At 37.9% G+C, this 104,151-nt stretch overlaps 1 protein-coding gene and 1 pseudogene across 1 annotated transcript; both read left to right on the forward strand.

Moving 5' to 3' along the window:
* The first annotated feature begins 44,648 nt into the window (after positions 1-44,648).
* On the forward strand, positions 44,649-94,901 carry Amt (Ammonium transporter). The gene is made up of 4 exons (XM_065231682.1): positions 44,649-45,082; positions 87,552-87,947; positions 88,004-88,236; positions 94,606-94,901. Exons 1-4 carry the CDS (start codon positions 44,649-44,651, stop codon positions 94,899-94,901), a joined length of 1,359 nt encoding a protein of 452 aa, XP_065087754.1.
* On the forward strand, positions 90,236-90,362 carry LOC135709389 (U4 spliceosomal RNA; annotated as a pseudogene).
* Positions 94,902-104,151: the final 9,250 nt, after the last annotated feature.

Consider the following 104,151-nt stretch of genomic DNA (forward strand, 5'->3'; position numbering starts at 1 on the left):
GTTCCATTGCTTTCTGTTGATGGAACGCCTAAAATTAAAAGATACAAATTGTTACAATTTACCACTATAGGAATGAGTTTTTTTTCCTTACTTCAGAATAGCTTTGAAACTTATTCCGCTTAATCTTGCAGCAAAAAGCACGCAGCAGTTTCGTGTCTGGTTTGACTTTGGGATCCTTCTTCATCGGGGAAGACCTATTCACCATGAAAATGCAGAACCCACATTTAGATTAACTTCCTCTCACTGAAATCAATGGTATTTGATTTCAAGTGTCATTGAACTTGGTCCCTTGGCATTTCAATAACCTTGAAACAAATCCAGCACTCAGGAATGGCCACAGGAAATATAACTTCAATGTGCACTATCGGGGAAGGAAGGAACTCCATAAAACATTGATCACTACTAAGTTGATTCCTCTTTGTAGCAATAGCTGGTATTTAACCTTATATATCATAGCAATTGATGACATTTCAAGAATCTTGGAAAAATATTTGTGGATCCCAGGACTGTTCATAGGAACTTTTCTTCAAGGTTCATTATAGGGGAAGACCTATTCTCCATACAAATATAGATCACCACATTTACGTAAATTTCCTCTCACTGAAATCACCGGCATTTGAAGTAAAATATCAATGAAGTTTTGGCCCCTTAGCATTTCAAGAAACTTTTAAAAATATTTCCGGATCTCAGGAATGGCCATAGGAACTATTTCATGGTTCAGTATCGGAGAAGGTCGGTTTTCCATGAAAAAGTTGAACCCACATAAAGGATAATTTCCTCTTACTGAAAACAGCGGAGTGGGAACTCAAATATCATTGAATAAATATCGGCCCCTTGACAACTCGGAAAAATATTTCAGGATCTCAGGAATGGCCGCAGGAACTATCCTTCAAGGTTCATTATAAAGAAAGAATTATACTCCATTCACACTCAGCTACGTTTTCCTTGTTCGATAATTTTTTACCGAAAAAAATCGGTAAACGAACAGTGTTACAGATTTTCCGGTAAACCAACTTGATTTTACAAATATTCGGTAAAGTTTTACCGAAGTGACGGTATTCGGGCTGTTAAATTGACGAAGTCTGTGGATTTGCTGTCCCGGATTGCAACTCTATCCTCTTCCCGCCTGTTGGTAAATGGGCACCTTGCGGCATCGTTTCCCATCCAGCGGTCGGTGAGACAAGGAGACCAAATCTCGATGCATTTGTTTGTGTTGTATTTACATCCACTGGTAGATTCCCTCGAGCGAGTGTGTGGCTCCGACTTGATCGTGGCATATCCAGATGATATCAGCGTCATCACTACATCGGCAAGCAAGATCGAAACAATGCGAGACCTATTCCATCGCTTCGGGCGTGTGTCTGGAGCCGTACTTAACCTACAAAAAACAACGTCCATGGATGTCGGTTTCCTTAATGGAAACCCGATTCAAGCGAATTGGATGAGGACCGAAAATCAGATAAAAATTCTGGGTGTGATTTTTGCCAATTCTATACGGCACATGATCACACTTAACTGGGATATGCTGATAGGCAAAATGTCGCAACAGGTGTGGCTGCATTCGTTGCGTACACTTACTCTTCACCAAAAGATGATCCTTCTCAACACCTTCATCACGGCCAAGGTTTGGTATCTTTCGTCCGTATTGCCACTGTACTGTGTCCATACGGCCAAAAAAACAGCTACCATGGGGACATTTTTGTGGAAAAGGCATCCAGCGCGTGTGCCAATGCAACAATTATCAAGGACACGAGATCAAGGAGGACTGAAACTACAGCTGCCGGCGCTCAAAGCAATAGCGCGGCATCTCCAGGAGATCGGCTCCATTCCCTTTTATAATTTCTTTCTTACCCACACAAATCCCAACAATCCCCCTGCTGATCTCCCCTACCTAAAAACAATCCTGCAAGCATACCCTCGCTTGCCTCAACAAATCCAACAAAGCCCTTCCTCCGATCATATCCACCGCTTTTTCCTTGACCAAACAGATCAACCGAGAGTGGAATTGCGCTATCCTGCAGTGAATTGGAAGCGCGTGTTGCTTAACATAGGAAGCAGAAGACTCTCTTCAGCCCAGCGTAGTAGCTGGTATTTACTCGTTAACGAAAAGATAGAGCACAGACTGTTATGGCACACCATTCGACGAGTAAACAACGAGCAGTGCCTACTCTGTAATGGAGCAGTAGAAACATTGAAGCACAAATTATGTGAATGTCCACGAGTGCGGCCGGCGTGGTCGCACCTGCAGAGAACGATATCAACAATCCTTAAGGTTTAATTTACTTTGAAAGAATTGATAAAAATTCTAAAGCAGTTTTTTTCGGCGCATTATTTTAGATTGTAAAAAACTCGCATCATTTTACGTAAAATATCAAAAGGAATCGAATTGTGCGAGCTTTTTGCAATCTTAAATAATGCGTCGGAAAAAACTGCTTTTGAAATTTTCCAAAAAGCATCAAAGTAAATTGAACCTTAACGGTCGGAGGGGCTCTCTTTTGAGGACCTCATACATGCAGTTTTAAATAACATAGACAGAAGACAAAAAATTGAAATTCTAAAATATTTTATTAATTACGTCACCTTTATCATAGGTTGTGATAACGCTATAGACGTTGGCGAGTTAGTTTTTCATTTACAAGTTGCTATGTAATTAATTGCAGTAATTAGTTGTTAACACAATCAGCCAAATAAACTCAATTTTACAATAAAAAAAATTGTTGCAGCATTTTTTAACGAACTACCAGACAATGTTGCGTAGTGTTTACATGATCAAGTTTCCAACTCTACTACAATCTGCAATCTACAATCAACTGGAAATCGATATCCGACGCCATTTTTAAATCAAATATGGCCTCTTCCGGTTTCAGAAAAAGTGGGATATATTGTCATACAGTGGTGACCCGATTTTGTCAGTCCCCGATTTTGTCTACCCCCGATTTTGTCAGCTTTTTGACCCGATTTTGTCAGCCTATATGACTCAATTAGTTTTGGTTGAGGTGGACTGTTTTGTACAATAATGACATTTTTCGAGAATTAAATGTGTGTGTGTGTGTGTGTGTGTGTGTGTGTGTGTGTGTGTGTGTGTGTGTGTGTGTATATGTATGTATGTGTGTGTCTGTGTGTGTGTGTGTGTGTGTGTGTGTGTGTGTGTGTGTGTGTGTGTGTGTGTGTGTGTGCGTGTGTGTGTGTGCGTGTGTGTGTGTGCGTGCGCGCGTGTGTGTGTGTATGTGTGTGTGTGTGTGTATGTGTGTGTGTGTGTGTGTGTGTGTGTGTGTGTGTGTGTGTGTGTGTGTGTGTGTGTGTGTGTGTGTGTGTGTGTGTGTGTGTGTGTGTGTGTGTGTGTTATAATCTTGAATCAGCAAAACATCAGCGTGTTCATTTGAAAACTTACGCAATTCATTGGACCCAAAACGCCCATGAAAATGGCTACTTCTTTATTGCCTCTGAGACTTAACTTGTGACGTGTGTGCAATGTGAATAAAGTACAGATGTGCTGACTGACATATGTTTGCATGTAAACTATGTTTCTGGATCAATCTAACGTTCAAGATCTACAAGCTTTTTGTAAACAAACCTTTGTAGGCGCCCCGCAAACTGACAACATCTTAGCGAAAGTTCAACTTTGCTAAGGTTTATTTAGAAACATCTTTCAGGATGTAGGTGTACACCCATTCCACATGAGGGTCTTGAGTGGTTTAAAAGATTAGAAAAGTTCAATTAGAAGAGATTATGGTTGAAAATTGATTAAAACTAAAGCCTTAGATTGTCGAGTTGTAATTCTAAAGCCGTTTTATGCAAAACTGTGTAGGTTAACAGATTCATGAATTTTAGCAGAAACCAGTGCCAATTGCGATGTAATACATACAAAAAATATGATATTTTATGTTTTATTCTCCAGATGAAATCTCTACTACATTCGAACCTTCAGTCAATGATATAAAAGAAACAACACTTCATTATTAAAAACATAACCGAAAATGTGCATGACGAGCCACTTAAAAGTTAACCTTCAATCGATTTCTTCATAGCAAGCTCCCTAATGCGACGTAAGAAAATGATGTCTTCGATTGAGAGAGTTGAGGAATCAGCCCAATCAATTATTATGTCAAACATGCGTACTGCTTCAATATCGTTGATAACTCCAGGTGATTCACTTAGTTCATGAGAGGTCGATGCTGTTGATTCTGGATCTGGTGCTGTTTCCGACAGGTTTAGTTCTGGTTCCAGTGCTTCTTCCATTGCTGACTGATCATCCAGCACCATTTTCAAAATGTCTTCATCCGTGTATGCTTTACTAGCATAGCGCTCCTCCGTATTATGTGGCATGATGATGGTATCCTCGTGATTTTTGACGTTCAGCAAAAATGAAAGGGGAACATCGTCTTCATGAACCAGCTTATCATCGAAAATAATACCGATTTTTTTCCAGGACTGTTGGATCACTGTACTTTGCAATTCAGTCCAGGCATCGTGCATCCAGAAACATACATCCTTCACTTAGGCCAACGAGTGTTTCAGATGGAAGCATTTTGAAAAACAAGCCTGACTCATCCGCATTATAAATCATTTGTGCTGTCAGTTCACGCCGCAAAATTTCCTCGTGAAATTGTTCAAGGAAGCTTGAAATGCTTCCTGAATCATTTGACAGTACTTCCCCACAGATTTTGAGTTTTCGAATTCCATATCTAATCCTTAAAATTTTGAACCCAGTGCCGTGAAAACTTGAAATATTCAGGAACACCACAACGTGCAGAAAATGACTTGGCTTTTAAAATGATCATCGTCGTGGATACAGTTTTGTTAGCACGCCTTTGATTAAGGAACCACAAGAACAAAGTGTTTTCCAAATCCTTGTACGCACCTGACGAAACATATTTGAAGTTGGTAGTTCGCCGACAGTTCCGGTTTGAAGCTGCTCGAAGTATGGTTTTTGCGTTCTTTTGTATTTTTCGTACAGTTGTCGGGTGGATGTTGAACTTATTAGCGATGTCTGCCTTTGTCGTTCCCTTGTCCTCCAGATTTCGAAGAATGCTTACTTTATCCTTGAGGCTCAGCGAATTACGCTTCTTCTTCTCCATATTTACCTGTTTCATGTTGAAGAACAGTTTAAAATTTCGAATTACAATTCACTTATGTATAGATTTTCTTTTCACTATGTACAAACTACAAACATCTGTTTTCTTTCAGTAGTGCTCAAGACTTTCTGTAATTATTGAAATTGATTTCGATTCCACTGAATATTCATGTAAGGCTCAGAACAAATTGTGAATGTTTCGATACAAACGAAATACGCTTTATTAGAGTGTGAAAGTCCACAAATTCTCCGTGAGCGAAAGCAACACCTGTTTACAACGATTCATGCAAGCCCGACACGACGCAATCGTAAAAATAACTTCCAAAAATTGGTCTGTATTGGTGTACAGAAACATAAATTTGTGGACTTTCACACATACAGCTCAGCGAATGACCTCACACTATGCACGAAGCTCAAAGCTGTGTTTTTAATGTACCAAAGCACAAGTAGAGATTTTGGATATGGTATGAGATTAACTTCAATACACATCCACTGTTTTGCATGGAGCATAAATTATATTTGTATGGATCTTCACGGTTTCCAACCCCCCCCCCCCCCTAACAGCGTGACATACTTTGTGCATGGCCCCTAAGGGGTAGAGCCTATGGCAGAAAATGCAGAGCAAAAGAGAAGAGTGGGACAGTGGAGCGCAGAACCATTTATTTTGTGAACAATTCCTCGAATTTCGTGGCTCGAAATGTTGGTAGCGTAGTTTGGGACGATTTTCGCCCATGAGATGAAATGGTCAATTAATTATTTAATCATATTCAATAACTTTATGAAAAAAAAAATGTGTGTGTGTGTGTGTGTGTGTGTGTGTGTGTGTGTGTGTGTGTGTGTGTGTGTGTGTGTGTGTGTGTGTGTGTGTGTGTGTGTGTGTGTGTGTGCAAATCTCTACAAATTGCATTAGAATGTCTTTCCTTATATTTTTTTTTTCCTTTGGTTTGTTTTTTCCGTCGATCTTGTTTTCCAATGCTACCGACGTGCCAGGAAGGCAGCTCCCACACCTGGACCCTACCTATCGACCCATCAACTCATGAACCGGGGACCAACGACTTTACTTCCCATCCGAAGGAAGGCGTGATCAGAGATGTTATGCCTCAGAACATCCCGGCGGCGCCGACTGGGATTGAACCCAGGCCTGCTGGGGTGAGAGGTAATCACGCTTACCACTACACCACCGGCGCCGTTGTCTTTCCTTACATGATACTTACGAAAAGTTTGAAATTCCAGTTCCCCCCGCCCCCCTAAATGGGCTCGTATATATTGAATGATTCCTAAAACATAAATCTTGCATAATCAAACAGTATTTAAAGATATTATGTTAAAAAATTAACCGAAAAAAAAGGCCCGATTTTGTCAGTGTCCCGTTTTTGTCAGCCCTAAATTCATCAGGGGGCTGACAAAAACGGGGCATTACTGTATACCCATCAATATGGGTATTTTTGGAATCGGGGTGACGTGTAGAGATATGAAATCGATATTCGACGCTATTTTGAAATCCAAGGTGGAGGATTCCTTTTTCAAAAAAGTGGGAAATACTGTCAAAAATCCATAAATATGGGTATTTTTAGAATCGGGGTAATGACTAGAGGCCTCTAATCAATATCCGATGAGATTTTGAACCAAATATGGCGGCTTCTGGTTTCAGAAAAATTGAGGATACTGTCAATTATCTATAAAATGAGTATTTTTGGGATCGGGTGACGTCTAGAGATTGGAAATAGGTATCCGACGCCTTTTGAATTCCGAGATCCAAGAAGAGGTGGCTTCAGGTTTCAGAAAAAGTGGGATTTACTGTCAAATATCTATCAATATGGGAATTTTTGGAATCAGGTTGTTGTCTAGAGAAAATCGATATCCGATGCCATTTTGTAATCAAATGTGGCGGGTTCCAGTTTCAGAAAAAGTGAAAAATAATTTCAAAAGTCCATAAATATGGGTATTTTTGGAATTTGGGTCACGAATAGAGGCCGAAAATCAAAATCAAAGATGGCGGCTTCTGTTTTAAAAAAAAGTGGAAAATACTGTCGAACTCCCATCAATACGAATAGAGGCCGAAAATCAAAATCAAAGATGGCGGCTTCTGTTTTTAAAAAAAGTGGAAAATACTGTCGAACTCCCATCAATATGGATATTTTTGAATCGAGGTGACGTTTTGAGGCCGTAAATTGATATCCGACTCCATTTTGAAATAAAAATTACGGCTTCCGGTTTCAGAAAAAGTATAAAATTGAAATATCGTAATTAAAGTACATTAATTACATTTTCAATACTTTTAATTACATTAATTACGGATAGATAATTTTAATTACCGTAAGTACTAACCTAACTTAACCTTAACTTAACTTTAACTTAACTTTAACTTAACTTTAACTTAACTTTAACTTAACTTTAACCTAACTTTAACTTAACTTTAACTTAATTTTAACTTAACTTTAACTTAACTTTAACTTAACTTTAACTTAACTTTAACTTAACTTTAACTTAACTTTAACTTAACTTTAACTTAACTTTAACTTAACTTTAACTTAACTTTAACTTAACTTTAACTTAACTTTAACTTAACTTCAACTTAACTTCAACTTAACTTCAACTTAACTTCAACTTAACTTTAACTTAACTTTAACTTAACTTTAACTTAACTTTAACTTAACTCTAACTTAACTTTAACTTAACTTTAACTTAACTTTAACTTAACTTTAACTTAACTTTAACTTAACTTTAACTTAACTTTAACTTAACTTTAACTTAACTTTAACTTAACTTTAACTTAACTTTAACTTAACTTTAACTTAACTTTAACTTAACTTTAACTTAACTTTAACTTAACTTTAACTTAACTTTAACTTAACTTTAACTTAACTTTAACTTAACTTTAACTTAACTTTAACTTAACTTTAACTTAACTTTAACTTAACTTTAACTTAACTTTAACTTAACTTTAACTTAACTTTAACTTAACTTTAACTTAACTTTAACTTAACTTTAACTTAACTTTAACTTAACTTTAACTTAACTTTAACTTAACTTTAACTTAACTTTAACTTAACTTTAACTTAACTTTAACTTAACTTTAACTTAACTTTAACTTAACTTTAACTTAACTTTAACTTAACTTTAACTTAACTTTAACTTAACTTTAACTTAACTTTAACTTAACTTTAACTTAACTTTAACTTAACTTTAACTTAACTTTAACTTAACTTTAACTTAACTTTAACTTAACTTTAACTTAACTTTAACTTAACTTTAACTTAACTTTAACTTAACTTTAACTTAACTTTAACTTAACTTTAACTTAACTTTAACTTAACTTTAACTTAACTTTAACTTAACTTTAACTTAACTTTAACTTAACTTTAACTTAACTTTAACTTAACTTTAACTTAACTTTAACTTAACTTTAACTTAACTTTAACTTAACTTTAACTTAACTTTAACTTAACTTTAACTTAACTTTAACTTAAATTTAACTTAACTGTGTGTGGCAGGATAATTTCTCAAAAAGGGATGATACCATCTGTTTTCTGTTTATGGCCGTACGACTGCGCCCATTGATTTAACACACGGCGGCTCTTTATCCAGGATTTGCTCCTCAAGCCGCTACCATAAAATACTATCAAAGTTACACAACTGTGTATAATTCTTATGGACGGGGCTGCATCGCGCTTATGATGAGAATATAACATAAGCACGACAATATCCTGCCACACACTATAGTGAGAGAGCAAGAATTTCCGCCAAGCGGAGCTCCAAAGCTATCGCCGAGAACGTATTTTTTGAAGCCCGCTGTGGCGTGGAAGCAATCAAGCTATCTTCAGAGAGCCGAGTGCACCCGAATACCCAAAGTCCGCTTCGTTACTCTCGCACTCGCTCAGGTCTAAATACACGTTAAGGGGCACGGTAACCTAAAAATGTGAAAGTTTTGGAGGTTGAACTGTAACAACAGCAGGGCGTTTAGAGTGTCGATAGAAACTTGATGATTTTTTGGAAAATTTTGGAGTTGTAGCTGGATGTCCAAGTGACTATTGATCTCTATGTTGAATTGCAATAACGACTAAAATATAAACGTGCCCTAATTAACAAAGCACAAGCAATAAAAAATCTCAAATTGGCCACTAAATACTACAGGGGTGCACCAATAAACAAAAAAGAAGTTGCAATAGAAATGAAGAAAAAGGCAATAAACAAATAAAAAGCTTCTTTTAATAATTTGAATGTGAGCGGTGAAAGTGGCAAAAAGGGCAATAGCAAATAGAATACGCTCAATTAAATAAGGATGAATCTCCACTAAATTAGGAAATTTGAACACTAAATAACTCACCTACGTCACCTGCAGTTGAACATATTTTCCCATAAAAGTGGCAAAATGAGCAATGTTATATTGAATAAGCGCGATAAATAAATCTAAAAGGTCCCACACAAAGCGCACAGTTATCACTGTTTAAATCCAAATATGCTGTAAAATCGTGATTATTTCCCCAAAAAGAAAATGAAAATATCTTTTAAAAACTGAAAAAGTTCCAGAAACCAGGAGATAAATGTATGCTTGAACATGAGGATGAGCCATCGTAAAATATGACCATATGGAAATTGATCTGGGTTATTGGCTCATAAACTTTCAATTTAAAGGAATATTTCCTGAATATCATTGGATTTTTTTTATTTTATATTGCGCAGTGTTCGTTTTTAATTGCTCATTTTTACTTTCCTACATGAATTATTTTCTATTCTTAAAGAACGATTCATATTTTACGATGGCTCATCCTCATTTATTTATTTATTATTTATTTATTATTATTATAGTCCATCTGACTTGATAGTCTCAATGAAACATTTAAATCTAAATGTAGTTACTCATTAAAAATTAAAAATTGGTCAGCAGCAAACGATGACGAAACATCGAGGCATTGATGTCAAAGTCAAATAGGTCAGAGGCTTCGTTGAATTGATGAATCATGGCGACAAAGGAACTGTTTGCAGCATAGTTGGTTGCATGTACTACTTCATGTAGCAAGGTTCTCGGACGGAGTGTTCGGGCAGGAGCATACAGATTAATTTTGGCCAGTAACTCAGGAACATCATATTCTGCGAGTAAAACTTTAGCAACGAAGTTCAAGCATACATTTATCTCCTGGTTTCTAGAACTTTTTCAGTTTTTAAAAGATATTTTCATTTTTTTTTTTGGGGAAATAATCACGATTTTACAGCATATTTGGATTTAAACAGTGATAACTGTGCGCTTTGTGTGGGACCTTTTAGATTTATTTATCGCGCTTATTCAATATAACATTGCTCATTTTGCCACTTTTATGGGAAAATATGTTCAACTGCAGGTGACGTAGGTGAGTTATTTAGTGCTCAAATTTCCTAATTTAGTGGAGATTCATCCTTATTTAATTGAGCGTATTCTATTTGCTATTGCCCTTTTTACCACTTTTACCGCTCACATTCAAATTATTAAAAGAAGCTTTTTATTTGTTTATTGCCTTTTTCTTCATTTCTATTGCAACTTCTTTTTTGTTTATTGGTGCACCCCTGTAGTATTTAGTGGCCAATTTGAGATTTTTTATTGCTCATTTCGCTTTTTTTTATTGATGATTAATTGTGCTGCCTTGCAATAACTGGGACTCTGGGATGTCTATATAAATTTCATAATTGTTTGGATTGCTTAAAAGTATTTTCTGTGGATAACATGAGGTGCGAACTCAAAATAATTGTGGGGTGGAATGCAAACCTACAAAAACCACCACCCCCCCACCACCACCCATTTGAGCATGCCACTGCTTAACGGATGTTAGCTATACACTCCCCGGTCAAACAATTACAGGGGAATCGATTGAATGGAAAAGCGACATATTTATAGCGAATTTGGAGCCAGTTCCAACCCGAAATCGAACTTTTTGTCAGTGCCAACCTTAACCTGTGGTAGGTTTTAAAAACTAACCATCAAACTGACGTTTTGCCGTAAACAAGCAGGCCCAATCTTGATACCCTATCCAGGTTGGAACTGAATAATAAACAAAATTTCTATTAGAAATTAAGCCGTGGAGCTCTCGTGCGTGTGTTATATAAAACAGATTGGACCCATGCATGGCAAAGCATGCTGATCAGTTTAATCTTTGCATGTTTACCGGTAATGAGCTAACGATGTATTTATTTAGACAAATTAGGGTACATGATTTATCCTATATGTAAATGCAATGGCTTTACATTGACTTTAAACTTTAATTCAGGTTGATTATTCCATGAGTGGTATAAGATTGCTTGCTTAGTCCTCATCCAACCGTTACTGGAATAAGTTGATAAAATTTGATAAAATAACCGCCAAACGTGTTCTGTGAAGTGTTTTTTGATCAATGTCAGCAGAGTTTAATTCAACGGCAACTCAAAGAGCAAGTCTTTCTCAATCATGGGCACGTAATAACAGTTATGTGATTCCTGGAGTGTATGATTTAACAGTTGAGGACACAAATTGGGTCCTAACATCATCATTTATTATTTTCACAATGCAGACTGGGTTTGGAATGCTTGAATCCGGTTGTGTTTCAGTAAAAAATGAAGTCAATATAATGATGAAAAATATAATTGATATTGTGTTAGGTAACTAATTGTAGTTTAATAGTATTACATATAATTATCACAGCAAATATCACTACTTAGGTGGATTAACTTATTGGTTATTCGGATACGCTATGTCATTCGGAAGAGGGGAATTGAATAACCCGTTTGTAGCGTTAGGTGATTTTCTTATTGATCCAGCAGTGACAGATCCACTTTTCGGACCTATATTTGCAGCTTTCCTTTTCCAATTATCATTTTCGACAACAGCAACAACCATCGTAAGTGGAGCAATGGCAGAAAGGTGAGATTATAATAATTTGGCATATTTTCCATTCTTTTATTCCTTAGGGGCTGTTCATAATCCACGTAAATTCTTTAGGGGGAGGGTGGATTGGCAAATGTCTACGGTCCATACAAATTCCCAAAAAAAAAAAAGTATGGAAGATTGTCAACGGTGGAGGGGGAATATTAAACCTCTCAAAATCGGTATACGTAGTTCATGAACAGACCCTTACCGATGTATTTATATTTTGATTCAGTATGTGTACTTAAATAAAGTTGTATAATTTTGACCAATTTTTGACACCTGTAATGATTTTTGACACAACTGCAATATCTATTTATCGATATTTGTATATTGCAAGCCAAGTATTGAGGCAAGTGAAATTGATCTCTTCCGGTTTGCACCAAATTTAGAGGAGGTATTAATTCAAGAGCAAATTTTCATTATGTCGTAAGTACACACAAAAAAATAATCGTTAATAAATTAAAAAAAAACCATTGGTAAAATTAAAAGTTAGCGTTGGTTCTTTTTGGTAGAAAGTATTTAGCATTCAAAACTAAAGTCCCCTAACTGTCAATTCAAAAGTAGCTCTCTTTCTACTTTTAAAAGTTGAAACTTTCAAATCGAATTGTAGAACTGTCAAACTGAAAACCTATTGTTTTTAAATTGACGTATAACAAATTTTAATTCAAATGATAAGCATTTTAATCGCAATTACATACGTTTTTATCTTAAATTTGAATAAAATTTAAATCAATTACTTTTATTTTTTAAAAGAAATAACCAGGGAAATTGCTTTTATTCTAATTTATTTTTTATAATAATTATATTGTCCATTACAAAGCAATCGTTGGATATCAACACGGGAAATCCATCCAATTTTACGGTAGCTGGTCAGGAAGTGGAGAAGGTTGAAAGTTTCCAATATCTTGGCAGCCAGATAGCGTCGGACGGCGGAACCAAGAGTGACATAGGTGCACGGATCAAGAAGGCAAGGGCTGCTTTTGCGAGTTTACGAAACATCTGGAAGTCAAATCAGATTAGTCTCCGCACGAAGATCCGAATTTTCAACTCTAACGTGAAATCTGTACTGCTGTACGCTAGCGAAACATGGTGCGTATCAGCGGAGATCACACAGAAGCTGCAGGTGTTCATCAACCGATGCCTGCGGTATATAATTCGTGCTTGGTGGCCTCACAACTGGATTTCGAATGCCGAGCTCCATCGACGGTGTCACCAGAAGCCGATATCGACAGAAATTCGGGAACGTAAGTGGAGGTGGGTTGGCCACACTCTACGGAAGAGCGGAAATGAAATCTGCAAACAAGCGCTGGATTGGAATCCAGCCGGACATCGCAGCAGAGGCAGACCCAGGGGCTCATGGCGGCGAAGCCTAAACAAGGAGATTAAGCAAGTCGACCGGAATTTGACCTGGGCCCAGGTCAAGGCGAAAGCAAACAATCGCCCAGGATGGAGATCTTTCACGTTGGCCCTTTGCGCCAGGGATGGCGCTCAGGACACTTAAGTAATTACAAAGCAGCAGAAGTGACGCTGCCGATGCTTTTACAGTATGAATTGTATTATTTTAAAGATTGTTGATCAAAGCTGGAATAATTTACTCCTGACGGACACGGTGTGGGGGTACTTGAATGAAAGTGGCATCTTGATGGGGGTGGGAGTCGAGGTGGGAGTAAGGCCGTGGCCAGGGTAGACGCATCACGCGACGCGATGCGATGCGACTCACGCAAGGAATAATAATAAATAATAAGGTTCTTTTGAATTGGTCGCGTCGCGTCGCGAATCGCGTCTACCCTGGCCGTACCCTAACCTTCCTTTCCGGCAAGACTGAGGCTGCTGAAAATTAAAACATCTCAATTAGAACAATCGGAAATTCATTGAAAATTATACCAAATTACCGTCAATTCCAGCACGCCATCATTGTCTCCATGTTATGATAGAGTTTATGTTTCATCTAACATTGCTTCCCTCCGTTGGCTGCTTTGACGATCACCTGCAATCCGATGAAAATGAATTAGCGGTGGCGTACCACTTTTTGGGAACCGATTCCAGTTCGAAAGAGATACCGACGGGAGAGTAATGTGGAAACGTAGAAAACACAGCAATATGGTTTATTTTTCACGCTTTCAAATTAAGCGGCAAACGAAGGTCAAGTGATGCCAAAATCTTCGCAATGACGAGGAAGTTTTGAAAGATCTGCTACTTTTATTTAAAAAAATTAACTTTTGAAATTACAAGTTGAAATTGAAAGAAACACTTTTAATCCGAAAAAAATGTTTTGATTTTGAATATTTTCGTTGTTAAAACTATGAAATTGGAGAAACTTTTAAATTGAAATTTAATTATTTTTATAGGAACAATTTTTGTTCTTTGTGTGTAACATTCGCACCGATCCGAGAAAAATAAAGTTTTGTTTTTAAGACCGAAAAGTTATTCCTATTTCCAATTAAACATATATAATCTCATAGTGATAGCAATGTTTAACATATTTAGCCGGGTTTTAATCATACAAAGGCAAATCGCTAGCTTTCATGCTAAGAAATACTGGTTTTTGAGTCAAAAGTTATTATACGTCGTTTGGTGGCCCCTATTGTTACTTAAGTCAAAGTGTATTTACCAGGATATTCGGGAGAATTATCAATTACGTCTCCTTATGTGCAGCCCATTCATCATTTTAGGACCACTGAAACCATCTTAGCAACAAACAGTTCGATTTGTTCACTTTAATAATGAGAAAGCGAAACGACGAAAGTACACTTTTCACGGGTTTCTCAGTGCTGTTACTTAAGGCAAACGGCATCTCCATAGAAATCGGGTGACTTAAGTAACATCGAAAACTATTTTGATCGGAAGGTGATTACGTCAAAAAGCAATTTGACTGGTAAATAAATTTAAAAATGGGATGTGATCCTATATTCGGACAGTATATAGTGAAATAGCAGGAGCATCGATTGACACTGATAGCTCGACTTTGTTTACCTTTGTTACATTCGACGTAATGAAAATTTGCTCTTGAATTATGTATGCACATTAGGGTGGTTCAAGTTGCCCCACCTCGGTCAATCCTGGTAATTCTCCAAAAAAATGAGCTCATTTGGTTGCAACCTCAAAAAACTCCATTAAAACTCACTATTTCCGTCCCTATGCATAACGTATATAACGATAGTAAAATCGATTATCGCTAATACTTAAATTTAAAGATCGTACGTTTATGTTAGGGTTTTCATTCCTGGATCGATTTCCCGATTCTCGGAAATTTTTTTTTTTCGTTTCCCGTGATATCAGATTTTCCTGAGAAATATATATGTATTTACTCAAAGATTTCTTTTGAATCAGCTGAATGTTATTTTTATCGTTGAATTTATCATTGTTGGTAGATGTTGTTAGTGATTGATGTTTTTTTCCTTGATTTTTTTTCCGTCTATCTTGTTTTCCGTACTGAGAACCAATGCTATCGACACCAGGAAGGCAGTACCCACACCTGGACCCTGCCTATCGACCAATCAATTTATAGACCGGGGACCAACGGTTTTACTTCCCATCCGAAGGAAGGCGTGATCAGAGATTTATTGCCTCAGAAAATCCCGGCGGTGCCGACTGGGATACCCACGTCTTTTGGGGTGAGAGGCACTCACGTTTACCACTACACCACCGCTCTTGATTGATGTTGATGTAATTGTAAAAAAAGTATGTGGAAATAGCAGCAACAATATTAGCAGATATGTGTTTCTACCAAGGTTGCAAAGACTCATTTCAGCTAAAATAATGTTTTTCGGAATAATAAAACCAAAAATTGGTATGATTGCATGTTTTACTTGTAACTTACAAGAAGAGGTTACAAAGTATGCGTTGGAAACATAAAACCTGTAAATTTTGCTTTCTATGAGTCACAATCAGCGATTTGCTGATCGCTGAGTGAGTGAGTGAGTGAGTGAGTGAGTTTGTGAAAAATCGCTGATTGTGACTCTCATGAAGTGAAATAGACAGGTTTAATATGTCAAACACATTCTTTGCAACCTCTTCTTGTATCCTACCACTTCAAAATTTGATCATGGCATCTAATTATTTCATAATTTAGAAAAACATTGTTTTAGCTGAAATGAGTCTTTGCAACCTTGGTTTCTACATGAATTAATCCAGTTTTATCAGCACACCATCAACTAAATGGAGCTAAGTTTGGTAAATTAATTTCGACTTTCAACTTACATGGAGCGCGAATTTAAGCATCGAGAAAATTGGTCGATGTCCAATTAAATTTCGATGTCCTACATTGCAAGTCGCATGGGCAATATCTACCAGATCGGATATATATTATACATGTATGTACATATGTACATTATGTATATTATACACTGGCGGAAGTGGGTCCGGAAAAAACAGTTACGTTCAAAGCTCGCTAGACCAATGCTACACACTTAGAAATAATTATTTCTACTCTTGAATCCGTCTTTGACATAAAAGATGAGACGTAAAAAAACATGTCGTGTAATTAACCATTTCATTCGAGCAGATAAAATGACGTTTACTACCACTCGAACTTTGAAATGAAACATTATTTTGAGAGTTTTTCTTCTAGAACCTCGAGAAAAGTAGCCAACATTTGTGCGTTTCATAAAAAAATAGAAATTAGTTGGTCCAGTTTTGTGAAATCGCTGGTAGAAAGTCACGCCAAAACTGCTTGACAAAGTGGTCAATTGAGTTCTCCAAGCAGGATCTCACGAACACTACACTAATAATATAATTTTACACACACTACTAGCGTATACTGTCATGTGTACGGTAAGAATCAAACTCGCATTTATGAGTAAAAGTGAACCCATTGTCAATAAAATTGGCACTGCTAATTAATGAGTAATTTATTATACCAATTAAGTACTAACTGTTAGCTACTGTTAGCAGAAACTCATTGTTGTTAAAATAATTTACTCATTAATGAGTAAAGCCACTTTTATTAAAAATGGGTTAACTTTTACTCATAAAAGGGTATTTGACTGTTACCGTGCAAGCGTAGGGTTTGTTTTCGTTTTGTTGTTTATTTTTACTTTAGAATGACAATGAAACAAAAAAAATTCTCACAGCTAACAAAAAATTTCATCTCACTAACCCACGCAAATCTCACCAATACGAACCCACCTGGAGAGGACTATATTAAGTTCTCCGATACTGAAAAGTTCGTTGCTTGCGTCTGTTATGACTCAAATTTATGTCAAAATTGACGCTCGTATATGTCACTCTCAGAGCACTTAAATTTACATGATTTTTTCTAAGTGCACACTTAGAAATAAATAATTTTACACAAGACGGAATCCATCTTTGATATAAAGGATGAGTAATAAACAAACATGTCATGTCAGGCATAACATTTGATAACGGCACAAAAGCATTTGTAAACAAACTTTCTAAGGCCCTTTACACGCGAACCAAAGTACGCCCACGCAAACCAATACCACTTTCGGAAAGGTGATAGTTGCCCCTATCCGTTGATGTTGTTGATTTGCGTAAGCGTACTTTGGTTCGCGTGTAAAGGGCCTTAGAAAGTTTGTTTACAAATGCTTTTGTGCCGTAATCAAATGTTATATTGTAAAATTAAGTGCTCCGAGACTGAAAAGTTCGTTACCCAACGAAAAGCAAGTTTTATTGAGCTAAATTTCGCGTCTGTTATGCCTCGCTCGTATATGTCTCATATGCCATATGCCTCAGAGCACCTAAATTTACATATTTTTTTTTCTAAGTGTGTGTAACAATGGGTTTAGGGGTTTATTACAAAATTCCTGTTTATTTTGAAACATATTATATTTAAGACTAAATTTTGATACGTATAGAATTCTTACAACAGTGTTCACTACCTCAACTGTGTTGTTGTGTTAATGATCGTCAAATCCGTGACATGCACTCAATTCGTCTCTACTAGGGCCTCTTCTGTACAGACACAGAGGATTCAATTTCTCTTGTCTGTGATTATCAATCCGTAAACTGTTTGTTTTTTAATTCACAGTTCTTACAAGATTCTATATGAACATTGAGGGATGTCTGAGAAGGCGTCAACGACTGGTTTTGCTAATTCTGAACATCGTGAAATGTCTGATAAGGCGACATCTACTGATTCCAGGTCGGAATTGAGTTCTGCTACGGGTGCTGTGCGTCAACTCTTCGCTGCACGTACCATTGGTGGTGCAACAGACAAAGACATGCGAGTTTCAATGACCGATGCAGATGTAGTTACCGGGCAGTGGTGGCACGAGTCCTGGAGTTTAACATTTTTTCCTTAACATTTGAAACTTTTTGCGATAACCATTGTGACGACACACAAAAACAAACTGGCAAGCGGCAAAAATGTCATGACATTTCTAAACTGTTTTCTGCCAGCGACAGAACATTTTCGCACAAAGAAGCAGACAAGACCGGCGGCGCGCGCGACATAAATTTATGTCGTGTAGAGTTTTGCTGATTTCTGGCTAATTACTGCATTTATTTGATGTTTATTGCATGGACTTAAAAGATAAGAATGAAGACTGACCACTCATAAGCATTGATGTTAAAATTATGCGTAAATAAGGGAGTTGGTAATTTACTGTCACACGCAAGCCTGCAGCTAAAATTTCATTACAATAAACTGTTTGGAAAAATCAGGCTGCGAGATTTTATTTATTCTCTATCTCCGCTCTTCGCTTGGAATGTCAGTCGCGCACGGAACCCCTTTGGATACGGTTGTGTTTGTTCTGTTTTGTGCGTGCGTTCGCTTTCATAGTTTTCGGCTGCATTTGCGGGATTAGCGCTGGCACTCTGCCTCCCGGACGGTTATACGTGTGTGATTGGTGGTTTTCTCGCTTTCTGGGAAGCAGGCTTGCCAAATGCTCCATCAAGAGTCATCAATAAGCTGAGCTCCAGCATATTTTGATGAGGAAATATTTTGCTCTCACGGAGCTGTACTTGATGCTCAAGCTGGGCTCTTGCCAACCCGCATCTTTGTGAGGGATGCGGAGCTCGTTCTCGGGTGTACATCGACTCTGCCTGCCGAGCAGAAATTTTGATGCACTCGCGCAAAGCAGTAAACTTGGAGCTTCGTGATGTATTCGTAGAGAGCATGGCTCTTGATGGCATCTCCCAGAGCGCATGAATGAGTGATTTTGTATTGTATTCGAGAAAGAAGTGCACAACCAAGAAATGAAAAAAAAACATTATGGAACGTATGCATACATTCCGTCACGCAAAAGTGGGAAATGGATTCATAGGGTAGCTGTCTATATTCTATTATATATATTCGTGTTGAAAATAAATGTATTGGTTTTTGTTTGGTTTGACAGCTATGCGAACAAAATAAACATATTTTGAAATTATTTTAGTATTTGAGTGCAGGGTCAAGCAAAATAAAACGGATTGCAAAGAAATGAAAATAAAAAAGATCTTCGGGCAGGGCATCTAAATCCCTGCTTATTTTCGGCGAGGGGCTGTCAACTTGAGTATTTTCGATTCATCTACCCGACTTGAAAATGTGTATTTTGCATTTTTTCGTATTTATGTATGCGGGGACCAGTCGGGGTGAAGTTGATACAGTGGGGTTCCGCCGATTGTGTCATTTTCGGGCCGTTTTCTGTTAAGTTGAGCATAGCTGGGGCAAATTTTTCCGAATGCGTTTCTGCGACATCTTGCAACCAACTGAAGGTTATGAATAAATCGATTCAGACTCCACCTGATTTAAACAACGCTAGACCAACAATTCAAATAGGCGGAACAACAAAATGTAAACAATGGCTTTAAACATAAATTCTTCGAAAATCAAAGCACATCCAAACAATCTAACGCCATCATCTGATAGAGTAAACTTCCTTTATCAAATGGAAATTTTTGTTTACGTGGTAGTGTTTTGATTCTCAAGAAGTTTGTGTTTAAAGCCATTTCTTACGTTTGGTTGTTCTGCCTATTTCAATTGTTGGTCCAGAAAGATTTCCGAGCTACCGTGTGTGCAGCGAGGGTACACTGAACGAATTTGACATATTCCTGTTATGTGGAAGTCTAATAAATTTGCGCTATAAGATAATCCATTGAAAATGATATGATTGAAAATGTGTCAGGTAAATTCTATATAAATATCTGATACATTTACAATGCTGATAATTTGGTAACTTTTATATGATCGTCATATGATAAATGAAAATCGATTAAATTATAATAATTAACTGAAATGGATTTGAAACCCATAAGCATAAGCTATACTTTTCACCACAATATAATATATGTGTCATAAATCAATCGAAGTAAAGTTTATGTGAAAATAACATGAAATTTACTTCTTCTTTTGACACATATATTTAATCGATTTCTAAAAATAAATTCGAAAAATAAACATCAGGCAGTGGGAGCTTTCACAGTTGTGCCTTTTTTTTATTGTAGCTGATTTGGGATTCGATCAAGATCTGTTGAGGTGTGATGCTTTCGGTGTCTGTGCTCGATTCCACTGGGCCACGGCTGACTTCAAGATTGAGCTCGTTCAAATAGCATGAAGTAAGAACAGCTCTCCCGACATGGAATGTAGTGCAACTTTATGCTCGTTTTGCTAGAGTGAAGACAAATAGCACTGACAAATTTATGTTCCGTTTCGGTGGTGTGGTTTGTTCAAATCTTTCTTAATGCACCTGTGTGCAATAAATCAACGACTAAATTATATGATTTGATAGAACTGGCTCATGAAGTTCGAGTACTACTTAGGGCTGGAATCTGAATTAGCCGTGTAGAAGGCTTACAATTAGAATCATAGCAAAGTAAATATTACAGTAGAATCATTTTTTTTTCAATCTCAATACATTCTTTTCTGGAACCAATTATCATATGAATGAGTGTACGTTAACATCGTTGAAAATTGTTTCAATAATTTATAAAGAACAATCATGTAAGATGTATTTTATTGGGAGCGATATTCATCCCATAAAAACATGCAAAAACAAATGCTTGCTGTTGGATTTCTTAAAAGGCATTTCTATATGACTATTTAATGATTGGGATAGATCTGTTTACAATCTTTAAACGTCAAAAATCAAAGCAAGCTATTACAATGAGATATACATGTTTTCCTATACTGCAAAGTTAAATGACAGTCCAATAGTTTCTACATGTCTATTTACACGCGACATATCAACAAACGTCAAAAATCAGTAAAAGCAACTCCAATAAAATATACATGATTATCTTATAAGATATATATTTTAGTGTGCAATATTCATCATGAAAACAGGTATATTTTACTGAATTTTCTCATAGTGCAAACTTATATGATTTTCCATTAGTTTCTAGATGTCTGTTCCCACCCATGACATATCAACAGTTTTTCACCATGAAATATATCAGACAATATTCATATACTTCTTACCTTCGCTAACCACGTTCGAAGCAAAGTATTATCAAGTACTAAGTATGTGAAATTACGATAGAAATCATTCCATATCGCAGTCATAGTTTTTAAGTGATAATCCAATGGAATCTATCAATCATCACATAGAATGAATAAATCTGCTGACATTGCTATGTTATAAGATGGATCCAATAAACGGTACATGTCGATTTGTTTCAGTGTAGCGAATTGAATGAATGAACATGTTAAGGGAACATGCATAAATGACGTAGCATTTGAGAGGGAGGTGGGGGTTTCAGAATTTGTGACCGGCCATGTATTGGGTATAGCAAAATACGCTACGAAGGGGGAGGAGGGGTCTAAAATTGATCAAAAATGTGCTACGTCATTTATGGATACTCCCTAAAAGGCAACAGGAGAATACGAAGACAGCACCAAGGGATAATCCATAAACGGAGTAATTAGTGCTTTTACTAGTTTTTCCCTCGTACATTCTAGGTCAGAAATATAATTTCGTTTATGCACTCATAAAGCACTTAGCGGAAAAAATGATCAAAGATTTTTGTGACTGAGTTTGAGTAATCCAAAAAGTGGTCCGCGAGTTAAAAAAAACATCAATCTCTCAAAACGTTACGTTCTCTGGGAATGATCCTATAGTATTAGTATAGTATTGTTGTGTATCATAATATTGAATGGAAAAACCGTGCATAAATCAAAGGCCGTGCGTGCTCTCTCCGAATGCATAACGAAGCTCTATATTTACAGTTTCACCGAGTTCATCCCGAAGTTCAAAATGTTGTTTGGTGAGCAGAGCCGATGTAAATCACGCCTCACTCAAGAACGAACCCCACATCACTCATCGTGATGCGTGTTTGTGGAAGTCCAGCTTGAGCATCAATCTGAGCTCGAGCTCTTTTGCGCTCTTTGGATTTGACACCTTGGCTCTTTATATGTGAGGGATGAACTAGCTCACGATGAATGAGCATCTCTACGGCATAATCTGAGTTCGAGGAGTTTAGGCAAGCCTGCTGGGAAGTTTAGAATCGAGAAAAAAACGTGATTCATCATGTTTGCAAGCATCAGAAGATTTGGCGCTTTCTGCGTTGTTTGATTTTTTTTTCTCCCGGACCAGATATTTGTGGCATCGCGAGTGATAATGTTTCATTTTTGTTTAAGTACGCACTGCAAGGTGCGTGAAAGAGCTTGGCACGATCGGTGTTGATGTTGGTTCACTTGCAACTATTTTTGCAAATAAAAAAAAAATAAGTTTTTTTGAAAGAAGTTGATATTGAAAGTGTACTAAAAGTGCTTCTGAACGTGTTTCACAGTTGGGTGGTGAAATTCGCGGTTGTTTTCAGTGAAAATTCCGTATCACAAATTTTCTCACCGAGTTCCCTTTTTTTGCCGTTCGACGACATCGGGAATGCGCTCCGGGATATATTGATTTGGTGAGTACGTTCCAGTTGAGGATTGTTCTTGTACATTTCTCGATTGCATTTTCGAGGGGACGTGTCTGCTCTTGTGGGCAGTGCGTTTGATGGTCGGTTTGGTAGTATCCTTTTAAATATAATGTCTAATGTCCAAATAACCTCGATTTTCGGTATATTGATTCAATACTTTAGTATTATATTTTCAAAACATACAATGATGCATTATGTCATTTCATGGCACATAAAACAAAAAGTATACACACACCCAATAATCTAGGTTATTTGTATTTTGTAAAACATCTTTATATTTTATTATATTTTTCATTTTACTACATATTTTATATTCATTATATATTACATGATTATATATAAATTCATAATGTAAATTACAATAAATTCTGGGAGGGGAGGGAGCATCAGGGCATCATTGAAGTTGTAACTGGACAATGGAGTGGAGTGCCAACCGGAGTCTAGGAGGGAATGTGTACTGTCATTTTAGATAGTTACATTTCACTCCAACAGTTGCAATGCATTTGACGCGCTCTTCTTAAACAAACCATCCCGTGGAAAGCTTAACATGTATTGCGAATTTAGTTATTCATTTTGTTGGATCATATTGTTGGAAGGAGATTCTCTTATTCCCGCGGGTTTCGCGTAAGTGCCTCTGCTTACGGGCCCGTCCAACCCTTTTTGGCCCTTCATACAGCAGTATGTTGAATTCAGAATGATGACGGAATTTGATCTTGCTGTTGAGTGGAGCCGCATGCAGGGCAAGACTCAAGCTAGGATGGTGGCTACTTACATACATACATACATCTCCGCTCTTCGCTTGGAATGTAGTTTTAAACGGCCGCCCGTGTTCTGGCTGTTTTGCTTCGCTCTGGACGATGGTTTTTCAAAAAATGTACTGTTGCCACCTCTGGTTACCGGGTTCAATAGTCTCACTATCGCAACCAACGCGAAATGTGGAGCGAAAGACTCGATGACACCGGTAGCCAGTGTAAAGAACCATGCGTCTGCGGTAAAGGAAGGACCTCCCCACCCTATATCTCAGGTAAATGTTGACGTTGCCAATCCTATGGAAGCTCATGTAAAGAGAGCTTATATTAATGTTAATCCCGTCCGGTCATCGAATATCGCTATAAACGCGAGACCCAACGCACGACTAGATTTTTTTTGTTTATTATAGAGGTTTTAAACACACGACTAGATGTGAACCATAACTTGGTATAGATTTGCGAATTAACCACTTCATTCGAGCACTTAAAATGACGTTTACTACCACTCGAACTTTGAAATAAAACATTATTTTGAGATTTTTTCTTCTAGAACCTCGAGATAAGTAGCAAATATTTGTGCGTTTCATAGAAAAATAGAAATTAGTAGGTCCAGTTTTGTAAAATCGCTGGTAGAAAGTCACGCCAAAACTGCTTGACAAAGTGGTCAATTGTGTAGTGAAGGTGATACTAGTGGAATGGAGCAGTGTGATGGTTGCGATAAGTAGTAGGGTATACGTCCCTAACCTCGGTCTAATATGCAGCCATCGATTACGTTTTTAATCATAACTCATCAATGAATTTACCTGCAAACGATATTCTACTGCTAAATGGTATGCTTAGATATGCTTATCATGTCGTTTGCTATCAGAAACCACGAAAAGTTGAAAAACTTACTTTTTTTAAGACAATAACTCACGAGGGAAATGTATGTAATATGGGTCTATTGTCCCCAAATTGGGTCTATTTATGGATGCAACTTCGTCCTATCTTGTTTGATCCTCAAAAAAACGCTCTTGGTAACGTTTTCTGATGTATTTTTTTTTATCACTATCACTGTTAACTTAATGCTCTTCATTCCTCAAAACATTTCTTAGAGAAAATTTTACGAAAACTACATTAAATCACTCAATTTAAAAATTAAAAATTTCGCTTATCGTCTTTTGACCGCAGAATATCTAAATCAGAACATTGTGATGTTCATTATACAGGTTTGGCAGAAAAAATCTCCCTTCCTGTTCGTTCCTTATCATCCAAATGCAAAACAACATTGTTGACGTTACTCTTATTGCTATATGCTGTCAAATGAATTTCATGGGCCATAGTTAGGAACATAGAAAAGAAATGTGTCCCTAAAGTTGGGTCCATGTTTCACTTGTGAAAACGTTGTTAAACAATTAAAATAAACATAAAATATTCAAACAGCAACTGTAAGTTTTACGTCTAGTGTGTATTATCAGGTAATTCCAATCAATAAATGCCATAATCAGGCCATTTGATGATCGTCAGTCAACCTTCCCATCTTAACCTTATAAGTCATGGCGGCTAAAAACTCCGAACATTGTGATATTCTCAACCAGTTTTATTACTTACGAGAGCTGAAAATGTATTGAAATGTTGTGATATAAATTGATTTGTGTGTGGTACACATTTATCAACCATCAGTGATCAATATTTTCCTTATTTTTTGTGTAATATTCCTTAATTAATTATTTATTTGCGTGATAGGCCGAATGAAAGGACTAGACCCACATTACATACCGTAACCCTATAATTTTTCTTGTGTGGAAGTGAATGGTGGCGTAGCAAACAAAAGTTGGATATGCTAAAGACCCGTATTTTTTTGATATTAGGGTGACCACTTCCATGTAAGGGTGGTCCAAAAAATCGTTTTGTTTTTCTTTTTTTTTTATAATGCGTTTATTTTTCCAGGCTCATTTGCCGTAGCTTTGCGGAGCCGATATTCATTGTTTAGATTACAAAGTTTCTTAAAGCTAACGTTAGTAAAGCGGGGACCGATTACTCGCGGCTATCTCGAGGTTAGGGGTAACACATTTTAACAAATGGATGGCAGGGTAGGGATTGAGAACACAAGGTTTGGAGAGCAATGTGCTCTTGATCTCGAACTAAGTGACCAACTGATGAAAAAGACAAACAAGGGGGTACACCGATGGGCAGCTAACAACTTGGGGAAACACAAGATGACACTAACTACTAAATCCTCAGATCGATCCGTTTTAAAAACACATAAATTAAATTAAAATATTCGAGATCTCGGCTCGCCAAGATGTCTCTAACGGGCCGCAAAGGTTGTTTTCCTCGGGCCCTGAGGGATGCGGATAACTCGGATCTAGCAACACAATGTAAAGTGCATGACCAAAGCACGTGGTCGATATCGTAATAGCCACTACCACAAGCGCACAAATTGCTGCCTGCGAGCCCGATTCGGAAGAAATGCGAGTCTAACGAGTAGTGATTGGACATGAGCCTTGATATGACCCGTATAAAGTCACGGCTCATGTCCAATCCTTTGAACCATGGCTTGTTCGACACCTGTGGGAGAATAGAATGTAACCATCTTCCCAGATCACTCTCATTCCATTTTTGTTGCCAGTTGGTGAGGACGTGCTGACGGGTAATTGAGAAAAATTCCGCAAAGGCGATTTGTCGGTCAAAAATATCGCCTTCCATAGCGCCCACCTTAGCTAGCGAGTCCGCTTTCTCATTACCCGGAATTGAGCAATAAGATGGGACCCAAATTAAGGTGATAGTATAGGAGCAGTTAGATAAAGTACTCAATTTAGCTCGGATTTCGGTCAGGAAATACGAGGAGTGCTTCATCGGCCTCATTGATCGAATAGCCTCCAACGAGCTAAGGCTATCAGTAAAAATAAAATAGTGATCAGATGGTAGTGAGGCAATTTGCTCTACTGCGTAGAATATGGCTGCTAGTTCCGCAACGTATACGGAACAGGGTTTTTGCGGTTGATATGAGGCGCTGTGAAATTCGTTGAATACTCCAAATCCAGTGGAAGCGTTTATAGTTGACCCATCTGTGAAAAAACTCTTATTGTTACTGACATGGTGGTACTTGTTTGCAAAAATTAAGGGAACAACCATCGACCGATGGTGATCTGGTATTCCACGGATTTCTTGCAACATGGTCAGATCAAAATTTACAGAGGAACTATAAAAGTCTTGGAGGCAAACACGAGAGGAATTGAATGAAGAAGGGCCAATCTCCAGCGTCATGTACTCGTAATAGAGACTCATGAATCTTGTTTGATGATTTCTGTCGAGCAGCTTCTCAAAGTTTTCTATTACCAATGGGTTCATTACTTCACAACGGATAAGAAACCGGAAGGACAGTTCCGCGAAACGATCTGTCAGTGGGAGAACACCCGCGAGTACTTCGAGGCTCATCGTATGCGTCGAGTGCATACAGCCAAGCGCGATTCGGAGGCAACGGTATTGAACCCGTTGCAGCTTCAAGATATGTGTTTTCGCCGCGGATTGAAAGCAGAAGCTACCGTACTCTAGAACCGACAAGATGGTTGTTCGATATAACCTGATCAGATCTTCCGGGTGTGCTCCCCACCAAGTTTCGGTAATTGTACGAAGAAAATTGATTCTTTGTTGGCATTTTTGTTTCACGTACGCAATATGTTTTCCCCACGTGCTTTTGGAATCGAACCAGACACCTAAATACTTGAAAGATATACTTTGAGTGATTGTTCTACCCTTTAGTTGAAGCTGTAACTGTGCAGGATGATGCTTCCTAGAAAAAACAACCAACTCAGTTTTCTCCGGAGAGAATTCGATACCCAGCTTCATAGCCCAAGTAGACAAATTGTCTAAGGTATCTTGCAATGGTCCTTGCAGGTCCGGTGCACTTGGCCCTATAACGGACACAACGCCGTCATCTGCAAGCTGCCTTAGCGAGCAATTTTCATCAAGACAACCATCAATGTCTTTTACATAAAAATTATAAAGAAGGGGGCTTAAACATGAACCCTGGGGGAGACCCATGTAACTAATTCGTGAAGTTGTCGAGTTTCCATGAGAAAAGCTCATATATTTCTCAGACAACAAGTTGCTCAAATAGTTGTTCATAATTGGTGAAAGCCCACTATCGTGGAGTATATCCGAAAGGACATCGATACAAACAGAATCAAAAGCCCCCTTAATGTCCAAGAAAACTGAACCCATTTGCTGTTTTTGCGCATAGGCCAGTTGAATTTCAGTTGAAAGCAACGCAAGACAGTCGCTCGTTCCTTTGCCTCTCCGAAATCCAAATTGCGTATCTGAAAGTAAACCATTCGACTCGACCCATTTGTCTAGACGAAAAAGAATCATTTTCTCCAACAATTTCCGTATACAGGACAACATCGCGATGGGACGGTACGAGTTATAATCCGACGCGGGTTTACCGGGTTTTCGAATGGCGATAACTCTTACTTGCCTCCAGTCATCCGGAACAATGTTGTGCTCCAGAAATTGATTGAATAAGTTCAACAAGCGTCTCTTCGCGACGTCTGGGAGATTTTTATGCAAGTTGAACTTGATTCTATCCATTCCTGGAGCTGAATTGTTACATGAAAGGAGAGCAAGTGAGAATTCCACCATCGAAAACGGGGAATCTATTTCGTTATTACCCGACGGACGATCACGAACGTTGGTTTGAACCGACACCGAATCCGGGCAAACTTTCCGCGCGAAGCTGAATATCCAACTGTCCGAGTACTCCTTGTCTTCGTTAATCGGTGATGACGCGTTTCGCATTCTCCTGCCGACATTCCAGAGTGTTCTCATGGAAGTCTCTCGCGACAAACCATCGACGAACCGACGCCAGTAACCGCGTTTTTTGGCTTTAGTCAAGCCCTCAAAGGTTTTCTCGAGGTCGGTGTACCGCTCGAAATCCTCGACCTTACCGTGTTTGCGGAAGCGTTTAAACGCGGCGGACTTCTCGCTGTTCGCGTCGGTGCATTCCTTATCCCACCATGGGGTGGGAGGTCGCTTCCGAACGGAAACACCCGGAATACGTTTCGTCTGTGCTCGCAGCGCGCAATCGATGATGACACGCGCGAGAAAGGAGTACTCGTCCAGCGGAGGAAGTACGTCAACCGATTGACTGGCATCAAGAACCGAGGTCGCGAATTTTCGCCAGTCAATGTTTTTCGTAAGATCGTACGCGATGTCGACCGAGCGTGTAGAAGATGAACCATTGGTAATAGAAATTTTGATTGGCAAATGGTCACTACCGTAGGGATCTTGAATTACTTTCCACGAGCAATCCAACGATAGTGAACTCGAACAAAGTGAGAGGTCTAATCTGCTTATTTTTGCTGGAGGTTTGGCTACTCGTGTTGCTTCCCCGGTGTTCAGAATTGTCATTTTGAAGAAGTCGCACATGTCGTATATCAAGGTTGAGCGGTTGTCGTCGTACAGTTCCCCCCAGCCTGTACCGTGAGAGTTAAAATCTCCCAAGATCAACCGTGGCTCCGGCATAGCCGTGCAGATATCCGAGAAACTTTGACGAGAAATCGCAGTTCGCGGTGGAAGATATACTGAGGCAATACTGAGGCATTTACCTCGAATATTAACCTGACAGGCAACAACTTCAATGCCTGTCACCGAAGGCAGATCGATTCTGTAGAAGGAATGGAGCTTGTTGATCCCCAGAAGCACCCCTCCATACGAATCTGCCCGATCAAGGCGAATAATGTTGAAATCGTGGAAAGCAAGATCGTTGTCTGAAGAGAGCCATGTTTCACAAAGGGCAAATGCATCAGAAAGTATATTGTTAACTAAAAATTTAAATGTGTCAAGTTTTGGCATAAGACTTCTACAGTTCCACTGAAGAACAGAGATCATATCCCCGACTTCATTCGGAGAATTATCCATCAAAGGATATGATCGATGCAAGGAAGGACCACCTAGAAGCTAGTTGCTTCAAAAGAGTTTTCACCATTGGCAGCACTAAATTAATAATGCTCCTCGTTGAGTCAGAGATATTGAATATACTGAAGAAGCTATCCACAATACCAGAAAACGTGAACATGGGAGCATGTTCTTGCTGATTATTCAGCTGATTTTCTGGCCGAAAAACTGGAACATCTGGGGTTTTAGATGATCCTGGAAGTGACGGAAAGTTCTTGTCATAATTACAAGGTTTATAACCCGGTGGAATGGGTTTCGGTGAATTTCCGTTACCTCTTGATTTTTCCAAGGTGGAAGGGTGGTCCGTACGAGTGGCCTTACGAGGCTTTTCGGTGTTGTGTTTTTTTGCTCGTTTTCTCGTATTGCCTTTAAAGACAAACGGACTACCCTCACCGACCTCTGAGCCAGAGTCTAGATCATCAACTGGCAAAATGGAGAACGTGTTACTGCTTTTTGGTGTGGTCTGAGAAGATTTTATTTATTTATTTATATGTCGTCAATCAGTGCAGACCGTTTTACAATTGTTGTCTTAAGTGCTATGTTTACAATTTTGTCTTTGTTTATATATTTTTTTTATAATATGTCTTGAGAACAAGTTAAAACATTACTTCTAGCTGACGTTATGCGAGTAATTAAAATATTGCTTTAATTTGGTTTTTGTTATTGTAAAGTCAATGTTATCGCAGTGCTTATTATATGTATCCATCATTTGGTTCAAGGGTCCAAATTTGGCATAATTCGTACGGTGACGATTTGTAGCAAATATATTTCTATTTCGTAAATGCCTAGATGGTGTATATAAATTTAAGGATGACAATAGTTCTATTGAATCAATTCGATGTGATACGATATCGTTGACGAAAGAAATCATAGCAAATTCACGACGTTCTTTTAATGTTTGGATATTTATGAGCATACACCGAGCTGTGTAAGATGGCAGAGGAAATACAGTCCAACCTAACTTGCGGAGTGCATACAATAGAAACTGCTTTTGAACGGACTCTATTCTTTCTTCGTGTGTGATTGAAAAAGGTGACCAAACTATGCTGCAATATTCTAATATCGATCTTACATAAGCAATGTACAATGTTTTTATCGTATACGGATCGTGAAAGTTATAGCAGAAACGTTTTATGAAACCAAGCATGTTGTTAGCTCTGTTAATAATTGTGTTATAATGATCGGTGAAAGTAAGTTTTGAGTCCAAAATAACACCTAGATCCCTGACTCTATCACATTTTTCTACGATCTGGTTTCCTAAAGTGACTGTTATATCGGGTAGCTTTTGTTTTCTACTAATGGTAATGGAGTTACATTTTTTTATATTTAATTGTAGCAGGCTTTTTTGACACCAAGTATGGAATATTTGAATTTCCTCTTTGAATGTGATGATGTCTTTGGCATCTTTTATTTCCAAAAAAAGTTTAATGTCGTCAGCATATATTAAAACTTTCAATTTCGTAATAATGAAAGATATGTCATTGACGAAGAGAATAAATAAAAGTGGTCCTAAATGGGAGCCTTGAGGAACTCCTGAAGTGACATCAACGGGATTTGATATCTTTCCTTTGTATTTTACTATTTGATGACGGTCAGTTAAATATGATTCAAGCCACTTGAGGAGTGCGTAATGAATTCCCATTTTTTGAAGTTTAAAAAGAAGCATGGGTGTGTCAATTCGATCAAACGCTTTGCTGAAATCTGTATACAACACTTCTACATGGTTTCCGTTATCCATTGCATTCAAGGAATAATTAATTAATTCGAGCAAATTCGTAGTTGTTGAACGGCCTTTAAAGAAGCCATGTTGCATAGTAGTTATTCTGTTTTTAATTTGAAGAAAGAGTTTTTCATTTACAATCGCCTCGAAAAGTTTCGGAATGCAAGAGATAATAGCTATACCGGATGAAGCGGTATTCTTCAAGAGTTCTGCTAGTGTTCTCTTGGAGCGAGCTTGCAGAGACCGCTTAAGTTTTTCTCCCTGCTGTTTGTACCTCGGGCAGTCAGTCAGGGTATGCAGGCTTTCCTTGCAATACACGCATTTTTGAGGAGCACCGCAAGGGCCCTCTTGATGTTGCTCGCCACACTGATCACAGCGCGGTTTGTTCGAGCAGTAGTCCGATGTATGACCAAGCTGTTTACATTTCGAGCAGTTCATTACCCGAGGTACAAACAGGCGTACAGGTAGCCGAACCTTGCCAATAGCGACGTAGTGAGGTAAAGCTGAACCCGAAAAGGTCACACGAAACGAGTTTGACAAGGAATAAGTTTTTTGGAGCCTACTACGGATACTGACTGAATTTGAAGGCAGTCCAATATCTTCACCTTCGGCAGAGCACGATTTTTAAAGATTCCGAAGGAATCGGGACCCAAGAAATCGTCACTAGTCAAACTCGCTTCGGTGACCACTCCTTCAATTTCTACCTCACTACTGGGTATGTAGACTCGGTATTCCAATGAAAAGAGCTCGCACGCAACAATTTGGTTAGCCTGCTTCCGGTCATCAACGGTAACGCGCAGTTTTATTGGTGTTACCTTGAAAATATCGGTAACGGCCGAAAAATGTGTTGTTAGATCCTTAGAGATCCTCGGAATGTTCAAAGGTTTTTGTTTGGGCCGGAAAAAAACAACCCATGGGCCTTTCGAAGCTTCTGGGTAAGCCTTTAGGCGGGGGAGCGCAGAGGTTTTCTGGGGCAATGGTGTGGGGGGTGCAGGTGGGCGAGGAGGAGATGGTGGGGGAGAGGGTTGTGGGCGATACCTTTTCTTGGGATATGCTCCAGTATTTTTGCTGGAGAGCGAGTCAACTGGAACGTCAAGGGTTTCCATTTCCACAACTTCCTCGATACTTTCGTGTGAGGTGGAATTAAGAGTTTCGTCGTCTGAGATGGCAAGCGACCATCCCCCGCCTTTATCATTTTCATCCATTGCGGTTAAATATCACCGCAATGGTGTTTTTAATAAATATTTTACAAATAATTACAATAATTTCAAATAGTATCGACAAAAAAAAAAAATAAAATGCAAAAAAAAAAAATAAAAAAATACAAAAAAAAAAAAGATATAGTTTTACTCTACTAAAGAGTAACACAAAAGAAAGAAAAAAAACAAGAAAAAGAAAAAAATATATATATACCAAAAAAATTTTTTGGATCACCCTTACTATGCTCTACTTAAAAATAGTAAGAGAAAAAAAAATCAAGAAAAAAAAATATGGATATATACTATTTACAAAATTTTGGATCACCCTAATTATGACCCAACCTAATCTAATATGTATTGCACCATGCGGGGGGATGCGATACTGGTGAAAACAAAGCGACACGTTATACCTATTGCACTGAGGCGGCAGATGACTGGTGCGATGCTATTGTTCGCCCCAACGGCTGTTGGGTCGATAACCTTGTAGCTGGTATGCCTCGGTCGCCTCGGTAGGCAATTTAACGTGCTTTCGTTGTTGCTTCAATGGGATGATGTGATGATGCGATGATGATGAGTTAAAGCTGGACCGTAATCAAAGCGCTCGGCGTATGACTAACGGCTTCCTCACTCGCGCACTAGTTGTCTTAACACTATGCCAACTAACTTTGGCGAGAAAAAACCCTCGCGTGGGGAAAAACTCAAAAACTCAAATACTAGTGTCGTACAACGAGACCGATGCGACTTGACCGGCTCAGCGTGCGAGACGGAATGTTTTTTTTTTCAAAAATGACTTTTTTTCAAAAATTTATAACTTTTGAACCACTTTGAACTACAAAGATCAAAATATCAAATGAAAATTGTCATTAAAAAAAATCGATATTTTAGGCCACCCTAACATGGAAATCGTCACCCTAATGACACGATAAAAAATACGGGCCTAATATTTTGCGATAAGAAACAAAACTACCAACTTTACTTTCTGAGAACCACTATATCGTTTTGCTATGAAATGGCTGTATATGCATTTCGGTGCCAGTAATCAAGTGGAGCAAAAACCAATACCCCAACATGCTTCACCGGTAGATCTCCCTCCAAATCGTTTCACCTCAAGGAAGTCCACTGGGAAGTCAAGAACCAATCGGAGTGATCAAGGAAATTTCAATTTTGAGCTCTATTTAGCGTAAACAACGAAATTTCTTGCAATCTTGTATACAATACTACAGATTTACGTGATATTGCGCTTAAATTTACATGAAATATCGTTCAAAGTGTTTTTTATGTTACTTCATACGCGAAGTTTGCGATTTTCAGAGTTGGTTGGAAATGATCTAACATGAAGCTTTAGTGTGATAATTTATTAGCTAGAGAATGATCTTAGAAGAGGGTAGGTGGATAGTTCCGTTAGAGTACGGCAGTATGAAAATTGAATAGAAGTTGAAAATGAGCCATTAATGCGACAGTAGAAAGTCAAACGCACACCTTTTGCCTAGCCCGTACTCTAACGAAACTATCCACCTACCCTCTTCTAAGATCATTATCTAGCTAATAAATTATCACACTAAAGCTTAATGTTAGATAACATTTCCAACCAACTCTGAAATATCGTGTAAAATTACGCAAAATCTAGCGTTGATAACATGTGCGGGAAATTTACATGATTTTTTCATACGGTGTAGTTGAAGAAGACACGAATGACGACCAGCTGCAGCCCATCGTTCAACAGGCACCTACTGCTGAACAGGCAAAACCGCGATCAACTCTATTCCATCTCGAGGGGCGGTTCTAATAGACTGACACGCAGAGTTCTTCAAGCTCCAGTTCAAACACCAATTCCCGAAGGCCTGTTCCACTGACCACCGGCACTAGTTTCAGAGAAGCAATTTCTTCAGCCTGCTGTACCAAATGATCAGCTTTATCAACCACCAACCTCAGCACCAGGAGTTCAGTTTTGCCGACCATCAGCATCTATTACAGAAGGTCTGTTTTGAAGGCCACCACTTGCTGTTCCAGAAAACCACACACTTAGAAAAATTCATGTAAATTTAGGTGCTCTGAGACTGACATATACGAGCGTCAATTTTGACATAAAATTAAGTCATATTGGACGCAAAATTCAGTTCAATCAAACCTACTTTTCGTCGGGTAACAAACTTTCAGTCTCGGAGCACTTAATTTTACATGACATGTTTGTTTACGTCTCATCCTTTATGTCAAACATTGATTCCGTCACGTGTAAAATTAGGTATTTCTAAGTGTGCAGTTCAATCGACCTCAGGTTCCACGAGCTGGCTCTAGCGGTCGGTTCCAAATTTAAGAGTCCAGTTCCATCATTCGACTGCTCCTCAGGTGGCTGAAGCTTCAGGAATCCAGGGTACTCGACAGGTATATGCTGCTCTTAATAACCATTTGTGTCCTGAACCGTCATTCGTACCGGACAACCAGTATCGAAATCCTTCAGTGCCAGCGAATCACATTCATCACGGAGATGTAACTTCCCAAAATTTCAGAAATCCAGATCAAGACTATCGCAATGTGGATGAGATGCATCCTCAACCGTAGTCAGGTGGCAGAGTTTTACGGAAATCCTAAAGATTGGTCGTTATTCTTCTCCATGTACATGTCCTAAACGCAAATGTGTGGCTTCTCTAACTAGGAAAACATGCTTCGACTTCGGGAATATATGAAAGGAAAGGCTTTAAAGGCTTTAGTGAAAGAAACAAATATATTGAACAAATATCTTCTGAAATCAAATTAATTGTTTTTGATATTTGAAAGATTCCGTATCCATTGGTAATTAAATTCCGCTTCGCAAAAATGAAATTGATTTCATTTGTATGTTGAAAATCTCGCTGTAGTAAGAAGCACCTTAACTGGTGAATGGAAAAACGAATGTAGAAGCAGCAGCGATCAGCCTATAAAAGTAGCAGTGCCATATTCCGGGGGTCAACATCATTCTCTGCTTGACCGTTAAGCAGTTTAGTTCGGTTTTAGCTCGCTCTCTCGAGTTGTTCGGAAAGTTCGTTGCGATAATGTTCGCGCTCTCCTTTCCGTGGTGTTTGGTGAAGCATCGCACGACCGTTTTGTGTATGTGTGTGCCCCGAAATGGGGAAGCATCTCTCGCGAAGCCCGGTGAAGAACAAGGACTACGCAGAAGGCAGCTCGGGTGTATCTACATCCAACAGGTTTGATGTTCTTCCCATAGATGGGAATACCCAGCCAACTGTGACGGTAAACTGTAGCAAGAAAAGGAAGAAGAATCGGGGCCAGTTCGATGGCACAATTGATTGCGACGATGTCACTGCATCGAACGCAAGTGATATCGGAGATTTCGGTGATGCTGCCGACATGAGCGCGGCAAAAGTGAAACTACCTCCGTTGGTAGTAAAAAATGCCCATCTTAATGAGCTCATCGAGGATCTGGTGTCGCTGGGCGTCAAAGCCAAATTCAAGTTGGGTAGAGTCGGCACTAAGGTGGTGCCCCGTACGAAAGCGGGGTATGACTTGGTCATCGCCCACCTGAGGACTTCCAAAACGGAATTCTTCATCCACGATATTCCTGGCGAGAAACCATTCATGGTCGTCCCCAGGGGCTTACCGAACTTTGACCAGAAGTTTATCGAAGCTGAAATCAGGGACCAGTACAAGTTGGCCTCAAGTGCCATCTATCGGATGACAAGAAAGGACGAGAATGTGAAGGCGTATCTGGATTGCTTTTCTTGGAACACTTCTAGAAGGGAACGGTGACGCTCAACGCGCAGAAAGCCATCCGCTTCATCAATTCCATTATGGTCCGCTGGGAGCCATACTCAGTGCCAACGATGTCTAAACTTTGGACATGGGACCCTTCTTCTTCTTCTTCTTCTTCTTCTTCCTCGCATTTCAAGCTTATTGTGTATGGCATATTAGCTTATTGCGTGCCCTCAACTTAGTGTTCTAGATGCACTTCCACAGTTATTAATTGAGAGCTTTCGATGCCGGTACCATTTTTGCATTTAGTATAATTGTGTGGTAAGCACAATCATACTCTATGCCCAGGGAAGTCGTGAAATTTTCCAACCCGAAAAATTCCTAGACCGGACCGGGCATCGAACCCAGCCACCTCTAGCATGGTCTTGCTTTGTAGCTGTGCCTTTACCGACTGAGCTAAGGGAGGACATGGGATCCGCAACTGCAACATTAAGTCATGCTGCGGCAATTGCGATCACTTCACCTGCGAATGTGCTGTGGATGAAGCTGTGGCGTCCAAATGCGCCAATTGTGGTGGAGCTCACCAAGGGTCAAAGAGCTGTCGCACGGCATGTTTTGAGTGATTAAAAGATCTGCCCGCATTCAGAATCCTCCATCAGAGCCGATTCCAAGGTAATGGACATATTTCGGTTGGTTATAGACCGATTCTAGTTCTTAACATATTATTCGCTTTTGAAATGTTTTTTTTCCTGTGTATTAGCAAAATATAGATTTCTAACCGGCATCCTATATAAAAACCTGTTAAAATTTAGCAAGTTCGACAAGCCCTCGGTATCCAGTATCCGATGATCATGGATATTTTTGTGGCTACACTATAAAACTATATTAGTTTTCCAGTCGAATGTTTTTAGAAGAAATAAAATCCGATAATATATTTTTGAAAGTTATTTTGAGTATCCCCTGTATGGTGACAGAGGTACAAACTTCCAGGGGGCAAGTTAAAAACGCGAAGAAGCTTTGGTGAATTCGGATCGAGAGCACCTTGAAGCGGAGTTCACCTCATCACATACTTCCTGGAACTTCATTCCTCCCGCCTCGTGGCAGCCAGCGTGGGAGCGTGGGAGCGGCTCGTACGAACCATTAAACAGAATCTTAGGCAGCTGAAATCCATTAGAACGCTGTTCCATGAAACATGCTACTGGAGGTTGAGAAAATTGTCAACTCTCGCCCTTTAACGAGTTTACTTCTCGAAGGAAGCGGCGCCGGTGGTGTAGTGGTAAGCGTGATTGCCTCTCACCCAAGCAGGCCTGGCTTCAATCTCAGTTGGCGCCACCGGGATGTTCGGAGGCATAACATCTCTGATCACGCCTTCCTTCGGGGGGCGTAAAGCCGTTTATCCTCGGTTCATGAGTTGATGGGTCGATAGGTAGGGTCCAGGTGTGGGAGCTGCCTCCCTGGCGTCGGTAGCATTGGTGATCAGCACGGAAAACAAGATTGACGGAAAACAAATCAAAGGAAAAAATACCTCTTTAAGATGAGCAGTCACCAGTGCTAACTTCCAACAACTTTTTACTGGGATAAAATAACGGGTTGAGACCTTGGGTACCCTTCGACGACAGCTCAAAAGTACTCAAGAATTGCTTAGAACTTTCTCAAACCAATCAATTTTGGAAACAAGAACAACACAAAACACACACCATGGAAGTGGAGCCCACCAGAATCAACGATATCGTTGTCATCGGGGACTCGAAGCTTCCTCGGAACACCTGGCCTACAGGTTGAGTTATTGGTATCAAACAGGGATCGGATGGAAAGGTGCGAAGTGCTACTGTGCAGACTTCCGGATATACCTACGAGCGACCAACTGTGAACCTTGCTGTGCTCAACGTAAGTGTTGGAAGCAGTGCGCATCAGGATGTCAAGAAGCCTATTATGGGGCCTCCCCGTTGGTTGCGCTACTATAACGAGTTCGTCAAGCTCCACGCACTCCGCAAAGTTTTCGTAGATGACCGAATCCATCCACACCCAGCAGAGGATTGTGCGAATACGGGCGATGGGAAGGTCGGATAGATAAACATCTATTGTTAGAAGTTTTTCTGTCCACCTCGGCCTAGACAAAGCGAGAATTGATTCTGCAAATGGCGTGCAAAACAATAAAACTAAATTAAAATTGGATTTTCTATCGTTTGTAACTTTACTAACTAACTAATTTAGCTAACTAACGGCTAAAGCTTGAATTTAAAAACTACCTTAATGAATTAAAAAGCAAAAAGTTTACGGATTGATAATAAAAGACAATAAATTGGAGGCCCCTGTAGAAACGAATATTGAGTCTACGTCACGGCTTTGCCGAACATTAACACAACAACACAGTTGAGTGGTTGTGAACACTATAGTAAAACTTTTAATCATATCTGAATTTAGCCTTAAATCTAATATGTTTCAAAATCAACAGGAATTTTGTAATAAACTTTTAAACGCATTCACAAATGGCTGTAATGTTGGCCTATGGATCGAATATTGGGCCCATCACTAAAAAGCTGCCATTTATCAATTTTATCTAGATGAACGCGTTATTAGGACGATACTAATTGATATTTTTGGTTATTATTGAAAATTTAGTCGATTGCTGAATTTATGTATGGGCCCAAACTAGGGGCATTTAGGCTGACATTACATCTATTTCCCCTATAGGATTTTGTACTACCACCCTACATCTGGCTACCCCTACGGGGAATTGAACCCCGGTCTTGTGCGTGACAGGCGGAGATACTGACCACTGTATTATAACTACATTATTGTAGTATTATTGGGAAAAGATATAAAAAATCTAAAAATATCACATTTTTTCTTATTTTTAAAGAAAATTCACGTGCAAAAATATTTTTGTAATTTATCATGGCATAAAGTAGGACTAAAAAAACCACAAAACATCAACTTTTCGGTTTTGCTGAGAGTACAATATTTTTTCATGACGAGATTGAAAAACTATTTTTACATGTAAATTTTTTCAAGAATCTAAGGAAGAAAATGATTTTATTGGATTTTTAATATTTTTTTGCAATATTTTTTGAAAAATAAAAACGTACCGAAAATATTTTTTTTATTTTCTGGGCGGTAATATTTCCCTTAAGCTGTATAAAACGACTATTCTCTTAGTTTTTGAGTATGGTTCTTTTTGCTTCCTCTTAGCAAGAAAAAGCCACCTAATTAAATTGGAACGCATTCAATATCGTTGTTTTAGGGTGTTTCATTCTGGAAAAAGATTGATATTTTTTATAGGCCACCCCCTAGTTCATTTTATAACACAAAAACAAACATCTGTGCAAAGAATCAGCTAAATTGGTCAACGTTATCAGGTCACGCCAACGATTTCAATTTTGTTCGGGATTTTCGTCAAATTAGTATGGGAGAAAATGATGACCCACTAAAATCATTCTATTCTTTTTTCTCAATGAACCGATTTGCATGAAATTAAATTATGTTATACTTAATACTATAATAAACAACTTTGTTCAAAAACGGCGCCGGTGGTGTAGTGGTAAGCGTGATTACCTCTCACCCCAGCAGGCCTGGGTTCAATCCCAGTCGGCGCCACCGGGATGTTCTGAGGCATAACATCTCTGATCACGCCTTCCTTCGGATGGGAAGTAAAGCCGTTGGTCCCCGGTTAATGAGTTGATGGGTCGATAGGTAGGGTCCAGGTGCGGGAGCTGCCTCCCTGGCACGTCGGTAGCCTTGGTGCTCAGCACGGAAAACAAGATCGACGGAAAAAACAAACCAAAAAGGTACAACTAGTATTTACGAGGCTGCTTTATTTCGCCAGGTTCATCGACCAATATTGACTGTTCTAATGTGCTATTAAAAATTGTGGACCGCGGTTTGCAATTATTTACTAGGTTTTAATAAAAAAATCAAAATTGTCCATAACTCTTTGCTGTTGTTTTGATGCTGATCAATCTTCCTTTGGACATATTCACAACGAGTTTTTTTTTAAAGTTTGTGAATATTTATTACGCACGATTGTGTACCTATTCCAATGATTGTCATTGTTTGATCTACAAAAAAAATTATACCATTTGCACTTCAATTTTACAAAATTATCGTTATCGTTAACATGGTCTAAGACATTAATCACTTAGGTCTCATGATCGGTTATTTTCAAATCAGTATCCGTAACTGAACAAATAGAATCAAAATTGGAGTAAACATGATCAATTAAAGTTCTACAGTGCCTGGAAATACGCGTGAACTCATTTGCCGTTTGCTTTAAATTGAAAAACTCAGTCAAACGCTTCAAATGATTCGAATTGTGGTTGTCACGCCAATTAATATTAAAATCACCAGCTAATATATTTAATTTACTAGAATCAAGGAATGTATCGAGCCAGTTCTCTAAAACTTCAACAAAATGCTGGTCACAAAACACCATAATTACCCATCTTCATGCAACGCACAACTATAATGCCCGAGAACCAGTTACCATCAATAACTGCGTTGGTGCGAAAATGGAATTGAACTGATTTTTTGACATAAATAGTAACACCTCCAGTGTGTCTAGAATGCGATAAACAAGCAGCAACGTTATATACCGGAATACTATACTGATCAAATGCATCAATTTCTAAAATATGTGTTTCAGCTAATAAAACTAATAGTGGATGTTTTTCCTCAACAATCGTAATGCTACGTAGTTTGTTGACAACCCCGCAATATTCAAATGCAAAAAATCGAACATTTTATTTCAAATTTCTCATGAAAGTCATAAGACGAATGTTTTATAGCAAAATTTGTTGTCTGTATCTCTTCTAATAAAAAAGATATACCCAAAGATAGTAAAGTATATGAATAAATTCAAATTGATTTTTTACGAGTTTAAAAAATAACAACTTCATTTTTTCATATTATTGAGTATAACATACGCCCTTTCAAATGCCGTAAAATTGTTTTTGTTTGCCCCAGCCAGAGATATTAACATTTGAAAAGGGCATATTTTTAGAAGAAAAATGTCAAGCTACATCTTCCAGCGATGAAATGCAAGGCGCTATTAATTAATCGCCACCTTCACGAGATCGAGTCCCTTCCCTACTATAGTTCCTACCTCTACCAAACAAATCCTCCCCAATCAAATTTAATTTCAGACCTTCCTTGCCTCAAATTAATCCTAAACAATTTTTCAAACTTCCCTTTCCAAATCCGCCAACACCCCTCCGCCGATCGCATTCATCGCTTCTTCGTAGAACGCACGAACAGACCAAAAGTGGAGATAGCAAACCCCGAAATCAACTGGCCTCGTGTGTGGAGCAATATTGCTACACGGAATCTAGTGTCGTCGCAGCGTAGTGCGTTGTATATCTGGGTGAACCAAAAGGTCCCGCACCGGCGGCTTTGGAATATTATGAGACGACCAGACGGAGAAAATTGCACTGCTGCTGTACAATGGTCTCGAGCACAAATTCTTTGCTTGCCCTAGAGTACGTGGTGCATTTGAATTACTTCTGCAAAAACTGATGGCGTTAACTGGCAGACGGCGATCTTTCAAGTGCGAAGAACTTCTACAAGATATAGATGCATTGAATTTCAATTTTGAAGTCGGAGTTTAATTTATTATAAAAATAATTTTAACTAAAAAAAATCGACAAATAAACGTACTTATAATATAAATTTGCGCCTTCTAAAGATCTAAAAGTTATTTGAAGACACCTTTGCTGAGAAATTTGAAATAAGAAAACTAAAGCAAAACAACTTATTTTTTAGAGACACCCTAACTCAATTCAAGAAAATAGCTCTAAATTGGTCAATTTAAGAGATATTAAAAAGTTTTTTGTACAAAGTTGCTTAAATTTAGTTAAGCTATAGCTTCGCAGAAGAATGTATACCTTAATTTATTCAAACAAAAAAGTTAGATTTTTGATTTTAATGATAAGAACCTCTAGGGTGGTCATAAAAATGAGGACCTAACTATAACAAACAACTTTGAAGAAAAGATTTTCAGTCTAAAGTTTCAATTTCAGACTCAAAACATATCATTCCACCTAAATCTGCATTCTGGTCCACTGTGCATTGATGCTCAGCACGGAAAGCAAGATCGATGGAAAACAAATCAAGGAAAAAAAATCAAATAATAATAATACGAGCCTTGAATAAAGTGTAAAGAACAAAATCAAATAATATATTTATCTTTAAATTTGTTGAACCTCTTAACGAAATCCCTTTATTAAGAGCTTCGAGTGTGTTGGTTTATTTTCTTTTAACTCCGTTATAAATGCTTGTCTTTTGACAGATACGCGTATTTCGTCTACTACACTTGCAGACTTCATCAGTGCCTCTGTTGTGGTGTTGCGTACTTGGCACTGATGAAGTCTGAAAGTAGTAGACGAAATACGCGTATCTGTCAAAAGATAGATACGGAATAACATGAGAACGGGGGAACTTTGTCATAATGTTTGTATCAACTAATTCATTAAAAGGGCCCGTTCAAATGTTTCGTAACGCAAAAATGGTGTATTTAATTTTTTTTTTGATTACGTAATAAATGCATGGGCCCAAAATTGTGCATATAATCCTTTTTTAAAATTATTTTACTTCAAAATGAGAAATTTGATTATGATTTAAAATTTGATAAGGACTAAAATATTAAAAAATATTTTAGACATTTTTCCACCCAATACTCTATACTAGATTTGAGGGTATAATTTTAGCTTTCTTCTCGCAAAAAGAAAATTAATGGAGGGTATTTTAACAAAATTAACAGTTTACCGAATAAACATGATTTTACAGTAATTTATCTCTCAATTTATATTTTTATCGGATAGACCAGACTTCGCGGTTAGCGGTGTCACCCATCATCAGATATACACTCAGGTCTTTTTTACACGGGGGATATGTACCGTATGAAAAAAAACCGTGTAAAAAAATTTACCGAGATTTTGATTTTTCACATGCTTAAATGTTAAAAAAAAAATCGGATTTTAATGCCATTATATATATGGACCAATAGCATGCTATGGTCCATATAGACATTTTTTGATTTTTTTAAAAGTATGCCATTCGATTACCTATAGCTTGAAACGGATAATGTGATAGGAATAAAGTCGATAGGTTGTATCGTTGTCTAGAAATCGTTGAAAACGTACCTTGTAAATCGTGTAAAAAAACCGTGCAAAAAAGACTTCAGTGTATTATGAGTGTCACGAAATAAGGGTTCAATTCCCGCTAGAGCCAGTGGAACTTTTCGCAACAACCAAATTTCCCTACTGTTCTACTGGATGTTGTGTGTTCTCCGTTGTCTAGCGTTACGTGTTCAGTCTATACAACGCAGATTAAGCCGATTATACAGAGCTAATTATAAAAGGGATAAGAAAGTTGGTACCAAAATGCAAATTAACGGTAGCCCTACACTGCTTTCAATAAATGAAAAGTATTTCATTCTACTGGACAGAATTTAGCGGATTCCTATGTGGCGTGATACCTGTTGTTTGGAATTCGAGCAGCTTAATTCGAGGGATCCATTTTGGTCTGGACTAAGTTTGCGCTGCCGTGAAATAAGAATGCTTGTACACCTGGCTGTGCCACAAGCAATGTATTTAATCACAAAAAAAATACATTAACCTACAAACAGTCCTGCCTATAACATAATTTATTGAGGTCCCTACTTTTGACAGTATTCATGAATGAATAGGATAATTGGAAAGCTCATTTTTACGGAATTGTTTTTCAAAGTTTACTGAACATCGGTATTGAGTTGGTATTTTTTTTTACAGTTGAGTTTCGATTGCAAGTTTACAAATGTAATGGCGACCCCGGCGTAGTGGTTAGCATCCATACCTCTCATGCCAATGTCACGAGTTCAAATCTCACCCCCGGACAAGTCACGAATGACCCAAGAGTGTTAAAGTGACTATAATAATAATAATAATAATAATAATAATAAAAAAAATGGTAGTTCTTGTAATGGACTGCAGTGTACAAGCAAGTTTTTCCAGAATACATATGATTGTATAAAACCTTCGCAAGATTATTTTCTAGACGCAATGTATTTAGGGAATCTTACTTTGTTATGCCAACATAAAAATTACAAAATTATTTTAAAACCGTCTGGCGACCACATTACAGAATCTGTTTATGTTGCGAAAAATTGCAAATTTTTCATGTAAATCTGTCATAGAATCTTACATTTCCCGGTTGAGTGTATATGCTTATGCTACGCATGTACACGCAGTTTGGACCGTAAATTGATCCTGAAATGGTAAATTTCATTCATTGCTCACAACACGCGATAAAGATTTAGTTATGATTTATGATTGAACAGGAATTGTTATTTCGTGATCTCGTGTATTATTTATAATTGGTCACATGGGATTTTTATCTTGCGTGCACGAATATCAAATTTAATTATTATCATTAGAGTTCGCCATAGACATACAAACGCAGGTTAGAGAGCTAACTCATTAGTACAAGTTGGGAATGGCAACAGGTGTTTTACAGTGAACAGTTAATGTTTTGCAGTGAACGACGATGGTCAGACAACCAGTGGATGAGATTATGTGATTATTAATATTGAAATTTATTAAACATTTGCTAAAGATATTAATCTTTTGTGGATAAAATGACGAACTTAGTGACAAGCGCGGTAAATGTGTATGGTAACGTTACCACAAACGACACGGTTTCTATCCCAAAGCTTTACGATTTTGGTGAAAATGACGGAACTTTTATCATGGTTTGTGCGTTTTTGTTAGTAGCGTTGCAAACCGGGTTTGCCTTACTGGAGTCTGGTTGCGTCAGTGAAAAGAATGAAGTTGACATGATGTTGAGGAACATCGTGGATATTGTACTTGGGGGTATATCATTCTGGTTGTTTGGATTTGCTTTTATGTTAGGAAGAAGCGAGTATCAAAATCCGTTTATAGGCCTGGGCGATTTCTTAGTTGATGTCTCAGTAAATGATCTTTTGATGGGGCAGATTATGGTGGTCTATCTGTTTCAAATGACGTTTTCAGCTTCTGCAACAACTATTGTTGGTGGAGCTATCGCTGAAAGGTAAGCATGGTATGGTTAAGAAACAGCTTCGACCAACGAGATCCTATTCCAAGTACGGAATTTTTCTGAAGAAAGTTAATCGTGAACCTAAAAGATACTCTAAAATTAAATGTGTCATGTTGCAGAATGAGCGTTGTAAGCTATTTACTATGTGCTTGGAATAGAGTGTCGGTGCCGAAGATGTTTCACACAATAGAAAATAATATAGCTTTATGAGGTATTGATAAGTAGATTTTTTTTTAAAAAACCCATAAAAAAAAACTCTTTTGTTTTGAATGAAAAACCCCAATATTGGGATCGATGACAAAGTAATTTTAAACAGCTCGAATGATGGATTGATTCAGTAAATGATCAATATTCTAGCAGTTTCAAAGAGCGGTATTAGGTCGTTCGCAATGCTGTTGTATTTTATAAGGACTGTTTTAATTTCAAACTAGAGCAGAAACGCACCTCTCGCAATGCTGAGATGCAGTTTCATTATTCGAGCACTATTTTGCACCCGATTTGCAACTGCTCGACTAATCTATTTTATTTCTGAGCGAGTTTGAAACACGATTGGAACTCTGTTTCAAATTTCTTTGGATGTATTTAAAGATGTTTCATAAAAAAAACTCTATGAACTTCATAGAGAACAGTAAAGTTTATGAAACTTGATGATTACAAACATCTTTTAGAACTGTGCGATGTGCTGATCGTGTTGCAGTTTTATTTTTGACTGTTTCAAGTTATAGAATTGTCGAGTCGCTTAAAACAATTTTGAAACTCAGCATTGCGAACGGCCTTAGCTGTTCTCTAGTTTGAAGTATAGTCGCTATTTTCATAGTCTGGCGGATAGAATCTCGGGAACCAATTGAGCGTCAAATAGCGGAACCAATCGAGCAAATCACGACTAACAACAGAAAAGAGCACATCAGCTAAAGGGTGATACGGTCAAAATTTGGTCAAGGGAAAACGCGTGTAAATCGGTGAAATCGTTTATTTAAAAAATCAAATTAAATTTCTTTTTCAAGTTCAATTAGTATAAAATTCAGGAAAAATATTCAGTTAGGCTTCCGCTTTTCCAAATCCGAATTGCCGGGCCTTACGCGTGACCCCTGCCATCAGATTTTGTACAGCCACCTTGTCCACCTTCTTCGCCGCAGAAAGCCAGTTTGCCTTGAACTGCTGCTCGCCCTTAGCAGTTTTTTTGGTCTTCTTTAGGTTCCGCTTGACAATAGCCCAGTATTTCTCAATTGGGCGGAGCTCTGGCGTGTTGGGAGGGTTCTTGTCCTTGGGAACCACCTGCACGTTGTTGGCGGCGTACCACTCCATGGCCTTTTTACCGTAATGGCAAGATGTCAAATCCGGCCAAAACAGTACGGAACAACCGTGTTTCTTCAGGAAAGGCAGCAGACGTTTATTCAAACACTCTTTCACGTAAATTTCTTGGTTGACAGTCCTGGAAGCTATGAAAATGCTGCTTTTCTAGCCACAGGTACAGATGGCTTGCCAAACCAGATATTTCTTTGCGAACTTTGACAGTTTCATGTGCTTGAAAACATCTGCTACCTTTCCCCTTCCTTTTGCCGTATAAAACTCCTGTCCCGGAAGCTGCTTGTAGTCGGCTTTGACGTAGGTTTCGTCGTTTATTACCACGCAGTCAAACTTCGTCAGCATCGTCGTGTACAGCCTCCGGGATCGCGCTTTGGCCGTCGTATTTTGTTTATTATCGCGATTTGGAGTCACTACCTTCTTGTAAGTCGATAGTCCGGCTCGTTTTTTGGCTCGATGCACGGTTGTAGACGATACACCCAGCTTATTTGCGGCATCTCGGAGAGAGAGGTTAGGGTTTCGCTTGAAACTACCGGCAACTCTCTTTGTCTTCTCAGCGGCTTCCGGTTTTCGATTTCCCCCCGATCCAGACTTCCTGGCTGTCGACAAACGTTCCCCAAACACTTTAATTACATTTGTAACGGTTGATTTGGCAACTTTTAGCGATTTTGCCAACTTTGCGTGCGAGTAGCTCGGATTTTCGCGATGCGCTAGCAAAATTTTGATACGCTGCTCTTCTTGCTTGGACGGCATTTTGACAACTGAAGAGTGAATTCCAAAATCAAAATAGGAGCAAAATTCTACACACACACACCTTCAAAATGAGGGGTGTTCAGGTTTTTTAAATGCAAAATTGAAAGAAATACGTCAAGTTGATATTGACCAAATTTTGACCGTATCACCCTTTATTGCGAACAAAACGTCGGAAACCATTTTCTCGTGACTCAAGGCTCGCCTACGCAAACTAATACCATCTTTGGGTTGTGGAAAGTTTCCCTTATCCGATGATGCCGGTAATTTGCGTTCGATTGACGTGGAAAGAATAATTTACGTTTGTTTATAAATGTTGATAGTACCTTTTCAATTGTTGGTCTAAAATATATTGAATTGGTTCCACTTTTTGATAAATCGAAATTCTATCCGCCAGACTATGAATATAGCGACTATAGTTTGAAGTGGTTAAGACTAGGGTTCAGAATTCAGATACATGGTCATTATCGGTGTTATTGCTTGAATTTGTTGCGAAGGAATCCGTCTTTGACTGACAAAGGGGCGTGCCTTTGGAGGGTGTTCCAACACTCCGAAGGGTATAAATAGTGGGACTTTACCATTAGAGTTGGATCCGTGCTATAAAGGCAGGAATGACAACTGTAGCAAAACCGAATACTTCATCATTTTTCAATAGTGGTGGAGTAATACGACTTGCACCAAACTATGGATACGGGGTATACTACAACAGATTAAATGACTGGTCGCAGTGAATTTTTAGTCCCGAACAGAGAAATAAAAAAACTACAAGGGACAGCCCTATGGGGTTGTACGTAATGTTGACGTAGGACTACGTGATCTTATATAATAAATCTTATATGTTAACTGCAGCAGGAGCTTGTGTTTTGTGTAGGAATTTGAACGGGGTTCCCTCTGTTTATACTCTTTAATATGACGCGCTTGACATAGATGGGCCACAGCGACTCACGAAGAGCTACTGAATCCAATTCATAGCGATGCGGTTTCTTCCTCCTTCTATGGATGCTCATGTTGGCTGCAGCTTGTGTACTAGAGAACGCCACCACTACCCACGCGGTGATTGAATAAACACCGTTTGGTGAGACCGGATGGAATTCAACTTTGAAATCTGTGTTATGGAAATCGCTTTTCGCAGGCAATCGGTGGTAATTTTAATTTGCATAGCAACAGTTACACATTCGTGTAATTTTCAATAGTGAAATTTTGAAAAATGATAAATCCTTAATTTTAACAAATTCGTCGGAAAAATCCCTATCGATTGAGATGATATCCATTATCTCTGGATCAAAATAAAACCACTTTCATGTCGCGACCGACTTTGGTTTTTTTAAATTGCACCCCCAATGTTGCCTTCAAGAACATGGTATGTTAGATTTAAACATATCCAGATAGAGCTGGAATTAGGCGTAACAGTTTTTGGAAACAATGACTTCTCTTGATGATTTTTAGAATTTCAAGGTACGCCCACTCAAACCAACATTACCGTCGGGCAGGGGAAGTCTTATTCTACCTGATTTTGATGTGAATTTGCGTGGGCGAGTCTTTACATCATCGAAATAAGTCATTGTTTATAAAAGCTGTTACGCCCTAATTCCAGCTCTATCTTGATATGCGAACTGACATCCGACCTTGACAAATGTCCAAAAATACTCTGTTACAAATTTATGGTGGTCCTAAAAAGGACCGTTTTGTCGTGATGTTTGAGTAATACTGAGCTATTAGGGTGTTAAACACAGATGAAGCTGGTGAGCTTGGCATAGATGGCCCACAGCGACTCACGAAGAGCTACTGATTCCGATCAATAGCGATGCGGCTTCTTACTCTTTCTATGGATGCTCATGTGGGCTGCAGCTCGCTTCTTGCAGGCAGTTTATTGTTGTGTACTGGAGAACAATGTTCAACGCCACGCGCCGAAAGCACTGCCCAACAAATACTGAAAGCTGAATAAGAGCTTATTAAGGTAAAAATATGCTTCTTCAGCTAAACAATAGCTTATTCAACTATTAATCAACTCAAATTGTTTGTTGGGTGCTGCTGCTACTGATGATGATGCCGATGACCGGAGACCACCACATACGGTGATTCGAACTGAATCCGATCAGCGGTTGAGGCCAGCCTTGATAGCTAGCTGCTTGCGGGGAGCCTTTCGTTGTGTGGAGAACATCACCACTTACCACGCGGTGATAGAATAAACACCGTTTGGTGAGACAGGATGGAATTCAACTTTGAAATCTGTGCTAGAGAAATCGCTTTTCACAGGCAATCGGTGATAATTTTAACTATCATAGCAACAGTTACACATTCGCGCAGTTTTCAATAGTGAAATTTTGACGAATGATAAGGTATCAAATTCAACAGATGCGTAGAAACATTTCTGATCGAATGGTGATAAAATTATTGAAATTGGTCCAGGGGCAGCTGAGTTATTAACGTTCAAAATTTTTCATAATTTTGTTACATGTTACATTTTCTGTTTTCACACAGTGTAACCTCATACAGAAATCGCAGACGTAGTCCTACGTCAAAATAAAAAATAGCGTCGTGTCTAGAATGAGCTTCCAAATTAAGCTTTTTTTTAGAATCTTCTTAAGAAGCTCCTTCTGTAAGTTTTTAGAAGCTCACAGCAAACAATAAAGTTTAATATTACATCCAAGACGAAACACTTCAATCATGTCGAAAATCTTATGTAATTTTTATGGCCACAAAAATAAACAAATGCAGTAAAAGCAGAGTAATGTCAGTTGATGCACTGTATTAATGAGAATTTTGTCCTTTTATACCATATTTTCAACATGATTGAAGTGCATCCACTTTGATGTGATATTAAAATTAATTTTTTGCTGTGCTTGTAGAATCTTTATAAGAAGCATATTTTAGAATCTCCTTTAAAGCTTTTTCTTTAGTTTCTTCTTTAAGAAGCTTATTCTAGACACTTCCCCGTCTCTTCGCTCCTATGACTAACAAAACACGGGCAGGGCAGTAAAACTGGTTTGCCGAGCATTTTGTCGTTTTAATATTGCAAAAACCCTTTTTTCATATAAAAACTATACAATGGATGAGCATGAGCTTTATTATAAAAATAAGGCTCTGATGATCATACCACTTGCTGAACTTTGGTTTGATTCGTTCCTTTCTTTGCTCAGCCAATTTTGTCAATATTACCTTTTGGTTAGCCTAATTGATGAGTTTAATACCTCACTAGAAGAAGTGATATCAAAATGATATCAAATTTTGTTATTAAAATCATGTCGATAACAGTTTTTGATATGCTATTTTTTAATTTCGGTTGAATTCATATTTTGATATTTCTAAAAAGTATAATTAAATCAAAATTTTATATTTTATAAAAAAAAAACATCCACATTTATCACTGAAATCTACATTTGTTATTATTTTTACTTCTTACGAGTCAACCATGATGCTTGTTATTTTCTTAATGAACATCACAAAGCCAACTATAGATGATTACAGTGTTGTTTTATTTATATTAATCTATCTGCAAATTGAATTGTTTATAGCTGCATCTTATTATATGTAATATACTTCTTCATTGCAGTAGCAGCTATATTATCCATATAAATATATTTTCACTGTGTCATATTTTAATGTTCTGATATATATCATTTCTCCATTGCAAATATTTTCATTATATTTTCATTATATAAATAAATACTGGGTTGGGAGGGAGCATCAGGGTATCATTCAAACTGAAGCTGGACGATGGTATGATTGACAGCTGGAGTCTAGGAGAGAATAAACACTATTATTTTCTTTATCCTACCGATTCGATTGTGGTGGTGTGAATTCTACTCCAACAGTTTCAGGGAGATTGACGCGCCCTTCTTAACAAACCATCAAGTAGGAAGCTTAATAAGTATTGCGAATTGTGTTAGTCGATTTGTTGGAGCGTATCGTTGGAAGGAGATTCTTAAATTCCCGTGGATTTCGCGTAAGTGTCTCTGCTTACGGGTCCGCCCTTCCGTTTTTGGCCCTTCATACAGCGATATTGTGAATTCAGATCGGCAGCTCAAATTGATCTTGCTATTAAGTGGAGCTGCATACAAGACAAGTCTTGAAGGGATGGTGGCTACCTTACATACATACATACATACATACATACATTAATCTATCTGCGAATTGAATTAACAAATCGATATAAAACTGATTTCGTCCTGTTCGTCTGTAATACTTATAATAATACATTGTCGAATATATAATAAAAGTTAAATAGCTTTCGTAGGCTTAGTCGGTTTCTTAGCTTATATTTACACATGTTGTCATAAATCTCATTTTGTAAGTAACGGCTAGCTCAGGGTTACTCTTAATCCTGGGTCGGCTTACCACGTACTTCAGGCAGACTCCTGGGGAACAAAACGGACAATCAACCAAACCAATAACGACTAGAAAAGGACTTGCATGCAAACCCAAGGCTCTAGTAATAAAGAATAAACGTCACAAATTTATTTTAACATTTTATTTAGGACATATGAGAGGCGAGAAAAGGAGGGAGTTTTAGGGAGAGGGTATCGGTGGCACCGTTCAGCTGCTGGTGGGGCCCTTCACATGCTTGAAGTGCGAGAGAGAGAGAGAGTGTTTCTGCTGACATACCTGATCCGGCTTGCTTGTTGGAGGGGTGCTCACGGAAGAGGGGGAACACATCGGTTCCAAGCACTGGCAAGCAGGGGTGGACCCGCCGGTCCTTACCAGGCTGGTAACCTCCTTGGCGTCCGTTCACGACCGTGTGTAGTCACCGTGTCATTCATGTCTGTTAAAATATGTTCGATGCGAAGGAATTGATCATTCATAATAATAGAAGAGTCATCGTAGACTAATTGTTTACATGATTCGTGTGTCCTATTCCTATATTGACTATAATTGCACATGAAAAGAAAACTCTAAATTCAAAATCTTCACATTATGCTATTGGATCTAATAAACTTTAATAGTTCGTCATATTTTAACTTTTGTTATTTGTCTATAATGACAAAAGCGATTCATTGTATACTTTCTTGTAATTTGTACCACTGGATGATTATTTCCAATTTTAATATGACTTTAATATGACACCATTCGTACTTTATTGACTACATTTTTTGATTTTGAATCTTGATATCAACCAATAAATTTCAAAACATTCAGATTACTAAATTTGATATCACGATATCAAAATAATAACTAATTTAGTTTTTTTAATTTTTTGTTTTCCTACCATAGTTATAATAACATATTGATTACTCATTTTGTTTATTATTGGCGAAATTACTAATATCAAAACGCATACATGGATTTGTTATCAAGAAAATATTATATGTTATCTTTTTAATATCCTTCATATACCATTTAGATCTAATTTTTGTTATGATTACTGTTAACTGAACCAGGAACTGAACGGTAGGAAAAATATGTTATCACGAACGCTTATATCAAAATATCAAATTTAGTTTTCATTTTTTTTTTCATTCTCTACTCGGGTTGTGTTTTTACATGCGGTACATACCCTTTTGGGTGGATTGGTATTGCTAGAATCTGATTCGCTCAGCTGGCTCAGCTCTACATTACATTCAGAATATGGTACACTAAAAGGCCTCTCAGCCAATACTCGAGCATCATCAGGATTATGACCATGGCTACCAGGTACAGGGGATACTCAAAATAACTAGGATAGACACATATTTTGGTCAACTTTGGAGTGTTGTAACTTCGTCAAATATGATCCGAATTTAATTATTCCAAAAACATTCGACTGGAAAGCTAAAATAGTTTTGAAGTGTAGCCACAAAAAAAATAACATGGTCACCAGATACCGGAGATACTCTGGGTTTTCGGAGAGCTTGTCTAACTTGCTAAACTTTGATGAGATTTTATATAGAATGCCGGTTAAAAATCTATATAATTTGTGAATAAACAGAAAGAAGAACCATTTCCAAAAGCGATTACTATGCCAAGAACTAAGAACGGCTAATAAGCAACCGAGATATGGTCCTTTCCCTAGAATCGGTTCTGATGGAGGGTTCTGAATGCAGATCTATTAATAACTCAAAATATGCCATGCGACAGCTCATTTTTCATGAATTTTCGTCAATAGGCTTTAAATGCATCATTGACCACATTTGCTGCTCTTGAAACCTCCGGGATACCCTTAAGGGAACCTTTAGTCAATTGCATTATTACACCAAAACATGCCGTGCGACAGCTCATTCTTAATATTTTTTTTTCATAAATAGGCCACTCGTCAGATGGCAGGAACCAATGTCGTATAGATGATGACGAATCATGAAACAAACAAAAAACACCAGGTTGCACATCCATTTTCCTATTTAATTATTGGACAGATACTCACCAATTGCATTATTTTTCGATTCAATATCGTTGATTATTATTAAGTTGGCGTTGCAGAGTGGTGGCAGAACTATTGAAGTCAAATCTGCTGGGAGATTTCATCAAACCAAAGTGTCATGAATCTGATTGGACCATGTTGTCCATAACGAGTTTGACGGTTAGCTAAATGCAAGAAATTGCGTCGTCTCAAAGGTCGTTCTGGAACATAAGTATATATTCAATTCAGTGAGAATATCTGGTGCTTCAATATCGTTGGTCAACACCTAAGCCACGAATACAGCTTCTTTTTTCCAGGGTATCAATTCCCAGCAGCATACAGCGATGTTCATATGGAGGAAGATTCAGTGCGTCGTGCCAGGGTAAGTGTCGGAGGGCTAAGCGCACAAACTTTTTCTGTACAGCCTCGAAGTTTCTATTGTATGGACACCATACTACTACGGCAAATTCCAAAATAGAGCGCACTAGGGCACAGTAGAGGGACTTAAGGCAGAGAGGATCGTGAAATCCATCAGCAAGCTTAAAGATGAACCCGAGCTGCTTGTTAGTTTTTGCTAACACATCTTCACAATGCGATCGGAAAGACAGCAATAGCAGGGTGTATGGTATCAACGCTATACAATGCATTTGTATAAGTAACGCGAAAATATTGTAAACACAAATAGTGACGTCACTATTTGCATGGGTAGCATACGGAGCCCTGCGTATGTAGTTGAGATATTGCTTATATCGTACAGTGGTGTCACTCACGGAACATAGCCAATTGCTTCAACATTGAAGATGTGCCAGGTTTTGTATCATCAATATAAGCGTATGCTTCAATTGAAAAGTAAAAACCATAATGCGTGGTAACGAGGAGAACCATGGAAAAGTGTGCATTTTGTGCTTTAAAAAGGCAAAACAGCCGAAATTCATTCATCAAACCTTGAAGTCAGCGATCGTTGCCGATTTTTTACCAGATTACAGTGAAAATAATGAGATTTATCCTAAAGGTCACCAAAATTCAAAACCTTTTCAATATTTCCCTCGATGTCAAAGAGCAATTTGTTGCCAGAGTAATTCGAAATACGAAATGCTGTGCAGCTGTCAAATTGTCACGGGAGAAAAACACGTGTATCAGTGGGATAAAAGCTTTCGTTTACAAGAGAGATTTCAAACTTTAAACATATCAGTTTTCTTTTTCCGTTCAGGTTCTTTACTGCTCAGGGGTTTCAGTGTGCTCAACGTCTCTCTTGCTACCTGAAAAAAGATGGCAGGAATCGTGGTTCGTATCTTTACGGGTTCTCACTATGTGGTCCTTTGAAAAATCATGGGAAACAACTTGTTTGAAGGCCACACCTTCAAAGCAGATAGTTATTAGATTACAATTATTGACAGAAAATTGTCATATTACCTTTTGAACACCTGTGCACAGCAAGACAACTTCCGCAAAGAACTTTAAGATAAATCTCATTATTTTCACTTCAATAGGGTAAAAAAAAATTGGCAACGATCACTGTGCCTTTCTTCGATTCTCCTCGTGACCACGCATTATGGTTTTTATCCCAGGTTTTTACTTTTCAATTGAAGCACACGCTTATATTGATGATATATTGCTGATTGCATCTGAAACTGGACTGTTCCAAAAATGCAAAAAGTGTGATAAAAGTACACGTTTCCGTCAAATCGTTTTGATGTCTTCGGAGCACTTATTGCTTGCATCATAAGAAATAAGTGCACCGAAGACACCAAGGCGATTAGACGTAAACTTGCAATTTTATCACACTTTTGAATAAGTGAAAACGCGCTTATTAGTCCAATTTGGTGTGAAATGCGCAATAAAATCTGACACATCTTCAATGGTAAAACAATTGGCTATGTTGTGTGAGCAGTCTTGTAGCGGTCGCGGTAGTCGTCACATTTTCTGAGAAAATCAACTGCCTTTGCCTCCGACACTTGAAAAACAAGTTATCATAGTACAGTACCAAATTAAAATGACATATGACAGGCTCTGTTATACGACACTGTCGCCGAAGACCGTCACGAATGCATGTATTTTAATATGTATTTTTCTCATAATAAGAGCTGCTGATGTTGTACTAGTATGAATTCTGAAAATAGCATGCAATTATATCCTAGAAATAACATTTCTGATTAGAAATGGTTTAATTAACACCAAATTGATGAATTATTCTACCATTTGTGTTGTGTGAGGGAGATGGCGTTAGAGCATAAGTTTACGAATACAAACGGACTGTCGCGCACGACAACGAAGCGAGTGTAGTAAAAAAACCTCAACCGTTTCAACCCCTGTGTGCAAGTGTCACCACTGTACGATATAAGCGATGTCTCAAAGACATACGCAGTGCTCCGTATGCTGCCCATGCAAATAGTGACGTCACTATTTGTGTTTACCATATTTTTGAGTTACTTATGAAAATGCATTTGACGATCTGCATTTTTCTGTACCTCTTTTCATGACAACAACAATGATAGAAATAACAGTAGGCACAAAGGCCTTGCGTCTGAAATAAGAGATAATATAATACGAAAAAATTGTTGATTTTCGCGGTTTTCTTAGTCCAACTTTTTGCCATGACAACACAAAATGTTTTAACACGAAAATTTTACTTAGAATTAGAGAAAAAACCTGATGTTTGTAGATTTGCGACATCTTGTTCCAATATAAAAAAAAATCAAAATTTATTTTTGTGTTAAAAAAAACACAAAAATTAAAAAAAAAATCAAATTTTTACCGATGAAATATTTTAAAACTTACAGATTATGAAAGTAGAGGTCCCAAACTATCATCTAGGGAAATAAAATTTTAGGTACATTCACTTTGAATAAAAGTCGCCTTTAAACATAGCGTGCGAGGAAAAGATCCACAGCCGTCTTTTCTTCTAAGCGTGCTTCTTTATCATTTTCATTTCTTGCTGATTGTCTAGCTAGCAATGAAGCGTTGAACACGTTGTATGAGAGAATCAAAACACGAGTTCATTGTAGAACTTCGAAATGTAGAGCCTTGGCGACAGCTCTTTCTTCATGCATTTTCATGAATAAGTTTTGCATTGGCCGCTCTCGGAGCCACCAGGATGCCTCGGTGGAACCTGTAGAAGGGAACGATTGCATTGTTACACTAAAACATTCCGTGCGGCAGCTCTTTACTTATTGTTTAACTTCAATAGGCTTTCGGTAGGCTTTAAATTTATCATTGTCTACATTGGCTGGACTATTTTGAATGGATTGTGTATTGGTTTGGTCTAAACTTGCAGTTATCCCCTGCTATAGGTTTTCCCAAGGGCATCCCTGTGGTTCCAAGAGTGGTCATAGTGGTACTGATCCATTTAAAGTCTTTCAAAAGCATTTTAATGAAAAAACATGAAGAAAGAGCTGTCATACGGTAAAAACGCAATTGATCCCTGCTACAGGATCCCCCAGGGGTATCCCGTGATCCATTCAAAGTTTACGGAAAGCCTATTAATCAATAAAATATGTAGAATAAGCTGTAGCACGGAATGTTTGGTGTAAAAACGCAATTTTCCCGAGATACAGGTTCCTACGGGGCATCCCGTCGCACGGCATATTTTGTAGTGTAAAATGCAATTGTCCCCTATTACAGCTTCCCCCGGTAGATCCCGGAGGTTCCCAGAGCGACCAATGAGGACAATGATACATTTAAAGTTTATGGAAAGCCTATTCACGAAAAAAATATGAAGAAAGGGATGTTGCTCGGCATGTTTTGGTGTAAAAAACAATTGTTTTCTACCATAGGTTCCCCCGGGGGCATCCCGGAGGTTCCGAGAGCAGCCAATGTGATCAATGATATATTTAAAGACTATAGAAAGCTTATTGACGAAAAATCATGAAGAATGATCTGTCGCACGGCACGTTTTGAGTAATTAAAAAATCTGCCCGCATTCAGAACCATGCATTAAAACCGATTCCGGGGAAATGGCCATATCTCGGTATTATTCGTTTTGGAAATGGTTCTGTGTATTCACAAAATATATATATTTTACTGACATCATATTTACATATTTTGCAAATTAGATAAGCCCTCCGAAAACCCGGAATACATCCGGTATCCGGTGATTATGATTATTTTCATGGCTACACTGCAAAACTATAGCTCTTTCCCAGTCAAATGCATTCGAAAGAATTAAAATCGGACCATATTTGACGAAGTTACAACACTTTAAAGTTGACCAAAAATTTTCCTATCTTAGTTATTTTGAGTATCCTCAGTATTTGAACCTCTTTTGCATTGCTGGCATAATCATTATCAAAGTAAGTGATGAATCTACGCGAAACTGCACCAGTGCATGCGACACCTAGGTTTGAAATCCAAAACCACAAAAGTGATGATGTACTAAAAAATATTCCATACGATTTTACAGGTAGCAAAACGTCATTATCATTTTCACATCATTTCCATCTGCTCGTCGACCGTAAAGCGCCCATTACATATGTCAATATATTGACAAACATCGTAATTGTCAATCAATATATAAATTTTGACAACATTAATGACAATACACTAAAGCGTTTGTTACTCAGGTCAATATATTGACAAAAAATTGACATACTCAATATTCTTCCCCTACCCAAGAGGAGGGAGAACGTACGTCATTTAGACCGACTGACTCACAATGCACCTTCACGCATGCAGTGTTGGCATTTTCAGGGCTGATAGCACCAAATATATTCAAAAATAGTGATTTTAGTGACTAAAATGAGTAAAAAAGGGACCATTAAGTGACTAAAATGAGTAAAAAAGTGACCATTAAGTGACTTTTAAAGCACAAAAAGTGACCAAAAAAGGAGACCCAAGAACTTATTGAGCTCCAATTTAAAAATGTATAAGAAGATTTTAAGCATTTTGTCAATATTAGTAGTATTTGTTCTTGTATGATCGGTATCTGTTGTAAACAGACATGAGAGATTGATTTTTACACTAGCCTGCTGCTGGCTACTCTTTCATTTTGTTCAATTTTCAAGATAAATCCTTTTTTCAGTAAACCTGTTCCAATTCATAATTGTTGCCCAACATGTGTGTTACATTTTAAATATTATGCTATGAAAATTCATTATAATTATCGTTAATAAAAACAATCGCTATTGTATGGTTTTTTGCGTGTTTTATAATACAACAACCTATATAATCCGTCTTCATCTGCAGGAAAACACATCTAAATTTCAGCTGTTCGATGGAACACAACGTACCAAGAAGACTGGCAATTCTACTAGCTTTCATGCGCATCCATATAGTATTTCATTTGAACAAATACCCTCAAGCTTTGAGCGTTGAATGGCGAGACCACAGACAAACAGACATAACCCATTGAATATTTATCACTGTAAAACATCGTCGCTAAAACATTACCGCCATCTGTTGAATACACTGTGGTGGGTAGTACACTAAACAGATGGCGGTAGTTTTTTTTTTTTTTTTTTTTTTTTTTTTTTTTTTTTTTTTTTTTATTATTATAGTCACTTTAACGCTCTTGGGTCATTCGTGACTTGTCCGGAGGTGAGATTTGAACTCGTGACTTTGGCGTGAGAGGTATGGATGCTAACCACTATGCCGGGGTCGCCCCATGGATGGCGGTAGTGTGTAAACGTCAAACGCAAGAGAATTGACTATGCGCGCCACAGGTGGCGGTACTACCAACTACGATACTTATAAATTGACCGTTAAATGCTTGTTCGATGAACAACTTGCGAGTGTTATGTCTGTTTGTCTGTGGCGAGACTGTGACCCTCGGTTGGTATTGTATACAAGCACTTATATGTTGTCAGTTTTCTTACAGGCAGGGCTGCACATCAGTCCCATATGAGTTTTTGTCAGCTTTGAGTTCGCAATACTATTCGTTATCTAATGGCATCTCCTAATGCATCACGACTCTTATTAAATTTGACCGCTTCGTTTAGTGAACTATTGGTATTATTGTAATTGGTCAGAAAAACTGGAGCGATTATCCGGTAAAATCCATTTCCTTTCACAACTTTTCAGTATCTATTTTATGAAAAATATTGATTAAATCAAACGGAAAATTACCAATTACGGAAGCACAGCAAAATCTAACATATAGTCAGATGTTCCAAATTAAAACCCTAAAGCTTTCAGCATCCCATAGTGAACCACTTGTTTTAATTAACATTTTTTGCAAAAAAAAAATGTAAAATGAATGTCTATTTCTGGGTTGAATTTAATGTGATTCAACCTTATCTTGTGCTTCTGTGCCGAGATTAGATTCTTTGATTAGTATGAATTTCTCCTTGTTTTCCAGTAAAAGTTTGTTATCATCCATCATCAGAACGTAAACAATCCTTCAGCGAACACTGAGTGGTCCACAAAAACGTAATGATGACTTCAACTTTGAATGCAGATTGTATGGAACCAATATATTTGACTAGTTCAAGTATCAGGTAAACGTTCACCTTATTAATAAACAGTTTAAAATCAACAATGAATAGTACATGAATCTAGTGACAGCTAATAGAGGATCCAAAATAGGGAAATTAGTACTACTTCTTTCCGAAGTAGTTAGTTATAACAGTTGCTTTCTTCTTGTTGACTATTTCCTCCATGCTGTCAGCTGCTCGTTTTTGCGACGCTTCCTTTTTGCGCACTGACTCGACACCATCAAGCATGGCTTGAGCCAGCTCTATTTCAGCCATATCCTTGTTTTTGTATAATTTTCTAAAAATTGAAGTTTGGACACACAATTAAACACACAAAAATCATCGATTCACAAATCGCCTCGTTATTCAACAATGCTCCATGGAATCATTGATTTTATACATGAAAAAGGTTGAACATAGCCACTTCACCTAAAAAACACATAAAAACTATTAATATGGACTCAAACTATTGAAACGAAAACAGGTCTTTTCGTGCAACTCACTTTTTTTTACATATTTCTGATTCTTCTCTTAACTCAAGTAGGTGTCGCTACCGTACAACAACATCCCCGTATTCTAAAGATATTTTATTTTGGTGCAACAATTAGTTTTTCTCAAAAAAACAAAACAGTTTAGTTATACTTAACCAATTATATTATTATATAAACTCACTTATATTTTTCTCACTGAGAAGATGAATAATCCTTCATTATGTGAAATTAATTTATTAAAATTATTTAATAGCTTTATAAATCAGTGCTAACATTTGAAAACGGCACAAAAGCCATTTGTAAACAAATGGTTTGTGGGCCCTTTACTCACTACTTGAAGTACACCCACGCGACACAACAGCAACATCGGGTAGGGGAAATTTTCCCCTTCCTGACGATGCTGTTGGTTTGCGTGGGCGTTCTTCGGGTAGCGAGTAAAGGGCCCACAAACCATTTGTTTACAAATGGCTTTTGCGCCGTTTTCAAATGTTAGCACTGAAATGTTCTTATTTCTTAGACTTCAGTAATTCACTTCAACGAAACATGCAGTACACGACAATTTTAGAGGGAAGCCCTCAGAACTTTATAGAAGTACTCATCACTTCAAGAAGTTCCGTGGATATTAATGAAGTTCAGAGAAGATCATTGGGAGAACTTCAAAATTATTTACCTTGCGTCAGTTTATTTCAACAATATATAGTTTAAAAAAATCTCAAAAGTTAAGAGCAATTTGAAGGGTTTATTGAGAATCCTCCAGCATGTTATCTTAACTCAAAGCCTTAAGAGAAGATCATAAGTTTTCAGAAAGTTTTAAATAACTTCAGGTAAATTTTGAAAATTTTAAAGATTTTCCTCAAATTTCAGAGAAGTCCTAAAAACTAATGAATTTTATAGAATTTTAAAGAAGCTTAAAAGTTTCATAGAAGATCCTAGAACATCAGAGAAAGTTTAAGAATTTCAGACAACTTTATATATTGAGAGAATTTCTCCCAGCTTCTAAAAAAATTAAACAACTTTTAGAATCTTCCAGCATTTCGAAGAAGTCTAAACTTTTTTTTTAATCCTTTGGAATTTTTTTATAATTTCAATAATGTTCAAAGCATATAAAAAAGTTCCCTGAATCTCAAAGAATTCCAAAGAACAAAATATTTCAAGACCAAACTAACTACAGAGAGGGTTATAGTTTTTCATTAAATATCGCAGAACATCAAGGAAGTTTGAGGAACTTGGCAGAATATGTCAAAAGTTCAAAAAGCTCTTTGAGCTTCAGAGAAGTTTATTGATTTTAAGGCCGAAAGGGTAGCGGGTCTTGAATTATTAAAAAATGCTACGCTAGAAGAATGCTCCTTTAGAAAATGTGAGAATTCAGGAAAAGTTCATAGAACTTTAAATTATTTCCCAGAACTTCAGATAGTTTCCTTGCACATCAATTTTGTTTTTCGGATTGAAATTCTAGTTCAATTAGTCCAAATACTTAATATAAGAACACCAAGCTTCTCCAAAGCTGCTAAAAATCAAAAGAAACTCCCAGAATTGCGAGGGGGACGACTCTATCTACGATGCAAAAAAGATTGTGTTTTGCTGTGGCTAGCTGCGCGCACGCTGAGTAGATAGAAAGAAGATTGATGACGATTCTGAAGATTTCCTGCAAAAAATTGATGAGCGATGCAAGTAGATGCGACAAATGAAAGAAGATTGTTCGAAGATTGATTCGCTAGTGTGAGATTTGTTGACCATCTAAACTTGAGATTTAGATGTGTCGCCCCCCTCGCAGAATTGTAGAGAACACGAAAAATCTCACAAGAATATCCCAGCATTTTAGAGAAGTTCTCAAAACGTCATAGTACCTTCAAGTACTTCAAAGGATTTTCCAGCATATACCAGGTTCAAAATAATGCACAATATATCTAGCATAAAACAAAATTTACAACACCGGAGTTGTGGTTTTTTTTTATAGTTCTAAATAAACCGAAACCAGGATTTAGGACTACGTTGAAGAAGCCCGTAGAAATGATGGAATCGATCTTCATATGCTAGAACTCTTTACTCCTAGAGTCGGTGTATAATGAGTCACGCCAAGAGTGAAGCCAAGTCTACCTATTGAGCTGTCAAACCGGCTACCTATCGTGCAGAGTAAACAAACATTACGATGCTATGAAAGGTCCACGAAAGGTATTGCAATAAAATATAAAATATAATCGAAGAAATGATCATAAACTCGCAGTGAGCAATAAATTGTCATGGGATACGTTTGGTAATGATAACTTATGAGAATTTCTACTATTTTTGGTTGAGATAATTTGACTAAATCACTGATATAATGATTTACTACAGCCGCTATTTTTTTTTCTCGCTAGAAGTCATTTGAAGTTGATGTAGAAGTCCTCTGTTGCCAAGTGAAAAGAAAGGGAATCTTTCGAAAACCGTGATGCGAGTTCAACTGTTTTTCTCTTGGCGTGACTCATTATACACCGACTCTATTTACTCCTTGTGTGAATCATTCGTATTCATTCACTCCACAGAAAATCCCCATAAGGATCTGTCAACCTGTGCGCCATATTTCGTAGGCCCGAATAGAAGTGAACTTCAGTCAACATTTAACCTGTCAAAGCGAAAAAGAATTGACCGATATTCCTAAACAGAGCTGAGTGCTATACATAGGTGCACTGAAAAAGATTTTATGGTTGAATTTTTTTTTCAGGAAAAATATTTTGCGTTCTTTATTGAGCGCCTCCTTCGCTAAAAAAAAGTGACTTTAGTGACTTTTTGACGAAAATAGAGACTTTGAAGTGACCACCTTAAAAAAAGTGACAAAGTCACTAAAAAGTGACCCGCTATCAGCCCTGCATTTTGTTTAAATCTTCGTGTGTGATATAAAATGGATATCAAACTAAATAAAAAAAGTTTCCTTTTACAGTCGCCAATCACTACCCAGGCTTCGTCTATATCGATGTTCATTTTTTACAAAATCACAAGCATAATCATGTAATTTTGTTTTTTTTTACTTTAAAATAAAATTAATACTATTTGCGTTTCACATGCCTACACGTAACGCAAATTCAATAATATATGCAAGTTTTTCCTTTAGGAATGTTTACCAAAACATCAGCATAATAGTTTATTTATGGGAAACTGCATACCATGAACGTGGGTTATTCAACACGAGTGGTAATTCCACGCAGTCGACAATCGATTTGATTCAATTCCATTAATTTGTTATCATGTTGTCCTGTGTATTTTCTGTGTCCTGTCAAAAAGTTACAACATTTGATATTGGCGTTGACGGAACCGTCGAGAAATCATATCTTCTAACAAATATTGACAGTTTCTTATTGGAACTTTCAGTGGAGTGAAAGGATAGTACCAACTAGAAATGCTCAGAGGGTGTGATAGGCGGAGAAAACAAAATACAATACGGCAGCAAGGATTTGTTCCTTAATTATCTTGCAACCCTTGCTAGAAGCTAGCATTTCAAATGACTTTTATTTTTGATTCGATTTACATGCAAAATAATAATTGATTGCATCGCAATATTTTGCACATTTCTTGGTGCCATTCATTAACCAACGAAGATCATTTTGTATTGTTTTTGGTTCCAAAACCTAGTTGAATTTGAGAAGCACACAAAACATAAACGGGATTGAATTTCTGTTCGATTGCAATACTTTCTAGAAAGAATAAGAAATCCTCGGAAAAATTCTAATGGGAATGTTCGATTGGCTCAGATTTTGACAGTTCATTTGGCTCAAAACATTCTCTCCGCCCATCTCTTCCTCTGAGTATTTCTAGTACCAACCAATTCAACAATTTTTAAATTTATTACGAAATTGTACGGACCTATTTAAAACCGTTCAATGATAATGTGTCGATTTTATTGTTTTCTTACGAGTGATGGTAATTTGAAATTTTACCGACTTTTTCAGTAGTTCAAAAACCGGGTAAAATTTTACCGACTCAGGTTATCCGAATTCAGTGTGTAGTTAGCATTTTCCACACTCAAAAAATAAATCACATTTCCAATGGAAAATATCCATTAGAATTTCACTTAACTTTCATGTGATCTCATAATTGGGAATCGCATCACAAAACCACATGAACCTTATGTGTCCAATGAAGTTTATGTGATTTGTCATATACAATTCATGTGATCGTATGAACGTTATTTGAATTTCAGATAAAAATCATTAATTTTGTTATTGGAAAAATATCATGTGCGTTCCCAATGGAAACTATATGAAAACTTTTTCGGTGCATATTTAGGTCCAGTAAGGACGTTTCTCTTTTGACCCACTGATCCATGTTTCTTGTGTGGGGAAATTAAGACAAGTAATATTGACTTTAATACATTGAGGTTAAAAGGCTTCAAACGTATTGCCATTGATGTTGTCAATATTCGTATATTGATGATATTGATAGAATTGACTGTTTTTTTTTGTCAATATATTCTGAGTATTGACAAAGTGAAATGAAAATCAGCTTTTCGTCAATACTTGTCATCAATCATCATCATCAATATCACCTTTTCAATAATATTGTCAGTATGTCAATTTATTGTCAATATATTGACATGTGTAATGGGCGCTTAACGTAGATTCATCAATAATGTTTTGCTCTCAAATGTCACACGTGATATTGGAACACAATATCATGATTGATGGCTCTAATGTTGGCCTATGGATCTAAGATTGGGTCCATCGCTAAAAAGCTGCTATTCATCAATTTTATCTAGATGAACGCGTCATTGGGACGATACTAATGGATATTTTTGGTCGCTATTGAAAATTAAGTCCATTCCTGAATTTATGTATGGGCCCAAATTAGGAGTATTTAGGCCGACATTACATACATTTCCCCAATATATTGTTTCAAGTGTTGCTATGCAAAAAAAAATATGTTTCACAGAAAGTGGGCGTAATGTTCACGGTTCGGACTTAGAAAAATTTCACAAAATGTTCCAATAATAGTGTGATCAGAAATGATACTAATGTGCGAACGCGCGGGAAAAATGCGAAGAGTCAACGAAATGTGGATTTTAACATTCTGTGGTAATAGAACCATGGTGTCCTGGCAGTGAAGATGGTGTACTCAGGCCAGTGACAAGGCCTATACCAACAGCAGCATTTGACAGTAGGCAGCATGTCCCGGGTTCAAATCGTTTATTTTGCTGTGCTGGGCCCGCTGTCACGGTATAACATGTTGCCTACGCGCCTGTCACTGGGCTGGGTGTACTCACCTACTTCTGCATTTACGATGGAATCAAATTTGGCAACTTCCATAGCATAGTTTCCACTTGTCGATAGCCCTATTTTTTGTGATTGGGCGGATATGAGGACAATTGAGTGGGTTGATGTGTTTTATCACTTTGCTGGCTTGGTACGAAAGTAGAACCAACCGGGTATAGTGACCGCTGGCAAGATCTGACCAGATCTTCACGGCACTGACAAAACGGCAGAATCCTTTCCTGATAGCATACTTAATGATACCATTGAATCTGATCATTTACAATAACTTTGATTATCCTCCCACAACTGCGAATACCCTGTTAAATTGTAATTTTTCGAACAAATTGATCCACACAAAAAGCCGAAGACAATATTTTAGGCCGGGGTAAATTAAATTTTTGACTTGACCGTGCATCAAACCCACCGCTGCTAAAAGAATACGAACCTGTGATAAGTGGCGTCACGAAATAGTGCGTGTTGTGCAGAGATCCGTCTACACTTTTGTCTAGGGTCAACAGCCGGGTAATTTACTTGCTGCTCGACAGATGACTATGCGCATCAAACCAAAACAGTCCTTTTCATGACGACAGAAATATTTCCCTTTAAAGAGTTAATTTTCATAGTTTTTGCAGAAGCAAAACCCCTGTGAGCTCAGGGAATCAATTGCTTCCTTCACGACTGACAACCATGTGTGCAAACCAAAACCATCCTTTTAATGGCAGCAATAGCATAGAGGTAACTCTAAGACCAGAATGTCCCGAAGAAACGTGCTCAACTTTTTGGCTCAGCTCTGGTACTATCTTCGGTCCCAAGCTAATCGATTCACCCCTCGAAACATAGGAAAAACCAATAACCCCTCATTTTATCTGTCAAACTTTCATAGCGAATCAAAACAAACATTGCGTAGTAATAGAATTTCGATTTCGAATTAATGAGGTACGTTAATCGTTTGCTTGGGACCAATAGGCTAGTCAAGTAGTGAGCCAATTTAAAATCGTTAGTTTCGTATTGATTGTTGGCAATAGTAATTTCCCCTTAAAGAGTTAATTTTGATAATTTTGCCAGAAGCAAAACCCGCGTGAGCAAAATTGACGCATCACAACGTGCTTAAAGATGACTGGATCAGACAGTTAACCAATCACGTGGCTGCTATATAAGACCAGTGTAACCTCGCCTGTGCTCATCATCAGAGAGATCATTCTCTGCTTGATCGTCAAGCAGTTTAGTTCGGTGTAAGCTCGTGCTCTCGAGTTGTTCGGAAAGATCGTTGCGATAGTGTTCGCGTTCTCTCTTTCGCGGTGTTTGTGTGTGTGTGTGCCCTCGGAAAGGGGAAAAATAGCTCGCGAAGCCCGGTGAAGGACAAGAACCCCGGTGAAGGAAGCTCGGGTGTACCTACATCCAACAGGTTTGCTGTTCTCCCCATGGATGGGAATAACCAGCCAGCTGTGACAGAAAAACGCAGCAAGAAGAGGAAGAATCGGGGTCAGTCCGATGGCACGATTGGTCGCGACGATGCCTCTGTGACGAACGGAGATTTCGGTGACGCTGCCGAAAAAGAAAATGCTGCCGACAGAGCGCGGCAAGAGTGAAACTACCTCTACTGGTAGTGAGAAATGCCCATCTTAACGAGCTCATCGCAGATCTGGCGTCGCTGGGCGTCAAAGCCGATTTCAAGCTGGGCAGAGTCAGCATCAAGGTGGTGGTCCGTACGAAAGCGGGGTATGACTTGGTCATCGCTCACCTGAGGACTTCCAAGGTGGAATTCTTCACTTACGACATTCCCGGTGAAAAACCGTTCAAGGTTGTCATTAGGGGCCTATCAAACTTCGACCCGAAGTTTATCGAAGATGAAATCAGGGACCGGTACAAACTGACCCCAAATGCCGTCTATCGGATGACAAGGAAGGACGAAAATGTGAAGGTGTATCCGGATTGCCTTTTGCTGGCACACTTTTAGAAGGGAAGCCATCCGCTCCATCAATTCCATCTACGTTCGCTGAGAGCCATATCGTGGGAGCCATCATGTGACTCAGTGCCAACGGTGTCTGAACATTGGACACGGCACCCGAAACTGCAAAATTAAGCCACGCTGTGGCAATTGCGCTCAAAACCACACCATCTCCGAATGTGCTGCGGATGAAGCTGTGGCGTCCAAATGTGCCAACTGTGCTGGTACTCATCAAGGATCCAACAAGCAGTGCCCTAAACGTGAGGATTTCAAGCGCATCTGAAAACAGGTGTCCACCAACAATCAACCAGGACGAAGGTAGGAGAAGGCCCCAGCTTTCAGGGCGGAGGACTTTCCGCCTCTTCACGGACAAACGAATTTGCGGATGCGATCTTTTCCCCCTCAAGACATGTCTGGATCTTCTGCTGGACAAAGCTCTCCATCCCCCCTGGATTCTGGAGACAAACAACAACCCCGATCTGTTTTCAGCGGATGAACTGATGGAAATTTTCGTCAACATGACTGGTGCTCTACCCCAAGCAACATGGCTTGTCATAAAGAAGTTGAAAATACTTTTCATTGACTTACGTAAAGAATCAATAATACTTGAATATACATTTATTCAACCTAAAAAGCGCAAAACGCGGAGTTTATAAAACTAAATACTGGTCTTATAACATGTTTTGGAAACATCATAAAAACCAGCGGCAAAAAAAACAATAAAAAAAACTTGAGAATGGGATTCGAACACTGGTCCTTGGCGTGGTAGACTTATCACTTCCTAACTGGAGTAACTCCGCTTGATGAAAGTTTTTTTTACAAGTGTCTATCATGTTCTAGCCAATTGCATGAAAATTAACACGCCTTCGATCCGTCATAAAGACGTTTTGTTAGCAGCAAAGCGTACATTTAATTGCCAGAGTGTTATTTGAAAGTATTTTCAACTCCTTATTAGACAACCTGCACCTTTTCAGTTGTATTAATTTATGTGATGTCATAAAAAGTGTTTTCAACTTTTTTTAATGACAAATCTCCAAGAACCTCATAAGAAACTGTCAATCACTGCATAAGAGACAGTCCAGTTCAATGGCGCCGTCAATGTCCACGCCAATCTGGAAGGAACAGAATCTATTTAAGAATATAAATTCAACTAAGATTGATTTTGTATACGACAAGTTTTATAATGCTATTTAAACAGTAAGATGCACATTCAAATAACATTTAAATATAAAAGCAAATGAAAACTATTTTGGAAAATGTTGAAATCTAGGAAGTATGAAGAAAACATCTATACACCTCAGTTATATATGTTTTCTTCATCACTTATCATGCATTTATACAACAAGGCGTTTTAATTATATTTCAAAAAGCTGTTTTATGTGTTACTAGGGACGTAAGTGCCGCAATAAGCCCGAACAGATCCAAGTGCTCGTTAAGTTCATCATCAAGTATGGTGTCTAAACCGCTAACCATCGCTACCTGAAACGCTTGCTCTGTAAAAATAAAACAGATTGAGCTTGCCGACTTCCTCCACAAGCACAGCATCTACGTGGGTCTTCTAACCGAGACCCATCTAAAGTCAGGTGAAAGCTTCTGGTTGTCTAACCACAACATTATTCGGCTTGATCGCACCAGCTCCCCGGGGGTGGTGTAGCGGTCATTGACAGAAAAGGAATCAAGTTCTGCACTCTGCCCCACGTCCGCACTTCTATCATCGAGGCCGTTAGTGTGGAGGTGGAATCACCAACTGAAAACGTCCGGTTTATCGCTGTTTGCCCACGCTAGTCCCAAGTAACATTTTAAGTTTTATGAAATACTACAAATCAACTATAAAACAACATTCATAAAACCCTGGTCAAAGCTATTTTGTCATTAATGCATCCACCAAAACCTCATTAAGACTAGAATATGTCTAGTTGGCCCACCCTGGAGAAGGTTCTGAAGGGTGTATTCTCGTGTATGCTCTTCAAGATTGATTTACTGCAAAAGGTTGTATTTCGAACGCATTGAGAACCATTTGAAAGCTGCAATAAAAGCTATTTAGCAACAATAAAAACCCTTTCCGAGCCATTTCCCCTAGCCGCATGCTGAATCCACTAGGAAAGCACCAATCAAGATTGAAAAGGATTTATGAATCCGATCTTATCAAAATAATTAAAATAGAAACTGATGGTATAAAAATCTTGTTGAACATTCCAAATTTATTACAATAGTTCTCATTAAGTGGCCTAGTTTTAAATGCCATATTAAATTTTATGTGAAATATACGTGAAAACATCGAAAAAATTAAGTTCACCCTCGTAAAACATCGATTGAACTAATTATTTAACATTGAAAAAAAGAATACGTATTCTTCAGATCGAGCTTGGCCGAGATTTTTTTTATTATTTTCGCATTGAAATGTTTACTCATTGCTAAATTTACCAAAATATAGTTATATCTAAGGAAACATAGATTGAAAATTGAAGATTGTAAAAAACAAGCAAACTAATTGTAACATGGCGGTGGCATAAAAGTTTATTTTCATGGGTCATTTGTGAAAAAGTTGTTTTGCTTTCAAGAATTCCTTAACAAATTAGTAAGATTTTAAAGTGGCTTTTATGAAGAAAACTTGCAAGCTGAATTGTATTTATCTAAAGCCATCAGAGACGAACCAGCCAAAGGCTAAAAGTTAATAAAGAAAAAAAAAAAAAAATCTGAAGCCATATTTTGCCCCGTTCAGATTTATGGCAGCATTTATGGAGGCAAAGTTGCCTGCAAAAAGTAAAACGTCAAAGTTTGTTTATCTTTCTATAGTTGCGCTGCACAGAAAAAAAATGTAATATCGATCAACGCAGCTACAACATTACATCAATGGATGTAATTTTGTTCGCAAAATCGATGTACATCGTGCAATGTGATATTACACAACCGATGGATTGACCTGGTTGCAGCAGTTTCGATGTAATATTCAACAACTTTTTTTGCTGTGTGTAGGATCCAGGGTTCTTCCAGGTGGTTTTCTCCCGATAGATTGGGAGATTGATTACTCAGACAGTTTGCGATGCTGTTTCACAACATTTCGCATTTCGAACAGCTGAAAGCGCAATCGTTCCCGAAAAAGATCCCCTTCTTCCGGATGGTTACAGAAGTGCCCCATCTAACGATGCAGCGATGTTCGCTTGAATGAAATTTTCGAAGAGTTGATTCATTCGCCGAATAATCGCTACTATGGATCGGAAACCAGCTAATCTCCGCTAACTAACAGTTTCAGCGATTTGCTGTCGGTTGTCATCTTTTCGCAAGATCTGGAGAAGGCTGGTATGTTTTTTAAACTTTCGACAATGTTTTATGAATTCGAGGGCCCCGCTCAGTTTGCTCTTCTCCGCCAGATGGCCAGTCGTTGATGGTGTGCTGGTTCTTCTAAAGAAGTAAATTTTGCTGAAATCGACTTGATTTTTTCATCCTACTTCGTCTATCCTTCGAGATTTCCTTGTCATAAATTTGGCATTTATTAACTATGAGGAACCATCTTTTAAGCTCAATTTGTAAACAGAGTAATTAGGGAGTTAATGATGCACTTTAAAAAGCCTAAAAAGCATCAATAAATGCTTTTTGCTCTAATTCAAAACCTAATGGCTTTATGGTTGCTTTTATAATGATAGAACACGTTTATAAAGTATTTCATCAAGACATTAATAAACAATTGGTAATGACGTTTATGCTTGAGTTACAGAACAGTTTTAAGGAGGGATTGATAACTGTTTTAAATTTATTTTTAAAACAAGACAGTTTTTGACTTTCTTGCCAGACTATAAAAGGTTTTTAAAACAACAAAAAGCTGAATTACTTAGCAGAAATTTTTTACACTTTGAAATGCTATATTTAAACTAAATGCATTGTTCATTGTTCATTGCCGTTATACAACCATCATAAATCAGAGTGGATGCTAAATCGTTACTGAATTGTTACTTGGGGTGTACCGCAAGAAACGGACTAGGAATCCAATTGAAGGACGACCTGACCGCCATCACTCGTACTAGCTCCCGATGCATCGTTGGGGGCGACCTGAATGCCCGCCATGAACCTTGGCGGAACTACCAGCGGAGCCGGAACGGATGTCTATTGTTCGACCACGCACAACATGGACTGTACACTGTGCAGTTTCCGGACGAACCAACATTCAACGTGGTTTCTGCTAGAAGCTGCCTGCGTAAAGACTACCACCATGTCAACTGAGGGGAGTACGGACGAATGGTGGACAGCAACATCGATGAAAATCCACCGCTCGACACCGTAGATGACATCGACCGGGCGTTGGAAGGACTCCAACAGGCCATATGCATGGCTGACGAGGCATGCGTTCGACAAGTTCTTGTGAGGGGTAAGTTTGTTACTATTGATTACCACACCCAATTACTGATTCGGTTGAGAAATGTTTGTAGACGCCAGTTTCAGAGGACTGGGCAAAAAACGTGAAATGGCCGATCTGAACAGGCAGATTCCTTCCAGAATGGACTCACTCCGAAATGAAAGTATCGGAAATTTTGTCCAGAATCTGGGCGACATCTCCAGGCTATTCTGGAAGTAATTCTCATCCTAAACGCGTTCCACCTCTCAATCGAAAATGATGACGATCGGCTTTTAATCACCTCACAGGAGAAAGCAAATGCGATCGGCGAGCATGTCGCTTCATTGCATTTACTTGGCTCAACTTTCCAAAGTCCACCCGATGATCAGGTTGCGCAATGCGTTCAAAACCTAGATGCCTTCCTATGTGCCGTGCCTCCGGTGGATATGATTACAGTACAACAGATTTGCTCAGCGCTGAAATGCATCAAGAATATGAAGGCCCGGGTTTGACGGTATATTCAACTTGATCTTGAAGAGAATTGTTCGAGAAACTCATTCTCAATCGTTTGCTCAAATTTGTCGAGGAAAACAACAGTTTCCTTCCGGAACAGTTTGGGTTCAGGAAGGGGCACTCCACCAATCACCAGCTAGTACGGGCGATGAATAACATCCGAAGTAACAAAGCTGTATCCAAGTCCACAGCCATGGCCTTGCTAGAAATTGAAAAGGCGTTTGACAATGTTTGCCATGACGGACTTGTGTACAAGCTTTGTAACTTCAACTTCCCATTACATCTGGTTAAAATCACCCGTAACTACCTCCAGTAAATTTCGTTTAAGGTATCGCTGAAGGTTTGTCTTTCAGACACGTTTCCCATCCCAGCAGGAGTCCCGCAATGCAGTCTGCTGGGCCCCTTGATTTACAACATTTACACTTATGACATTCCTCCCGTCGGCGACGGTTGCGTTGTTTTAATAGTAAAGTAAAGTATTAAAAAGCCTGTGCTCATTCTTGCTTTGGATCGCATGCAATCCGCCTGAAGAACCCTGGTGAATGTAACGATAAGTAGTGACATGATATTGACATGTATTCAGTGACGGGTATCAGAGATGCAGACAAAGAGAGTGAGATGTGTGACAGAGAATGATAGAGAAAACGACGGCACTGGCGACACGGGTCAGAGGAGTGAGTTAAGATCGAGACGTGGATCGGAACAGGCAACGTTTTTACAGTGAAGGAGAAGCTTTACTCGACTGCAGTTTACCGTCGCTCCCATCCATCGTGTGCTCTAGAAGAACAACTACGCCGAGTCTGAGTACGTTGATTAGTTGATAAGAAATTGGCTGTGATGCAAGAAAGACAAACATTATAGTATCCTTTTCAACGAATATTTGAATACACTTCAGATATCCATTTGATATGTGAATGTGTTCATGCGGGGCTTACTGTATATGAAGATATCAGAATGTACGTATATGAACAGGCATTCTTGAAATGGGTTATTGGATTTACAGTAGAGCTATCACCTTTCATCTCCAGAGCTAAAAATGTTTGCATCTATCGGTGAAAACAGTTTTATCAACAAATAGGTACATTTTCAAAAGTATTGGGAATATCTTGGCTATAGACCGGATGTGAATCCTACGAGTTACCTCCGAAAAGTTATTTACGTTTCAAATGAACACCAACTGTTTTACTTTTGGGGAGGGCCTAACGCGCTTTGTGCGGCCTTTTTTTAATAACAGGCATACGAATAGCAATGTTTGCATGGGTATAACTTTTTTGTTTCACCATGAAATTGGCTGAAATTTTCACAGTAAGTAGAAAAATGTTCGAAATTATGATCTACTGAAAATTAGAACAGATTGGCCAAGTGGTTCCTGTTTTATTCTGGATATACGAGAGGCCATCGTGGGAGAAAAGGTACCAGTCGACTAAAACAAGGTGATGCTGGAAATCCACAGCAACAGGCATCTATGGGTAGTGCTGATTTATTTTTTTCTCTGCATTTATATGCAATGCGGCAAAATGGTGTTTGATGATATGTTACTTGGTTCGCAGGAAGATCCGGAACATCTGTAAAATGTATTCGTAAATTTGATAAAAGTAGGTCATGATTTTTATCTGCAACTATATGAAAGGTAGTAAAATGGTGAAGTTTGATATATTAGCTGGTCATTGGTTCCGAATGTTCACCAGAAGATCCCGAACATCCGTAAATTTGATTGTTGGGTAAATTTAATCAAAGTATGCCTTGATTTGTGAAACTATGTGAAATGTACTAAAATTGTGATTATTTATATATAAGCTAATCCGAGGGGTGCGACTCATCATGTTTCTATCTACTAAGCGCGAGTGCATCTCACAACAGCAAAGCAACACATTTCCTGCATCTTAGATAGAGTCGCCCCTCTCGAGCTAATCATGGGCCCCGAATGCTCACCAGATGGTCCACCAGAAGATTCGGAACATCTTTTAAATTTATTGCTGTGTAAATTTTATCAAAGTAGGTCTTGATTTGTAATGCAGTAAAATGTAATAAAATTGGTATTTTTGTTAAATATAACTGGCTAATAAGCTAGTAATTGCTTTTAAGCGGCCACCAGATCCCCCACCGGAAGATCTGAAACATCCGTAAATCGATTGCTGCGTAAATTTAATTAAAGTAGGCATTGATTTTTCTTTGGAACTATAGGGAATGTAGTAAAATGGTGATTTTTGATGTATTAGCTCCGAGGTATCTGGTGACCTGGTGGTCAGCGGGATGATCCGTTCAAACTTTAGAGGTCTCAGACAGTAGCCTATCTGGCCAAGTGGATTCGGTTTTATTCCGAGTTTACGACAGGCCATCGGGGGGAGAAAAGTTACCAGTCGACTAGAACAAGGTGATGCTAGAAATCCACAGCAACAGATATCTATGGGTAGTGCTGATTAATATTTTAACAAAACCACAACCTGGTTTTAAATATTGAGTGGAGACCTAGATAAACATTAATGTTGATAATTATGTATTTTTGATCAAAGTATGCCTTGATTATACTCTGCAACTAGGGAAAATAGATGTAATGTCGGCCTAAATGCCCCTAATTTGGGTCGGTACATAAATTCAGCAATTGACTAAATTTACAATAGCGAACAAAAATATCCATTAGTACCGTACCAATGATGCGTTCATCTAGATAAAATTGATAAAAAGTAGATTTGTAGCGATGGGCCCAATCTTAGATCCATACGCCAACATTAGAGCCATTTCCCCTATATGAAATGAAGAAAATTTGTGATTTTTGATATATCAGCTGGTCATTGGCTCCCAGTGGTCACCAGATGGTCCGCCAGAAAATTCTGAAAATCTAAAAAACTCGATTGTTGTGTAATATTTGATCAAAGAATGCCTTGATTTGTTCTGAAACTAATGCAGTTAAATCTAATAACATTAGGAATTTTGTTATATTAGCCAGTAATTACTTTTGAGTGGCCACCAGATTCCCCACCGGAAGATCTGGAACATTCGTAAAATTGATTGCTTCGTAAATTTGATCACAGTATGCCTTGGTTTTTCTCTGCAACTAGGAGGCCTAAATGCCTCAAATTTGGGCCCATACATACATTCAGCAATCGACTAAATTTTCAATAGCCACCAAAAATATCCATAAGTACCGTCCCAATGACGCGTTCATCTAGATAAAATTGATATACTGCAGATGTTTAGCGATGGGCCCAATCTTAGATTCATGGAGCCCAATCTTAGATCCATGAAGCCATTTCTCCTATATTAAATGTAGTAAAATTATTGTTTTTGATGTATTAGCTGGTCATTGGCTCTGAGTCACCAGATGGCCCAACGGAAGATCTGAAACATCCGTAAAATTGATTGCTGCGTAAATTTGATCAAAGTAGGCCTTGATTTTTCTTTTGAACTATAGGGAATGTAGTAAAATGGTGATTTTTGATATATTAGCTCCGAGGTCACCAGATGGTCAGCGGGAAGATCCGTTCAAACTTTTGAGGTCTTAGACAGTAGCCTATCGGAGGGCGGTGATCTTGATTTCCAGAGCGGTCTTGAGAATGTGGAACCCTATACTTACCACAAGATTTTTCGCTGTTTGAAAGGTTAGAATTGAATTTGAAGATAGATGAGATGCATATTGTAGCATGAGTTTGTAAAAAAAAATGACATAAGTGTATTAGATTCACTAGCTTGTTGATTATCTTGAGCAACTATCGGAAAGAAAGGGTTAACACTAAATAGACAGATTTCAGCCGCTGGAAAATGTTGAAAATTACGTATAAGAACTGGTTTTTCCAATAGATTTTGATGTAGGCCTACGTCTTTCGGGAAGGGTGCGAATTAAGGCAAATGTAACGAAAATGGGTCATACTCTAAATGCTAATAACTTGACCAATATACAATGGATTTTGATGATTTGTATGTCAATTGATTCACCAGTGCTATAAAATTTATATGGTATATCACACATTATAATGGTTAAATATTTTAGTAGTTAACAATGAAAAAAAAATGGAAATATTCAAATTTCCCATTCATATTCTTCGACCGCACGGTGCTCACCTCTAACAAAGCCATCAGAAAGTTGATCCCTAACGACACAAGCCAAAGCCGCACAATCATTCAACTTTGCGGTCGATCTGATCGGAGCTCGGTGAAAACTGATTACGTTAGAATAGTGGAAGAGGTAGAGCAGCCGAAAGCCGAAAAGGGTCTGTCAAATCGTTTGCACTTTCTCATCATCAGAACACAGACAACGATCAGCACTCGGTGTGGTTGAACGCAAGTATTCTTTTCTCCCGTGTTTCACATGTTTTTTCTCGCGCGTTGTCGTCCCCTCGGCGGAACATTATAAATCAGTGGCGGAGAAACTGCAACTCTGGAAGGTGGAATATTTTACCCACGACGTGCCGTCGACGAAGACCTTCAAGGACATTCTACGCGGGTTGCACGAGCTGGATGTTTCGGTTGTGGAAGAAGAGCTGAAACGCAACAATCTTCAACCCATGAAGATTTTTGTGATCAAACGCCAAAACGAGACGATCAAGTATCGCGACCAACTGTGCCTGGTGTATTTGGTTGGCAGATCCACAAACATGAGGCAGCTTCAAAGCATCCGAACGCTTCTCAGTGTGCTTCATTGGCGAGAAAACAGCCGGAAATCGTAGATTTCCTGCGCCAACATAACATCGATGTCGCGTTTCTAAACGAGACGTATCTTAAACCGGAGGTCAACTTTAGCCTGCCAGAGTTCGAGCACAGAGGAGCGGTGGCGTTGCCATTGCCATAAGGAGAGGACTGGAGTACAGGATGCTGCCTGCCTTTCGTCTATCGTTCGTGGAAGCCATTGGAGTCGAGCTGGCATCGCCGGATGGTCCCATCACACTCATCGGCATCTACTGTTCTGCCCAATGCAAGGAGTCGGATGGAACAATCGATCGTCTCAACAATGACATCCAGAAGTTGACTCGTCTGAAGGGTAAGTTTATCCTCGCCGGTGATCTCAACGCACGCCACTCGCTGTGGGGCAATCCAACAAGTAACAAGAACGGAGCAGTGCTGGCCACGGACCTGCAGATGGGACTCTACGTGGTCCTCCATCCGGACTCGCCTACCTGCTACTCACCAGCCGGTGTTTGATCCACCCTTGACATCGTTCTCACCAACATGGCGGACGGTTGCTCTGTCCTCCGACCACCTACCGGTGGTTTTCGAGATGAATCAAACCATCAACTAACGTCAGCAGCATCGCACTATCATCGAGCGAATTGGCCTCAACTCCAGTGGTTTGTGGAGGATCGAGTGGTCGAAAATCCTGCGTTAACGACGACGGAAGAAATCTACGGCGTTCTGTAAGCGCTCTCCGATGACATAGGCGAATCGGAACAACGGTTCATCCCGACAACCCCGGTGACATGTAAGTTTACCAACCTTGATGATGAGGCCAAGCGTATAATAACTCTTAGGAATTGTGTTACGAGGCAGTTCCAAAGATCGCAAAACGTTAGTAGGAAAGTTATATATATAAAAAATTAACCAAAATTATTGCCATTTGTGTGGAAAAACTTAGGAACAGGCAGTTTACAAAAGACCTTTGTAGTTTACCAAATTACTTTTGGCGTTTAACAAAAGTGCTTAAAAATAAACCAAAGCTCATGCCGCCTCTTAGAGTTGATAATGAGGTTTTTTTTTCCTCTGTTCGACCAGTAATTTGATCTATTGTAGTATATCCCGTGTCCTTAGTTTAGTACATGTCGTATTACTCCATCACTATTGAGAAATGATGAAGTATTCGGTTTTGATACAGTTCTCATTCTTGTCTTCATCGCAAGGAATCGATTCTAATTGAAAGGTCCCGCTATTTATACCCTTTGGAGTGTTGAAACACCCTCCAAAGTCGCACCCCTTTGTTAGTCAAAATTGGATTACTTAGCAGCAAAAATAAGCAATGACACCGATAATGACTATGCATCTGAACCCTAGTCTTAATCACTTCAAACTATGGAACAATGAATAGAAGATTAGGAATCACATAGATGAAGACTAACTAACTCATTTTTTCCTTGTTTCAAGTTCATCCTCGGTGGAAAAAGCCGAGTCTTGTCACTATCAACAAGGCATAAAAAGTAACAAGGACTAAGATGTGTTCCTTGGATTGCTGAAAAATCATGTTCCTCTAATTTGAAGTAGTCAGGACTAGGAATCGGTGGTGGTAGATCTTACATCCCGTAACGAACTCTTCAACATTGTCCTGAAGAATTTGGGACCGAAAGCGCATACCCTTCTGGTGAATGTCATCAATCGTTGCCTGGAGCTCGGACACTTCCCAGGTGCCTGGAAACGCTCCAAGGTGGTACCGATACCGAAGCCGGGACAAGATCCTACCAACCCATCAAGCTACCGTCCGATCAGTTTACTTTCCTCGCTTAGCAAGTTGTTTGAAAGACTAATTTTCACCAGACTCCTCGAGCACACCAAAGTGAATGACATCCTACTTGACGAGCAATTTGTATTCCGATGAGGTCACTCGGCGGTGAACCAACTCAAGCGGTTCTCAATCCACATCAATCAGACGAAGTCGGTCTTGAAGACAACGGTCATGGCGATACTGGACATCGAAAAGGCATTCGATAGCGAGTGGCATGACGGCTTGGTGCACAAGCTTCTGCAATTTCGTTTCCCCAGCTACCTGTTGAAGATCATCTCGGACTACCTTGACGGCAGGACGTCTAAAGCATGAAGTAGGCAACGCTTTCTTGGAACCGTATGATGTACCCGCCGGAAGCATCTTGGGACCTATATTGTACAATTTTTACACATCGGACATACCGAAACTGCCGCAAGGTGGAACACTGTCGCTGTTTGCTGACGATTCGGCAATCAGCTACAAGGGACGAGTAATGTGCACTCTCATATCGAAGCTCCAAAACGGATTGGATGCCTACACCATTTATCTCACCGACTGGAAGATATATGTGTTTCCTCATCTCAACACCGACCGGCTCAAACCGTCATCAAGCCCCGTAACGTGGGTAGATCACCTTTTCGTGGTACGTTACGGGATGTTAGATCTAGAACCGATTCCCAGTCCTGACTACTTCAAACTAAGGGAACAGTATTTTTCAGTAATTCAAGGAACACATCTTAGTCCTTTTATGCCTTGTTGATAGTGACAAGACTCGGCTTTGCAAACCGAGGATGATCTTGAAACAAAGAAAAAATGAGTTAGTTAATCTTCATCTATGTGATTCCTAATCTTCTATTCGTTGTTTCTTAGTTTGAAGTGATTAAAACTTGGGTTCTGACGAGGGGGACTACGCATCTAAATCTCAATTTTAGATGCTCAAAAAATCTCTAGTGTGTTCTAAATCTTCGAAAAATCTTCTTTCTTTTCTCGCATCTACTTGCATCGCACATCATCTTTTTGCAGGAAATCTTCAAAATCGTGATAAATTTTCTTTCTATCTACTCAGCGTACGCGCAGCAAAACGCAATATTTCCTGCATCGTAGATAGAGTCGTCCCCCTTGGGTTCTGATGCATGGTCGTTATCGGTGTCATTCCTTAATTTTGTTGCTAAGGCATCCAATTTTGCCTGACAAAGGGGTGCGCCTTTGGAGGGTGTTTCGACACTCCGAAGGGTATAAATAGCGGGACCTTTCAATTAGAGTCGGATCCTTGCGATAAATGGAGTAATACGACATGCAATAAACTAAGGACACTACAATAGATCACTGGACGCAGTGATATTAGATTCCGAACAAAAAAAAAAAAAAAACCTCATCGAAGATCAAGGTCCTGAACGCTGAAACTGAGTGGTCACCCGAGGCACGCTACCTTGGCCTAATTCTCGACAGTAAGCTCCTCTGCCGTTCGCTCATGGAAGACTCAGTCAAAAAATGCACCACCATGCTGAAACGTCTGTATCCGATTATCAACCGTCGCTCGAAAGCATCCATCGTCAACATGCTGGCTGTCTACAGACAGATTGTTGCGCCTATGCTGGAGATGAGTCCTGCAGAACAAGTTCCTGAAGATGATTCTGAATCTGCCTCCGCGCACACGGATAGCCGACGTTCATCAGCTGGCAAATCTCGATCAACTTGACCAGAGAATGACTGCACTCGCCAGTCGGCACCAAACCAGTACTCTAAATTCAAAGTACGAAAAAATTAGAAATCTTTACCCATGATTATTTAAACAGTAGGTTTAGTTAGGATTTAATGTAGTTAGATAAGAAATTTAAATTTTAATATATAAAATAGATCAAATGTAAAACTAAGGTAAAACAAAACAACTAAATAAAAATAAATTTAGTTTAAAAAAATGCTTCCACTTTCAGTTGCTGCAAACAAGGTTGCAAAGACTCATTTCAGCTAAAACAATGTTTTTCTAAATTATGAAATAATTAGATGCCATGATCAAATTTTGAATTGGTAGGATACAAGAAGAGGTTGCAAAGAATGTGTTTGACATATTAAACCTGTTTATTTCACGTCATGAGAGTCACAATCAGCGATTTTTCACAAACTCACTCACTCACTCACTCACTCACTCACTCACTCACTCACTCACTCAGCGATCAGCAAATCGCTGATTGTGACTCATAGAAAGCAACATTTACAGGTTTTATGTTTCCAACGCATACTTTGTAACCTCTTCTTGTAAGTTACAAGTAAAACATGCCATCATACCATCTTTTGGTTTTATTATTCCGAAAAACATTATTTTAGCTGAAATGAGTCTTTGCAACCTTGGCTGCAAATAGTCGAGCTGGTCGGAGGGAATGAAAGAGCAACGAAAAGGGATTTTGTTTCCAAAATGTTTTTGCCAAATCGCATCCACCGCTACCATCAGTTCCAGTCCGACAGTGGAGCAAGTCGGAGCTCGGTCATAACATTTGACAAAGGGGACAGGGAGAGGAAGAGTAACGGAAATCTTCATCACATCTGTCAAATCGCTTCCACTTGTTCAGTCAGACAGTGGAGCTGGGTGAAGTTATGAGGCATCACTCAGAGTCTAGATGCCTTATGTACAGGTACCAAAGAAGGAAGCATTCTGGATTACTTTTTCGAAGGACGTATCAGGTTTTGTAAACAATGCATTTGATCGACAATTTGGCGTAACTGGTAGCTCGCCCACGCATTCTCACACTACCCTCAGATAAGGGATTTTTTCTAGTACCGATAGTGGTGTTACACAGTTCGAAAAAGTAGTGTAAATTTCTGTTCAATATGATGCACATAAATGGAGCGTCACATATCATATACTTCTTTCTTCTTCTTCTTCGCATTTCAAGCTTATTGCATATCGCATATTAGCTTATTGCGTGTTCTCAACTTAGTGTTCTAGATGCAATTCGACAGTTATTAATTGAGAGCTTTCGATGCCTGTACCATTTCTGCATTAGTATAATTGTGTGGCAAGTACAATCATACTCTATGCCCTGGGAAGTCGAGAAATTTTCCAACCCGAAAAATTCCTAGACCGGACCGGGAATCGAGCCCAGCCACCTCCAGCATTGTCTTGCTTTGTAGCTGCGCCTTTACCGACTGAGCTAAGGGAGGCTCCAACACATATCATATATGTTTACATTATAAATCATGTAAACCTCTGAGACATTTCATGCAATATAGCAAATATTGTATACAAAAGCCCATCTTTGTAAACAACATTGTTTACAAGTTTCTCGGTTGCATGAAATTAAATACAAGTTTGCGTGAATGAATGTTTACATCACAATTAAAATTCAGAATTTTTATCTGTATAGTATGCGTGGGCAAGTTACGTCAAATCCGAGGGGGGCGACACATCTAAATCTCAATTCTAGATGCTCAAAAAATCTCACACTAGCGAATCAATCTTCGAAAAATCATCTTTCATTTCCCGCATCTACTTGCATCGTGCTTCATCTTTTTGCAGGAAATCTTCAAAATCGACATAAATCTTCCTTTTATCTACTCAGCGTGCGCGCAGCTAGTCACAGCAAAACACAATCTTTTCTGCATCGTAGATAGAGTCGTCCCCCTCGGTCAAATCGACGATCAAATGCATTGTTTACAAAAGCTGATACGTGGCTTCGAAAAAGAAATCGAGAATTGTTTTTTTTTTACTAAAATTGAACTATGACTATTGTTTATGGCAAGTTTTGCTATAATCAATCCTCCTCGTATTTATTCGTGAAATTCACGTCATTTGTGTATGCAATCAATTAATCATATCGTCAGGCCATTTTACACAAAGATGGCGCTGTTCCGCTGGTAGGAAGTGGGAATAATTCGCTATCAGTGCATATTCAGCTAAAACAAAGTGACGACCACCTAAAGTAATCAGAAATTGAGTATCTGACACTGCAAAGCATGTCTGATACCTCTATATATTTATTTAGATTAACACCCGAAATCCCTACCCTTTAACATATTCTGCACAAAATATAATTTCTGCTCCTCCCCATATATAAAAACGGGGAGAAATCCTGAGCAGAATTTGTAAAAAAGGAGGGACAGTGACATCTGAAGGACACTCACCGCAGAAGCATGGTAACATGATTAATTTGACAAGGCATTTGTGATCGGCATACACCTTCCGGTTGTATGAAACAGGTCCAAATCCGCCTGTAAATTTTTCGTTTTGGCATTATTTATGGCAAATTAGTGAACTTTTCAAGAACATTAACGCCAAATAACCCAACAACACTAGCGGACCGTGAGTGCTGTGTTCGGGAAAAATCCAGGAATTAACTTCTCGCCGCAAGTTGTCATCAGGGTTGCTTTCACCCACTTGCTATAAAAAATAGTTTTACGGAATTATTGATATGATGTACTTTTAAGTAACAAAAATAGGGTGTAAAGTATGTGTTTGACTCATAAAACCTGTCAATTTCACTTTCATAGCGACACAATAAACGATCTTATGATTCGTGAGCGCTCACGAATCGTAAAATTACTGATTTTGACGCACTGAAAGCAATACTGACAGATTTTATGTGTCAAACTCATACTTCACGACCTGTTCTCGTAACTTAGGAGTACTAGTGGAAACGTTCCTATAGTTGCGGTACGTTAGAAGCGTTAGGTTCCTATAGTTGTGTACGGAGTCTCCATACACAACTATAGGAACCTAACGCTTCTAACGTACCGCAACAATAGGAGCGTTTACTCTAATTATCATTATAGGGCAAACGCTCCTATAGTTGCGGTACGTTAGAAGCGTTAGGTTCCCATAGTGGTGTATTGAGTCTCGATGCACAACTATAGGAACCTAACGCTTCTAACGTACCGCAACTATAGGAGCGCTTCCCCTAACATCTAATGATTTCAAAATTAAAAAAAAAATATATAGTAAGTACGTGGAAGTAACGCTGGGTGTCACTAAATCTTAGTTGCTAGTGTAGCCGTGTACAATCGATTATTTTTTATTTTCATCCACGAAATCATCTGTCAAAGTGTTTCACTAGAATCAATGTCCTGTTAGAGGCGGAACTTAGGAAGAATCTTTTGTGTCGAGCTAGCATAGGGACAATCATACACTCACGCGAGCACCACAGAATCAAAATAGCCATCCTCACCTACAAACATGTTGCCGAACGAGTGAAAATTCTTTCAACCAAGTGACTCTGCAGGTCGACTCAGAACTGACAGCAGTAGAAGAAAAGAAGGATAAACCGAAAGGCAGCCGAACAATTTTCTCTACCAAGGGAGAACCATATCGAATGCGTAAAATCTGAATGCTAAATCGTTAGCCGAGTCAGATAGTTTTTGGCTTAGTGATTTGAATCAGTTGAATTGGCCACAACAGTTTTACGATATTTACGTGACGCTTATGTTTATGTGTTACAGTATAACAGTTTTCTCCATGTTAATAGCAATTTAAACGTGTCAATGTATGTTTAAAGCTAGAAAATGAAAAATGATTATTTCTGCAAAATTCTCATTCAGATCACTCAGCAGAATGCAATCGTAAAAGGCTCAGCATAGAAAAAAAAAGTGAGGAATCATTCACACTACTACACTCTGAATCATTCATGTTACGCTCAGCTGTATGTTTTTCTCAATGGACGAGTGCACCGATGAATTTGAGTTCACTCACTCGAGTAAGAGGGACACAAGCTGCGGGCAATGTTTACTAATCATGAACACTAAATGTTTATTATTCATTATTCATGAACATTTAGTGTTCATGATGAGTAAACATTGCCCGCAGCTTGTGTCACTTTTTCTCGAGTGAGTTAACTCAAATCCATCGGTGCACTCGTCCATTCTGCGTTCATCGAAGGAAATCTGTTGTATTGGTGCTATATGTGACAACGTGTTAGTGAAAATCAGAGGAAAATACATAACAAATCGCTGTCAAACTCATTTTGACAGATCTAATTTCATACACTTTTTAGGTTAACCAGAGGAAAATAATAAATAACTTTACACTGAGATGCACTCGCTAGTGTGCGTACGTTAAACGTCACTACCCTAATAAACAAATACCATAAATACCAAATGGTTTGGATGATATCCCGAATAGGTTGTTAAGCTCTCTTTTATGGTTATTTTTATTAGGGTAATCTCTATAGGGAGCTGCACCGTCGGGGTAACTTCAATTTTTTGACATCTGGTAGTGGTTTGTTTACATGGACTTAGAAAAAAAGTTTAAAAAATTTATTAATTTTTTTTTTTAGATTTTTGGAGAGGAATATTTTTCAAACGAACATAGTCGGATATCAAATCTTTTAATTCTTTTTATTTGAAACCTCAAATCCACTTGAATTGACTAACAAGCAAAGGTAAACAAACCACCACTGGATGTCAAACTGATAAATTTGGGTTCATCGCGTTCATTCGTGACGTCAGCGTGCAGCATCCTATAGATGCAAAGCGAATACCAACGAAATCAGTACTGCTGTTCATTTCTGATGGAGTTGATGCTGTTGATGAATGCGAGTGAGTATTTAGTAAATGCAAAATTAAACGATTTTTTCCATGCTTGGTGTCGAGTACGCTTAAAAGGAGGAGCCTAGAAAATGAATCTGAATGCATAAATAAGGTCGCAGCTCTGTAACGTGGGTTGAAAGCATGGTCCTACGTCAAGTTTCCGTTCGTGCTCCTAGGCACAGACCTTTCAACTTTTTTTATGTTCATAAGTTGGTGGTTGTACTACCGAGCATGCTTGAGTTGTTCGTTGATCTCTAACATTTTAAATTAAATTTATTGTTTTTTTAGTTATATACTTCTTTGTAAGAAGGGTAAAACGATTTGTTCATCTACGCATGGTGTCCACACACCAAATTTCTTAAATCTTGTTCGGTACTTTTTTGCTGGATTCGTTCGGTAAAATGTAATTTTTACCGAATGCTTTGTAAAACATATTATTTTACAAATTTTCCGCAATCTGAACTGCTGAATTTCCGTAATTTACATACATTTACCGAAAATTGTAAATAAAATTTGCGGATCGAAACTGTAAAAGGCTGCGATTTCGCAATTCTGTAAAAATTGTGACGAGTATACTGTAAAAATAGTCTTTTACAAAATCAAACAGCTATAAAGTACCAAATTCTGTAAAAGCTACTGAACAGATTTTCGTACTGTCAAACTCAATATCGGCTGCCATTTCGATGTTGAGTGTCCTTCGGTTCTAAGTTGTGAAGCGTAAGTACTTTACTTTTCGCTTGATTCTGTGCAATTTATGCCGAAAATAAAATTAGTTTTTCATTTCTGGGTCAATTTCTTTCAGACGCCATGGACGTTATGCAACTCAATGTCCTCCTCTACCGCAGAAACTGCATTTTAGAACGGTTGATAACCTCGTCCGGGATCTTTACTGATTTTTTTTATAATTTTCTGTACAAACGCAAGATGAAAATTTTATGCATCTTCCAAAAAAATATATGGTTATAAGGAATGAATCTTTTGGTTTGGTGAAAGAAAGAAACAGTTAATCAATCAATAAAAATTACAATGTTTATTATTTATTCTGAAAATAAAGTACAGACGATTCGGTAAAAAATATACTGAACGCTATGGTAAACTTAACCGATCTTTCAGTAAAATTTACAGTCCAGGTCAGCAAATTTTGACAGGCCACAAGCGAAGAAAATTTACAGAACGGATTGTAAATTAAAAAATTACCGAAAGGATTACCGAATGTTCAGCTGTTCCATATTCGGTAAAAAATTACAGTATACTGTAAAAAAATCTTAGTGTGCAGGTCTTAACGCCAGTAAATAAAATCAAAATTATGTAAATGTTTCATATATGTACGTTAGACTGATCCAAAATTTGAAATTTTCGCTCCACAGTGCTCAAACGGTTCCAAATAGCATTCTGATTAGCCTCCCAAAATTTGAACTCATTTAGTGAGAAACTGACTTGGCACAAACCATTTGAAGTTTATATGGGAATTGATATAGAAAAACTTTAATTTTGGTTCATATCTATCTCAAAATTCACCAGTTCACTCTACTTTAAAAAATTGTAGCTGAGTTTGTTGGAAATTTTCTCAGCTACAACTTTGTTGAAGGCTACTTTTCGATCAAATGTAAGGAATAAAAATTATTAATGATTCAAGTCACTGATGTCTTATGATTATGCTCAATCAACTGTTCAGCAGGCAACATTGGTGTTTATGGCGCGTAGAATAGAGGACAAAAATCATGGCTACTATGTCACACTGCAGAATACAGTGTTGCCCACAATACAGTTGTTTAATCTTGCCATAAGATTATCAATCTCTTAAACAATTAATAACTATTTAATTTGACGTTTGGCTGAAAAATGATTTCCTGCAAAGTTGTAGCTGATAAAAATTCCCATAAGAATAGCAATAGAATTTGTTAACAGTACAATATGTTAAAAGGCTACTAGGCTAGAAGACAATTAACAAAAAGTTTTGTTTTCCCATAGTAATTTCCATGTAAACTTCAAATGGTTTGTGCCAAGTCAGTTTCTTATCAAATGAGTATAAACTTTTGGAGGCTAATAAAGACCTGATTTGAAACTGTTTCAACACTGTGGAGCGAAAATTTCAAATTTTGCATCAGTCTAATGTACGTACTATTTTTTTTAGAATAATCTGTGATCTACGGTAAAATCTGTGTCCATGACGGATACCGTAACATATATGTATATTTGTATGTTTGAATGTTTGAAATATTTAAGAAACTTGCTTTAAAATCCAAATTCTGTTTTTGTTTTCAGGTGCAACTTCAAAGCATATTGTTTGTTTTCGTTTCTGAATACGATAGTTTATTGCATTCCTGCTGGCTGGGTTTGGGGCGAACATGGTTTTCTAGGAAAGCTAGGAGTAGTAGACATTGCTGGAAGTGGACCCGTACATCTCATTGGAGGGTCGTCAGCATTTGCCTCTGCTATGATGCTTGGACCACGACTTGGACGATACGCAAAAGGAACGGATCCTCTGCCACTGGGAAATCCCGTCAATGCCTGTATGGGATTGTTTGTTTTGTGGTGGGGGTGGTTGGCTTTCAATTCAGGTAGCACTTACGGAGTGAGTGGTGCTAAGTGGATTTACGCAGCTCGTGCAGCTGTAATGACTATGATGGGCTCTTTCGGTGGAGGGAGCTTCAGTATAATGTAAGTTTTAATTAATATTTGACACAGAAAATCATGTGACTATTTTTCCCCTTTAGATATTCCATGGTTCGAAACGAAGGAAGAATGGACATCGTTGATCTCATCAATGGCATTTTGGCGTCCCTTGTTTCGGTAACTGCTGGTTGTTTTCTTTATCATGCATGGGAGGCAATCATCATAGGAGGAATTGGATCCGCTCTTTGCTGCTTAAGTATGCCGTTATTCGATAAAATGGGTGTTGATGATCCAGTTGGGGCAAGTGCTGTGCATGGAGTTGCTGGAATTTGGGGTTTGTTGAAATCTATAATGCATGCTAGATTGACCATCCGTTCTGTATTGAACGGGAGAGTAAAGTTTTTCGATTTTTTTGGGACTTCCCGTTGTTTTTCAACAAATATTTGTATCGTTTTTCTGGGATATTTACTGCCGATCTACGCATATCTGTCCCATGTTACTTTTGGACGTTTATATAATTTGTTCTAGGTTTGTATAAAAACAACATGTCCCATGTTAAAATTCTACGCATAACTATCCCACAAAGATTTTCTTGACTGAATCTATCATTAGTGAATCGGTTTGTGTACATTATGTGTGATTATTGAAACAGGATAAATATTATAAAAAGAAACGGTATGCACCATTATAGGAAGTGGAAGTTTTAGTTTATGTTGATAAATATTAAGAAAAACAGGATTTAATATTAAAACACCAGTTTCTAATTTCAAACAATGCATTATTAGACACTTACACTCGCCACCCCCCACACTCTCTCTATAGTGTCTACGTGTTTCATGAAAAGCCACTTATATAATATAATAATACGTAGTATAAAGGCCAACTCCGTACGGCAGAAATTTGCATGTGCATGTCAACTCTTCCAAAGTATTTATTGAAATAATCGAAGCCCACGGTCAACGATCGTGTGGCGTATTGATCTTTTGTCCACAGCATGTCAGCCGCCATAAATCTATGGTCGGACTCAAAATTATTAAGCACAATCTCCTTTAGGCCTACTTTTATCTTGCTACAAACAAACAAACAAACAAATAAGATGCTAAGAAGTTTATATTCTATGTAAATAGTGCATTCATAATTAGTTTCTTGAGATGCCCATACTTTAAGTGGTTTTATAGAAATAGCAATGTCAACAAATTTATTGTTGGTATAATTTAATGATAGAAAGCTATACAAACCTTCCAGGATCTTCCAAAACTTCGCGGAGAACGCAAGCAGAAGAGTAAAGACGTCAAATGCAACGTGGCCATCAAGCAGCTCTGAAAGTAAAGGCTGGCGCACAATGTATAAGTTTCCGGGTTTTTTATTGACAGATAATGGGCTAACTGTCAAAAAACCCGACAACTTATCCATTGTGCGCCGGACTTAACAGTTCCTAGTGGGACTAACATGCTCCTACTAACATTTCATTGAAGGTAATTTCTGTAGTTTTCACTAAAACACATTGATTCTGCTTAAAGGTGAACAATGCGCTAACTTATTTTAACGTATATTTCTTCCAACGAGCAGAAATGATTCGAAACATTATTCGCGATTTTTTCAGAAGCAACTTTTGAAATATGGGACTGATATGCGTAGAACGGCAGTTTAAACAATCGAAAATACATACATTAAACACGTCATTGTTCAAAAACCGATATGACCTTTCAAGAAAATTGTTTGCGGATGAGGATAAATGCGAATAACAAGAATTTATTAATCTATTTTTTTTTCAAAAATAAGATGTTAAAATATAAGTAAAAATTTACACAGCATATACTTTGCAAATGTTTAATTAGTGCATTAATATATTACTCATTCTATATTGAAAAATACAACCTAAAACTTAATTGTATCTTAGCCAGGGATGGAAAATCATTTACATTCATTTCGTGCATTCATTTACATTCATTTTCCTCTAACTTTTTTCATCAACAAAATTCCGTAAAATAGTGTTTGAAGCTTTTGTAGGCTTTTATGTTAGCTACATCTTTTGTAAAAAACTCCAATCTGTATCTCTTATGCATGATGAATCAGAGTGATTAGAACCCACCATTGTTTTTCAGTGAATGTAAATTGCATTCACTGAAAAACAATAACATGTTCTGCCAGCTCTATTTCATCATGCATAAGAGATGCATATTTTAGTTATTAACAAAAGTTGTAGTTAATATCAAAATCTACAAAAGCTTCATACATCATTTAACGGTATTCTGTTGATGAAAAAAGTTAGAGGCAAATGAATGTAAATGAATGCACGAAATGAATGTAAATGATTTTCCATCCCTGATCTTAGCTTTGCGCAGTGGCGATATCGTAACCAATGAAGTACAACCGAGGTGGGATTATTGCAAGTTGAAAAAAAAATTAATTGTATCTTGAAAACATTTAATAATATATATTTTTTTACTTAGTTTTTACATAATTTACAAACAACGATTTAAATTTACATGAACATCCCAAGTAATCAATAAGTCCGCTAATTGATGAATCTACGCGAAACTGCACCAGTGCATGCGACACCTAGGTTTGAAATCCAAAACCAGAAAAGTGATGATGTACTAAAAAATATTCCATACAATTTGACAGGTAGCAAAACGTCATTATCAATTAACATCATTTCCATCTGCTGGACGACCGTAGCGTAGATTCATCAATTGCCCATTGATGAATCTACGCGAGACTGCACCAGTGCATGCGACACCTAGGTTTGAAATCCAAAACCACAAAAGTGATGATGTACTAAAAAATATTCCATACGATTTGACAGGTAGCAAAACGTCATTATCATTTTAACATCATTTCCGTCTGCCGGACGACCGTAACGTAGATTCATCAATATGAAAACATAAGGATATGCGACTAAAGGGAGATTGGTGTGCAATTAGTGGGCTTGTTGATTACTTGAAATGCGTATAATTTCAGATTTCGAAAAGTGTACTTATTTGAAAAATGAAATTTCAAAATATTTTCGTCGGTGTTGATATTTCTAAGTGTTAAAAGATGCGGGGGGGGGGGTAGGTTTATAATATACCCCATCCTCCTCACTCATATCAATAGTTTCAGTTTGAAATAACTTCGGAGTTTCTTATTTTATCGATTTGGTATGTTCAGGCTGAACTATTCAAAAACATTTGCTCAATCTCATAAGCGTTGTTCCCAAGTAATACATAAAACATCTTTTTGAAACATATTTAGAACGGCTTGTTATATAAATGTATTATAAGTGATGCAGAAAACATCCCACGTTATATATGAGGTTTATAGATGTTTTTTTCATACTTCCTAGATTCAACATTTTCCAAAATAGTTTTCTTTTGCTTTTATCTTTAAATGTTATTTAAACGTGCATCTTACTGTTTTAATACCACTATAAAACTTGTCGTATACAAAATCAATCTTAGTTGAATTTATAAAGTTCTTGAAGAGATTCTGAACTTTCCAGATTGACGTAAACATTGACGGCGCCATTGAGCCGGACTGTCTCTTCACGCAGTGATTGACAGTTTCTTATGAGGTATTCGAAGGTTTGTTATAAAGAAAGTTGAAAACACTTGTTTATTACATCTCATAAATTAATATATCTGAAAATGTGCAGGTTGTCTTATAAGGAGTTGAAAATACTTTAAAATAACACTCTGGCAATTAGATGTACGCTTTGCTGCTAACAAAACATCTTTATGACGGATTGAAAGCGTGTTGAACGAGAATATTATTTTCATGCCATTGGCAAGAACATGATAGATACTTGTAACAAACCTCTCATCAAGCGGAGTTGGTCTAGTTAGGAAGTAGTAAGTCTACCACGCCAAGGACCAGTGATCGAATCCCATGCTCAAGTTCTTTTTTGATGTTTTTTTTTGCCGCCGGTTTTTATGATGTTTCCAAAACATGTTATAAGACCAGTATTTAGTTGTATAAGCTCCGCGACTTGCGCTTTTTAGGTTATATAAATGTATTTAATGACGTATATTACAGTATTATTAATTCCTTACGTAAGTCATTAAAATTTATTTTCAACTTCTTTATGACAAGCCGTGTTGCTTGGGTTTGCTGCTAACAAAACATCTTTATGACGGATTGAAAGCGTGTTGAACGAGAATATAATTTTCATGCCATTGGCAAGAACATGATAGATACTTATAACAAACTTCTCATCAAGCGGAGTTGGTCTAGTTAGGAAGTAGTAAGTCTACCACGCCAAGGACCAGTGATCGAATCCCATGCTCAAGTTCTTTTTTGATGTTTTTTTTTGCCGCCGGTTTTTATGATGTTTCCAAAACATGTTATAAGACCAGTATTTAGTTGTATAAGCTCCGCGACTTGCGCTTTTTAGGTTATATAAATGTATTTAATGACGTATATTACAGTATTATTAATTCTTTACGTAAGTCATTAAAATGTATTTTCAACTTCTTTATGACAAGCCGTGTTGCTTGGGTAGGTCTCAGACACAGGCACAGTCGGATTTCGCTTGTTGGGCTAACTTTAAGTGGGCTAAGTTCAGTTGGGCTTCCAAGCCAAACGTCACTTCTAACAGTGCTGATTCCTTTTCGAAATTTCGACCGGCTTCATGCAAAAACCGGCAAACGAGTGGAGTAATGATACAGATTATTTCAATGCGATACAACGAGTTGCTTCCTTGATGGTTGTCAACGATATGGCTGAAGGAGGGGGGATGCTAATTTCTGACGTATCAAGAAATCCACCCGAGACCTAGTTCAACAGCAATATTTGCTTCAAGGGATAGAACAGCATCGAAAAGAGTACCATGAGAAATCGTAGAATATATTAAAATGAAATTTAATCTTTACAATCCAATGACATTTGTGTGAATATATCTGACATTGTATATTGCACCAAAAGAGTAGGGAAGAGAATGGTAGTACTCGCTTTACAACTGCTCTTATGAGATTAAGCAAATGTTTTTGAATAACCCATCCGACCAACTCGAGAGATGGGAAACTCCGAAGTTATTTTAGTCTTTATCTTTACTTTCATTGATGTAAGTGAGCGCCGGAAAGCATACAGTAGGCCTCCCCATATCCAACTATGCCTATTAAATGGAGCACATACCAACTCGACAAGATCAGAAACACTGAAGTTATTACAGGCTTCAATTACCTCCATTTATATGAGTGAGGGGGTGGAGGTATTGTTAGCCCCCCCCCCCTTTCATCTCTTAATATGCCTATTAAATTGATAAATTGTTTTTGAATCATTCATCTGAACAAACCGAATCGATAAGATAAGAAACTCCGAAGTTATTTCAGTTTGAAACTCTACTTCTATTGATATGAGTGACCCCCCATCCTCCTCCGACTGCGCATATGAGATAGATCTATTGTTTTTGAATATTTCATCTGAACATACCAAAACGATAAAATAATTAACTTTGTATTTGGAGTCAGACACCGGCAGTACACCGGCAGTGTTGGCAGAAAAAGAGATTTTTGGCTCATGGCCACCACGTAGGAAATACATGCACTTATCGTAGAAGCTGATATTTGTGCACTTAAAGTTTCGAAGTGGTTACGAGAATAAGGACCTCACAGCAAAACACCTAACTAGCATAAACCTCCATTATTCAAAATTTAATATTATTCATTCAACGTATAAAATAACAGAAACAGAACAGAACAGAGACGAGTTGTGTTTGTTCACATCGACCGATACTGAGTGGCTGCGGTACAAGCACATATCGTCGGTAATAGACGATTGTTGTGTATTGAGAACGCTTGCGCTTACCGTTGGGAATTGTGGGTTCGAATCCCACCGGTGCCCTTAGATTTTTTCGCAAATTTTCTCACACGCACGTCTCTTGCCGATGATATGTGCAACCTCTCAGTATCTTCTAACTGTCGCATATAACAAAATAAAAATTGACTTTCAGTCGCTAACCTAAATCGTATAAAATAAAGTATTAAGAATGTTCCTGATCTTATGGATTTTGCGTCGAATTAGATTTATAAATAGTATCAGAAATTCCATATTAATATATCCATATTAAAGTTTTGAATAATGAACGCTCATCGCAGTTTATGAGCAAATACTAAAAACTTAATATTTAAAAAAAAAATTGTAGCTCAGAAAGGAAAAAAGGAAAAACATACACTGCTGAATTTTTGATATATTCTGTAAAAAGTTCAAAATCTCCAAGAATAAAATATGAAATGCAATAGTGCCTTTGCTTCCGAGACCTCGACAATCATGAAAATCGATTAAAATTCTTGTTTTTCAATGTTAAACCACGATTAAAGTTCATATTCATATTTTTTCTAACAACTTGATCTTTCATTTGATCATTTCATAGTTATGATAAAAAAAAAACAATTTGAAAATATGTACTGTTTTTCCGGACCAACCTTATATGGAAAGGACCAAATCGAAAAATAATAAAAATATGGATCTGTGAACCGAATTACCAATTATTACGAAATTTTGAGATCCACCCTAATTGTTTCTGTGGAATTGCTGTTATTTTATTTATATTATTGTATTTCATTTAAAATCCCAACAGTAATGTTAAAAAAAAATGAACATGTTCGGTTTTTTGTCATGTGTCCCGTTTTTATTCCAAACCTATGTGTACGGTCACAGCTTAGTAAAAGCATATATAATATTATATAGCATATAATGTTTAATCACTAACTTAATTTTTTAGGTGTATTGGCAGTAGGTTTGTTTGCGGATAATCCTATTCCATTGGGTACAACTAATGGGCGATCTGGATTGTTCAAAGGAGGTGGCTGGTATTTGCTTGGTGTCCAATCATTATCAGCTTTATGTTTGACTTGTTGGGGTATATGTATCACTTTTGCTCTATTGTGGATAATCAACAAAATTGTACCGATAAGGATGGACCCCAACGAGGAACTTCTTGGTGCTGACCTTATGGAACATCGTATAAGACACTCTCAGGTACGTATTGCGCATTACATATACGCTAAAAGCAGATAACCCAGTTTGGACGTAAACGGGACTAACTCAAAATATGGGTACATTTTTAATTCAAATGTATTTAAATCAAATTTGCCAAAGTCGAATTTATATAATAATATATTTATTTATATATTAACCCATATTTGTGTTAATGAAATTACCTATATTTCTGTTAACAAAATTACCCATATTCTGAGTTTATCCGGTATACGGTAACTTGGGTAAATTGATCCTAGTGTGTACACTAGAGTGGCTCACAACTATACACCGTGTCATTTGGAGAAAACGCGTAAACATATATATTTTGGAATCACATACCAATCAAAATGCCCTATATGGCAAAATTTAGTAATGACATGGCTATAATTTATGTCTGTATGCGTCGACGCATACAGGCATAAATGATGCGGTATATTTCAGCAACAAGATAGGCCGGGTTATTGCACTACTTAGGTACGAATGTTTTTTTTTTTTATTTAGGACGTGATACAGCAAACAACCAATGATGTTACTAGTCCAGGACTGGATCTTAATAAACTGTTGGTTCACTTTTCCTTCAGTTGCAATTATATTAACACACTAATGTAACCCTATCATCACTCTCAACTATCGTATGGGCGTGATATATTGAAACGATGATCGGAAAGGAGGCGAAGAGAGTTTAATATATACCTACTTTACCAGTTATCATGCTCTGATAGTTGCACTCTTTTCTGGTGTTATTGCTCACTACCCGTAGTAGGGGAGAACGGTACATAACGCACCCCCGGGGTAGGACGCACTTTTTCATTTTATTTTGAGATTTTCTTGGAATATTGAATCCAATTCTAGGATTTATCATGAAGGATTTGGATTTCCGATGCTATGCTAGAAGTGCTGTTTGATAAAGCCATGAAACACACAAATGAAAGTCAGCTGGTGCGTTCTACCTAGGGGGTACTATTGTCCCCTACATGAATCTGATGAAAAAATATTGTTTCCTAAAACATGTTTTTCAGATCACTTGCTCTGACTTCCTACACACATAGGGAGGTGCTGACGAGGTGAACCCCTTATTGCACTCTATGGCATAATGTTTTTCGGGTCCGGTGGGTTGTGGCTATGTCCTAAGTAAGTCTTTCTAGATTTCTCCTTGTGGCAATCGAAGGCGTCGGTAATATAAAATGCTAGTTGTAGTCGGGGTATATCAGTATGTCATCGGATGTCAAAATTATCTCCATTTTCTCAAAGCAATCTTTCGCTAATTCCGGAAGTGAAAAATTCTTATTTGATGCAGGGTTTCTCTCCCCTCGTAGAAGGTTTGTAAGGGGTTTCGCAATTTTGGCAATTTCCTTTACAAAACGTCTATAATATCCTACCATACCTAAAAATCCACGTAGTTCGTTGAAGTTCTTTGGTTCCGGATAATTTTGAATTACATCGATTTAACCCAGAAATTCTACTTCCGAATACATACATTCGGATTTGTCCAATTGTACTTTTAGTTCGTCTCATTTAGAAGCTTTAAATTGTATCTAAGTTTCGTAAATGTTCTTCTAAATCTTTTCCAAAATTATCACGTCGTCTATGTAGACGTAACAAATTTTGCCAATCTGATCGCAAAGTACGTCGTCGATCGCTCTTTAAAAAATTACCGGGGCATTCTTTAAGCCGAACGGCATTCGAGTGAATTCAAATTTTCCGTTATTAATGGAGAAAACGGTTTTTTTCAATGTCGTTTTCTTTCATTTTGATCGGGTTTATAAGAGGATACAAACATTTTATATATATGTTACATTTGGCTAAGCGGCGCCGGTGGTGTAGTGGTAAGCTTGATTGCCTCTCACCCCAAATGGGCTGAGTTCAATCCCAGTTGGTGCCGCCGGGATTTTCTGAAGGAACAAAATATCTGATTACGTCTTCCTTCGGAAGGCAAGTAAAGCCGTTGGTCCCCGGTTCATGAGTTGATGCGTCGATAGGTAGGGTCCAGGTATGGGAGCTGCCTCCCTGGTGTCGGTAGCATTGGTGCTCAGTATGGAAATCAAAATCGATGGAAAACAAACCAAAGAAAAAAAAAATACATTTGGCTTGAATGCCCTCAATGTGATCTTTAAGAGTTAATTTTTGGTCTAGTACTAATCCAAGATATTTCACTTGGGTTGACCAGGAAATTTGAGCTTCGTTCATAGTGACTATGTGACTACTACTAGGTTTAAAAAAGGAAGCTCTAGGCTTATGTGGAAATATAATAAGTTGAGTTTTTTATGCATTGGGAGAAATCTTCATTTTTGTAAATAAGAAGAGAAAATATCTAACTTTTATGCAGTCTGTTGCAAATAACACGAAGACTTCTTCCTTTAGCAGAAACGTCTGTCGGCGAATTAAGATTTGTGGCAACCCTGAGGCAAATCAGGGAGGTTCAAAGTGAAAATGTTATAAAATATAGGCCCTAGAATGCTAACCGGAGGTAGTCCTGCTATATCAGGTAGTTGATAAGATTTGGAATTTTGATAATTTACCTGCAGAGTTCTGTGAATTAAATAATGTTGAACTAATTTCATGATGTAGAGTGGAAAATTAAACTTATTCAATTTTGCAATCAAACCTTCATGCCAAACACTGTCGAATGCTTTTTCTATGTCTAGAAAAGCAGCCTTCAGATTTCTTTGAACGAATTAAATTGGTAACTCTTAAGAGTTGATGAGTAGTTGAATGCCCATGGCAAACTCCAAACTTCTCATCTTCAAAAATTGAGTTCGTATTGATGTGAAGCATCGTTTTATTTAAAACTACATTTAAAATAGTTTACTTATTGAAGAAAGCAAACTTATTCGACGGTAGCTAGAAGCTTCAGCTTTATTGTTATGCAGCTTCAAAATTGGAACAAATTTTGCATTTTTTCCATTTATCGGGAAAGTATAGTATGCCAAATGGAAACATCTGTTACATAATTTTACCAAGGCAGACAAGGTACTCTGTGAGAGTTTTTTTGATGAGGATATAGGAAATTTCACCTGAAGCTTTCATATTGTGAAACTTTTTAGTTATAGATCTTACTTCGTCCAAATCAGTCCCCCAGGAATCATCAAACATATTTTCCTGGGAGAAAATATTCAGATAATCCTGAGCAACCTGATTCTCAATAGGACTAGTAAGACCCAAACTGATATTATGGGAACTACTCTGATCAAAATTTTACCACCTTTTTAGCGCAGGAATAGGCTTTTGAGGTTTTTTTTTTCAAAAAAAAAAAATTTGAGGTCATAAAAGGGTTTGGAATTTAGGTCTAATTTTTAAACAATATTTTCAAAAGTTTTGTTCCTGAGGGCAGAGAATCGCTTTTTAATTTGTTTTTTGCCAATTCCACCAGATATTTTTTATGGCATGATCGCGTGTTCTTTGATATTGGCTTTTACGGACATTTTTAAGGCGGACCAAGAGCTGAAGGTTATCGTTTATTATAATTGAATCGAATTTAATCTCGCATTTTGGTACTGAGGCAGCTCTTGCTTCAAATATAGAAGTAGTCAGAGATTCAAGAGCATAGTTAATTTCATCTTTGGTTTGGAAAGGAATGTTTGGATCAGCAAAAAGCAAATAGATCTGCACGGGAAGATTGAAGTTGATTTTATTGTTTGCAGCGTCGCCTCAGTCCGCATCGGGCTCTCTTGCCGTGCGGATCTATTTGCTTTATGCTGAAGGAAGTGTTACTACTACCTAAAGCTACAACAAATTTAAACAGCACTTTTCAGTGCTCAATATACCTGTACATTTTTTACCTTGTTTGACTCTTATTCCTCTTTGATCCTTGTTTGGACCCAGCCCGAGGTAATCCTTCTTGGATATCGATTTGGAAAATTCCTCTTCGATCATTAAGATTCTTATAGTAATCTGCTAGTCGATTTGGATAAAAAAATTACTGCCGCCATGGTGCCTAAGCGCAAAAGAAAAGGGCAAGCTCTTGATCCCACTTCTGATGAAATTAATTTGTCCAATCAATTTGATTTGCTCACGGATGATGAGAATGATCATATGACAGGAAACATTCTAGTTAACTTTCCCGGCTTAATGCCAAGAAGGAAAAGATTCCCCTTATTGTGATAACCACTTCCGATTTCCTTGCTCTTCGCACAGAACTTTTGAACTTCGTGAAATTTAAATTTTCACTGCAAATTGGCCGTCGGGGTGAATGCCGTGTATTGACTGAAACCTTGGACGGATTCAAATGTCTTCTCAAGTTTCTTACTGAGAAGCAGCATCAATTATTTACTTAAGACACAAAAACTGAACGTGTGTTCAAGGTTGTCATGGAAGGACTGCCCAGTGGTGATCAGATCAAAGATGAACTGGCAACATTACTTAGAGTTGTGTCCATCCAAGTAATCCAAATGATTTGCAATTCGTGCCACGGGATTTCTAATGATTTTTATTTAGTACATTTCAAGTCTAAAAAACTAAACAACCTTAAGGCCTTAGAAAAAGCTAACCTTATGCTCCATGTCCGAGTGTAGTGGGAACACTTCAAGAAGACTGGTAGAAATTTCCAAAACCTCACCCAGTGCCGTAAGCGCCAGGGATAGGGTCACGCAACAAAAAATTGCTACATGCCAGCTAAATGCATGAATTGTGGTGATTCCTCTCACGCAAAGGACGACTGTCATGTGAAGGAAGATCCTAAGAAATTTAATTGTGAAAACCACAAATCAAATTTTTCCCTCCCCTTGGCTAGTTTTTGCACCTTGCTGTTGGTGGGCGGGCTTAATTTATTTATAGTGGAGTGTTGGAGACGGTAGGTTTATGGCCGGCGTTGCTGGCTAATGCCACGATGGAATGGGTCCATGGACAGGCAATGGGGATTACTAAGCTTCCCCTCTCTGATGAACCACTGCATGAGAAAACCAAAGATCTAGTCTAAAAGTAATAGTATCACACTTGTTACTCCTTTGTTTGAGAGTCGCGTTGTAGTACGCTCACGTATAGGCACTGACGTTGGGTGTGATACTGGCGGGTTTTGCCGCAAATCACTCTTTTTTTATTTATTTTTACGCAGATTTATTTGAGTTTGCAAGGGAATTATACTATTGAATTATTTCAGAAAGTGCCCAACACTTCTCCTTCTATTTGCGTGACAAGCTTCATTGTTGTTTTCATTGAGGTATTACTCAGGGAACAGTGTTAGACACCATTTTTGTACATGGTATTGTAACTAATCTTACATGTGCTTCATTCTGATTTGGAATAAATGTTTGAACTATGGCTCTATTGTGACATACCCATACGTATTTTTGTAGTGCAACATAGTGGAAACGTGCGAGTGTAGTTGGAGCATATACCCTATATAATTTAATAATCAGCTAAGAAACTAACTTCAAAGTATAGCATTTTATTCACTTGAAGGTGTCACCTGGGTCGAACTAAGATATAATAAATATAGGTCAAAGTCAAAAGTACCTGAAACACTTTTAATTTTAGATTACAAGCACAAGTGCAGGTACTTAATAAAGCATGGGTTATGATTGATTAGGTGAATTAGAGATTTCAAAAATTTATTAAATTAGACTAATGAGATATCATAATCATCAAATGAACTTGAATAAGAAACTTCAGATAGCCTAATAACATTGAGTAGATTAACAAAAGAATTAGGATGCGGGGGGTCCGCTTAGGGAGGCATCTAACCTTTAAAGTTGTAAAATAAATCTTCCTATTTAGTCTTGAACTTCAAAAAGAAAACGTAAGCAGACCAATAGCATTAAGCAGATTAACAAGGAGGGGAATAGTTTAGGAAATAAGTAAAACTAGAGGTATGTGACAATTAATAACTTTTAATCTTTTGTAGGTATTGTTTTGCCTTGAGTTTATTGTACTTGATTACTATATTACTCTCTCAATACGCGAAATCTCTAATATATGCGGTTAAAGCATTTGAGTTAACTTGTTTCTTAGTGTTCAGGTACTTACATTTGTAAACAGCAGTCAATGTTAATCTATGAACTAAACCCTACGTGACTGTAAAATCGATCGTTCCTTATGTGGTATTGATGCATGTTTAACTTTTCGCGGCTGTCGGAATATACGCGCATACGTCTATGGAGCTTACGCAGAAGTGATTCGCAATTCGGTAGAGCTTACCAAAAGTGTTTTGAGCTAATGTAGTCTAGAATTTGTTCGGTACGGTCGCGAAGTTTTGAAATGATTGATACGTACGGTAAAATAACTAATTTAAAACAAAGCTCAATAGTTAAATAAGTAGAATATCTAGAGATGAAACCAAAATTAATCAACTTGCCAGCATAGATTTATTTTGGTGGCACTCTTTAAATCTAACTCCATGTTTGATGCTATTCAAACCGGAGTTAAATTTGCAAACAATATTGAATTTGAATTTGAAATTGAGTAATGGATTTTAAATAATTGAATATTTTAAATTGGAATGAAGACGAGCTATTTAACTTTTTGAGAGTTCATAACGTGCATATTGCCGTTATAACTGAAATGTTCCTTAAACCTGACCATAAGGTTAAAAGGGACGCAAATTATTTCATATATAGAAATGATCGCCAAGATGGAGCCTCTGGTGGCGTTGCCATCATTGTTCATAGATGAATCAAACGTAAAATTCTTTCTTCATTTGAAACCAAAGTTTTTGAAACGTTGGGAGTTTCCGTTGAAACAAATTTTGGACAACTTAAGTTTATAGCTGCCTATTTGCCATTCCAATGCGTAGGCCAGCAAAAATTTTTTCTCAAGGGTGACCTTCAGAAACTACATTCTTCATTATTGGTGATTTTAATGCAAAACACCACTCATGGAATAATGCTCAAAGCAATTCCAATGCTAATATTCTGTTTGATGATTGTTCTGCAGGTTGTTACACTATTTAATATCCAAACAGCCTAACATGCTTTTCTTCAGCAAGAAATCCTCCCACTATTGATTTGGTCTTAACTGATTCATGTCAACTTTGTAGCCAATTGGTTACCCATGCTGACTTCGGTTCTGATCACCTTCCAGTGACTTTTGAAATTTTTTCTAAAAAAAAAAATAATTTCTAATGCCAACAGCTCTACTTTCAATTACCATATTGCTGATTGGGAGCAATATCGGAATGGAATATAGCTTCGATCCAAACATTCCTTTGCAAAGTTGCTAAGCAATTCGAGAGTTCCCATAATTTCAGTTTGGGTCTTACTAGTCCTATTAAGAATCAGGTTGCTCGGGATTATCTGAATTTTTTCTGTCGAGTATATATTTTTGATGATTCCTGTGGGACTGATTTGGACGAAGAAAGATCTATAACTAAAAAGTTTCATAATATGAAAGCTCCAGGTGATGATAGAATTTTCTATATCCTCATCAAAAAACTCCCGCAGAGTACCTTGTCTTTCTTTGTAAAATAATTTAACAGATGTTTCCATTTGGCATACTTTCCTGATAAATGGAAAAAAAAACATGCAAAAGTTGTTCCAATTTTAAAGCCGGATACAAATCCAGCTGAAGCTTCTAGCTACCGTCGAATAAGTTTGCTTTCTTCAATAAGTAAACTTTTTGAAACGATAATTTTAAATAGAATGATGCTTCACATCAATACGAACTCAATTTTAACAGATGAGCAGTTTGGATTTCGCCATGGACATTCAATTACTCATCAACTCTTAAGAGTTACCAATTTAATTCGTTCAAAGAAATCTGAAGGCTGCTCAACTGGAGCTGCTCTTCTAGACATTGAAAAAGCATTCGACAGTGTTTGGCATGAAGGTTTGATTGCTAAATTGAAAAAGTTTAATTTTCCACGCTATATTATGAAATTAGTTCAAAATTATTTAACTGACAGAACTTTGCAGGTAAATTATCAAAATTCCAAATCTGAACGACTACCTGTTAGAGCAGGAGTTCCTCAGGGTAGCATTCTTGGGCCTATATTGTTCAAAATTTTCACTTCGAACCTCGCTGATTTGCCTCTTTGTTCGCTGATGACACAGAATTTCAGCTAAAGGAAGAAGTCTTCGAGTTATTTGCAACAGACTGTAGAAAAGTTTAGATATTTTCTCTTCTTACATACAAAAATGAAAGATTTCTCCCAATGCTTAAAAAACTCAACTTTTAATTTTTCCACATAAGCCTAAAGCTACAATTTTGAAACCTAGTAGTAGTCACATAGTCACTATGAACGGAGTTACAGTTTCCTGGTAAAACCAAGTGAAATATCTTGGATTAGTACTAGATCAAAAATTAACTCTTAAAGATCACATTGAGGACATTCAAGCCAAATGTAACAAATATATAAAATGTTTGTATCCTGTTATAAACAAGAAATCCAAACTTTGCCTGACGAATGAACTCCTAATATTCAAACTATTTTTTAGACCATGCTTTATGCTATACCAATATGGTCTAGTTGTTGCACTATCAGGAAAAAAGCACTTCAAAGGATTGAGAACAAAGTTCTGAAGTTGATTTTAAAGTTGCCTCCCTGGTACAGTACTACCGAGGTACATATAATTTCGAATGTTGAGGCTGTAGAACAAATGTCCAACAAAATAATTAATAATTTCAGGCAAAAATCGTTGCAATCCTCAATTGATACTTAGATAGGATTTAGATTTTTTTTTATTTTAAGATGTCAATTGTTATACTGACATGCAGGTTAAAAAACCCTGTTTTAAATACTGGATTGCCAAGGTGGAACAATGTTAAAACACTTAGATATATATCATTACAATTAATGCTGTTAAATAACTGTAGTAGCTGGAGCACCTTGGTTACAATGAAATGTAATTTATTTGGAATTTGGAACAATTAAAGAGTTAAAAAACATGAGAATTCATCTATTTCCACTATGTCCTATGTTCAACAAAGTTGTGACTAGGAAAGTAAACAAAATATCATGGTTCTTTTAAGGTTGTTCTGAGCTAAAGGGTATCGTGATGCGATAATATCAACCGGTGGAACTAAAGATTTTAAATTGGCTTTCTACTTGACCAACGTATTGGTCCCATGCAAATCGATTAACATACCCCATTATAGTCTAAATTCTAGTACTACACTATTTTTGTGTTCATTTGTTATGAAAGTTTGACAGATAAAATGAGGGGTTGGTGGATTTTCCTATGATTCCATTGGAGCAACGAATAGCTTGGGACCGAAGATAGTACCAGAGCTGTGCCAAACATTTGAGCACTTTTCTTCGGGACCTTCTGGTGCTTAGAGTTACCTCTATGATGATACTGAGTAGGTCCAACCATGATGCAAATATGAATTAGGAATTTTGTCAATTATTCCATGTTTT

Source organism: Ochlerotatus camptorhynchus, unplaced genomic scaffold (genome assembly GCF_037179485.1).
Source record: "Ochlerotatus camptorhynchus isolate MF236.1 unplaced genomic scaffold, CSIRO-AGI_Acam_v1.1 ptg000359l, whole genome shotgun sequence".
Classification (NCBI taxonomy): Eukaryota; Metazoa; Arthropoda; class Insecta; order Diptera; family Culicidae; genus Ochlerotatus; species Ochlerotatus camptorhynchus.

Bases quoted from the DNA above. Each gene is read 5' to 3' on its own strand.
- Amt (XM_065231682.1), top strand. From the start codon at position 44,649: ATGACGAACTTAGTGACAAGCGCGGTAAATGTGTATGGTAACGTTACC. The intron at 45,083-87,551 runs GTAAGCATGGTA...TTTTGTTTTCAG, and splicing joins GGTGGAGCTATCGCTGAAAG to GTGCAACTTCAAAGCATATT. The intron at 88,237-94,605 runs GTTTGTTGAAAT...TTAATTTTTTAG, and splicing joins TGGAGTTGCTGGAATTTGGG to GTGTATTGGCAGTAGGTTTG.